Source organism: Dipteris shenzhenensis, chromosome 15 (genome assembly GCF_047967505.1).
Source record: "Dipteris shenzhenensis isolate YYH24624 ecotype China chromosome 15, Dip_SZ_1.0, whole genome shotgun sequence".
Taxonomy (NCBI): domain Eukaryota; kingdom Viridiplantae; phylum Streptophyta; class Polypodiopsida; order Gleicheniales; family Dipteridaceae; genus Dipteris; species Dipteris shenzhenensis.
The window spans coordinates 22,977,195-23,099,090 of NC_141610.1; the positions used below are offsets into that span (position 1 = coordinate 22,977,195).

The window sequence follows — 121,896 nt, forward strand, 5'->3', positions numbered from 1 at the left end:
AAAATTTTGGAAACATTGACCTCTTGAAGAGTATCAGCTCTGTGAATACATTTAGAAAAAGAAAAACTTTGAAAAAATAGCCCAAAAGTATAGAATGTAGAAGCATTTTTTGTCTATATATCTTAGCTTTTGTTTAAAATATGGAAAACGATCACCTCTTGAAGATATGAAGTGTGACGATGTGTTTACAAAGCCAAGACTTAGAAAATTTTTGAAAAACATTAAAAGTATGAAAAGTAGAAACAAACATACATATTTCCTTCTCTCTTTGCCTTTTTCTTTACCCTTGCAAGCTAGAACATCAATAGGGGATGTGGGTGCAAGTGTATTGTGAGGTTGGAGGAATGGGAGGGAAAGGACATGTTAAAATCTAGCAAGAGAATCTCAAGCAAAATGGAAGAATTTAGGTTTTTTCAACCAGGAGAATCAGCATAAACATCAAACACATCCATAGAAGCATTGAAATAAATGTAGAAGAAATATGAAAACAAATTTGGTCCCATATTTTACATCTAGCAAGCATTTTTAAAATGTTTACTTTGATGATCTCACTATTTTCCAACACTTTTACAGGGATGTCGCTGTTTTTTTTCAACACTAGTTAATTTGATGATGTCATGGGGATGTCACTAGTTGTTTTTCAACTCTAGTTATTTTGACGATATTACGAGGATGCCACTCGTTGTTTCAGCTCTAGTTATTTTGATGATGATGTCACAAGGATGTCACTAGTTGTTTTTCTACATTTATGCGACGCTTTAAATGAATTCAACATGCATACCCACTTGCATTTTTGTTTGGAATTATTAACTTGTTGGGACTCAAGGTCATATCTACCTATAGCATCCTACCAATTTTTTATTTGTAAAGACTCACATCTTAATAGATGTCTTTGTTTCTTAATCCTAAACCCACCTTCATCCCACTTATGCACTAAATTGGGATGCATCAAAGGCAAGTGGGGTACATTGCACTACTACAGGGCTCACCCATAATGACTACACAAGCGATGCAAACTTGCATGTAAAAATTTTGGATTTGAAGCCTTTACCACAGTCGTATTGGCCCAGTCTAGAAATGACTCCTATAATGACTCAAATTGAGTCATTTAAAGACCCTAAACATTCAGTGATTTAACAAAACTTAAATTGTTTTGAATGTTTGAGTCTTTAAACGATTCTTTTTTTTCCATGTCTAGGGTTGGGTTAACAACTCAAATAGGCCTAGAAAAAATAAACAAGTTGTTCCAACTCCTCACCATTTGTAGGTCCATACCAAATCAAATATACTAACCAATCAAATTACCACCCAAATCAATGCTCTACAACTATGCATTCTCACATGCATACATCATTTGTAATGTGCTCAACATGGGCATCATAATTATTAGGCTGCTATATCATTTTGATTCTCCTTCCAACTAGCAACTTGCATCACTTTTCACATCCATTGACTTGTTGATGTGAAAAGATCTTTCAAACTTCAATGCCAATCATGTGGATTGTGTTCTAAATTACTAGTGCTATATTTTATCATTTTGAATATATCATTATCAAACTTTAAAGAAAACTAAGCCTGATGAGACAATTAGTAATGTGCTTGCCTCTCTTCCTTATCACCACACAAGAGTTATAATGTTATATGCTTGTAGGGACTTAAGGGCATGTCTACCTCCAACAACCAATGAATTTTGGTTCCATTTTGAGAGCATTTAGACCTTTGCACATTGAATTTTGAATGAAAGTCATCATTTTTAGCTCCTGAGAAGTCCGCCAAGGAATATGTAAGATAGTGTGTGCATTTAGAAGAATAGTGGGGAGTTATAAGGGGTTTTTTGATTCATGAGAGTATACATAAGGTGAGGTTTTAGTCCAAACCCCAGATAGGCAAAGCTAGCAACATTCTGGCCATAATTTGGAGAATCTGATGAAGTTATAGTGAAACCAAATATTGTGTTCATAGTGTGACCAAGGACCTTATCAAGTTTGTCTCATTAGATCTTTGTGTGTTGAATTTTTAATGGAAGTCAAAGTTTTCTAATCTTAGCCCCACCTAAGCACCAAACTAGGCTACACCATTGCCATGGTGCATCAATGAACGAAACTTGATAGGACTATAGGGCGTAAGGTGCCAAACTAGGGTACATAATTGGCATGTTGCACTATATTAAACCAAATAAAATCAATTTTTGTATGACTCTAGGGAATAGCATGGACCATAGTGTTACCAATTTTGGCACTATTTAGACCTTGCGCATTGAATTTTCAATGGATGTCCTCATTTTTAAAATACTAGCTCAATTAAGGCACAAATGTAAGATGCATGATTGGCAAGTTGGACTATATTAACCCAAATAGGAACAAAATTGGTACGACTATAATGCATAGATAATAAATCATAGGTACTAATTTTGGTTCCATTTAGACCTTTGTACATTGAACTTTTAATGAATGTTCCCATTTTTTCATCCTAACCCCAATGAGGCAGCAAAACACGGTGTGTCATTCGTATGTTGGGCTATATTAATCCAAATGGGAACAAAATTGTCATGAAAATGTTCAACAACAAGGTCTCATAACCTAAATATAGAAAAAATATCGCTACATTCAAGGATATTGAAAGGTTTTAACACATATATCCAATTTCTTTTGGATTTTTTCTTCCATGCTGTTGTAAGTATTAGAGTTTTTTGTGAATTTTATACTGCTTTTATGGATGTGTAATTGTGAAACCTTCTTTTGATGCCTGTTTCCATGTTTAGGATATCTTTAGTAAATAATTTTTTGGGGGGCTTCCATAATATATGGGCTTTTATGGTTACTGAAAAGTATAATTATTTTATGATTAAATTGGGATGCCTTGTTATCTTTCCACTACCAGCTTTTGCTTTATAGTTGAGATATTCATGTGGTGGTTCTTTGTTTCATAAGTGATTCACTAATGTGTAGTTGTTCCCAATACCATCTTTTGCTCTATAGTTGAGGTACTAATGTGGTGGTTCTTTGGTTTCGTAGATGACCTCAAGTGCATTGGGTTCCAAATAGTGTGACCATATATGGTAGCGCTATATCTATGTGAAAGGATACCCTGTGATTGTGCATGGTACAAAACTAGGACCACACATGGAATCCCTTAGTCCAAGAGTTACCATACATTAGACTCCTATATCTGCATGAAAGGATACCTTATGATTGTGCATGGTGCAAAACTTGGAAAAGACAATGTACTATAACCATGACACATATTTGAGATGGTGGTTACTTTTAACTACCACCTTTAATTACTTTAAATGAGGAGGTATCAAAGGAATTTCCATGCTACTTTCTCCTCAATAATTTTATTTTCTTAAATTTATCTTCCTTTTCTCACCATGTCTTGTGATAGGGAGAGAAAACACTTCCTAGCGCTATGCATGAGCCTATGCTATGAAAAATCATCCTTATGGATCCTAGTTAGCAATGAGTCATAGGCATCTTATAAAAAAAGGCAATCCCCCATGCATGGAGGCAATGAGGAGGAGCATGAAATGAATGAAGAAGACAATGATGATGTGGTCATGCAAGATTAAATACATGCTTACTTTTGTCCTAACTTCTATGGATGCACATGAAGGAAATCCATATGAGAATGAGCCTATTCATCTATGTCTTGGATATTGGCAATGTACGGTGTGAATCCATTCGATCATCAATCTAGATCCTAAAGAAGTGGTCGTGGTAGCAATGGTAGCAGTGGAGTACATTATAAAGAAGGGGCATTTTATGCTAGTACATATTGTCCCAAGGAAGCAAAAGGTGAAGAACATGGATGTGTATCTACTCCTTTGATAAAGAAGCTATGGATTTTGTGGATTGGTTTTTAGGTCTTTGATATCTTAAGGCCAATTATCCAATAATATCTTTAGCTATGGGGAACTTTAATTTGGAAAATGCATGATTTTGGCTTACATGATTGCTCAAATACATATTTCGACTTATCATTTTGTTTTACTTTGAGTCATGTCAGCAATTTTAGGACTCAATGCCTCAAGATTTATGCTTGTGCTTTGTGTGGCAACATTTTGTATGAGAAGTATAGGAGATTTCATTCCATGGATCACCTATACTATGTTAATCCAAGATTCTTGAGGCTTGAGGAGTATGCTATTCTTCTAGTCATGACATTTAGGGTATGTTGTGATTTTGGATGGATCCTAGCATCTTCCCCCCCCCCTTTTGGCTAGTATGAGACACTCCATATTTTTATCCCTATTTTATTGTCTTCCTTATTGAAAACATTTGAAAGACACATATCTTTTTGTTTCAATACGTATATCTAAGAATGTGGATAAAACCCTATGGAAGCATATTATTGGTGATAGAAAGGCTATCAAAGCCCAAGAAGACTTGAAGGGTATGGGAATGAAGAGCAATCTATGGCCAATAATGTGCCTAAAAGCCTACAAAAGCATATGATTGGTGATAGAAACACTATCAAATCCCACGAAGACTTGAAGGGGTATGGGAATAAAGAGCATCCTATGGCCAATAATGTCACTAAAATCCTATGGAAGCATATGATTAGTGATAACACTACCAAAGCCCATGAAGACTGGGAATGAAGAGCAACCTTCGGCCAAGAATATGGTCTAAAAGCCTACAAAATCAAATGATTGGTAACGGAATCGCTATCAAAGCCCAAGAAGACTTCAAGGGCATGGGAATAAAGAGCATCTTATAGAGAAGAGTAGACCATAACAAGATGATCTTACCGAAGGGGCCAGAATGCTTACCAAATTAGAGATGAAATATCTAAAAGGCATTATCATGGGTATGGAAAGCCCAATAGGGTATATGCATTCCTTGAAGGGTGCCTTTACTCTAATGGGAAAACTAAGCAATCTCAAATCACAATATTGACACAAGCTATTGTAAGTTTTAATATTTTCTTTCAATTCAATTAATTTTTGCTTTAGTTTTTGGTATCGACTATAATGTTCATGTAAAATAATATATATTCCCAATTGCTTCGTGAGGTTTGTTTGAAGATGTTAGAAATGCCATCAATAAATTGAATGATTTTGTGAATTATGTTGTCATAGTTATGTGAGTATTTAACATTGCATTAGCTAATACATTTTCCATTGTCTAGGCCATCTCTTTTGTATGTGGTTATATATCCTCAAAAGAATAAATAGAATTGTCCATTGATATATGAGGATTCGATTCTTTGAAGCTACATATTTAATAAAGAAATTTTTTCCAATGAGGATTATGGATATCCAATTGCATTAGGTGGATGAAGTGGCTTATGCAAGGACTGTGCATAGTCAATGGATGCCTTTTCTAGAAAGTTTCACGAAAGTATTGAAAAGATATGGAAGGAAAAAGGCAAAACTACTCCTTGTCTCCATTTTCTATCTCTACTCCTTGTCTCCATTTTACTTGTTTCATCTCTTAACCTTTTCTCTGTTAGCCACTATCGGAGTCTATTTTTCAAGCATATCATTCCAAGCACAAGTAAGTTTCGTACCTTAGCTCTATTTTTCTTTGATTGCAAATCATAAATGATTTGCATACTATTTTATGAATGGAGAGATTTGTATACTATTTTATGAATGCATATTATTTGTACTCACTCTATTTATGAATGGAGTGAGTACAAATTCCAATGTGTTTGACTTTCTCTCCCATACTGTCACAGTGAGGTGTCTAATATTGAGAGATGGTCAGAAGAGGAGTCAAAAACCTTTGCGAAGGTGGAGGAAAATGATGAGTGCTTGAGGAGTGGTTAGAGTCATTCATGTGCTCTATTGATATTCCTAACATAAAGAAAGATTATTTGACATATAAGAGGATATTGTTGATGCAGAGCAGCTGCAGGAGATTGTGTGATCACCTCCCCATGTGTAATCCCCCATGTGACGAGCATAGGGGTGAACTTAGAACTGATGTGGCTACCATGTACACAGCACTTTGGCTGCCATATGGGCAGTAAGATCACAGTAAAACATGAGTTCATGGGGCTACCACATGGGCAGAACATGGGTTTCCATGTGGGCAGCATAAGAAAGGGAAGTACTGACTGTTTGGACAAGTTCGGAGAAGAATCAATGCAACACTATAGGATCAAACCCTATAGGAATATGACATGATGACAATGCTCACATGTTGCAAAAAGAGTACGGAGCTATGGTGTGGTTTCCAAGGGTTGGAGATGGCTAGAACATTGGTGGAATTAGAGAGTAGATCCGCAACTGTTGAGCAAGGAATAGCGAAGGCCTCGAATATGTCAGCATAGCCGGGGCAGTGACATAGGTGTTAAGCAAGGCTAACCCCTCTCACCAACACTTTTTGGTCTCTTAATTGATGATCTAGAGGGGTGGATGAGAATGCATAGCAATGAACATTTTTAATTGTAGGGTATGCTTTGCAAATGCCTATCTACATGGATGATATGTATTCTTTGTAAAGAATAAGAAGAATTTGCAAGCAAATTTGGATGCACCAAAAAAAATTTGGAAAAACTCAAGTATACAAGTCAACATAGATAAGACAAAGGTAATGGTGATCGGAACACATAATAAACAAATGGATGTCACATTCGAAGGGGAGCCTCTAAAAATAGTCAACACATATAGGGTTGGATTTTGTAGACCACTACAACTGGAATGCATGTTTTGAAAGCTTTGTATGGCTTCCAAAACAAATGCGGAAGCTCATCTGTGGAATTAGAAAATGAGAAAGTTTTTGTACACCATGTGAGTGCAGACAATAATCCTCCATGGATGCCCAACTTGGGCACTCAAGCTCTCTAGAATGTATTGGGAAATGACAGAAACTTTACACAAACGTATCTTGATAGGGGAGCACACACCCTACCCCATCCTACTAGCTAACAGGTATGATATTCACTACATAATAGGTAGTCTCACTACATGATATTTTCTTTCACTTTTAATGTAAGGGATCACTATTAGTTGATAGTGATCATCAGTCCATAGGTCCAGAAGGCTTTCATAGCTAACTTTAATACAACCATATCATATCCTCTCTCTCTCTCTCTCTCTCTCTCTCTCTCTCTCTCTCTCTCCACCCCCCTTCAGAGAGTCCTAGCTGAGCTTGGAGCACCTCCACTATAGCATGATGCAGTCTTCCAATTTGTCCCACATCAGGGGCTATGTCTCTCACACTATGAGGCAGTGCAGGCTACAGTGGTTGGCCCTATACTGATCCATGTCTCTAGCAGTTAAGAGTGACTAGATAGTATGCACATACATGAAGATGGTTTGAGAGCTTGCAGCTCCACATAGGTTTCTCCCCCCCCCTTCCAGTACAGCATTGACTCCCCCTCCATCCCACTCACATATCACGAGATGAATTGGGTTATCCGAGAGGATCTACTACCAGCTATACACAAGATCTCTTATACTACACACATCCAAGACCCAATTGGCACCCCGCGAGCTTCTTGTGAAGTCATCTTTTCCAAAGACAATTGCTTGCAGATTTCAACAGAGCACTTCATTGATCCATCAGGATACACACGGATCCATCTCCATCAATCCTTGAGAATATCGATCGGGTAGTTTTGTCTTTCATCAGATTGACTTTTGCAGTGAGTGTGGAGAGGTGGAGGGTATACTCATAGAGGGTCGCATCTATGCTTTATGTTATCGGCAAGAGATCCTCTCTAAGGAGCCTTTTGCTTTTAGATGCCATGTATACTATGAGATCAGAGGTCGCTACTCTTCAAGGATGGATTTCCCCTTTTATAGGGTAGCCCCAACTCCCCCTAAAATAGGCCTAATGACTTGCTTTATGATGCCAAGCACTAGCCAACCGGGTCAATTCTAGCCAACCTAGTATTTGGCCCATGGTTTGCTACTTAGCTAGGATTCCATACCCTATTTAATGGACCCTTTGCCCCCCCATTTCCTCATTTAGTCCCAGCCTTTAGTAGCTTGTCTCTAGCCCTTGTGCACTCTCGAGATCTCCTATACAGTGTAGCGAATCAGCAATACAGACCTACCTCTCTAGGAGGGTGTACATGCAACACTATAGCAAGTTTGGACCCACAAATGGAGGAAGGTTTGGTCTCTATTTCATTAGCTTTTCTTTTCAATTTTCTAGCTCTTTATTAGCTCTTTTGCCCAGATCTCATCTCTCATCATTCGCTCAATTCATCTCTCAGTTTCTCAACTCCATATCTCAACTCCTTTTGTCCTTAATTTCACTTTCGTTCACCTCTTTTTCTCTTTCTCTCCATTGTGCATGTGCAAATATGCCTTGCAATAAGGTTTAAAGAAGGTCTCATTGTGATTACACAATCCTTAACTATTGCATGTTACATTGCTGAACATTGCTAAAATTTTTGATGGAGAAATTAAGGGGCTTGGCAGATTTTTATAGATTGACACCCTTCGCTAGTCAGATTGAAGCTCACTCAAAGGGAAGACTTTAAGCCCTTGTCTTTTCCTTTGGACGCCCTCCAAATTTGATCTAGTTTCAGCTCAAAATTTGATCAGTTTCTTATGTTGCAGGACCATTTTATCAAGAAGAGGCTACCATTGTGTGAGACATCAAGCCCCTACTATATGCTTGAAGCATATGAGTGGTTTTAGTATCAGAGAGCAGCCTACAGTGCTAACCATAGGTCTAATTTCTATAGGTCTAATGGCCTACAGTGCTAACCATAGGTCTAATTTCTATAGGTCTGATAGCCCAATGGGCTTACCTCTTTCATCTTGGGGAATGATTTAGAGCTGGCTAGCTTCCACCCACATCCTCTATTCTCAATGGGCACTAGCATTGCTAACACTTGGCATCATTTTTATGTGGATGGCCTACTACTAAGGTATATTTTGGGTACCTCTTGTTGGGTTTCCTCCTTTCAAACTTTTCTTAGTACTTTGACTGTATGGCTAGACTAACTTGGTCCCTAGACTAATGGGATACAAAGAGAAGTGGCTAGACTAAGGAGTTCCTAGACTAATGGGTTACAAAGAGAAGGGGATAATGGTTTCTCAAGTTGGTGAAGGTAGGTCACCGGCAAATAATTTTATGGCATGCAAGAGGATGGACAAGTCCCACACTAGAGAGGCACTCTTCACCACATGAGGACAATATCCTCTAGGCTAAGGACCAAGTGAGCTATAACCCCGTAAAAGCTAGGCTCTATGTTGAGACCAGATACACCCAAGATCCATCTTGTTCTAAGGATATGAGCACAATCTCTGACCAAGGGCTAGGAATAACCAAAGGAAAATACTAGAGCTAGCAGAAGTTATTCCAAGAAAATAAATTTTAATGAATGAAAGGTAGCAGTATTATGAGAAAAGCTTGGCTTTGAGGAAAAGCAAGATATTTTGGGAAACATTTCTATAGTTGGAGTTGAATGCCAAAAATAGTGGGAGTTAGGCTTATAAGTATAAGCCAAGGGCTCAGTTCCCCAAAGACCGTATGACTTGTTGGCCTTAGGTGTCATAGGCTAGGGGCTCAGCATGTGGTATGGGACACCTGACCTAAGCCTCAATCAAGCTTCTCTTCCCTGTGGTCTAGACCTTAGGATTGTGGATGGTTAGAGGATGCGTCTCATATCTAAGACCTATGGCTAGGTGCTGAGCCACTAGCTCCCCTCCTCGGAGTTTATTTATTATCGGCATATCCATCAATTACTCATTGTTGGATTGCCATGATGGTTTGTTCTTTTGTGCAAGCCATGGCAAGGTGTGGTTAGGCACCAGAGCAGCACGGTCTATTGCTCAAGATGGTTAAAGGATAGCACATTGGTACTACAGAAACTCTTGAGTTGTATGAGAATTTGGTATGTCCTCATGATAATCTATAGTTCTAGCCCCAAAATGCTATGGCAAGGGTGACAAAACTTAAAAGCCTACAAGATTCCTCCTTAGATCTCCAAAAGTTGAGCCATGGATTTTGGGACAAAGGGCCCCTACAATGAATTAGGGTAGCTTTGCTGCTCTAAAGAATTGTGATTCATCCTGGCAATCAAGCTAAGTCATGGGTGTTCTTGAGCTTAACATATGTAGCTTAAAATCATGGTGGTTGGAGCCCAAAAGCATTGTGATTTTGCTCATGCTAGCACCCTAAGCAATCAAGAGCTTCTACCCATATCTAGCAAAGGTGGAATAGAAATGGAACATCATAGTCCCGGAGCTTGGTGAGTCAAGCTTCTACTTGCCCATGAGTTGGTAGATGGCTAAAGGATTAGGCTTTAGAAAGCAGTACTACAAGGGATGCTTGGGATAACTTAGCCTCATCTATTATCACTTATAAGACCTCAATATTTGACATAAACTATGGAAGTAGCTAGCACAATTTTAACAATTACTATTTTTCTTTAGATGAGATTTAAGTGTTTCAATGAGAGCTTATCCATGATCCATTGGAACCTAGTGTTTTTTTCCATACATGATTCATAAATGTTAAAAACCATGCAAGTGTGAGCTATTACCATGATGTATGTCTTTGATGGATATGAGAATTTGTAGAGGCCTTAATGTGATTAATATAGATGTGATACCAAAGTTTGTTTGGTTTGAATATCCTTTGCATGGTTAGGAATGCATATTTCCTTGTTTTTTTTCATACATCATGCATAAATGTTAAAAATATGCATGGGTGGGCTATTACCATAAATGCATGTCTTCCATGCGTATGATACTTTTTAGAGACCTTAATGTGAGTAGGATCCATGATACTCCAATTGTTCATGTGGCTTAGATATCATTTACATGGTTAGGCATCCATATTTCCTTATTTTTTGCCATACATAATGCATAATGTTAAAAAACATACAAAGGTGGGCTATTACTATATATGTATATATTTTATGCAAATGATACTTTTAAAGTCCTTAATGTGAGTGTTCTACCAAAGTACTATGTGGTTTGTACATCATTAGCATTGTTAGGCATGCATATTTTATTTGTTTTCTCATACATCATGGATAAATTTTTAAAGCATGCATGGGTGGGCTATTACCATATATGTATATCTCTAATGGGTACCATATATGCATGGGTGGGCTATTACCATATATGTATATGCATGGGTGGGCTATTACCATGTATATCTCTAATGTGTACCATACTTCATATAAGAATTAATGTGAGTAATTTCCATGTGCTCCTAGAGCGTTATGTGGTTTAGATCTCATTTGCATGGTTGGGCAAGGGTGTTTCCTTGTTTTTTTTCATACATCATACATAAATGTTAAAAAGCATCCATGCATGGGATTTTACCATATTAGTATGTCTCTAATGGGTATGATATTTTGTAGAGGACTCAACGAGTAATATCCATGTGCTATGAAAATTTGAAGTGGGTCAGATACCATTTTCATGGGTGGGCAATGGGCATGCGTATGTCCTTGCTTCTTTCCATACATCATGCATAGTTGTTGTTATATATGCTTTTGATTCTTTGCAAAGGCCTTAATGTTATTAAAAATATTTAAAATTGGATTTACAACCCTAAATGTTGATAAAAATGAGGCTATTTCAATGGTCATAACAACATTGTTATCGACGTCGTTTAGTCCATTGTTGTCATATTGGTATAGCTTTTTACCTTATTTTTCATGGTTATGTGGCCTATTTTTGAATACTTATATTTCCATTTTATTCTAAATTTTAGGGTATTCATGGCTCAAGTGTTGTGTTTTGTTTTGGAGTTGTATAATTCATGGGTATTCATAGTTACTCAACAAAATTTTGGGATGATATTAGAGACACATTCATTCTACCTATACATTGTGAGCAGCTAAGGACTTTCTATCATTCTATGCATGTCAACCAATCGCATTGATAATTTAACCCTCAAATTGTTTTTCAACATGATTGCATGGACAAGAAGTGTGCATCGACAAGAAGTGTTAGCCTGTGGTTCAAGTTGCGCGTCGAAAATGTCCTGTGTTTTGATGTGGAAGTAGGAAATGTTCATGCAAGGAGGGGAAATCGAGAACATGGAATCTAGTACTTCTAATACATCTCATGCATGTGTTGTCAAGAATGAGCATAGTTTGACTACATTCGAGGCTTTCTTAGATGACTATCACTTGCGAGGTTGATATTGGAATTCATAGGATGCAAGGGATTTGGCTACGCATGATAGAGAATCACAAAATAGTGAATTACATCCAAAAATTTGGACTAAATGGTGAATTACATGCAAATATTTTCAAATCATCCATAATAGACATGAGGCATAATGTATCTTCAAATTCATGTTTATTAGTTCCAATCCTTGTATTAAAGACTTTATTGGTGTTCGTTTCAACATTGTCAAAGCTTTTTGCTCCAACTTGGTTTCAACATTTATTTTGGCAATTATTTCAATGTTTATATCGACGATTATGATGCCTAAAATTTTAAGGTTTATTTTGATGCCCATGAAATCCAAAAAAACGTATCAATGTTTTACATTTCTAAGTCAGAAGCATAAAAAATAAAATGTTCATATTGACGGGTTTTGTAATAGTGAGAAATTGACCGACCAGTATATGAAACATATCATAGAATCCTCTGATGTGTAGCAAAGCGGTTGCACATGCTGTAGAACATTTCATTTGTCATGGATAATGGAGTCCAACTTAATGAGGAATGCAACAAAAGTCGAGAGGCTTGAGGAATAATGAATAACACTTTGTGAAGTCAAGGTAGAGGAGGCAAGCATGAAGACCCACTTAAAGGATGCCACAAATGAGATCACTACATTGAAACAACTGCTATAAAAATATATGCACATCAACAAAGCAAAAACATAGGATGGAAGAGGCCTTGCAAACCCTCAATGATGCAACTAAGGAAAACAAGCCAATACAAAGGCACTTGAGGCACAAATGAATGAGGTAGCTAACAAGGTTCCTAGTCTCCAAGTCTACCATCAAAGCCTCAAAATTTCTTAATGAAAATTGAAAGTAGTGAAACAAAATTGTAGTTGCTCCAACTACCGATGAAGCCACCTAAGCCCACAAATTTTGAAGCAAACATTGGGATGCCATAAATTGAGAGGAAATGGATAACATACTACAAAGTGTCGAAGGACCACTACTTCAAAATTTACTAGGTCACAAATATAGAGGCAACCCGGAGAATGGCCATGTTGACAAATGTGCAAACCCACCAATGCCAAGGGGGAATGAAATCACTTCTTGAGCCCCCAAATGAGCCCAACTATGCAAAGTGAGGACGAAACAAAGGCTAAGGCAAAGCACAAAACAAAGGTTGAACTACGCCACAGTCAAAAGTTTGAGTCAAATGGGTTGAGAACTCACTAAGCTATGTGTGGATTGCTAACGTCATTTGAAAATTGCCTTCTTATCTTTGTCCTAGACATTGATGGAAGATTTTTGGCCTGCCCTTACAGGGTAGCCTTAGCAATGGTTCTACTTTGGCAAAGCTAAAATAGGGGAGTTTTTAAATTACATAAATTCCATATTTTGCTCATTGGCCTTTGTTAAAGCTGTCAGGCCAATAAATGGAGCAATTATGCACAACTCACGATTTTGGGTTTCTCTCTCTCTCTCTCTCTCTCTCTCTCTCTCTCTCTCAACTCCCCTCACTCCACCATTGGTCCTTAGCCCACCCACCTATCACCTCCCCATTCTCTCTCTTAGCTTCCCCCACTCCACCACCAGTCTCTCTCTTTCTCTCTCTCTCTCTTAGTTTCCCTCACTCCACCACTCGTCCCTAGCCCCCCCCTTCGCCTCCCCACCATTTATTTTGGGCAAGCCTATTGAATGACATGTGTCATTCATCTTTTTTCACTTGTTTTGTTAATGTCTTCCAATCTTGCTTCTTTGTCTTGTCTTTCCTAAAGTTGTCACATGAATCCTTTTGCTTTCGTCTTTTCCTACCAAAAGTTCCATGATGTTAGGATCTACAGACCTTCTATGCACCATTGTCATTATCCAAAGAACTCATTCTTTCTATTGTTGAACATTGACCTTTTCCAACATGGCATTTCAATGCTACTTGAGTCATTTCTTATTTTTTTGCAGGTTCTAACTTGATTAGATGAAGGTTCTACATCTTCCTTGCTATTTGCGGATCTTTCCATAGTTTGCAAATCTTGATGCAATGCTGAATCCTTTGGTATTGCACGTTGCTGTCATGTCCATTCTGTTGACATATGTGCTAAGTCTAGCATCTTCTTGTGCTTGTGCTTGTGCATGTTCATAGATGAACTTTGAAAGGTTTATCATAATGATCAACAAAGTTTTTGTTATCTTCATATGTTTCTAAAACTTTGTAGATGTTGGCTGATGTCTATTTTTCACTAATCTCGAGTCCATGCAAAAGACATACAAGCTGTTTCAACATGAATCCATGAATCACTGCATCTTCAATAAAGCCAGGGGGAAAGCGTAAACTTATTTTGCCAAAATTGCCCATTTTAGTCACAGACAAGGTTACAAAACAGGGATCAGTGGGAGTAGGCCGTTGTACCAACACATGCTCTGAAACACAAATGCATTGAAAGGACAATCTATTGCAAGACACTATCAACATGAAGACCAAAAAGGCTGATAAAATTTTATATACCTCGGACACTCATCCACAAATCAAATGAGCAGAGGTGGGGAGAGAGGAAAGAGGGCAAAGGGGAGGGGAATACGGAACATAGAGCTTTCTCTTCATCAAATATACAACTTCTTAAACACGATATTTTTGCTGCTTCTCTCCCAAACTACAAGTCCCAGCAACAAACAGTGTTCCACAAATACATTCCTCGCACATATGAAAGGTCTTCAAAGAGCTCTGTTGAGGCTTAGGCGTCATAAGAAGCCTTCAAAAGCTTGGCCACTGGTTGAAAACAAAGGTCAGCACATATAAAGCCCATCAACTGCTCAATAAGCCTCTCTTGCTATAAATCATGGTCTTTGCATTCCCCTATTTGTGTCATGTTCACAAGTTCAACGTGTTGCTCTTAACTATTCAGGTTCTGATCTAACAGTACTAAGGTGTAGCTGGGCAAAACCAGCAAATAGACTACCAAGACAATTGCAAAACTAGAAAATATATCAAACAATGCACACCGTCATAGAATCTCTGCTATAACCAAAACCACAGAAACCGTAAGCCAAACAAAACTGTCACAAATATAAATCAAATCTGTCTAACAGTGGCAACATCAAAAAGACCTTCATCACCTCTTGGTAGCACCCTACCGATTCATCAAGATAAAGTCAACAGACTGCTAGAAACCTGCATTCTTGGACAAGGTCATCATTCCCTGAACTCATATCAACTTTAATAGTATTTACACAGTCGGGTATGCTGAACATAGCACAAAGGTGAATTTGACCTAAAACATTCTTACCTTTTTCGATTGAGATAAGAAAAGATACAAAATAAACTATAGCAAAGGCAACGTATACATGCTCCAATGATACAACTGAAACTTTAGCTTGTTCTTAATAATAAAACTGGTTACATTGAGGAGTCAAAGAGTCTTTGAAATCTTACATTTGGTGGGTGGTGAGTGAACAAACTAGGCTGTTTAAACTTTGTACTATAAAAGGCATACAGGGGCAAAGGAAGAAACCAAGGGAGAGAATTGTCAGCATCTACAAAGCTGCAACCCGGTCTTCCTTTTTATCACAAGACTAGAAAGAATTGCAATTTTTCGTACATAATTGGTGCACTCTTTGAAAAGGCATTTCTCTAAAAGTTACGTAGTGGCTGCCGATGCCAGCAAGTCAGTTAGCAACTCCTTCAGCTTCTTAGCATTGATTGTACCTTCTCTACGGCTTCCAGGCACCTGTTTGCCATCCTTGAAGAGGATCAGGGTCGGTAGTCCATAGACCTTAAACTCGTTCACCAGATCAGGACTCGAATCTGTGTCGACTTTCACAACCTTCAATGACCCTTCAAATTCCTGCCACATACGCCATCGTGTGGTCAAAACCCTGTTTGTAACAATTTCCCACGCCTTTAATGCAAAGGAGGCGGAAGTTCCACACAAAAATTTGTACAGAATTCACGTCAATTTTTGGAAACTCAAATATTTTCCTACGCAGCATTACATTGGGTTTCAAAATGGTCGCCACAAAAAACCACCAAACGTTATGAAAAAATGCCTCCTTAAGAGGAAGTAATGAAAAAAAAAAAGGGAGAGAAAGTAAAGGCATGCGGATTCTCATCGTCAAGATTACGTAGATAAAAACCCGTCAGCGTATCAATACAGAGAAATGACCCATCATTTTTTTCCCCTAATAGCAAACCATTAGACCAAGAGAAAATATGAAATGAGGATTTCAGAGAAAGAGGTTTGACCTTGGCAACTGACTCCATGATAGGGCCGATAAGCTTGCAAGGGCCACACCAATCTGCGCAGAAACCGACGAGGACGGGGGGATCCGATTGGAGAACTTCGAGCCCAAAGTTGTCTTGGGAGACGCTAGGGACTTTACAGGAAGGGGATACAAAACTGCGACGCGAATAATGAAGGGCAAAGGAGGAAGGTGTGAAGGAAGAGAGAGAGTGACGGAGCCATGGATGGCGAGGAGGAAGATGGGCAACGATGCGAGCAGAGATGGGCGATGAGCAGGAAGAGGAAGAAGAGGAGAAACAGTGAGAATAGAGAGAAGCAGAAGCTATGGAGATGAGAGCTTGCATTTTGAAAGAAATTGGAAGAAGGAATGAAGATAATGTAATGTTGCCTATTTGAAATGGTTGATGCACAAGAAACTTTATCACAAGGAAGTATTTCATCTTACATGCCATGCATGCCTCAAGCTTGAGGACCTCTCGTGCCCCCTAGCTTGGACTCTGGGCGGTCAGGTCTCTCTCCTTGCCTTCATAGCTGTCCTCGTTCGAATCCTGCTCTGAGAGAGCATAGGGGTCCTGGGTAGCTAGCCGTGTCTCTCGATGGGACCATGGGTGGGTGCATGAAAAAAAAAAAGGAAAAATAGATCACCCTAACCCTTGTTCTACCACCTCAACCAAGACGTGGTGCAAGCCACCCTCGACCTGCCCGTCATCAGCGACAAGTATGAAGAAGATGCCCGAGGCCCTCAGCAAAATCTGCCGCTACGACCGCAACAAAAGCAAAGGGCGCATCCACTTCACAGAGATCATCAAGTCGGAGGTGGAAAGACCAGCAAGGGCCATGCAGTGGTTGACACAAGTAAGGCACACCGACCACCACTAGTCAATCATGCCAAATATTTTATTATGGCGGGCAGAACCCCAGGACACAAACTGGGTCGATTACTTCCGCAATCAAATGAGGGAGGACCTCAAAACACACGGAGAGGTCATCGGCAACCCGATGCTATACATGCAAGTTCTCTACCACATGTTGCAGCAGCATCCGCCTATCGGTTATGGGTTGGCCGAAATGTTAGCCACAGGACCGTCACCAGCAGAGCAAGAAGAAGCCGATGTCAAGCCAAAGCAAGCAAGAACAAAGCCCAGTGCCACTCTAGCCAACCGTCTTGTGCAATCGGACCCAAGTCAATTGCTCGCACAATATGAGGAGCCGTCAACTACGACTCGAACGAGCGGATCCTCAAGACAAGGGAAAAAGGCTACAACAAGAGCCCATCTTGGTGGATGACCTCCCAGGTAACGAGACAGTCACAATTGGCCTCCACCCAAGAGCACAAGCTATTCCAGCAACCCCCTCCATCCCTCGTTCTCCATGCTTCCCCTGCCGACAGACCATCTCTCGTGGCAATTTTGAGTCCTAAAGGATCAATTGTTGCCACATAGTGTTTTAGCAAAAGACACTAGGAGGAGGAGGAGGAGGATGTCACCATAAGAGTCACCTCTGCCTCTTAGCCATGCACCTTAGCATGTCTCCTTCTTATATAATCTCAAGAGTCCACATATATTTGTGGTAATGAGTTGATGGAAGTGTATTTTTAGGAGATTTACAGCCATTTATAGACACTCGTGGGGTCTCTATCTAAAAGTGCATATAGCACTAGTGATCGAGCTTGTATCTAAAATTGCACAAATGTTTAAAAATTTACATGTTTATACATATCTATTGAGCCCCCTTCTATGAATGTACATATTTATTGAGCCCCCTTCTATATAACTGTATATGTTTCAATGTTGAATTTAAATATCCCTCCAAAGATTCACATAATCATCTTTGATGAGTATTTCTTTCAAGCATGTATAGAAGTCACTCAATTTTTAAAATCCCTCCTCTACCCAAATGTTGCAATGTGATGTGTTTGAGACTGACCTACTTGAGTACATACATTAGGGGCTTCTTTCTAATTAAGTTATGTGAAATTGTCACGCGTTTACATTGCAGTACCATGGTGTGCAATGTTGGAAGAAGCAATATTGTGCCTAAGCTACGTACATGGCAAAACTTATTAGACATTAAAATCATTCCATGGCAGTTGCCCAAATATGAAGCTGTTGTCATTGCATCAATTTTATTATCAATGCTCATAGGAGGGACTTCTATATATTCAAGCAATAGAGAGTTCTCTTTATAAGAAAGGTCTTTGCGAGTACAATTCTGTGCATGGGCATGGGAATGCATAAGGGCATCTAGTGAATCCATAGTTATTGCATTAACTATACTAATATATGAAAGCCGTGATGCTAGGGCATACTAACTAATCTATACAAGGTTTTAAACTAACTACTAACCTAACGTTTTGATGCATTATGTTGCATGTTGTGATACATCAATTCATCGTATTCTTCTCTAAAATCTTTCAATGTATTCAACATTAACCTAAGTTGATTCAAATCATCTCAAATTCCCTAGATACACATGCTTTAAAAACTTTCCACTCCTCATATGCAGGTACAATATGAATGCCTTTACCTGACTTTTTTGTTTATCAAGCACAATCTCCCTTCAATCCCTTATATTTCAAAAGTTGCTGGAATTTAAAAGAAGGCAGCACACAAGGAGGTCACTTCTTTCAAGCTATAGCATTAGATATCGAAGCATAAACTTGCCATTGCCTATGTCCTTTACATTTTAGGCCTGCACTAATACATGTGCACATCAAAGTTCAGCAAAAGCTCTTCGATTTATATGAGATCATCGTATTTTTAAAAATAAAAATCAAATCCAATATATCTTGAAATGAAAGTGCTAGCATCTTAGTCAAGGAAACATCATAAAGCATTCTACGATGTTCAAAAGATCCAATCTAGAGTTGAAAACTTCATTTTCCAACCTATGAATCAAGGTCAGCATCATTAGATCATGAGAGAGCAGTGTTGGAAGATCCTTTTGCACATACACTAGTAGATGAGCCTCCTTGTCTGCCCTTCGTACTTGCTCTTACCTACATAGCGATAAATTATTTAGTTAATACTAGCCAATATCACATATCAAGACAAAAGTTCAATGAAAGGACATAGTAATTAAATGTGAGAAGCTTGGCGTATCCTTAGCAACCTGGTAGCGACACACTGGCAAAACGTCAAATTTGAGCGAGCATCTAGTAGTACCAATCATATATCTCAGAAAGGAAATTAATGCTAGAAGAAGTGTGAGAGACAAAAATTAGGAAGTGTTGGCATTTAAATTCAAGAAAACACCATGAAAGCATGTCGCCTCCCTAGTATGTACCTGCATATGGTTACAAGAACAACCATGTATCCCTTCCAATTTGAAATAGTGATCTAACTCACTAACGTTAAGAGCCCTCATAGGACATACTCTACCTCACGTATCTTCCCCAGATAGTGGTTTTTCCCTTTCTTCTTCCTCACCACATCCTCCACCAACAGCCTGGAGTAATCTGCTCTCACTGCCTTGAACAAGCTTAGTGCATCGAGTCTACCATTGAGTTGTCTATGCTTTTGCACTAGGCTGTTCATTCTTCATTCAATGTCCATTCACTTCATTACCTTCCACCTTTGCCTTGATTTAATTGCACAACCTCTATATTCATCCTCTTAAATGTCCAACCTCTCAACATCGACACATGTCCACAATCAGTTCCTCATGCTATCACATGAAAAAAAAAAATTTCCCTTGTCCCATGGGTTATTAATAGATAATAGATAGATAGAGAATCTCAAAGATCATACAGGGAGAACCCTTTGCAACTATAAATCTTTGCATGTGTAAGGGAATGTGTAAGGTTATCACCACTACATTTATGTTAAGCTACTCTATCTATGCTTTTATTGATGCAAAAGTAAGTGAGTAGTTAGTTTTTGGGCTTTAGAATACTGAGAGAGAGGTCTCAAGAAGCTCTAGTGCTATGAGACTTCACAATTCAAGGAATCACAAATGGTCAGAACAATTGGCTTTTCATTTCACAATGTAAGTACTATAATTTTTTCAAGGAATCACAAATGGTCAAAACAATTGGCTTTTCATTTCACAATGTAAGTACTATAATTTTTTCTTATAAAGATGTGATCTTTTATCCCACAAACATCTATTTTCAAGATATATGAGGTCTACTTCACTACAATGGTGCCATAGTGTATATGGTATAGAGAAATATCTACCTTCGATAGGCTAAGCCTTAAAGTCATATGATAGGGCCATTTTTCAATAGAATAGGGTTTAGATAGATATGTATCTTCCATTATTGACCAAGTGGAAAATTATCATACTTACTATGCCATATCCATAATATACATGAGAAGGTCAAGATGTGTCTGTTGTGTGCGTGCACACGTGTGTGTGTGTGTGTGTGTGTGCACATGTGCATGCACGAGTGTGCATGTGCACATGTGTGTGTGTGTGTGCACATGCGCAACATGCCTATGCATGTGTATGCACATGCTCGTGTGGGCACGTGTGTATGTTTGTGTGCACGTGCATCCATTTGTAAATGTGTATACATGCACATGCATGCATGTGTGTGAGTGTGAGTGTGCGTGTGCATGTGCATGACAGAGAGAGAGAGAGAGCATTTTGGGGGGCACGCGGCAAGGCAAAGGTGAGTCTCTTGATATGTACAATCAATCATTATCTCCTTAGGGAACGTGTCATGTCCATCTTGTTACTATTACCTACAACATGCAACAAGGGCGAATGGGGGACATGTGCATTCATGCATGTGGGGAAGTGTGTGTGCACATGGAAGTGCATGCATGCACATATAATTATGACCAATGCCTAACCTCATTAATGTTGTCCTCCTATGGTGCATGGGGTAAGATGTGAGGGTAAAGGACAACAATGTGGTATGTTGAGCAAAATATTGGTCGATTCTACTAAAGTATGCATGAAGTAGAGAAATCAACTAAAAAGACGATTGAGCCACATCAAAAGAGGAACTTTATTTTAGTTTTCTTGGATGAGGATCCACACGACAATTCTATAGCTTGGCTTTCTTCTAGGCCCATGGACCTCAACCATTGTCATTGAAACCTGGGTGGATGTAATGTGGCAAAATTTGGGTTTCTAAGAAATGGGTAGTATACTTTCTTGTTTTAGAAAGCTAGTATGGCAACAAAGGTCCTTCACCAATTTCCTATGGACAATAAGGAATCAATCTCTCTATTTAGAGACTTGGTCCCTTGATTTCACCCTTAAGAAGTTGAGATCCACCATTGACCTAATCTGGGTAAAGCTCCTTAATTTGCCTTTGTCAATGCGTAGTTAGGCTACACTATGTGGAGGACTTGGTGTGTTGTTAGGAGTTAGAAAATAACTATTTATCAATCCAAGAGGAGCCACAATTATTATTTAGCTTGATCTTGCTGAGGATCTTCCAAGTGATTTAGTAATTCTTTCTAGAAATGGACAAATTTATAAAGGGCAACCTTTTATGTACAAACCTCTACCTAATTCTTGCTTTCTTTGTGGCCTTTCAAGTCACATAGTTAAGCATTGCCCTCAAAGGAAGGCCAAAGCCAAGTTACCTAAAATATCCCAATGCTCTAAGAAGAAATGGGCCCCCAAGTTAGAGGTCAAAGCTGCTTATGTTCTTACTCAAAGACTCACCTCTATGTATTGGAGAAGCAAGTAGTTTTACATAGATCATGCGAAGGAAAAAGGCACAACTCTTGCCATTCCCTCTTATTATGATGGAGGTGTATCCACCTCTTTAGGGAATGGGTTGCTTTATTTGCAACTTAAAAGGATTCAATTTCACTGTTGTCTCTATTTCTGCTAAGAGCATGTGGCTAAGCTCCAGTGCAAAAACTTGCACCTCACTCTCCAGCACTAGGAAAGATGTTGCTCTACTGAAATATCAATGCCCACCTGGTAGCCTCAGTTTCTCACTATGTTCCCTTATGAAATCCATTAAAAACCAAATGCATCCCCCCAATCTTGAATCTCCTCAATCTCACTTATCGTGAGAAATCTACCTAATTTGGTCCAATTGATCTTGGCTCCCAAGGCCTTTAGGCTCCCCCTCATGCCCTCCACAAAGTGATCGGTGTCATCTATGAACTCTGAGTTTAGAAGCTCCTCCTCTTGACATATCAGAAGATGCATCGTTGTGAGGCATGGTGCTTAAGAACGGAGAAAGTACCCCATAGCCTATGACACAAAGAGGGTACAAAGAGGAAAAGGAAGGGAGCAAGGGGAACCCTACCAAGTTGAGCAGGAAAGATCAAAGGCATCCTCCATATGACCACCAATAAGCATCTAATTGGCACTCCTTACATTCATAGCCGAGACCCCCATAATCCATCTATCTAAAGATAGCATCTACATAGTACCCTCCAGAAAAGACCACTCCACACTATTATCATAAGCTTATACAAAATATAAAACAAGGATTTTGATAGGTTGAGACTCCTCCTAGGCCCAGTCAAGTACCTCCCACAATGTGAAGATGTTGTCCAAGATATTGCATTCATGAATGAAACCTATCTACACGTGGTGAATGATATTAGTGAAGTAGGGTCACAACTACAACCTCAAGACCTTGGCTAAGATCTTGTAAGCGATATCTAGTAGATTGATTGCTCTTATAAGTAGTATCTACTAGGCTAAGATCTTGTTAGTAGTATCTAGCAGGCTGAATGCTCTCCACGAGTAAATGTCAATCCTATCACCTTAAAAAACTTCAACCACACCTCAAGGACTGAGGGAGAGTCAAAAATTTCTAGAAAATCCAACTGAAGGGGGTGTGAATGTGCTCCTAGAAGCACCTAAAGAAGTATAGTGTCAATCCATCCTCATGATGGCACTTTTCATGAGGCACGGCCTTGTGGGCCTCCTAAAGCTCCTTGTCTATGAAAGGCACCTCCACCTTCTTGGTCACATTGGTATGTGAGTCCATACTACCTCGTGGGCAACTTGCGTGCTCATCTAATTTCCCTCCTTTTCACTCCTATAACCTTGATTTATTTGGTGTGTTTGATCACTACACCATCCTTGGTTTCACGAAACTTGTTTAGCAAAATAAGCCCTTGGAAATGACTAATTCTGTAGCTACTACAACTAGGGACCTCTTTGGGATAGCTTTTGTGCCTTTTTTCTTATTTTTCTTTCTAGCTTCCTTCTTACATTCTTGCACCCAGCTTCATGCTATTTATGCTGCATTGATGCTAGTGTGTGTGTATGATTGGGTGCTTGATGTGCCTAACTACTTCATCTCTACTTGATGTGCTTGATGTGCCTAGGAACTACTTCATCTCTACTATGTTCCCTTGGTTGAGTTCGGGTCCTCATCCTCCTCTCCTTGTGTTAACATCCACAAAGTAAAGTCGCCAAAGGTGATTAGGCTTCATGATTTACTTCAATGGACAAGCCTAGGGAGTTTGATCCCCAAATACCCCAAGGCCAAAGATTCCAGGAAACGTGCACAGATTGTAGGTTCCATCTAACACCCCAAGGCTAAGGCAATGTGCACATTTGGATCTATGTCAATGGAAACATCCATGGAAGGAGTACAGCACAAACTCAGGGAGTTTGATCCCCAAATACCCTGAGGCCAAAGCATGAAGGAAACATGCAGAGGTGGTATGTTCTAGTGGCCAAGTTATAGGTTCCAACTGCCACAATTGTGTGTTCCAGCCGCAAGCTGTGGTTAAGTGTCTTGCAGAAGTTAAGCCTCACCACTCTAGGTTTTGAGCCTCATGAATGGGGTTTGAACCACAAATGTCTTAAGGCTTTAGGGTGCTTAGAGAGTTTGAGCCCCAAATAACCTAAGCCTTGGAGGCGTGAGGCTAACACAAGCACTATTTGGGAGCCGGTTAGGAATACCTCCTAACACCAGGCTTGTCCCAAGCACTCTAATATGGTTAACACAAGCATTATTTCTGCTGGTAGGGAGAGATGGTCTTAGCTTGGATGGCAAAGCAGGCCAATGGTATAGGGCTCTCGCCCCACAAGAGAAAATCAACTGGGAGACATTGAGAAAGGCCTTCATTGTGGGGTTGGCCCCCAGTGGTCATAAATCGAGCCCGATTAATCAATTGTATGGAGTAAAGAAGAACGATAAGTAATCCCTAAGGGATTACATTGCCAGGATTAATCACCTCAATGCTTGCTCTGTGAACTGTACGAGCGAATGAGTGACGAACGATTGTTGCCCCACTTCCTCATTGGATTGGCTCAAGGGCTAGGGGCCTAAACTCAATCGCTCGAAGACCCCGCTCCAATGTTACACTTGCTAGGGTCCCCACAGAGCAAGTGAATGCCCCTACTAAGGTACTTCAAACCCTCTAGTGTCCTGCTTCAAATGCCAGGGGCCACATTTCTTGAAGGACTATCCCTATAGGGATCGTACCCCCACCGCTCCACCCACAACCAACCCCACACCCTTGTGTGTGGGGTGTGGCACCGAGCATCTATTCCAAGACTTTGTCTCGCAAGGAGACCGACAACCCCAATCATCCCGCCAAAGAGCACCAACCTTAATCTGCTTAGCATCGAATAAGGCCAGGTGGCCACAGTGCCCCTAGAACTCATCACAAGGATGCAAGCCAAGGCATTAGGCAAGGCGATGAGTAAGCTGGCAAGGAAGGATAAAGGGTCCCTATCGCCAGGCCCCAAGACCCAATCCAAGAAGGTCATAAGGGTAGGTGATGGCTCTGACCAAGTGCTTATTCAGCACGGTTCTGATGAGGAGACAGCCACTCTCACCACCTCCTCTACTTCCGAACATGCTTCCACCCAAGGTGACCTCGAGGTACCGCCGAGTCTAGAGGTAAACAATCCAGTGCAGGCCCAAGGCCTAGCACCCTCGCCCTCCTATAAGGAGACCTATCTTGACCTAGTCTTAGAAAAGCAATATGTAAAAGATGCCCAGAACTTGGTACACGACTACCAAGAGAAGTTCGAGCATCACCTCAAGGCAAGTAGGGGGTCAGATACTATTCATCCAGACCACCTGATGGGCCACCAAGGGGCGAAATAGCTCAAGGTGTCGGAAAGAGTGGAGGAAGAGGAACACCTCAGCTTCGATCAATCAGAATCTCCGGATCTGATGCAAAAAATGTTCTAGGAAGACCTAGTGCTGCAAAACCTCCAGGAGGAAGGAGACATGCACGGCTTCGAGTACTTGTTATCCATGGAAGAAGAGACTTCACAAAAACCCTGTGATATTGCCAGGTTGGCTACCTTCCTATCAATAGAGGTAAAAATGCCAATCGTGTCCCTGCTAAGGGGAAATTCCATCTTATGGTGCGATCTATCCAATTGGATGAATAGACCACTCTTGCCCCTAAACCCTGCCAGCCCTAAGCCCAACCAATCATCACTGGAAAAGGGGCAGAACCTACTCAAGGTTCCCATCAACAAGCTAGGCCAGTACTTTGAGGGTGATGACACAAACGCCGTTATCCCCATAATCTATCAACACCAAAAGGTTGAAGCCATCCTGGATGGGGGAGCAGGAGAGAGTGTCTATACCAAGGAATGCCGGGTGAAATGGGAAAAACCCACACTCGAGCAAACCCATATGGTAGTAAAGTTAGCCAATGGGGGAACTGCCGAGCCAGTGCTTACTGGCATTAAAATTAAGATATTTGGATTCACGTACCCCGTTAGGTTAGAAGTATGACACCGACTATCGTGATCCCTTATCACGTCGACCGTCACCATTATCGGATCATGCTGATCATCTCGCCAACCCGTATCCCACCGAGTAGCACCATCAAGGATCACGACGGTCGTAGCCCTTTTCATATCACACCGACCATCGTCAAAACGATACCCTGTCGACCGTCTCCATCGTCAGATCACACCAACCGTCGCCATCGACTCACCCTGCCGATCGTCACCATCGTCAAATCATGTCGACCGTTGCCATCAACTCACCCCACCAACCATCGCCATCATCCAATCACACTGACCGTCACCATCGCCTTGCCCCATCAATCGTCGCCATCATCAGATCATGCCGACTGTCACCATTGACTCATCCTACCGATCATCGCCATCGTTAGATCACACCGACCGTTGTCAAAATGGTACCCCGCTGACCATTGCCATCGTCAGATCACGCCGACCGTCACCATCATCAAATCACACCCACTGTCTCCATTGCCTTACCCCATTGAGCGCCGCCATCGTCAAATCACGTCGACCATCACCATTGACTCACCCCGCCGACTGTTGCCATCAACTTACCCTCCAACCGTTGCCATCATAAGAGCCCGCCAGTCGTGGGGATGCAAAATCTATATAAACAGGCCTTATCTCGTTGGGTCGTCGCCATAGCAGTTTCCCCCAGACTCTTGAGCATTGGGTTGCCAATTACTTCCTTGTGCATCTTCCCTCATCTGCCTACATAAATAGTCTACCCAATTTGTAGCCTGAGGCTCCACCAAGCACAGCAAGATATTGGGCATGATGAACTGATGGTGGTTTGTGTGCTTTACTTGTGTTAGCCATTGCAAGGCTCTTGCTGGTTCTTCCACCTTGGGCTTGTGAATGGCGGTGAAGTGGATTCGGCCCTTGCTCTTCTGTCGGTCGTAGTGGTAGACCAGCTTCCAGCTTCTTCTTTTTGGAGTACTTTTCGCCAATGACCGGCAGGTCAATACATACCACATCCTAATTGATTTGGTAGTGGTGGGGAGTGGCTATTACATCTCGCAAGACCAACATTGGTGTTGTTGTTGTACGCCCGGAGGAACTCTGCCAAAAGTTTCATGTCCAGGTGGCATGGGAGGCGATCTGCCACTCTGCTCAGGCTAGCAACCCTAAGTGCATCTTGCACCTTTGGCTCCTTAAGTGCTACATAGGTTGCTACTGTATGGTAATTGAGGGTGCAGTCATGACCCTCGTAGGCGAAGCACGAGTGCATGCATGCATCCAATTCTTGGAGCTAGGCTTCTCCCAACAGTGAGTGCGATTGGGAACGAACGACCTTGTATTCCCCTTTTGTGGGAGCCGGGGTGCGCTTTCTTGATCTTGAGGGGCCATACCAGCTGTTGTTGTACCCTCCTGCCTGTTGGACACCTCTTCCTCCCCTTGCAAATCTTCTATGGGGAAGGAAGGCATACAGATTGTGGCCAAAGGCGTGCTTTGAGAATCTGAGGGGCCAGTGGTCTGTGGAAGAGGGCGGGGGCTGACTCCCAACTCAGTTTCAAATTTGAAGAATTCGTGTTCGAGATCCATAGGGAAGAGTGACGGCAGTTGAGTGATGAGGGAGTCAATGGACAAGGAAGAGTGAGAGGACATAAACACGCTGTCCTGGATGGCAGTGGAAGAGGGCACGAGGCTGTGACAATTCTGAGAAAATTTGATTCTCTACTACTGTTATGGATAAAATTGTCTAAGGAAAAAGGCATTAATATGTATGTGTGTTTGTATATGTGGCAATAGTATAATCAAATATGGTGTGCATAGGGCCCAAGGTTGAGGTGGCAAGGCATGACCATGTGCCACCCTTCCATGTAAGAGGACCCATAAGGTGTGTTGTACATAATCCATAATAGGAATATTATAAAATGCAAGGTGGCATGGCTCCTCCATGTGCCACCCCTCCACCTAGGATGCAATAATTGAGATATGGCTCAAAGTCCATGGGAGAAGCAATATAAAATGGGTGGAGATGGCTATTATATTGAGTTATTCCCTCCATATGGGATAGGCCCATGTGGGGGAGGTATAGAAGGACAAAGAGAGCTAGTTAAATAATGGGGAAAGTAGGATGAGGTGGCAAGATTCCTTGTGCCAACCCTCCACTTGTCCTCCTAGAGGTTTGAACCTATTATAAAATTGGAAAGAGACCAAGGGAGTATCATAGACTTGAGATATGGGGCTTGATTTATGTGGAAAATGGAGGCAAAGGGTTGTCGCACACAATTGAGAGTGCGTACCCACCTAGCCCACATGGAAGACTTTTCCACACACACCATGCATGTGGGAGGATACATTAATGTGGAGAGACCCCCTCTTTTGGCTATAAAAGGAAGGGGCAATTCCTTGATGGGACACGCTCATTCTTGTAAAGCCACCTAGCTAGTATTTTGATATTTCCCTCTCATCCCTTCTTTCCAATAAAGTATGGTTCACTTCCCTTGATGTCTACATCTCAACATTCCTCTTCCTATCATGTACATGCTTCTCTTCCCCCTCTCCCTTTCCCCTTGTGTCATAGTCTCCCTTTTCCTTCCCTCCACTTCTAATTCCTTGTTCACCCCTATGACATCCCTTCGCCCTCGTGATCTCCTTTTCTCTATGGCCTTTGAGCGTAGCCATACTTAGTCTCTAGCCTCTGATCTCGAAAACTTTTCCGGCTAAAAGTTTTGGTGTGGCTGCTGGGATACAAATCTCCACGGCTGGTGGCGAATCTTCTATTCGTACGGGTTACATCAACAAAACTATACCATCTGTGCTCTTTCTAAGCTACTGCGCGTGCATTCTATTCGTACGGGTTACATCAACAAAACTATACCATCTGTGCTCTTTCTAAGCTATTGCGCGTGCATTCGCTTCGTGCGTCTCCTGCGCTTCAGTTCTCTGGACTGCTGCGATTTCTGGCTGCGGACAGTTTTCTACGCGATAGTTCTCTGGACTGCTCTGGTCGCGGACTGTTTCCTGAGCCCCTGCAAAAGAGTAACAATAGATCCCGCGCCCCCCTATCTCTTCTCTTCTTCTTCTTGTTCTTCTCTAACCCAAGACCTCCCCCTTCACAAAAGAAAGTCTTATCATTGGGCCAACAAGTTGGAAGTGGTAAAAATGTAATGATTTTTGTTCATATATTGAAATTGCGGGAGCTGTAACTCTCTAACCATAAGGAGTTTGCTCTTGTTGCAAAAAGCAAAAATATTTCATTTTATGTTCTCTATCCACTTCTCTTGCTAGATCGCCAATTCAGAACTTCTCCAAGCCCACTTCACGGACGCACGCCTCACGAGAAGGGTGGACATTTATGTCACTTCTCGACGCGTTTAAGGAATTGGTGCCTGTTCCTCCGCACCTTACGGCTACCAATGCACGAGATGTATTCCTTGATCTTCATGTCGACCTTCAACGGCTGATTGTCTAGTGCATTATTGATGGTGATGACGGGTGGAATGACACACCGTGGATAATTCAGGGTGACGAACTACTGATACGTTGGGAGGATTTTGACTTTACTTCTACTCATTGTGCGGTGATCGAACTACTTGCTGCTTCAGAGGTAATCAAAACGGTTTCCTTCTTCGAAGGGTGGGATGCTCCCCAAGCTTGGGGGGAGATTTGGCGCATCTGCTTGTTGATTCCTGTGGAAAAGCTCGTCCTAAATGGTTTATTCACAATCTCATTACAAAGGTTTCTAGGCCTTGGCTATGGTTGGTAATGTTTCGACCGAGGAATCCATTTGTACCTAATCAGCCTTTTGTGCCTCATTTCAAGCTTCAAATTGTAATTCTTTTTGGGCTTAAGATAAACTATCAACAAAGAATTGCAAGTTTATTTGGTGCTGAACGTTTGGCTCAAGTGTTGAATTCTCCCCACCCTCTCCTCCTACCTATTTTGGACTACCGAGAAACTTGGGATGTCCGAATTCTCGTCTTGGTGTGATGACATCTTGGATTCTTCAATTTGATGGAGCTTACAAACCTTCGACCAAGGCGGCTGGCGTGGGTGTGAAGCTCACTTCACCGGGTGGTGAGGAGTTTTATTACAGCAAGTCTTCGCCCGCAAGTACTTGCAATCAAGCTGAGTACTCGGCGCTCATTTTTGGGCTACAAAAGGCACAAGAACATCAGGCCAAGCAATTGGAGGTGCAAGGAGATTCTCAACTAGTGTGTGAACAAGTTAGTGGAAGGTGGAAGGTGCGGAGCAAAGGCTTGGTTCCACGACATCAACAGGCCTTGGAACTCTGCAACCAGTTTGAAGAGGTAAAAATTCAGCATATCCCTCGAGCTCGAAATCTTGTTGCTGATTTCTTGGCACGTGAAGCTTGTATTTCCATCACGCATGACATTGTGGAAGCGCCTCCCCAACAAAGCCGCAAGCCATGAAGGAGTGTGATCGTTTGTAAGGAATGCAAAGGTTGTGGTCATCATGAAACTAAGTGTTGGGCCTACTTGATACGAGTTCACCGACTTCGGCAGACCATCAGGAGGGTTCTCAAGGACATTGCTCAAAAGAAGGATGCCAGACCGCACATCCCTTGAAGAAATAGAATGGCGACTACAAGAACTGGAAGAAGCTGAAGGTGATGTGCAAGCTCTCCAACTGTTGACATTTGTCATGGCATTCTTGTTTGCCTTGATGAACAACCTCATGCGACGCCGCACCTCTAACCCTCGCGTGTAATGATCAAAGTGATATCATGAGGATTGGTCCTTTTAAGATTGTCTATGTGCTATTCTATGCTGAAGATTTTTCTCGTGTAATATTTCACACTACTCCAGTCACACCCTACCCTGCCTATGTGTGCTTTTTGGATGTATCTTCACCCGATTTTCAGTTCAAGCTTCCTCTTACTATTGTTCGTCCATAGATAAGCCACTCTTTTCCATCTTCCAAGCATGGCTGACATTCCCGTGTTTTGTGGACGGGTAGAAGAAAATCCAAATGAGTATCTTGTGGCTTTCAATCGCCGTTGTGTTTCTCTCAACTTTCTTACTGAAGACAGATGGCTATTGGTTCTCCCCACATTTCTAGAAGGTTTGGCACAAGTTTGGTATGAGAAGCAAACCGAAGATGTTCACCAAAGCTGGCCAAGGTTGACAGCAGCAATGATTGAGTATTTCAGCAAAGAAGAGGAGCCGGAGAATGTGTACCTGCAAGTGGCAAATTTGAAGCAGTCAGAAGGTGAGACGGCGCGTCGATATGTGGATCGAGTGGCCGTGCTCCTAGACCGTTTGATTGCCACACAGGAGGACAATGCCGGGTTTCGAGCTGGAATGACTCAGCATGTGCTGGGCTACCTTGTAGCAGGAGCGAGTGATGAATTCCGCCTCAAGCTTAAATGGGAGAATCCAGAAACTATGGTGCTAGCACATGAGATTGCTCAAAAGTTTGACAAAGTTCAGTCTGACCCCGCTTCAAAGAAGACGATTGTCCCTCCGCATCCCCCTCCATTCCTGCAACAACAACCTGGGGGGTCTAACTCAGGGGCATACCCCTACCCCTCAGGGATGTATCCACCGCCTCCACCTCAGATGTACGGTCCTCCCTTAGATGCTTACCCTCAACAAGGTGGATATCCTCATCCTCCGCCTCGAAGATTTCCCCAGCCTCGCCCACGAGCCCCCCTCCTCTCTACTCCCGTGGCCCCTCCAACTAAAGAGGCCCCCCCTGCAACAGAACCTGGAGTCAATGACCTAGCCAAGGCCCTGAATGATCTTCGGCTTGAGACGGTGGGCATCAGAAATCAAGCCAACTGCCCTCCAAGAGATCGTGCTAATGTTGTATGCTACGAGTGCCACCAGAAGGGTCATTATCGCCCAAAATGCCCCAATATTCCAAGGGTGAATCTTCTAAGTGAGTCGGGCACTGAGGATTCTGATGTGGAGATCCTTGATCTCGGGAAAAGAACTCGTGCTACCTCGGACCCCTCTCCAAACCGTGGACCGGGCTGCCCCAAGAAGAAGGTGTCCTTCTCAGAGCCCTCAGATGCTGAGATGGCAGACCCACCAACAGAGAAGACTAAAAGATCTCGCAGGAGTAAGTGGTCACCCTCGGATTTTCCCATCGGCTCAGGGCAAGAGGACTATTCGGTCGTTCAAGACCTTGCTCATCGTTCTTTGAGCATCACACTCCCGCAACTAATAGCATTAAGCCCTAAGGTGAGACGTGAGCTGCAGCAAGGTCTCTCAACAAGGAAGAGCAAGAAAAAGGGAAAGGTACGAGAGGTATCTTCTATCTCTGAAGAAATTGATCGGCACCCACACACAGTAGATGTCATCATAGATAATTGCCGTGTCAAAAATGTGTGTGTTGATGGGGGAGCTGCATGTAATATCATGGTGTCCCGCATCATGAAGAAATTGAATTTGAAATGTACAAGGCGTTCCTCCACTCGAATCAAGGTAGCAGATGGTCGACGACTCGCCACCATGGGAGTCATTGAGGATTTGCCCATCACTGTCAATGGGCTGACCACCACTGTCAATTTCTATGTAGTGGACCGACAAGCATGCCTTGTCTTTGGTGTTTTGCATTGAGAAATTTAAGCATTATGTGACTGGAAGGTCCTTCTTTATACTCACTGACACTGGTCTTGCAAAGCAGGTTCTTCAATCACCAAATCCCATGGGCCGGTTGGCCAAATGGTTGGAAGTTCTACAAGAATATGATTTTTCTTTCAAAATTGTAAAAGGGGGTTGTTCCAACTTGAAGAATGCTTTGATTGATTTAGAGGAGTGCCTTGATGTAACCCTGGTAGCAGCCATAGAAGTTGGGGATCCTTGGTATGGTGGTATATATAAGTTTTTGACCGCTTTCTCCTTTCCTTCAGAAAGTACAAGCTATGAGAGAAAGAAGATCCGCAAAGATAGTAGGCGCTATACCCTCCTTGATGGGGTGTTGTACCGTCAAGGCATGGATAGGGTACTCAGACGGGCCATTGATGTAGATGAAGTGCCTAAGGTATTGAAGCATTATCATGATGGGTTTTGTGGAGGCCACTATGCCAGTGACTATACAGCTAAGAAGATTTTACATGCTGGATACTATTGGCCGACATTGTTCAAGGATGTCACTTTGTATTGCAAAACCTGTGAACCATGTCAATTCTTCGGTAGGAAGGATTTGCGTCCCGAGCAACATCACCCGCTGATGTCCATCCATCCGTTTCAGAAGTGGGGAATAGATTTTGTCGGGCCCTTGCCCATGACTGCCCGCAAAAAGAAGTATCTTTTGGTAGCCACTCAGTATGTCACTAAGTGGGCTGAAGCTATCGCTCTCTCTGCTGCAAATGGCAAGGCAGTTTCGAGTTTCATATTTGAACGTATCTGCACAAGGTTTGGGACACCCATGGAGATAGTCTCTGACCATGGGAGTCCATTCTTAAATGAAGCAGTGGAGTTACTCATGGATCGCATGGGCATTGATCATCACACTTCTAGCATCTATTATCCAGCATCCATGGGTCAAACAGAGCGGACCAATGGCCTCCTCTGTAAAACCATAGGAAAAATGGCCGCAGGGAATAGGAGCCAATGGGATCAGAAGGTCACTGAAGCAGTGTGGGCTTACAACATCACTCATAAAACATCTACAGGTCACACCCCTTTTGAGTTGGTGTATGGTACTGAGGCAGTTTTACCACTTGAGATAGAGATTCCGACCTTGAGATTGGCACAGGAACAGAGGATGACAGAAGATGAACATGTAGAGGCCAGATTGGTACAACTTGAGAAGTTAGATGAGACCCGACGCCTTGCACTACATCAAACAGAAGAAGTTTCTGCCACTGTGGGCTGGTCCATACAAAGTCATCAAAGAACGTAGCAATGGGTCTGTTATGGATAAAATTGTCTAAGGAAAAAGGCATTAATATGTATGTGTGTTTGTATATGTGGCAATAGTATAATCAAATATGGTGTGCATAGGGCCCAAGGTTGAGGTGGCAAGGCATGACCATGTGCCACCCTTCCATGTAAGAGGACCCATAAGGTGTGTTGTACATAATCCATAATAGGAATATTATAAAATGCAAGGTGGCATGGCTCCTCCATGTGCCACCCCTCCACCTAGGATGCAATAATTGAGATATGGCTCAAAGTCCATGGGAGAAGCAATATAAAATGGGTGGAGATGGCTATTATATTGAGTTATTCCCTCCATATGGGATAGGCCCATGTGGGGGAGGTATAGAAGGACAAAGAGAGCTAGTTAAATAATGGGGAAAGTAGGATGAGGTGGCAAGATTCCTTGTGCCAACCCTCCACTTGTCCTCCTAGAGGTTTGAACCTATTATAAAATTGGAAAGAGACCAAGGGAGTATCATAGACTTGAGATATGGGGCTTGATTTATGTGGAAAATGGAGGCAAAGGGTTGTCGCACACAATTGAGAGTGCGTACCCACCTAGCCCACATGGAAGACTTTTCCACACACACCATGCATGTGGGAGGATACATTAATGTGGAGAGACCCCCTCTTTTGGCTATAAAAGGAGGGGGCAATTCCTTGATGGGACACGCTCATTCTTGTAAAGCCACCTAGCTAGTATTTTGATATTTCCCTCTCATCCCTTCTTTCCAATAAAGTATGGTTCACTTCCCTTGATGTCTACATCTCAACATTCCTCTTCCTATCATGTACATGCTTCTCTTCCCCCTCTCCCTTTCCCCTTGTGTCATAGTCTCCCTTTTCCTTCCCTCCACTTCTAATTCCTTGTTCACCCCTATGACATCCCTTCGCCCTCGTGATCTCCTTTTCTCTATGGCCTTTGAGCGTAGCCATACTTAGTCTCTAGCCTCTGATCTCGAAAACTTTTCCGGCTAAAACTACTTGCTACAATAGCATCACTAGTCGGCTTCGGGTTGGTCGAAAAATCAGCCACAGGGCCAGCATAGACAGAACCAGAAGAGATAGAGGTCAAGCCCAAGTGAGCAAGGACAATGCCAAGCACCACTCCAGCTGGCCATATGCAACTGGACCCAAGCCAGTTGCTCGCGCAATACGAGGACCACCAAATGCAAGAATTCATGAGCCAACAACTGTGACTCTAGCAGGCGGAACCTCAAAATAGGGGAAAACGGGTTCAGCAGGAGCCCATGCTAATCGAAGAACTCCCAAGTGATGAAACAGTCACCGTTAACCTCCATCTAGGAGCCCAAGCCATGCCGACTACTCCCGCTACGCCCTATGTCTTAGTCTCCACAACAGCCTAGGAGACCACATCCTTCGCCACCGGCACCTCCTCCTCTCCATGGGCAAGCCTAATAGAGGCTTTACAGTTTTGCAGTGCGCCCCAATATATGGCACCAAGTGGCTACAGCCACATGTCGGCTGAGCAACTATCGAGTGCGGCGGACCTGATGGAACAACACTTATTTGAAGCAGGCACATCTTCCACAAGTCGCACGCACAATTTCACAAAGGAGGTAGGAACATGCCTCACAGCTCTTGGCAAGTCTCCTTCAGGCACAACTCTCTACACACAATAGTCACACCATAACGATTGCCGCCCAAGCCATGGGTCAAGCAACCGTAGAAAGAGCAAAAGAGTACTCCACGGGTCCTTCTCTAGCTTGACACTTGTAGATGAGTGGCTTGGGCAACAACCATTATGGCTTGAGTGACCCAGAGGCCGCTTAAGTGACACCACTTGCAGATGGCTTGAGCTAAAGAGCACTCCACATGTCCTTCTCTCCCTCCCTTCTCCCCTCTCTTCTCCCCTCTCCCTCTTCCCTCTTTCTCTCGTGGAAACACATTGCAACAATCCGGAGGCCGCTTGAGTGACACTTGCGGATGGCTCATGCCTTGCATTGCTCTCACAAGGAGTAGCTTGGAGCGGAGGCTCTATCGGCATCTCTTCAACATCCCCACGACACGTGAGTCACCGCTAAGACTACACACCTTGTTAGTAACACAGATGAAACCAGACTAGCCACTCCTCTATCTCTCTACTTCCAAAATCTTCCCTTGTCTTCAATTTGAAGGCTCAAAAGCTTTGCTTTGCTTTTGAAGCCAATTTGATCTCCTTTCGCACATGTTGTCTGGGCACATTACCTTCTATTGAATTCTATGTATCTATTCCTACCTTTGCCATTCCTCTGATCTAGCCTAATCTCAAAATAACTTGGAGCAAAGGCTCCATTGGAATCTCTTCAACATCCTCATGACACGTGAGTCAGCATCGAGACTACACACCTCGTTAGTAACACGGATGAAACCAGCTATCTCTCTACTTCCAAGATCTTCCCTTGTCTTCAATTTGAAGGCTTGAAAGCTTTGCTTTGCTTTTGGAGCCAGTTTGATCTCCTTTCGCACATGTTGTCTTGGCACATTACCTTCTATTGAATTCTATGTATCTATTCCTACCTTTGCCATTCCTTTGATCTAGTCTGATCTCAAAATTAGTCTCCCTACCAAAGCAAGGCATCCACCTACCCATCCCCAGTAGGATCACCAAATGTTAACTAGGTTTTCCTCCCACTTTTCCCTCATTCTAGATTTGCAAACTTGAATGGCAGTCTATAAGGTAGACGAGAGAGAGAGAGAGAGAGAGAGAGAGAGAGAGAGAGAGAGAGAGAGAGAGAGAGAGAGAGAGAGAGAGAGAGAGGGAGGGAGGGAGGGAGGGAGGGAGGGAGGGAGGGAGGGGGAGAGAGAGAGAGAGAGACTGAGAGACAGAGAGAGAGAGAGAGACAGAGTTTTGACCTTTATATGGCATTGGTTTCCTAATCTATAGGCATCGGAAAATGAAATAGAGATACGCTCATTGGTCACCTACAAAAATCAATCCATTCTATTACCCTTGATGGAGTGAAAGCTTTAAAAATAGGGGCTATGCTACACACCTACAACCCACCTAAAATTGGCAATCTTTACATCAGCTTCCATTTAATCATGCAATTTATCTCTCGTGCAATCCAATAGGCCTCGTAATACTAGAGGTATGACCTTTCGGCCATGACTTCCACCTCGATACCCTGAGCCACGTGTGCTTCCAACTTCCCATGCTTCCATCCTTGTCCAATTGCCATCATTGTTGCAGGTATTGACTATTGATCCCTACAACTTCTATCAAGGCACCATCATCGCCCTTTTGGCCTCAAGATTTTGCCTTTCGATGCTTCGCCCTTGCCTTTTCCTTCACCTTAACCTTTGGCATCTTGCCTTTTCACCTTCACCGTTGGCCATTTTTCTTTTGCTGTCATTTGCCTATTTCGCTCTGAAGCTTATTGTATACTGGCCACAAACCTTTGCTTTCATCTGTTTTTCATTGAGCTTCATCCTTCGCCCATCAATTGTCTTCATTCCTCTTCTTTGACCTTTTCATTTGATGTTAACACCACTTTTCTTTGGTGTTAACAACAATCACCACTTTCTCTACTTCACCATCATCCTTCTTTTCTCTCAACAATGTGCCATTCATTCCTTCTGCATCTTGATAATGTGTTGTTCATTCAAGGTTCATTCCTACTACATCTAGTTTATAATTTGTAGAGTGATTACAAATGCATCAATGCATGGTGCAAATCACACTACATTGCATTAGAAAGAGAGAATATGCAACTCTATTTTGATCCCTTCCATTACACTCCATGAGAAACTTATACAACTGGGATATATCTAACACTACACACCGACTAAACTTTGATACTATAGGTTATGTACAAATACTCTTTTGATTGCTCCTTCCTTGTCCACTACCAAGTCCCCCTTTCTATAGGTGAACCTCCTTTATTTGAGCATTTTTAACAATAACAATGTTTTTTACCTCCTGGTTTTCTTTCACACCTATCCATCTTACATAATTTAAAACTCCTCAATTTTTCATTTGTTGTTTCTTTAGCCCTTGGGTCTTTAGTCCCTTTTCCTTTGGGAGCTCCATGATTTTTTTTGTCCTTTAGCCTTTGGGAGTTCCTCAAAATACTTTGGTTTTTGGTTGCAACAAACTGAGATCTTGGTCCAACAATACTTCTCTGCCTTGTAAGGATCCCTCTCAAAACATTTAAAAAAAAGTTAACTTTGGTGAAATCGTACTATTTACCTCAGTAATTTATGTTCCTACATGAGGCACTCTGTTTTGACTTTTATACATCAATAAATCTCAAAATCAAATGAACTTTATTAACTTAGTGCTTTAAATCTTTTGAAAATTTCAACTCTTTGAATTTTATGAGTGTAAGGGACTTATGGTTGACTACCACAAAGAAGATGAAGAGTGATTCACTTTATGATCATCTAAGAAGTTTCATACTATGTCCAAAACCAATTGATCAACCATTCTATAAAGTCCATTACAAGATGTTCTTTCATTCCAATCTATGCACTATAACACTCTCAAAGAATTAGGCATCATGGGAGATTCCAAGCTACGTATATCAATATAACGAACCCAACAAGATGTGGAATGTAGACAAATTTTACTTACCGTCTATTCCTCCATAAACATTTTCATTGGAGACACAGTGGTTGATATACATAAAGAGTAGTTAGTATTAATGAAAATATTTCATATGATATTTTCTTAACTTATGCATTTTTTGCCACTCAAAACTAGCATACATAATACATATTCTTAACAATTAATCAAGTGAGCGACCATTTATTGTGGTTCTTTTAATACTCAAATTTTTTCCTAGTAGAGGTAATATAATGGATATTAAAGCAAGATATGCCCGTGGAGGCATGGACAAAAAGTAGGGAGATATGAAAAAGCACGTCGCATCTTCCAAAAAAAGTAGCAGATATTCTTTTTTGTCATAACTTTTGATCCATACTTGGATTGAGGAGCTCTCTTTTTTGTTGGAAAGATGGGATTGTGATCTATAACGTTCTAGAAGATAATAGGTCAAAAATATGGATTTCAGAGTGCGACTTGGTTTTGTTGGGGAAGGCATCAAAAACCTAATGTTTTGGAGAAGCGGATGAAGGTTGTGACTACTTTTGAATTGGAACAAGGTTAGTGCTCCTACATTGCACCAAGATAGGTTTCTTCTATGTGTGTATGAGGGCCTCTATCAACATTGGGTTGATTTCACTAGGAGCAGGTTCTACATGTGGTTTTATATCAGCATATTGTAAAAGCGACGGCATGTGTGTGGGGAGGAAGATGCGTAAGATGGTTGTTGGATGTATTTGAGCTACCAAGGATTGTTATCCAGTTTCTCCTACATTGGATCTTGATTGCTTAATGTGAAACCTTGAATAAAGTGCAGTCTATGTCTCCCAATTCATCTTTGCTCTGGCTTGTGGAAGTTAGAATAGATAACAGAGGTTGTGGAAACATTGAAGGAATTGGTGAATGGTGAATGGTGAATGGTTGTTATAAAATGTGTTGATGGCATATGTTACTACTCAATTCTTTTTGTATTCTCTATATATGTTTGGGTGTTGGAAGGCTACTATAGAGGTCACCCATGGTCCTATGGTTTTTCTCTTATCATTGTTTTGGAGCCCCTGGCAAAAGGAGTGTTTTCATGAATTTTTTATGGCTGAGAAGAAGTACTCACATCATGTATGTAGCTATTATTGCAATAGCAAGATGGTCCAAGATTTCCCCAAGTTTCTTGGGTTGCCTAATGAGGATGCTTCTCAATTTGTTGAGGACCTGAAGTTCACAGTGCTACTAAAAGGTGAACATAGGCTAGGATCTCTTTTGCAAATCCTAGGCTATCGTTTGTAAGCTGAAGCAAAGATATGGTTTTAGAGTTTCGTTCAAGGTGTGTCAAGAACCAAAAATTGGGATGTTGTATACTAGGAGGTAAGACTTGCATTTTTGGGCTATATTGCACATGCAAGGGATCCTAATCGTATATAGAAGGATTTGTGTAACTACGAGCAAGAACCCAATTACATAGTGGACCAAGACTTGAATTGATTTTCTGAGCTATGGTAGGAATGGAGGGCTCCTGTACATCCAAAAGTCCCATCTGAGGTGCTTCAGATTGAGAGATTTGTTGATGGACTCATGCTAGATCTTAGATTCTATGTCACAGCTAGAGGATATGGGCATGACATAATAGGCAAAATCTATCTTGAGTAAAGGCAAATTCTTGGTTGGTGGCTTGGGAGGCCATTTCATACAGGATTTCTCATTAGTTGTAAAAGGGAAAATTGAAGGAAAGAGGATGTTTCTCAAAAGGAACTAGAGGCTACTAAGGAAAGTTTACAAAAACCTCGTGTAGCTAAGGATCAAGAAAGAGAATGGAAAGAAAGATCAAGATGTAAGAGAAGCTAAAGGTGAGAGTGGAAAAGGATGCCCTCTTTTGCCCTTACTTTTTTCCATAGTTGCTAATGCATTGGGATGGTTAGTTTAATAAAAGGTGGATAGTGGTCTGATTGGGCATTCAGTTAGAGGTGGAAGCAAGTTGTCAGTCAAAAATTTGTTGATGATATGAATTCGACCCCTCAAAATGATGCCCTTTCAAATAGGGAGCACCCTAGAGAATGCATGGACACCTTTTGTCTAGGATTAACCACAGTAAGATAGGGATCCATGAGATGAATATACCCCTCCAAACTTGCTGATAGATAAGGGTTGTAATATTATCCAACAAAGGAGAAGTCTTTAAGCTACTTGGCATCCCCATGGGATTCAAATCCTCCATGGATAGATTTAAAAGGTAAAGAGAAAGATTACTTGTTGCTAGCAGGGTCTCCAACCATTCGTAGCAAGAAGAAAATTTGTTCTCAACTGTTTCTTACATCCATTGATGTGTGGTTTTCTTGATACCCAAATTTTGTCCTAGGATCTAAGAAATGGCAAGGGTCACAAAATTGCACGGGTCTAGAGTTAATATAATGGATATTGGATGGATAGGTGATTTTGGAAGGTGCTAGAGGTAGTTATGAAAAAGGTAAAGCAAGACAGGCTAGTGTAGGCGTGGAAAAAAAGCAGGTCGCATCTCCCAAAAAAAGTAGTAGTTACTATTTTGTCATAGCTTTTGATTAGCAACTCTAATTGAAGAGCTCTTTTTTTATTGGAAAGATGGGATTGCAATCTACAACTTTCTAGAAGAAGTCAAGATCCAAATCTGCAAGATAACAGTTCAAAAACTTAGATTCATCAAAGTGCAACCTAGTTTTGTTGTGGAAGGCATCGAAAAGTTGATGTTTTGGAGCAGCCAGACGAAGGTTGTGAGTATTTTGGAATTGAAGAAGGGTGGTGCTCCTACATTGTGACAGGTTCGGTTTCTCCCATGTGTGTGTGAGGGCCTCTATCAATGTCAAGTTGATTTCACCAAGGAGGAGGTTCTATGTGTGGTTTTGCATTAGCATATTGTAAACTCTGCGACATGTGTGTGGGGAGGTAAGGTGGTGATTTTCTTGTATTTGAGCTACCAAGGATTGTCATCCAGTTTCTTTTGTGTTGGATCTTGGTTGCTTCAATATGTGAAACCTTGAATAAAGTGCAGCCTATGTTTCCTAAGTCATCTTTGCTCCGGCTTGCGAAGCTCGAGTAGCTCGAATAGACTCTTTGACAGCAACTAGATTTCTCTCTAGAGTTGTCCTCTTCCTTCTATATTGCCAATCCCATTTCATTGCCTGTTGCAAATCACCCATCGAACAACTAGGTCCCCCCACCTTTGGCATGGCTTCATCCCATTAGCTCCACCCACATCCCAAGCACTCCCAACAACTCTTTAAAATCCTCATAGATAGATATTTGCCATTAAGCATGAGTTTACATTTCTTGATCTACCACAAGAAACCAGAAAGGGAAACCACTAAAGCAAGGGCGACACATAATTAGAGAAATCTACGTAAAAAATGTACTTAACCCTGAGCATGGCTCTCATTCACCATCAACTCACCTAGCCCTAAATTAGAGTACTTTCTTCTCTTAGACTGGAAACAACCACTCATTGCTCCTTGCTCAATGTTAGCACAATCAATAAGATCTCAGGGCATACACAACTCTTCCTAGATCTCATGCTCCACCAAAGACACGTTTCTATTATTATGAGATCGGTCACCAAACCTTCAGGGTCATGGTCGAGGGTCTCCTCCAAGAATTCATCTTTCAGAAAAGACCAACATTCTACCCTTTCCTTAGAGCCAATTGGGGCATAGAGACATCGAACTCTCAAGGTAAACCCTAAGAGAGAAAGCTCTAGAGCGAGGGCATGCCCTAGAGAATCTCGGAAGAGCTCCCTACAGCTGAACACACTCAAGGCTACAATGGCTATGCACCACTTCCTCTATTCAAACATTCACAACAAGCACCTGACTTCGAAAACTTTGAAGGAAAACATCACTCTCTCCACATTTCACCTCTTGAAGAAGAATCACCTAGGCCTTGCCTTTCTGATGACACTCACAACACCTTTCTGCTTCACCCTATTACAGCCCCCCCCCAAGATTCTAGGAAAGTTGTAGGACTGATTCCAGACTAAACCCTTCGACTCCACTCTATCATGTAGACAAATTATAGAGCAAGAGCCTTATAGGCATCCATGAAAAAAGCTAAAATGCTTCTCTTACCTGATTCGATAAGGCATTGCCCTTGTTGAACTCCACTCATTGAACACATCCTCTCCTTGAAAGGAATTCTTCACCACTCTCTTATATCCCAAAAACCGCTTCTTATTGTGGGCTTCCAGGAGCACTTCATCAAGAACATCACCAGCCGTGTTGCCTTCAAGAAGATGAGATGCCTCCATTGTGTCACTATGTTGCAAGCATGTATCAATCTTCCCCTCCTTGAGCTGTTCTCCTATTCCAAATCACGTTTGCTAGCTAGGTTAGGTGCCGATACAAGATTTAGCCACTGCCTCGACTGCCTTCTCTTTCTTTCCAAGCCTCTTCCAATCTTCCTTTGCAGCTATTGGTGTGACCACTATAGCTTCATCATCCCCACCCTTTCTAGACTAATGGGTGCCCTCCTCAATTTGTATCTCAAACGCCTTGGATTTTTGAGAGTTGAAAGCCTTATGCCCCACCAGATCTTCTACATGCAACATCTTTTTATTTGTATGTTGCTCCTTTTGAACCCTCTAAGGGCAGTTATGTGCATAGTGACTACATTCCCATGCACACAAAACATGTGCCGAGTACACCAAATTGGAATTGATGAATGTGCACCAACTCTTCTGCCAGCTTGACTCTCATCAGGTCCAACAATTCTTGGGCTCTAGCCCATAAGAACTATGCTTTCTTAGCCTTGAAAGGATCCCTCAACGAGTGAGGAATAAGAAACAACTTACCCAAGGTACTCAAGAGAATCACCCAACCAAAGAGGAAGATTTTGGAAGCTGATCCAACCCTTTCTTTCTAGGCCATTCTCAGTAGCTACTGGAAGCCCGTAAATCTATGGCCAAGGAGAAATCACTAGGCTTGGATGGGTTCTCCACCGCTGATGTTTTCACTGAATTTTTTGGATATGATGAAGTTTGATCTGGTAGATATGGCAAATATGCAATTGCAAAAGGCTCCTTGTTGGAGAATATCAACACATGATTGATGAAATTGTTTCCCAAAAGACAATGTAGGCTATAGGTGGGTGATTGGAGAGCAAACACCGTGATGAATACCTCCTTTGAAGTCTTGGCTAAAGCTCGTACCATCAGAAGTAGGAACTGTTGCATGTCAGTTGTTGATTGATAACTGTTAAACGCCTTGAGATCTTTAAAAATGTGTCGAATGTATCTACTACCCTTGAATATGCTTGCTCATCCGGCAAGAAGCTTATCTTGTTTGGGTTTGAGTTGGATAAACCCTATGTTAGAATTAGATGGGACTACATTGGTTTGGTGTTAGATCAGCTAGGCTTCGGGGAATGGTTTGTGAACATGGTGTACACCCTCATGGAGGAATGTTGGAGGCATTCATGCTGGGAGACATTCATGCTTGAATGGTTTGTGAACATCGTGTAGACCCTCATTGGGGAATGTTGGAGGCATTCATGCTTGAATGGCAAAGTGGTTGGTAGATTTGAGCTAAAATGATCTATTAAGTAGATGTCCCCCTTGCCCCGCTTCTCTTTACTCTCAATACCCTTTTGTTGATTGGAGTTCTTAAGAAAGGGGTTGAGTTAGGTCCTATTCACTGTGCTTCCTTCTGGGAAACAAATTTTCTCTTAGTTTTTCACTGATGACTTTGTAGTCATGACTCAGGAGAGCCAAGAGAGGTTTGTTTGATGCCTTGAAGGAGTTTTGTGAAGTCTCAAGGTCAGTGTTTTGTTGGAGCAAAACCTTTGCCTTGAGAATGGATTCAGGCCTTCGTTTGGTTGGGAAGAGGAGCAATAGGTCAATTGGGTTGGGAGGGGGTTTGTGATTCGGTATTTGGGTGCCCCTTTGGGATTATGTACTAAACAAAGGTTTGAGTGGTGACGAGATAAGCTCAAAGAGAAACGTCGTGGTTGGTAGGGAGCCTCTCTAGGTTGGAATGCTTGAATATTAGTGATTCATCATATCCTATCATTCTCTACTATCTACATTGAGTTTATTTGGAACTTCAAAAGAAGCTATTGGGCAAAGATTGAGAAGCTTTTGAGAAGGTTCCTATGGGATGAAGACTGTAACATGAGGAAGCTACATTATGATTTCACGAGCATGGCGAGCAAAACAATGGACAATGGGAGGCATGGCGGAGCTCAGGAAGATAGATGCTAGGACAAACTATAGACTAGTGCTACGAGATGAATCACTATTATTGTTGCTGAGTAACAAATAGGGCTTATGCAGAGGTTCGGAGTGGTGGAAGAACAGATGGTGGAGATCTGGAGGGGCTGCTAGGTTGGAAAGGGGAGATTTCTTATTTGGAAACTCTTGCATAATTGGCTCCTGGTTTGTGGGAGTAAATAAAGAAATAAAAAAGTTAATGGGAGTTTGAGTAAGTGGGTTGAAGTCAACCCTACTTTTCCTTTGTGAGCGTCAATCGAAGGGATACGACACTTGTTTTGGGATTGTGTAGTAGCCCATAAAGATGCGGTGCAGAGTAGCGGTTTCATGGTAGGGTCCAGCACTAGGTGGAAGGCAGCGTCGGGTACATGGGAACTCAATTCCATAGTGGCGGTTCTTTGGCCCCTTCTTGGACGGGGGCTTAGAAACTTGGTGGCTGATGAAGGCCAAGAAAATTGGGTTTTGATCTGAGTTGAAAATTTTCCTAGTTCGTTGTTGGTCATAAAGGACTCCTTGATAAGTTTGTGTTTGGTGGCCATATATAATAGAGTGTTGGTTTTGTTGCGATGTGCTCGGGTGGGTAGTCCCTTGTAGGTTTGATTTTGGCTTGGTCAGCTTTGACTGTCCATGTGACACAAGTTGGCATTTGTTTAAACACATAAGAAGGAAAAAGACCCGAACTAGTGCCTTAAGAGCATTGCTACTAACAAACTGAACATGTTGTTGGAGTAGTGCTATCGTCGGGACATCAAACATGCAATCTTTGCTTGTTACAAGAGGAGACTAGAGAGGTCGCATCCTCTTCTCCTCAACACACATTGATTGAGAGGTACTTTCTTTAAAATTTTGATTATTATTATTTTTTCCATGCACCCACCCACTCACACACACATGATCCACTATGGACCTGTTTCTACACAGGCAGGTGCTTTGTGGGTGCCAACACTGAATGGCGGAACGAGTGCATGAATCCTTGGTGGATCCAATTTTTGAACGTGATGCTCAAACGTCCACCTCACGTGGGAACTCACTCACCTCAATGCGCTCACTTGAATGTGAGCACTTAGCCCTGTGTGGAAACAGGACGTATGAGGGGCTAGGACCTATGCTCTTTGAGTAATATTTTTTGAATGTAATGATTTATTAATTACCTTTAATTAATTAAGTGAATTGATTATAGAATTAATTAGTTAAATAACTTAAATTACTTAATGTAATTGATTGATTAGATTAAACTAAATTAATGTATTTTATATAATTAAATTAAACTAAAATAAATCTAAATTAAACTAAACTAAATCTAAATCGCTAGCTAAGGTAGGAACAAAGCTCTAACTGAACAATGCATCTAGGAACAAAGCTCTAATCGCTTTCGTCGTGTCATCGCCAAACACAGACATACGCACACGCACGTGCACACACACACACAAAAGCACACACACATATATATAATTTTTAAATGTGTATATTATATAAATAAATAAATAAATAAATAAATAATATGTATATATCTATTTTTTTAAAACATGTATATATATATAAAATACATATTTATATATATATCTATATAATATATGCACTAGTACATAATAGGTTATATAATCCCCTCTCCTTCCTCCCTCTTGCCTCATTCTGAATCATTTCTAAGCCTGTGCGCTCGGGTTTGACGTTCAGACGGGGCAGACACTAACCCATTGTGGTTGGCTAGTTCAGATGTCTCCTGTAAAGTGGCATAGTTGGGCGAGCGTCGGGCAATCTGAACGCGCCCTGAGACCCCTTGCCAGTGACGCAACTGAGGTTGGCAAAAGCCCTACTGCCCCGAAGTTGCATCGTGTGGCCATGCACGTACGCACGTGCCACGCACCAGTGCGCTCTTCTCCGTTTCTGCTGCTGCTCTTGCTCTTGCCTCCATAGCTGCTGTGCATGAGCTGTGTGCACGCCTTTGCTTCTTCCCATGATGTTGGAATGACGCACCCTACGACGTGTCGCGGCCAAAACAGAGGGCCCCGGCCCAGATCCTTCAAACCAGGGGACGAGTGGTAGTGGGTAGTGGAGCACATTTAGCACGCAGCGCGTACCGAGGAGCAAGGAATTGAAGAGATGCGGAGCTGGGCACAGCAGACTCCAGATGAGACAGAGGGAGAGAGAGAGAGAGAGGACATTGACAGATAGGAACTAATGCTGAGAGAGAGAGAGAGAGAGAGAGAGAGAGGTGTGAGTAGAATAGGAAAGTAGACCAAAGCATACATCTGGATCAGTCATTGTCATCAATAGCGAAAAAGAGGGGGGAGAGAGGGTAACCTTTCTTGGGAAGCCGACAGATTGAGAAAGAGAGAGAGAGTGAGAGAGAGAGAGAGAGAGAAAGCGAAATAGAACTCTGGGAGCGAGACAGGAGGAGAGAGAGAGAGAGAGAGAGAGAGAGAGAGAGAGAGAAGACTTCGATCGCACTTCCGATATAGTCTTGACAGGTGCGTGGATATATTATTCTCGTCCCCACTTTTCTTTGTGCGTTCGTATGTTTCAGCTGTGGCTCCCGCAGGCGGGAGAGGAAGGAAAACCGTGATTTTGAAATGCGAATTAAGATGGGAGGCTGTGGAAGGTGAAGGAGGAGGAGGAGGAGGAGGAAGAGGAGGAGGGGGGATGGAGGAAGAAAGAATTGGAAGCAGCGTTACAAGCGGCAAGGACGAAGATCGTGAAGGTGATTCGGAGGCGTGTGTGTGAGGGATGTGGCGATGGAATGTGTGTTATGGGAGCGAGAAACGCGGACAGACTGCGAGTGTGAAAGCCCAAAAGAAAAGAAATCAATCAGCACGCCCTCCCCACGTCCCCTCACTCGAAAGCCCAACTCTTCTCAAACGCCCATCTTCGTGCTTGCTCCCCCCCCAATCTGCCCATTTCATTCTTAGCCCAGCCTCACAGACATATCCCCTCACATACCGCCTCCTCTTCTCCCCCCTTCGCACATCATCCCGCTCCCAGGTGCGCCCCTCTCTCCCTTCCTGAGCGTGTTGCTATCACATAGACCCTTCGTGGACCTTCTATTTCATATCACACTTCTTCTCACCTTTGAATTTGTTTTTGACGAATGATATGCCTCCGTAGCGCCTAGGAAGATCCGGTGTGACGTTTTGTGCCTCCCCTAATTGTCGCAATAGCTCTTATGAGGTGTGCTAACATATAAATGGCTGATAGCGCCGATGAACAGACTACAGAACTCATGATTTTTATTCCGTCTTATACATCTTACTACAGATCAAGCTTGCTGAGCTAGAGTTACTTTCAATCACCAACGACCAGTACTACTCACATCCTTCCTTCTTTTACAACTTACTGCCGATCAAGCTTGCTGAGCTACAGTTACTTTCAAATCACCTACGAACGGTACTACTCCTGGTCACAATCTTTGGAAACGACCTAGCTCAATAAATGTATACATGTGTCCAAGGACCGGTATGATCAATCATGGTACCTGTAATTTATACAAATATCCCAGCAATGCAGAAATTTTAGAGGATACCCTCAGCCAACTCATAGCCACCCTCAATTTCTTAACGTTTAGAAGGCACACGAGAAATCAACAGATGGAATACAGAACGCTATCATAACCTAACTGCTAGCCGAGGTGCAGAAGCTTGGTGAGAATTGTAGCCACTGGCAATCCCTAAGATATGAGAATCCCAGAAGATTGTCTTGGTTCACAGAGATACATTGGCAAAGTACAAGTGATGTGATGTGAGAATCTAGAATAACTATCATGCTGTCTGCTTTGAAAGTGTGGAGTATTCTTTTTGTATCTATTTTGAGGAAACTCCTGCCCTAGATCAGTCCTAGATCATGCGTTCTGGACCTTCTTAGTCTCTTCAAAACTCGTTTTCAGAAACCCAGCGGGAGGGATGTGTTACTGAAAAGGATGGAACTGCACGTACCGTGTATATCACATCAGGACTCTAGGAACACTGGGAAATGCAGCTAAGGAAAGACTGAAATGGGAAACAATTTCCCATATGGCAGTCACTAGGGACAAGGCATGGGGATAGAAGATCCAAAATTGTACAACAGCAGAAATTCTCTCTTGATTCTACTGAGGTCATCAACAGGCACTTACTAAATATGTCAACTCATGTACAGAATATAAGTCTGCCAAAATAGTAATACGTTGGCCTGTATGCATGGTAACGATTGAAATGTAGACACTCCTGCTTAATTTATGTGATCCATAAGACCCGTGTGCTAGCTTGATATTAGTATCTCCATTCAATGGAGCATATCGGGTGCTTCATGATGCATACACTCCTAGGTCATCTGACTTCAGCTCACATAACTTCAGAGCCTAGCACAATATCAATAGGTCACATGACAAAACCAATTAGATCTCCAAAGGTGTATTGTTTTGGGAGCCATACCTGAGTGGCTTGACAACATTTGTGACAAATGGATTGCTTGCCATTTGGCCACCTCAATTTGAAGACCATGCTCCAATTTAGTAGGATGTAACCTCTTGTTCTGAATAGATCTAGAGTCACTGAAGTTGTGGGCACTCCCGCTTTTAGAAAGTTGTAGACATATCTTTTTGTTCCCTCAATTTCCTGCAAGGATCTCAATAAATCTGGCACTGAGCCCTCACAAATAAAGCTACCAGATTCAAACAGAAAATAAGCCATTATTTTGGAATCCTGAGATGCCCCTTCATCACCTTTTCTATCATGGCAAGTACTTTGGGCAAAGCCTTACTCCTCATCAACCCCTACTCTTTCTAGATTCCCTACTGTTTAGGGCATCAGCACGGTATGCAAAGGCCTGATTTAAAGCTAAACCTAGGGATGACATCAAGGATAGAAAAGAGAAGGTTGTTGAAGAAATACGTGTTCTTCTTGATGGGAGAAGTTGTCTCCTTGTCTCCAGAATATAGGGGTATGGGGTGCTTAGACCAAAGAAACAAGTTTAGCATCATACTTGAGACTGATGATGAGATGGCTTTTGACAAGGCAAAGGGCAGATCCAGAATCTCGGGTACCAAAATGTCCAATTTCAATATTGTTCTCCTTCTTAGCTTCATAAAGCTCTGCCAATTGCATGGAGAGTTCTTGACCTTTTGGTTGACACCATGGACAAAATCTGAGCATCCTACTTCTGTCGCAAATAGCATGGATGAAAACAAAGAATTTTGAAAACTGCATCATATAAGTCTGCAATATCTCTTTTGAAATCATCCCATATATCAATTATTTCACCTTCCTGTATGAGATGTCTCCACCATGTATGAGTAAGCTTTTTGTAGTCATCTTCCATTTTCCTTAACCATTCCCTTCAGCTCACTGGCTGAACCAGGCTTCTTTTTGAATTTGAACATGAATGATTATGTGCTTTGCTTGAATATTTAGTCCGACTCTCCTACACACACCCTTGCTATTGCATTTTTACCTTGGTTGTACAATAAGAGCGAATGTTTGATTCTGTGCCTGAGTTTCAGTACATATGAGATTTTTTGCAAGAATTCATATATATTGTATTTCTTCTCTAGAAACTCTTGCTAATAGCTGTGTTGTCTTTTACCTAGGGGCATGCCTCAATGGGCTCCCACATCAGCTCTGGATTCTCAAGAGTACGACAGAGAGCATGCTATGCAGAATGGGACACAATATGGAACTGTAAATGGCTTGCTTCCTCAAGCAACTAATGGTGGGAACATTTTAAGTCCTTCAAGAAGAGCAATAAATAGCAGGTGCTTCATCTTGTCTAATGTGTTTATTTTCATGGAGATTAAAATTTTGTAAGCCTAGTAAACTCGATTACGTCTTTTAAAGTTTGAAAGACATGCCTATTTTATGCTTTCAATCCCTTCTTGCAGTGCTCTGTTCATCCCTTCACAGGGACATACCTGTCTTGAGAGCATGCAAATTCTCATGAGTGACTGTCATGAGATTGAAACTGCACACTGTGTTGTGTTTTTAGAGGGTGAGTTTGGGCATGTTCCTGGATTCATCTAGACATATATTTTCAAGCATATAGTCTGTGCATGATGAGGAGGCAAGCTGATTTATAATGGTGTTCTTGCTTACATGAATCTTTTCATGCTTCTAGACGTGTAATCTCTCTCTCTCTCTCTCTCTCTCTTTTCCCCAGAGACATGTAATTTCTCTTGAAATGGGAAGCTTATTTTCTTCCTCAACACAAAAGAATTATGTTCCTCTCTCACACTAGAGTTCCTGCGCCTGTCCTTCTCATCCTCCTTGTCCCATCTTCTGCCCCCTCTATTTCCTCTCAGCTCCCTTTTCGGCAGCCTTTCTATGCCCCCCCCACCTACAGATGCCCTATATGGATAACACTTGCATCCTGTTTCGTACTCCTTCCCCTAGCCTGTTCTCAGGCTGCCCCTTCCTTTAATTTTACCTAGCCCCCTCGCAAGCCTGGCACAAATATCCTGGACACTCTCCTTGGCATATTCACATCCTTCCTAGAAAGCAATAATGGCTTCAAGGATATGCCTTCCATGAATGAACCCTTCTGTTCTTAATGAATATTATTGGTCTCGTCCTTTGGGAGTGAGTTTAATAATTACACTCACAAACAGTATTCCAAACAAGAAATTGTTTTGGACCAATAGTTTCCTAGAAGCTCTTCTATATTATGAAATATTTTACCAGCAGCGTCCTATGTGAATCATGTGATTGTAGTCCATTGATGTTTTTTTCAATAGTTAAATCATATTTCAATAATACATGTGTGTATTTGGGTTTTTAATGCTTGAATTTGTGCTCTTCATGCAATTGGGTATTGGGCAATGTAAAAAGGGAATGGTGGCCTCCTACCGAACTCAAATAGATGGTGCTTTCAAATGTGATCCATTGTTAAACGTTGTTAATGCTTGGCTTTTCTCTTGCAACATGCACATTCTCATAGTATATTCTTATTCAGATAGTTATTCCTCTCTCATGGGGTTGGGCTCACCTTTTAACTCCAATAATGATTTCAACGTCTTAACTCCAAGAATGATTTGAACATCTTGAAAAGGCTTCGAATGCTTCTCCTCCTTGGGTGGGTTTGGATTCACTCCTTGTTAGAAATGACCCAACAGAGGGTACACACAGCGGAAGACTTATAGTAATGCCTAGGAGCTCACATAGTGTGCGTGTGGGGTGTGGAATCACAAACTTCTTAACTTATGTGCATAAAATAGATGTGCAGACTCATCAATAGACAATGAACCAGCCAGTCTGCAGCACCTGTTGCACTCTCTCACCTCTTGTAGATAGGCCCAGAGAGTAGGCTTCCTGCTGCTCCTTTCTGTCCTGGAACTGCTGGCTGCTGGATATTGAAATGAGGCAAGTGCCTCTGCTTTTATAGGCCCTAAGGCCTGCTGTAAAAAACTGACCAGCCAGCTTCATACTGGCCAACCAGTCTGCTGCTGGTACAGCCCTTTAAGGGCTCACAAAACTAGGGCCCTTTGGCCCACACTTCTAGGGCCTTTAGGCCCTCCAATCTAGGCAAGGGCCCAGCCTATATAAAGCATGCCACTGCCCACTAGGAACCTCATTTGCTTCTCCACCAGGCCCCAGCCATGTCAGCGCCTGTTCACCCTGCTGCTGCTGGTTCTGCCCTCTGCCAGGCTCTTCTCCAGCCACGTGTGCAGCGCTGTACTGAACCGTACTGCTGCTGATGTCATCGTGCCCTGCCAGGGCAGATATAGGGCTTGCTGTCCCTGCCTTCTGCTCCTTCCACAAGTTCCGTCCTTTGCAGCCATGCTTGTCTCTGTGAGGTGCTGCCCATGTGGCAGCCCCCTCTCTTTTTCCTCTCGTGGGCACATCCTGCCCTAGGTCTCCCTCCCCCACGCTCTCCTCATTTGGGGGCTTATAGATGGGGAGGTGACCTTTCCAACACCCCCTCTTACCGACACATCTCGGCCCAATGCCAACACGTCAATGACGATGCTCCAGTAACTCCCTGGTCGTAGTCCTTTGGAACTCTTCGATGTCAAAATCTTTTCTTGGCTTTTCGTCCAGTGGCTCTTGCTCCACTAGGTTTGGTTCCGCTTCTGCACACCATCTTGGTACACAGGTCCATCTCTGGTAGCACCTTTTGGCACCACCTTCTTCAGTCACGTTCCCGCCTTCGAATTCGAGCAATCCAGCCGTCACGATCTTCCAGTTATCCCCCTCATAATGAGTGAATAACCTGGAGTCTTCCAGGCACCATGCTCTGAGGGTCTGTTTCAACCCATCCTTCCTTTGGCAAGGTCTGCAACAAAAGTACATCTCCAGATAACCTGGACGGCGAACTTTAAACGCACCTGACTGAACTTGAGTCACCCTCCTTCTCGCAAGGGCTCAATCCTCCAGTCGTGGAAGTCGATTCCCAAGAGCTTCTGAATCAGGGTCGTCCTTCAGCAAGGTCCATGCCTTCAGCCTCCCACACTTGTGAGCCTCCTACTTGGGCTTTGATACCATGTTAGAAATGACCCCAACAGAGGGTACACACAGCGGAAGACTTATAATAATGCCCAGGAGCTCACACAGTGTGTGTGTGGGGTGTGGAATTACAAACTTCTTAACCTATGTGCATAAAATAGATGTGTAGACTCATCAATAGACAATGAACCAGCCAGATAGAGAAACCACCAAAATATATATTTCCGTCCAAAACTATGGACTTAATACAAAAGATATAGATCCAGAGTCCCACCAGTGGTGTGGTCCTCTGATCTTACCACAAGGTCCTTGTCCTATTTGCCAGTTATCTCTAGACTCGAGCCTGCGTGCTCCACCTCGAGCGTGTGTAGACTTTCCGTCTAGTGTGTTCTTCTCCACCTTACTGCCTGTGAATCAGCCTAGGAGGGCAGCCCCTGCCAAGCTTTGTCTGCAGCCCACAGGTCCCCTTGGTCCTCCTGAATGTAGGCCCCAAGATAGCTGTTCCACTGCTCCAACCTGCTTGTGAATAGCTGCTCCAAAAGGTGTGATGATCTCAGCACCTTGCTGCCCTAGAAGACAGCCAAGGTCCAGCCTCTCCCTAGAGCTAAGTCTGCAGCACCTGTTGCACTCTTTCACCTCTTGTAGATAGGCCCAGAGAGTAGGCTTCCTGCTGCTTCTTTCTGTCCTGGAACTGCTGGCTGCTGGATATTGAAATGAGGCAAGTGCCTCTACTTTTATAGGCCCTAAGGCGTGCTGTGAAAAACCGACCAGCCAGCTTCATACTGGCCGACCAGACTGGCTGACCAGTCTGCTGCTGGTCCAGCCCTTTAAGGGCTCACAAAACTAGGGCCCTTTGGCCTACACTTCTAGGGCCTTTAGGCCCTCCAATCTAGGCAAGGGCCCAGCCTATATAAAGCATGCCACTGCCCACTAGCAGCCTGATTTGCTGCTCCACCAGGCCCCATCCATGTCAGCGCCTGTTCACCCTGCTGCTGCTGGTTCTGCCCTCTGCCAGGCTCTTCTCCAGCCACGTGTGCAGCGCTGTACTGAACCATACTGCTGCTGATGTCATCGCGCCATGCCAGGTCAGATATAGGGCTTGCTGTCCCCGCCTTCTGCTCCTTCCATAGGTTCCGTCCTTTGCAGCCATGCTTGTCTCTGTGAGGTGCTGCCCATGTGGCAGCCCCCTCTCTTTCTCCTCTCGTGGGCACATCCTGCCCTAGGTCTCCCTCCCCCACGCTCTCCTCATTTGGGGGCTTACAGATGGGGAGGTGACCTTTCCAACACTCCTAACTCCTAGAATGATTTCAACATAAAAGAATGATTTCAACATCCAAGAATAATTTCAACGTCTTTAAAAAAGGCTGCAAAGGCAATAAATGAATTGAAACATCATTTGGTATCAAATGGGCCTCAAAGTAGAAAAACAATGTCAATAACAAAGCACACCTAAAATGAGTTCTATACCTTAGGAGTAGGACTCACCTAAAATGACTTCTATACCACAAGCATTCCGATTAGGATATCCTAGAAAAATTGTTGGTATAAGAATAAAAAAGCATTCTGGAAATTTCCAAGAGTCAGGATAACTATTGGAAAGGCATCAAAATGAGCAATAAAAACTATAGACTTTGAGAAAAAAATCCAACCCCATGCATTTTTGTGCAGCCTACACATGTTGATGCACAGCAGCCTTTGGATGCTCTAGATCAGGTCCAGGAGCAGCCTATCACACGTGAGGATATGCCTGAGGTTGTCGAGAAAAGAGGGCTGCTTCACAAGAAGCTAGAGTAGTCCCTAGATGGCTGTTAACAGACTCTGCAGGACAGCAGACTTTCAGCTCCTCTCCAGCAGGACAAGGGCTGGTTGAAGAGGGACAGGGAGTTCATGCATGATAGGGAAGAACCAAACAGTTTTGAGGATGTTGAAGACTATGAGCACTGGATGAGGGTTATGCAGGTTGAATTTGATTCCATCATGAAGAACAATACATGGGAACTAGTGGATTTGCCCATAGGAAAGAAAGCTATTGGGAGAAAAGTGGGTGTACAAGATTAAAAGATATGATGGTACTACTAATAGGTACAAGGCAACAGGGCTCTTCTCAGCAGAAGTGGATAGATTATGATGAAACCTTTGCCACCTTCTCCAAGATGACTGACATCAGGTGTCATGTTTTATTGCCTGCTCATTTGGGTTGGAAAGTACACGAGTTGGAAATAACCTTCTCAATGGGAACTTGCAGGAAGAAGTGTATGTGAGTCAGCCTGTTGATTTTCAGATGGCCGGTAAGGAACATAAGGTATCTAGACTCCATAACACTTAATGGGCTGAAACAAGCCCCACAGGCTTGGTATGAGAAAATTCATACATTTTTTACCAATCGGGGTCTACAAAACTGTCAAAGTGGGTATGTCAAGAACGACAAAAAGGATTTGTTGATTATTATCCTGTATGTTGATGATATGCGGCCCACAGGCACAGATGAAGAGAAAATTGTAAAATTCAAGGAGAATGAATCTTCATTTGACATGTCTGATTTGGGTTTATTACACTATTATTTTGGCGTTTAGTTTATGTAAATAGAATGAATAGAATGTAAGGTATTGTGCTCAAACAATCAAAATGCAGGACTGTTAAGAAGGTTCACTTTTCAGGACTGCAAGCCTATTCCAACTCTCATGGAGCTAGGGTTGAGGCTGTCCATGCATGATGCAGGTGAACCTTTTGACGCTGTTGTATTTACTCAGGTTGTTGGATGCCTTATTTATCTCTGCAATACCTAGCCAAATATTGAGTTGAGTGTATTACAGTTGACATGTATATGCACAGCCGAAAGACATAGCATTGGTGTAAAGTGTGTTTACAGGGTACTTAGTCTCTTGGTTGTTCGGGGTGACTGTGACTTGCATGCTGGGGATAATGATACTAGACATTCCACCATAGTTACTATCAAACGTTTGAAGGTTCCAAACGTTTGGAGTTTCCAAACGTTTGATAAGTTTGAAAAAATTAGGGGGAGTTTCAAAATGTGGGTTTTTTTAAAAGTCATAATGTCAATAAAAAATATGCTATATTGCATATTTTGACATACTATAGTCTATAATTACAACTAATAGCACACAACTTACAAACAAGCTTCAAATTTCATGAAAATTTAGACTTTTAAACCAAAACTAGTTACTAGTTAGTAGTTACAACTTACATGTTACCAGTGACCACAATCCACTACTGAATCAGTCACAATTCTAATTATTTTACTTTCAAATAGTTGAAACTTGAACCATAAATTGAAACAAAATTACAAAACATTTTTTCTCAAAAAACAGCTTACAAGTTAAAACTTGTAAGTTGCAAAATATGAAACTTGAAATTGATTATGTCCCTACTCATCAATGTCAAGGCTAGTAACCACTAGCTAGTTACTAAATAGCTACTAGGTAGCATCTAAAAACTTTAAACGATGAAATCGAGGGCCTATCATTGCATTGAGCCTTGGGGACTGCGCTGTCAACTATCTACAGTGCAGTAGCTAGTACAAGGCTTGAGCCTTGTACTATGTAGGGCCTTGAGGCTTGGAGAGCAGCAAAGAACAGGTACACCGTAGTACGTACAGCTTGAGGACAAGTCGAGGAGCATAGGCGTGCGGGGGGTACGGGCACAGGTACGGCGTCCAAACCGGCAGAAGTACGGGCACACCAAAAAAACACAAAAATCGATGCAATTTTTGACTTTAGGGCTTTTTCAAACGTGGTTTTTTTCAAACGTCCAAAATTTCAAACGTTTGAAACTTTTCAAACGTGGGCTTGCAAAGCAGGGTTTGTTTGGAGTTTCCAAACGCCCCTTTTTCAAACGTTTCCAAACGTTTGGTAACCCAACCAAACACGTTTGATAGTAACTATGCATTCCACCAAGGGAAATTGTTTCTTTATTGGCAATTCATGCATTTCTTGGCTGAGTAAGAAACAATCCATTGTGGCAATTTCATCTTGTGAAGCTGAATACACTCCAGCTTTCACAAGTACAGTTGAATGTGTACAGGGCTCAAGAGATTTATGGCAGATCTTCATGGTCGTTTGCAGCCATCTACTCCTATATTCATTGACAATCATAGTGCGGTAGTACATAATCCTTGTTTCTTGCATGCACAAAACACATTGAGATCCATATATTATGTTAGAGCGAGGCTACATGCAAGAGAGATCAGATTTGATCTATTGTCCTACACATCAGACCATTGCAGATCGTTTAACCAAGGCCCTATCCAGAGAAAAGTTCAAAACTTTTTGCAAAGTGTTGGGCCTACTTTCATTTGGTGATTGAGATCACTCCTTGTACACCAAAATGTTGTCATCACAAGGGGTGCTCAAAATATTGTAATATTTAAGGCAATGGCTAATGTATCAGTTAGTTAGGAGGGTTAGGGAAAATTTTTCTTTGAAGGTTTTTCTCCCTACCCACAATTAGTAGGTGAGTTAGTAGTACAGTTAGTTTTGAATCACCCTAGGGTTTTAGGTTATTATCATGTTGATAGCCCTCTTGTATCTTATTCTTAAATCTCAATTCAGCTCAGCTCAACGTTTTTGAGCTCTACATCTCTAAACTCTCATAGCACACACACACGCTATGTGCATGCATGCATGTTTAGATATAGAAAAACACATCTATGATTTTACTACGCTTTATACAAAGATCTTCTGTTGGAAGATCTGAAGTTTAGAATCAAAAGCTAATGGCTGAAGTTTTAAAGCTGAGATTTAACAAAGATAGATGCAGAGTGCTAAAAGTTGAGAAAACAGCTTTATGTTTTGACTTTTGTGGCTTAGTAATAAAGATCATGACATCGGTTCTAAAATGAAAAGATACACAAGGTTGTAAGTGTTGAAGATGTTTGCTCTTGGATAGATTTTCTTTCAGATAATCTTTACATCACAATAGGTGATTCTTTGTTTCAACAAATAATAGAAATCCCTATGGGCACTATTGTGCTGTCTTTTTAGCATACTTTTATCTTTGACTTATGAATTTGAGTTTATGCAACGTCTTATATCTAAGTTGCTCTGTCATTTTACATAAGCTTAGCCAAATTAGGCGTTTTATAGACGATTTATTTGTACCAGATGTTCTTGACTTTCAAGACTTTATGTACAAAGACACTTGTGATTTTGGAGAAGGAATCTATCCTCGTGATTCTTGTGAACTGAATTGCACTTCAAGCGGGGATTCTTGTGTTTTCTTAGATTTTAGACTTTCTCAATCTACCGTAGGATTAGAGGTTGATATATATGATAAAGGTGAACAACCTGAATATTGTGGTTTACACATTATTAAAATGCCTCACATTGAATCAAACATTTCTGATTTGGCAAAATATGGAGTCATTTCTTCCCAATTCTATAGATTTTCCCGCTTTTGTACAACTAAGGAGTTGTACAACTAAGGAGTCTTTTATCATTCAATGTAGTAATTTGATCACTTTACTATTACACACAAGAGGTATAATCCAAGAAAAATAATGAAAAAAGTATGCACAATATTAGATATGGAGTCTTTTGTCTATGGTCTTTCAGCTTTAGGCATGTTTAGAATGATTGAACATAAGCTGAAAACCAAAAGTGGGGAGCTGAACAGCCTATTTTAAGCACTACTCTACATGCAGTGCTCTCCTTACGCTCTTCTTAAAAAGTGTCCCTCCAATTATTTTAGGCCACCTCTTACACTTTCTATTATGAGTGACCTCTCTCTCTCTCTCTCTCTCTCTCTCTCTCTCTCTCCTTCCCAAATCAACTTGTCCCTCTTCCCTCGCCTCCCCCCCCCCCCTTCTCTCTCTCTCTCTCTCTCTCTCTCTCTCTCTCTCTCTCTCTTTCTTTCTCCCTCTCTTCCCGAATCAACTCATCCCTCTAAGGGCAGTGTTGATGAGTACTTGTACTCACTTGTTCTTTTAGTTTCAAAAGAGAGTTTGATTGAGTGTGCTTGTGCTTTCTAAGTTATTTGTAGGAAGTAGTACATAAGTGCAAGAAAGAATTCATTCATTCTGTAAATTCTTTCTTTCATTCCTACATGAGAGAGAGAGAGAGAGAGAGAGAGAGAGATTTTATTAACTGTTTTTTAGTCGATTTTGTTTGTTTATTTTTGCTTAGCCACCTTCTCCGTTTCTTCTTTATTTCTTGTTTTCTCTCTCTTTTTTGTTTATTTGACGTATTTTAGTAAGCACCGGGTTTGCCCAAGAGACTCCGTGAGTCTTTAGAAACCTAGTATTGCTGCTTATGCTTGGGCACTAAGGACGATATAAGTGTTGCTTTGCTTGCTGAGTATGTCTTCCTTTTGTTTTTCAAAAAAATCGTTACCTCATTTTTCTTCTCTTTCGTTTTCTCTTTTATTTTCATTGTAGAAATTTGGACTTCAGAACTACAAAAATCTAAATTTGTATGATTGGATATATTCTAGTCTTATAAAGTTTTATACAGAAAAACATGCACACACGTGCATGCATATGTATGTGCGTGAGAGAGAGAGAGAGAGAGAGAGAGAGAGAGAGAGAGAGAGAGAGAGAGAGAGAGAGAGATGTATTAACGTCTGCAGGAGGCCTTGCGGGCCTATGAGACAAAGTACAAAACCAAAAGTAACTCATACAAGCTGCTATGGGTGAAGCAAAGGGCTCACTAAGGCCCTTGCTGAAAGCTAAAGTGCTAAACTAGTGAGCAAAATGCTAGAGTAGCAAAATAGCAAAGTAGTACCAGGTATTCAGAGATATGCTCCTAGTACACGCTGAGGCTTACATATATCCAGGTACTTGTGGCTCTTTGCTAGCATGTGAGAAGCTCTCGTATCTGTGTCTTTCGAGTTGTCTCTCGAGGTGGCGAAGGGCGTGGTCTCATCGATCTCTGTATCCGATGGGCTATGTCAAGGGTGACGCCTCCGTTGTGCTCGATCTATCTCTCTTGTGGCCGTGTCACCTCCTACTGTCTGATTTATCTCAGTAGGGTCTCTTTGTGTGGCTGCATCTCAAAGATGGAGACCAATATAAACATGGTCATAGCAGAGAGAGAGAAAGAAAGAAATAAAGTTTATTAAAGTCTTCGGAAGACGGATGGGTCAATGAGACTGTGAAAAACCTGGTACAAACGAGTTGTGGTGGTGGAGCTACTAAACGAGCATCCACACCAATGCAGAATGTAAAAAAAGCAAAATGGTAGTACTAAGTCCTAAGTACAACATAGTCATGTCAGTGGTCGACTATATATCAGTCTCATCATCATCATCATCATCATCATCGTCATCATCATCATGACATCAAGGTGGATGAGGCAATGGAGGCATGAAATCGACGATAGAGTACTGTCGGCCACTCACAGGTGCTGCCTTGGCACATCTCTTGGTCATAGCTCTGCATCTAACAAGGGCTACCGTGACCCTTGTTGGTCGGCGGGCTCCGACACTAAACAGGGAGGGGATGTCCCCAAGTGTGATCTGCGTGAAAAAACTCCATGATAGAGCTCTGGGAGGGATGAGCCAAGGACAAAGTCTGCTCCTGTCTCCGTGCTCGAAGTATCCTCTCGCGGTGTCTGAGTACCTCATGAATGAAACTTGCCAAACATTGCTAGTCTGGGTAGGAGAGGAATCGGGCCAATAGTAAACATGACACCTGAAGATGAAGTGCTCCTCTGTCTCAACCTCCTGCATGTCACATAATGTGCATATGCGCCTCTCTTTGGGGAGTCGCTCTGCTTTGCCGCTCTCGATACGAAGTCTATGTGAAGAAACTCGGAATTGCCCAATAGAGATCCTCAGTGAGTGGGGTAAGTTGATTTGTGTGTATCCTGGGGTGTCAATGAAACCCTCCTGTGTGATGTAAGCAGTGATCTCTGTAGAAGCTAAGCTTCACTGGGAGTTCACTCGGTCCCAACCAAGTCCGAAATGTGTGTAGTTGTAAGAGATCCTCACGGATAATGTGGTTGACCTCGTGTGATAGGAGGGGAGAAAACGGAGCATCCATGTTGTATTGGAACGGAGGTACTCTATCCATGTGGAGCCCCCGTCGCTCAAACCATCTCTGTGTGCATGCATACCAGCACCTCTAGTCCCCTCCTGCTGCAAGTGCCATAGAAGAGGACAATGCTAGCCATGGTAGCCTACTACGCCTAGAGGACTCGGTACAGATACGTGATGACCTGAAATGCAGCATCTAGCTCTAATGGGGGTGACCCAAACTCATCCTGAATGATTTGATGAGGAACGGATGGCTTACCACGAATCATCCGTGATAACATGAGAACCCGTAGCCGCTCCACACGGGCCCACTTTGTATCCGACAAGTGTGGCCCCCAACATGGGGTGCTATACATCCCCACTGGATGGACCAAGGAGTCCGAAAGCAAACCCCTTGGTCCGTGGATCCTGAAAGTGCGAGCAAAAGCACTGCCTCTCTGGTCTGGCCAATGGAGCATATCCTCTGCCCAAGCGTGCTTGCATCGCGGGTCTCATAGTGAAGATGGGTCCGGAAAAGATAGGAGATGGTATGATATGATTTTATCAAGGTTTGCTTGAGACCCTATAGGATCTATGGGACTAGAAGCCACTCATAATGATATTGGCTCTTTAACATCTGATTGATACATTTTTCAGTAAATCCTATGTGGATAGTATGTGCTTGGCCAACCTATCTGCCATGTCCAACAGCTTACTACCATGTCCCAGAATTCCCTTAAGGTATGCACTGAGTTGCTTGGCTGGTTGGTTGATAAGGACTGTTAGGCTTATACCTTTCCTTGTACTTTTCCTTGATATGCGTGTATGATTTGCAGTGAAGGAGTGTATGCTCTTTGTTTTTCTCTGTCTCCTGGCGGGCAGATTTTCCAAATTCTTACCTCCTTGGGGATTCTTGGTTTAGTTTGTGGTAGCTGGTTCTCATATTGCATTGCCCTATCAGCTAGATTTAGATGCTTGTCCGGGAGAGGCTAAAATGAAATCTTTTAATCTTCACAAGCAGTCGTAGCTTGAATGAAGAGATTTTGGACTACTTTTTGATTAGCCTTCTCCTTTAGTTCTAGCTTTCATCATGGCTGAGTCTGCCCTTCACCTCCAGAGTGCCTAATACCTATAGAAACTTAGTACGAAGACTTTGTATAAAATGGATGCTCAAGTATGTGTGGGTGTGTGGATTTGTATGTGTGAGAGCATATGTTTATACTGTGGTCTACAACCATTGTCGGGCGCTGATGACGTTAGTGGTGATGTCATAGTAGCTAGTCCTTGCTATGTGTGATGGAGTTTGTAGTTTCAACCTTATGAGTGACTATCATGAGATTGAAACTGCACTATTTTGTGTTTTTAGAGGATGAGTTTGGGCATGTTCCTAGATTCATCTAGATATATGGTTCTTATTCTGCAGATTATGTTCCTTTTGAACATTGAGATATCCTCCTTCAGATATTCTTGCATTTCGTACTTCTCTATCGGGTTTATCTCTTGCTTGTAGAATTCCATTTTTGTTCCCATGTCTTGCAATTATGTTCTTGGCATCATGGACCAAACATGCAAAATTTATCACTACGTCACCCAGTGTAGCATCTAACTTGATATCAGTCATACCATCCTTCACAACTTGCATACAAGTGTTTGCATTGTCCTTTGAGAAAACCAATGCCAACATATCATCCAATAGATCCATCACGAATGCAATTTTTTTGATCATCCATGCATTCTATCACACGAACACTCACCTTGCTTGAGTGAGAATCCTGTATGAAGTTTTCATTATGAGGATCCAAAGCAAGCATGTTCCCTAATGCATGACTCAAAAGGGCTTAAGATCAGCATTAATCACTTTGTCACCACCATCTTGTAGATATTCTACCTTACCCTCACCACACACATGTTCTATTGCATACAATCAACCCCCATTGAGTTTACTTGACATGATCCATGATTTGTGACCATAGAGGAATCCTCTGACACTGCATCATGGCAATCTATCTCAAAGGGCATCCCCACCTGCATACAGTCTATAGGCCCCTCCCCTAGCCTTTCTTCTATAGCAGATCGTTGAGCTAAGGACTCAACAATGCTCTCACCATCCCCTTCATCCAACGAGCCATGTAACCATCAAAGACATCCACAAACTCAAAGCCTGCATTCGAATAGTTGCTCCCGGAAACGTCCTCTATATCTTGTTTAGCCATAGTACAGGAAAGTGGAAGATTTTGTGCTCTCCTCCTTGGTGATTATGATTTCTTCAACGCTTCCCTCGGCATCTTTGAGTGAATTCATCTGTTCCAACCAACCTTCTCTACTGCCTCATGGTTTTGATGCTGCTTCTTCCTCCATTCAGACATAGATTCTCGTTGAATTGTAGTGTTCATCCTTTGTGTATGTTGGGCAACCATGCTCAAGAATCCTTTTTTGCCACTTCAGCAACAAAGCATCCATATAGCACTTGTTGTGAAGCCTAGTCAAGCCTACTGTGCATGATATCCACAATATCATATAGGTTAGCATAGTCAAAGCAAGCATCTTCATATCTAAACTTAAAGTTAGCTATTGACTCCCTATCACGTTGTCTGATATCCATAGGCTTTTCCAAAGCTCGTTGTCTTCTTTGGTCCGTGGAAAGCCTTTGAATCAAGGCTCTAGACAACTTCTTCCAACTATCCTGCACATGGTCCAGCAAAACCAAAGAGCTGCGAATGTCATGAGACCTTGTGCAAGAAAGACTGCTTTATCCATATCCCTGCATGTGCATTTCCTCCTAGCATAGCAAAAAAATGAATTAACATCCTCGAATAGCGGTTCCTCCATCACACAACAAGACACACATAGAAGGTTCCCCTTCTTTGTTTTACCCCAAAGCAACACCTAGCTTCCACAGGAGGAGGTTCAATTGGTCAACGTGTTGGCCTCACAACAAGTTTTCCGAACTGAGTAGTACATCATTAAATGCTTCTGATTGCCTCATTCAACAAAGGTCTTTCTGCACGAAACATGTGAAAATTTTCAAAAAACCGCCTTCAGCGCTCTGCCTGCATCAAACAGCGCCACCACCTGACTTTTAACCCGGTAGTAAAATTCCATCAAATGATGAACCCAATTCTATCACCCACGAATGCAATCAATTTGGAAAGGAGTACTCAAGGACCACACGTTGTCTGCTGTGCATCAGATCTTGGAGAGTTGGCTTTACATCTCATTGTACTAGTAGAAGTGAGCGGGAGCCATGCCACTTGCACAGCATCCAAAAGAAGCTGCAAGGAAGTTGTGGGTCGTGGAACAAACTTGAACTCTTCGTGTGAGGAGTGTTTGACATTGAAAGATCCAAAAGGTTCATGAAGATGAAGCACGAGTGCATTAACGCCACATGCACACCATCCAAAAGAAGCTGTAAGGAAGTCGTGGGTCGTGGAACAAACTTGGACGCTTTGCGTGAGGATCGTTTGACATTGAAAGATCCAAAAGGTTCATGAAGCTAAAGCACGAGTTCGCTAGAGCGGGCTTGGAAACCAAATGGTTTGTGATGGCGGTCTATCATTTGTGTACAATCCCCGATCAAGCTTGCTGAGGGTTGTAATGGATGCCCATAAGGACGTGCGGCAACTATACCATTTTGTCTCACTCAATTCCCTGCCTATGCTGCTGCCATTCCAGATTTCGCCTTCTATATTCACACGTGTAGTCTACAGGCTAGCGTAGAGTCTCCTCTCACGACCCAAGCTTCATTGTTGATGTTTTCAGCTTCCACTCTCCCTCTTGTGACCACGAGCATTCGGGCAAAGCCATCAAATGTATCGTGCATTTTTAAATTTATAAGATTTCTAGAAACAGGCAAAGGTGAAGGAAGGAAGAGAGAAACAGGTAGTGAACTCGTTTATTCGAAAAAACTGTACAAAACAGCATTCCTCCAATTCCCCCATTATTGCGCCTCCTTGTCCACGTCCAAAACTCCCTTTTTTCCCCCATCTAACACGACCCTCCCTTTTGGAAAATTCTCCCTCTCCAAACCTCTTGATGCTTCTCTCTCCCTACCATTTACATGTGGACCTACCCCCACCATAGGAACACAACCCTAGTCAACACAATTATCTACATAGACTGGGCTCTAGTGTCCCAATTGGCATGAAACAAGTCATGCCTAAAAGGATTCCTCACCTCCCTGTTGACTCCATATACGAGGAGGGTCTTCAAAAACCCTAATACGCCCCCCTGCACCATTGCCACTATCCCCATATGGCCATTAGCTAAATTTTCACATAACACTGGAAACTATGTTAAGCAAGAGAATGCATATCCTTGTCCCAATCGAGCCTATGAGTGGTTTTGAAGACTCTGGGCATGCTTCAAAATATGTCTACAGTTTGTTCAATACGAAGACTTGGTTTTCCTACTTCCTCCCTGCTTAGAATATTTGAATCAGTGAAGCTGTCTTTAAATATGTGGACATATCATAATCTGGAAGCTTCTAATTTCTTCCATGAACCTTTCACACCTTTTCATGTGTGCTAGATCAACATTCTTTTCAGGGACAGGTTCCCTTTTCCTCCTGACTGCATTACTAACATGGCTTCTTCTCAGGACCTTTTCAGGGGGTCGAGGTGCATTGGATGATATGGAGGAGGGTTTAGTTGAAAAACCGAACAAAGATAGGCCCCTCTCTAAATGGAGAAATCAGGCACTTGTTTCAGGGTTCGCATACTGCCTCTGCTCATGCAGCATGATACTGCTAAACAAACTTGTTTTGTCTGGCTACAATTTAGATGCTGGGATATCATTGATGTGCTATCAGGTTATGCTCTTCAAATCAATTCATCAATATTTGTATGAATTTCATGCCTATTAAAATTATTGATGTTAGAAATCTGACGTTTGTTTAGTCATATTTGTTTTGCAGAATTTAGTCAGTGTTGTGGTTGTTTACAGTCTGAGGGCATCTGGATTCATTACCACTGAACCTATTAGTTGGAAACTTGTTTCCATCTGGTTCCCAGTCAACATAATATTCGTTGGAATGCTAGTTTCAAGCATTTTCAGGTGAAGTGTTATTCTAGCTTAAGTGACTTTTGATCTGTCAACTTTTACTTCTAATAGATTTAATAGACTGAAATGCTGGAGGTGGAAGTATGTTCTGTGGGAAGGAACCATCTTACTTTCATTTCAAAGTCGTCAGCTGCATGTCAGTAGGTTGGAAGGCTGGTTAAATTGAGCCTCTGGATGTTGTGGCTCGTCAGGTCTTGGTTTAGGGTACTGTTCCTTAAATTTATTTGATCCAAACCTTTGTTTTGACAGTCTGAAATACATGAATGTCGCAATGGTGACGATATTGAAGAATGTCACCAATTTGATTACAGCTGTGGGAGAGCTTTATTTATTCAGTAAAAGACATAATAGCAAAGTGTGGGGTTCTCTCTTACTCATGGTATGCTTACTCCTTCGACAACTTGTAAGTTTATATTAGTGTGCTACACTGATAATGACTTTTTGCACAAAATCTGTCATTGTGCTTTTTTGCTATATACAACTTGTAAGTTTATATTAGCGTGCTACACTGATAATGACTCTGTCATTGTGCTTTTTTGCTATATGTACCTGCATAATGCGAGAAAAAGCTGCACCAGACAGACCTCGAATCTTGTTGTGGTCAATTTCGTTTGAACTTTTTTGAATCAGTTTACACAGAGTCACATTCACCTGCAAAGTTGGATTGGATCACTAATCATAAGTATAACAATTGGACTACATATATGCTTTCCTAGAGATTCAGAGGCAGTTTTTCCTCCCAGAGAATTTGTGTAAGGCTTGTGATACAGAAGCTGGCTTAGGTAGCTTGCTTTTTTCTGTCCAGCAAAAATTAATTCTATTGAATTTAAACACCTTCACACATTGAAGTACATGATTTCTCTTACCATCTGATGTCTGTGCATGAAATTAATATGTTCTTTCAAACAATTTTGTGCAAGACCTGTGATCCAGAATTTCCCTGACGCTAATATGAAGTCGAAGTTTTGTGGACAGATGCTCCTGCCCTCCCCCCCGTTTCTCTCTGTTCTCTGCTCATCTCAATGCCCCCCACCCCCCCACCTGCGGGCCTTTTTGTGCACCTTCTCCGCTTCTGTGCTCTCCTCCCCCTCCTCTGCCTGCATGCGAGGGCGCCTGTCCCCTTGTTTTTCTCTGCCGGCACAAAACAGCAGCGAGCTCTTTCTTTCCCCCTGGCCTGTGGCTGCTGTCGCAACTGCTGGCGGGTTTTTATTTCCCCTCCCCCCCTACTCTTTGCGCTGCTCAAGGAGAAGCCTGCAGGGGCTCTTGCCCCACTCCTGCTCGCGGCTCTTACCGCTTCTTGCTGCCGGGGCTCTTGTCTCCCCCCGGCCTTGGCTGCCTGCCACTCTCCAAGGGGCTGAAGCAAGGCATCCTGTAATCCCCCGGCTTGGCCTTTTTTTGGGGGGGGGGATTTTGGCACCCTGCAGAACCCCCTTTCTTTCATCCTTTTCCTCCCCTTTTCCTTTCTCTCATCCCCTGGTGCCTCTTTCTTCTTTCTGCCCAGCAGGAGTAGCTTTTTGTTTGGAGTTTGAGGAGTGAAATCTTGGAGGTGACCCGTTTTCTGGTCTGGCCCGAGGGGCTCTTATGGCAGCTCCCTCGACTCCTCAAGCTGTTGGGATTTCTCTCTCTCTAGAGACAAACAGTAGGTGAGTGCCGTTCAGTCCCTTCAGGACAGAGCACTAGTGGGCCGCATTGTTGGCCTCGCGCCCACCCGGAGCCAGGTTCATGATTGGATACAGGCGAGTTTGGCATGGAGGATGACCACATTCAGTAGGTCACCATCTATGGGAGAGGTATTTTTCTTCTCCAGGTGAGTTCCCCCGACATCACCTAGGCCCTTGTGGAGCAGAGACCGATTTTCCTCAGCTCGCATCCGGTGTTCTTCAGATCGTGGTAGCACGGCTTCACAATCGATAATATGGATTCAACATACCATGTGCCATGGTTTCCAGTGATGAGTGCCCGCTTACAACAGCTTCTGTTCTTGTAGATGATGGGGTTCCTCGGCTAAGGGTGATTGCGGAATATCCAGAGTCCCTGCTTGAGATCCTCGTCCCTCTCTTGTCACAAGAGGACACTGCTGCCCTGCTCTAGACTGTTCTAGATTAGCTTTTTTGGCATCCAATAAGGCTCAGCATCATTGTATCATCTACAAACTCAGAAAACAAGACATTGTACTGCAGAGATTATTTTTATGAATTGAATGAAATATCTTAGGTTCTTTGTAATAAGTCAAACACATATGGAGCTAGAGGGATACCTTGACAATGTAATCTGGGTAACGGGAAAAGCTTTGCATGAAGTCCTCCTTAAATACATTGGTAGTGGCAGCAGAATAAAATACAAAAACGAATTTATCAATCCTCATAAATCTAAGTCAATGATATGCTCTTTCAAAATCAAGAAGAGCTGCTAAGTCCAATGATTTTAATGTGCTTATGAAGTCACCTCTGTAAAAGTAGAGATGCTTCCCTTTATTTCACGTTCAAATCCTGACTTCATAAATTTACACAACCTCTATTAGAAGAAAACAGTTGCCATAGAACAGGCACTAGCGTCTCTCAAAGTTAGAGTAGTACTCCAAAAATAAGTGGCATTATAACAATAATTATCTACTGCTGAACTTACAAGGCATATTTTTCTTTCCTTTAAAAAGCTCATTTGTAAAAGAACGAAATTTGCAATTCTCAATCAACCCCAAAATAATTGTTGAATTGTAAAAAAGAGTGTCTTCATATATATCATCCATCTGTATAATCAAGTACTTTAGTGACTTGAAGCATCACCAATTGGGGGAAAAAGTCCCCTTTATGCCTTTCCCTTTCCTCTTCATTACTCAATAAACATTCTAAAGACGACAATGAATATTAGAAGTTTCATGTCATAGATTGTGGTTATAAAGGAGCCTCCCAATCTTCCTCTCACCATGAAGTGCCCATATCCTCCCCCTTATTAATCACAAAACTTCTCTTATGTCCTCCTCGTCTCTCTCTTCCCTTGTAGTTTTTGGTCTCTTTCTATCACCTCTCCTCATAACCCCCACACCCCAACCAAGTTGCCAACATACATGCTTCCATGTCTAGGCAAATATCAGTAAACATCTACAAAAGACCGCACGAGTGGGGATTTTGCTGAAAAGACCTAGGGCTTGCTTCTCTACCTGTTGTCATTTGCAGATTTCATAGTATTCAACAAGCTATGAAAGTAATAGCACAAATTACCCAAGCAAAAAGTTAGAAATACAAATGAAAGAGTGTATAGATGCATGCATGTCTACGTCTACATCTATGCCGATGTGTATGTCTATGTATACGTATATACTGTGTGTGTGTGTGTGTGCGCGTGCGCGTGTGCACGTTCTCCTTGTTGGTGGAGGAAAAGATTGCAGCATATTTTGGGCTTTAAAGCTTCTGCTATGGCAAAAGGTTTTCTTCTGGCGGGTTTTGCTTGGGACAGCTTTTGGCTCGTCGTCATATTCCTCTTGCCACTTGCTGACGTTGTTTGTCGTTGCGGGAGTGTGTCCCTCATCTGTTCAGGCATAGTGTGTCTCTCATCTGTTCAGGCATTGGCCTATATCTAGGGACTTCTTACTTCTCTTGCAGCTAAGGCTTCAAGCTCGTTTTCCGAGCGCTTGCTTCGGCAAGTTTTTTGGTTGTTTGGCTTTCATCCTCGGAGGTAGGGATATGATTTGTTATTTTATTGGGTTCGCTACTGGGCACTCTAGACCTTATAGAAGGACTGCCATCATCAGGTCTTTGGTGATCCCCCCCTTGTTATATATCAATACTTCCAGGCTTCTCTCCGGCATTCGTTTTATGATTGTCTTCAGGGAACTTGACTATCTTGCCTTCTTGTCATATAATGAGATCTTTTAATGTTTGTAACTTGCTGTTCCTTTCTTTGGGATTAATTTAATGACAAATGGACTTCACTAAAAAAAAAGTGTGCGTGTGTGCATATACATAAACATGTAACACACCTTTTTTTAAAAAAGTGAAAACTTTGAATGCTTTATATTACAAGATAGCTATCCCAGAAAATTGGTAAGCTGAAAGATTACAAAGAGAAAATCTCCGTGTAGGACAAATATACATGTAACACACACACTTTTTTTTTTGTGTGGAATCTTTGAGTCATTATATTACAAAGAAGCTATCCTAGAAAGGGAGAGCTATAATACATCAAGAGAAAATCTCACTGTAGGACAAGTATACATCATGACACAAGATTGCAAGCAATTAAAAAGCGATTGCTACAAAGAGTGTCTGAAGAAAGAGAGTGGAAAAAACAGGATCACCAAAGACCCTATGATTGCGATCCTTCCAGAGAGTTCAGAGTGCCTAGTACCGAACCCAAACAAAAAAGAAATCAAACTCCCAGCTCTCAAAATCTGCCCAAGGAAGTCGAAGAAAGCACGAGAGAAAGATGTAACACACACACACTTTTTTTTTTTTTGGGTGAAAATTCACACACACACACACACACACACACACACACTTTTTTTGGTGAAATCTTTGATTGATTATATTATATGAGTAGCAACCTCAAAACAAGGTGCTACAATTACATTAATAGAAAATTTCAGTATATGCCAAAAAGACCTCATGATCTATGCAATGGGTCTGCAAGTAATCAAAGAAAGATTGCTGCAGAGAACGCCAAAAAAAGCCAAACAGAAAGAAAGTAGGATCACCAAAGACTTAAAAGATGAAACTCCGGGATGAAACCCAAATAGCTAGAAGAACTTTCCAAACGGAACAGATGGGAATCTTGCTCGCAGGCGCTGTCGAAGCAGATAAAAAAACTCACGAGAGCATGGACAATGCCAAAACAAGTGAGGCACAGTCTCCGAAGAAGCAGAACATCTGTGGCAAAGTGCAGGAGCAATGTGTTGATGAGCTAATAATAGCTGTCTAGATGGAAACACTCCCAAAAGAAAACCTGTTGCCGAAGTGGTACTTTATAGGCCCAAAGTTGCTGTAATATTTTCCTCCACCACTTGGCTGGGCGATGCATTCGCCAAACAGAATCACCTCTCTCTGAAACCCAAGGTTGATGCAAAAGGATTTTATACAATGCAGGTACAGTAATCTGAGACGCCTCAAAGGACGAGAAGAGGACCCTGGAGAAGTCAAAGTCCAATCTTCCAGCCGGTCCTGGACTTCCAAACGAGGAATCGGAACAAAAGGCGAAAGCATAGAAGTAATTTGTCGCCACAAAGGACGATAATGAGAGCCCAATCCATATGTAGTGGTGCTAGAGAAAAGAGAAGCACAGTAAGAGCATCATCTATAACATCAGCAACCGAGGTGATGCCTTTAAACGAGACAAAGTAGGAACGTCGAGGTTCCTGTAAAGCCAAGGGAGCCTGAAAGACTTTGGACCAGTGAATGCTTTCAGCTCTCAAAGAATTCCCAAGCAAAGATTGCCGTTCATTTCATTCCAGATGAGAAAGAACATGCTTCCAGTCAAGAAACAAGTGGGAGACATAAGGGCAGCCAGGCAAAGTGCCATCAGTGCAGCCAAAAAAGAAATCCCATTGATCGAGTTGCCAATGACCAAACGCAGAAATACTGATATGAGTGACCAGAGTCCTGATCATAAGAGCCCAAGGCTGATCACCTTGCAGAAATTGCAGCAATATTTTCCCCCTGTGGGCAAGAATATGCACATGAATATCTGTGATGTTCAATCCACCATGCATCTTGGGAGAACAAATGTGATGCATCGAAAGCAGCCTGCGACTTTTTCTGCCATGTTTGGATTGCCAGAAGCATTGGCAATGTTATCTGTGATATGGCGACGTGGAACAAAGCCATATTGGGAGGGATGCAACCCATCATGCTTTTAACCTTTAATCCGATCAACCACCATTTTGGCAATGATCTTGTAAATGACTGGCATGAGCGTGATTGACCTCCGATCACCAAGTGAATCACATAGTTGCTCCTTTGGAATTAGCTTGAGAAGATCCTTTTTCCATGACACATGCATCTGTTGATTTTGCCATGCTGTATTTACCATTTGCAGCAAAGTGAATTTAAGAAGATCCCAGAATGCAAGAAAGAATTCAACAGTGAGACCATCCCATCTAGGAGATTTCCATCTGTCACAGGATCTCAGTGCATCAGACAATTCCCTTTCAATGAAGGGATGTTCAAGTTCCAAAGCCTGAGTATCAGACAGAATTGGATGAACATGTTGCAAAAGAAGCTGACGTGCAGACACGACCTGAGGAGAAAGAGTATCCAGATGCCCAAAATGAGTGGAGAAGTGTTGCATACATAAATCAGCAAGCTCTGAACGAGATGTTGACCAAGAACCATCATGCATCCGGATCCGACAGATATTGGCAGCCTATCTTTTGTAGTGTAAACTCTTAAAAAATTGCTTGGAAGAGCAGCCTTTATCCAAAAAAGCCCGTTGTTTGGATCGTGTTTCGCATTTAGCAAGCTTTCTGCGATCATTGGATTGAAGAGAGAATTGAGCGTGACATAAGAGCATGCTTTCCTCTGAAGACAAAGGACGAAGATGAGCAAGCTCAGTTAAACTCTGACAAGTTAATTTGGCATGTGCTACAGTCTCCCTTGTGACTTGCATATAGGAGTTGCCATAATCCCGTATAACTGCTTGCATCCAAGCAACAAAAGCGTGCCAGGCATAAACTAAACCCATGTGTATCTGACGAGAGAGAGGCTGAGTAGCATCAGAGACCAAGGCTTTAAAGTCAGCACGCTCCAGATAACTATTATTAATAAGGAAAAGCCTTCAGCAAGGCAATCTGTCAATGGGAAATTCATGTAAGGAAAGCCTCAACCAAAGAGGAGCATGATCCGAATGTGTGAAAGCATGATCAACCCAAATTTGTCAAGTAAAGGAATCACAATGCTGTGGATCAACCTAGGAATCACAATGCTGGGATCAACCTGATACCATGTGTCCAAGCATGACCGATAAGAAGATTGAGCATTATGCTGAAAGGTATAGCTCGGAAGCATGGGCTGTAATTCCTTCCAGAGATCAACCAGGCGCAACTGAGGCAAAAAATCAGACCATGCCTGTGTTTCAGAAGCCAACATATGAGTGTGGCTTGAGGTGTTGTCACCCGATTGAGGGGCATTATTAAAGTCACCGCAAATGAAGGCATGTTGTCGCCATGGATAGCTATGCATGGCAGCCCAAATCAAAGCTCTAGCACGAGAAGAGTGGGGGGCATAAACCGATGCAAATTCAAAAATTTCCCCTTGAACAAGGCATTGAACAATTATTCATCCACCATGGCGATCATTGAGAGCCACAACAGGTTGAAGGTCGTGCTTTACCAAAAAAGCCACACCAGAAAAGGAGTGCTTTCCAGCATAGAAGATATCACAAGCAGCAAAATGGCCTATTTGACCAGCATACATATGCTGATTATGCTCTTGCAAAGCAACTATATCAGGCTGCAATTGGCTGGTATACATCCAGACCAGTTTCCATTTGTGACCATTACACATTCCTTGTACATTGAGAGTAACACACTTCAGATGATCAAGCATATTTACAGTTATGGAACATGTATGTACAACAACTAATGGGCTGTCTACGTCTGCATTTCCACCTCAATGTCCGGGCCTTTGCCTTGGGATGAAGCATTAGCCTGAGGAGAGGCCAAAAGTGCAGCAACTTCTTCTTGAGGAAACAAGGTCCGATTTGTAGTCACAGCAGCCCAGGTCAAGCCAACACCATAGTTTTCAGCAGGTGTTTTCCCATGAGAGAATGCACCACTCCAAGTCCGAGAAGGCAAAGGTCACCTAGGGGAGATCACTTTGCGAGGAGTTTGCCATCCATCAGTCAAAAATTTTTCCCCTTCCCCTGAGGTGGAGAGGACAAAGGCACAGGAAAAGAAGCATTACCATTTGAGACAGCCGGGGCTTTGCCTTTGTCTTGAATAGAGAAAAACTGTTTGACCCCTTTGTTTTTTACCGCAGAAGAGGCATTTGCATTCTTATTCAAAGGCTGAACCATTTCAGCTTGCATTGGCATCCGTGGAGCTCGGGAAGGGCATTGTGAAGCCATGTGCCCAAATTGCTTTCATTCAAAGCAAGCTCTGCAAACAGCTCCCACTTGAGGTTGTAAAAGTCACTCCCCATGGAAACATTATTCACAGTAACCGAATATGAAGCTGGAGGAAGCTGGAGTGGGATGATCTGTATCCCACAAAATGCAGAAGCGATTCGAATTTCCATTGGGTTGCGGTGGACATACCACCTTACTGAGGGAAGCTGCAATTTTAGGTAGAAGAGAAGACAAGCATTGAGGAAAATCCACAACTTCTACCCAAATAGGGCAATGATGTTGAATCAATGCTTGATAATCTCGGGTGGGAGACCAAGGCAGGACATGGATCATTTGTTGGCCATAGAAGAGAGGAGAGTGCTCCAGCAAAACCTGACGGTGCTCCTCATTAGCCATGATGATCCAGAAGGAGAAAAAAAGCCCCTCGCTGCATAATGAACTTTTTTGACATAAGAACCACCCAAGGTTTGAGTCAACTAATTCCCAACATCTACTGTAGCAAGCACCTGGGAAGAAAATTATAATGGCATGCTTTGCATACTCCTTAACTGGATCAAAGATATCATCCACTTCCACCATAATGCCAGTGGTGGGAAGTGGATCTTTCCAACCTTTGCGGGTGTTTTCAAACCGTTCATGCATAGCCTCATTAACAAGCTGAGCCTCAGCAGAGTCATGAAGGGAATTGTCTGAATCCATCACTTGTTTTTGTTTCGTGTTGGAAACCGACTTGTCTTTGTGAAAGGTTTTCTCATAGGAATAATCAGCCATTCGAGTCAAGGAAAAGGCTTGGAAGCAGCAAAGCTTTACAAGGAGGACAGCACAATAGGTACAACAGCAGTAGAATCTGTACGGACAACAGTACTGACACACACACATGCGTGTGTACCTGAAAATTCTTGCTAATGGAACTTTAGTCTTTAATAATGATATTGAGGAGGAGATTATATGCTAATGTGAAACTTTAATTTCCTAAATCATTTCAAACATGTGATAGGTTTATATGAAGGGTATCGAGGTCCCATCACTGAAACACTTGTATATGGATGCTCTTATAAGTCATAGACATTGAAGGGTAAAGTTTTGTTTTGATTCCAATTACCTGAGAGCTTTGCTTTGTTGTGTAGGTTGTGTCTGCAGTATGTGGAGGGCTCACAGATCTATCTTTCCACGGAACTGGCTATGCATGGCAAATTTCCAACTGTTTTCTAACAGCTGCATATTCGGTGCGGCACTGATTTAAGTTATTGTAGCAGATATTCATAATTGAGATATCTATTGGTTGCTTGGCTATGCTAGAACTGAGTTGCCACAATTGTAAGCTCAATGTTAATATAGAAGATGCAATTTTGTGGGATCTTGGTGTCAATAAAGGTCTCCCACCCCTTCCCTGTCCCCCTCATTCCCCATCCCTCCCAGGCAGGGTGCCCCCTTTGCCCCTCTCTGTAGGCAATGTCTTGTTGCTTATTACTAAGCTCAAAATATTAACTGACCATTGTTTTATTTTTGTTTGTTTGTTTGTTTTTTTTTTTTGGGGGGGGGGGGGTATATTTGCTTGCAGTTGACTTTACGTAAAGTGATGGATTTGGCAAAGCAGGCGACCAAATCAGGCAATCTGAGTGAATTCTCTATGGTTTTATTGAACAACTCACTCTCATTACCACTTGGTGTTGCCTTGGCTCTAATATTTAAAGAACCAGATTATCTGTATCATTCGTAAGTTTTGGGCTTTTTTTTCAGGTTCCTGTTTTGTGATTAATTTTGGTCCTGGCTCCTAGTTTCTCAGTTACGAAAAGCAAGATAGTGACATGGAAGATTAGTTGAACTGCTGTTTTGTATTTTTAGCTGATTTATTAGTGAAATATCGAAGTTTAATTGAACTATTCAATTGCTGGTTATGTCTTATGCACGCCTATCACAAAGCTATTTATGTGCGTATGGCAAAGGTAATAGACATACATAGAGAGGGGCTATTTGGTGAACGGCTGCTTGTGTATATGCAGGTGTCAACTGTGTACTTTCAAGTATAGAGAGAGGGACTAGCACTGATGAGAGAAACCAGAGGACTGTGGGTGACCTTTATGATAGGCCTCTAACACTACACCGAACACTAGAAAAGGGCCGGTAACTCATATATTTCATCAGCACACCTTGCAGCAATCACAACTTCTACAATCCACACTTTTGATTTCCGCTTCTGCAAACAAGAACAAAGATCAAAACAGGCTCTCATACACAAGGAAGACTCCAGTATGCTGCAAAGTAGGAAAACCACCTCTCTTCCAAGCCCAAGACACCCGTCTTTCACAACAAAAACAGGCTGTCTGTTGTATTCTGAGTTTTCAACCCTCTTTCCTGCTGATTTAGACCCGGACTTCTTCTAGAAAGTTGTAGATCTCGATCTCAGCCTCGCGCTGATAACAAAAACTCTTAAATCCGAGTTACGGATCAAAATTTGTCGCAACAATAGTGACTACTACTTTTTTTGGGGAGTTGCAACTGCTTTTTTTAGCTGCATGCTCTTTACCCACACCTCATTGGCTTATCTACCATAAGTTCCACAATCAACGATTAGTTTCTATCTTAGCATGCAAAATATGACCTAAGATGTACGATAGTATCAGCTCCACCTAGTTCCTACCAATAGCTTTCAAAATTGGGGTTCTCGAAATTTGCCTATCAGTGCGAAAAGAAAATTTACGCTTATCATTCTTGTAGGCTCAATGTAGTGCCATATTAAGCTTGTTGAATCTCAGAGATCTGGCTCGTAATTTATGTTGATCTATAGTGTTGTAAGAGAGCATTGCCAGGTCATTTTAGGTGGTGTGAATGATAGGACAATCAGTAAGTGATCTAATATAGATGTACTTGCGAGACCTCCCCTATATATGGCACATAGAAGCAGAGCAGCATGTCTGCACCGCCCAAACAGATAAATAAGGCTGCCCCAAGTGCAAGAGAAGTCAGGTTTGCACCACAGGTCCGTTCTCGAATGGAGAAAATGAAGTGCTCGAGGGATCCTCCCTAAGGGCAGGGATCTCTTTAGAAGTTTTTCCTTTATGAACTCTAGGTTGTTGAAGTATCCTCCCACTATCCGAAAGCAACATCAACTCTCTAGAGGATAGATGTTTAAAGTCAGTGAAGAGCTGACACAAAATGTACACCCTCCCGCTTCGGCCCATTGCAAAGACTACATGGAGGGTCCTAGGTCTAGGCTGCCTACCAGGGCTTGTTGTAACTTCTGGCTAAGGATCAACCTATGTCTCCTCTTGGCACGTGCACACATTGGTTGCATACATACTTTCCCTTATTCTTACCCTCAATAAGAACTGATTCTTGACATAGAAGGGAGTGTAGTGGGTTTGCACCTTGCTTAAGCTCCTAGGGAGATGCTAGGTGAGGATGAGCAATTGGCGTTTGGCAAGCTCTATCCTCTACTCTATATGGGAGTGGTGCATCTTTTGAAAGGGAGTATGCCTTGGCCAAATGGTCAAACGCTTTGCATCTAAGACACTACCTTGGAAATTCTGTTGGAGGAGCTCTCCGCCTCTCCAAGACAATCTCTATCGGAATGGAGTCTAGATCTTCCACCACCAACTTTACATTTGGCAATCCATCATCAATGAGGATTGGGGCTGGTGTCTTGGTTGACTCCAGATCAATGCCAAAGTATACCCAAATACAGCCTAGAATGCCTATGTCTCTCTTGGTAATCTTGGGGACCCCAAAACAATTATGAAGCAGGGCACATGATGTTTTGTCTCCATGTTACTCAATGAATTTATTAGCAATGATATCATCCATGACAACCCTTTTCTATGTCACCTAACACATGGCACAATGATGTACCACTGCAAGTCAAAAGGGCTCCACCTATTGTAACATCAAAAAGCTCGATAAAGCCCACCATGAGTATTCCCTTGTCGTACACCTAACTCCAATACCTTGTAGTATCCGTATTATGTATTTGCAAGCAGACAGTGTTTCAATGATTTCCTATTTTTGAATCTGTTTGCACTGTCCACCAAAATTGCTGAATGAATTGTATTGCATTTTTGACATTTTGTAAAGAAATCACACGAGGGTTTTAATCATTCTGGCTCTTGAAACTGTTTGTGTTGTCATGCTGAGTATGTGATCTTATATGAGGTTCTTATGAACATACCATCCATGTAACCCTGTTGTCTTGATATGCAAACAGACCAATCATCAAGCGCCCAATGTTTTGGGTTGTGTCAACCTTGAGTGGTTTATTTGGGCTTGCCATCAGTTTTACATCCATGTGGTTTCTTCATCAAACCGGTCCAACTACGTACAGGTATGTGCTTCAAGTTGTGATTAATGGAAGAAGTTGTTATGGAATTTTTGTTCTTGAGGTCTATTTATGACTATTTAATGTCTGATCTCGAATCCAGTGTCCTTGCCATTTGAATCTATGAGTTTGAATTATCGTCACAGAAATTTTGTAAGCATTTCTTCTTTTGTTATGTCATCCTGCTTCAACAACATGTATCCACTTGCTTGGTAATATTTCTTTTTGTTTTTCAATAGTATGCTTATTCCTACTGTTCAGTTACGGTCAAAGGGGACTAGGTCTAGCATTTGAGGGTGGACCCCCTTGCTTGGGGTTATGGGCATTAGTGACCCACAAGAGTGATGGCCTCTCTTTGAGAGGGACATCTGGAAACCACACCCCACCTGAGTACCCAAACGTGGGACCAATCAAATGCACAAATTGCATACTGACCTAGGAACCATTCAAGAGAATGTTCCCTGAGCTTTGGGTGTGGGCCTGGTAGCATGCCAAGAGTAATGGAGATACAAGATAAGACGACAAACACATGAGCTCAGTATGGCACAATTATGACCTTAGAGTACGTCAGTAGATAGTCCAAGCTGTTAGGAACCCGTGGGTGCGATCATAATTGAATTCTGACAACTTCGAAATCGTATGTGGTAGATCTTTGGCGCTAATCAATTCGTGGAGGACTGCCATTCAAAAGGCACATGAGAAACAAAGAGCAGCTGCAAATAAAAGACGGAGAGCGTTTGCAGTGAAAGAAGGCCAATGGGTCTTATTGAAAATTTGAGAAAGCCCGGTTAAAAACCAGAGTGGGCAAAATGCGCATCTACTTCAAGCTATTCTTTCGATATTATGGTCCTTTTCAGTTGTTGCAGGTAATAAATGATGTCTACAGAGAAGGTCAACCAATTGGTTGAAGATATGCTTCGGGCATATGTTTCTAAGAGACAGTCTTCATGGGAAGATTATCTACCTATGATAGAATTTGTTTATAATAGTGCAAAGCATTCGAGTACTAGTTACAGTCCTTTTATGCTTATGTACGGGTTTCAACCTAAGTCACCAGTTATGGTTGGGTTAAAGGGAATCCAAAATGATGCTGCAAAGATATTCTTGCAAGACATGCAAGAAATGCTGCAGTTTGCCAAGGAGTCTATTAGAAGTGTCCAAGATCGGGCCAGATTTTATGCTAATAGACATCATTTACCTAGAGAGTTCTCTGAAAGGAACAATGGTATATTTGTGTATTCCCAAGGAATCCAAAGTCTAAGTATTGGTTTTGTTCCGAAGTTATCCCCCAGATATTGTGGTCCGTTCAAGGTTATTAAAAGATTTGGACCAATTGCATATAGACTAGAATTGCCTCCTGATGTTAAAGTACATCCAATATTTCATGTCAGTAGATTGAAAGAGTTACTGGGTGCGTATGATCAACTTGTTTCTCCTTGAGAGATAATAGAAGTTACAGATTTGACTTTTATTCCACACGAACCGGAGAGTATTCTTGAATTTCGTGAAAGACAGATTCATAATAGAACTATCATGGAATACAAGATTAAGTGGAAGGATCGTGTTGAGGAGGATGCAACATGGGAGACATTATAGAACCTCCAGAGAACATTCCCGGGTTTTTTAGCGAACTCAGGAGTGAGTTCTTAGAGAAGGGGAAGTATGTCATGTGCACGGATTGATATCCCACGTGTATTGGGTACACAAGACTTGCTTAGGTAGCGTGGGGAGGTTTAGAGCTAGGCAGGCTTGATTCTCGGGTTGAGTGGCAAGGGTACGAACTAGTTAGGTCTTTGCTATTTTTGGCGCATGGGGCTCGAGTCCATATAAGGAGCCTAGAGTTTTAGTTCTTAGAGAGCCGATGGGAGCAAGTCTTGTTCCTAGGTGCTAGGTCTTTTCCTGGATTGAGTCGCGGATGCGCGTTTGCATCATAGCGTAGCCCAAGACCCAGCAGCAGATCCCAAGCTTCACAGCACCACCTGGTGGTATGGGACACCAGGTTGGTTAGGATCTGGTTGGGAGTTTGTGCGAGTAGCTCAGCTTGTGGCTCGGAGGGGCATCTCATGATTCGGGATTGCATCCTGTAGATGTCCTGGTTGGGTGGTGAGCAGCTTGCTCAGTTTTCTCACGTTTGGTGTGTTCTTGTGTTTGCTTGCAGATCAGAGGTTTTAGGAGTGCTGGAGTAGTAAGCTCTTGTGCATTGTACATAATAAAGGGTAGGCACATAGATATGCACTTTTATGTTTTGGTCTAGGTTATGGGATACTAGAGACTACTTCTGGAACTATGATGAATGGCTGTATATATTTCAAGATAAATAAATAAAAATGTTTTTTTGCAGGGGCACATGGAAAATGATGAGAAGCAGTGGGTACACCCATATCCAGAGAATTTGTGGTATCCAATGTGTGACGGAGTTTTTTGTGTGTGACTTGATATATGTTCTTTTATTACCTTGTGTCTTGGGTTTCCTTTGTTGTGAGTGGTTTACATTTGTTGGGGCTCATATGAGTATCCCGTGTGTCAAGGATGGGTTCATTATATGTGATAGATTGTGGGTAAGTGCTGGCTTGAAGGAAATGTGCATTAAATGTGAATGTGGGTCATTTTTTGCCTTTGTGTATGTTTTTTGGGAAAGGGAAAGAGAGTGGTTTAATTCATGAGATGAGGTGGCCAGCAAATGTGGGAGTTTTGCATGGATGTGCAAGCTGGCTACGTGATCAGGTGAAACGCTCAAAGGAAGTGGGGAGCTGCCATGTTATGTGGTGGAAGATTGCTAGAGTTTCCAAAAGGGCGATGGATCCGTGGTTGTCTCAAGGAGGGGGTCGGCAATCAAATGAGGGAGAGCCTAACATCGTAGAAGAGGAGAAGGGTGATGGGAGAAGCAAGGAGTGTGGTTGCAAAGAAACGCAGTTCAGCGTGGTGGAAGATTGCTAGAGTTTCCAAAAGGGCGATGGATCCGTGGTTGTCTCAAGGAGGGGGTCGGCAATCAAATGAGGGAGAGCCTAACATCGTAGAAGAGGAGAAGGGTGATGGGAGAAGCAAGGAGTGTGGTTGCAAAGAAACGCAGTTCAGCGTGACGTCCTGGTCTTCTTCAATGATGGTGTTCTAAGGGAACTGGACTCATCGTGACGGTAATGAAAGACTAGTTGCTGATTGTGATTTGTTCTAAGGGAACTGAACGACTTCCTTGCGATATGTTCTTGTTGTTGTGATCATTTACTGATTTGATCGTGGGATATTTCCTGTGAAGAAGGCTTGAGTGACGGGCTAGTTCACAACAATGGTTTCACGATTGAAGGGAAAATGCTCTTGCTGTTGAATTGGAAGGTGCTCCTACGTCATTCTCTGATTGACTTTGATTTCCTGATAGTAAGAGAGAGGAACGACTTGGTGGTGGCGTCTTTCATTCGTTGGTGTGGCGTGAGAACGATCAGTATGCCAAATGATTGATCGAATTGCGTTGAGTCAAGAGTTTTGTCAGGTTGCTGGCTGAATTACTAGATTTGAGATTCTCCTTGGCTGCTCTTCTGAAGTGACTGGATGGCGATAAGGCAGAGGCAGTTTAATACAGGTGCTGATTTGTCCATTGTATCCGACTCTCCTACCTGTGCCGGCCAGAACCACTCCCTTGGGTCCCACTGCAAATCGCGAAGAGGCCAGCCCTCCCAAAGCCAAAGGTGCCGCACTGCTCCCTCCAGTCCCAAGAGTGTTGTGCCTAGGTCAATGTGGCAGGCCTTGCCCAGACGGCCTACTACTTTGATCCGCTACCACTCTAGCTCCGACAAATCACTTGCACTCTCGCCATCACTCTTTGACTCCGCCTATAACAGGCTACCTGGTCCCACCCTATAGAAGCAACAATGGAACGAGAGGAGAGTGTCCTTGTAGAAGCGGACCCTAAGGGGTATCCCGGTCCTCGAGAACTGGCCATCCCAGCAGTGTGGAGTCCAAGGTGAACACAGACCTGCCACCAAGAGGCCGATATTGCTGACTCAATCTTTGTCATCTTGGTGCCTGTCTCTCTTAAATAAGCAAGTGCTTGTGTCTTGGCTGTCTTCTCGCGTGGAAGCCATCTCCATGCTCCAAACGACCTCGCTGGGCCACTGTGCCCGATCGATGTGCGTCCTCTGTCCTCCGCATCCTATGCCTCTGGGTGCCAGATAAGTGGCTGATGCTCAAACTCCGCCCTGCATGATGAGCTAGCTTGAATAAGTCCGCTGGAGAGCCGCTGTTGGACTCTAAAGAGACTCCTCATCAAGGGGCAGCCCCTTCCTGTGAGGGGGGCCTATAAAAAGATCCATCTGTGTGACTACTGCCACTGCCCACTTGTGCAAGGAGTGTTCTAGGACTCCGCACTTGGGGTGAGACCTTGTATCACTAACTTGCCCAAGAGGGCTCTGCTCTGCATCTCCAGATCAATGATGCCCAATCCTCCCTGTGATTGAGGCTGAATCACCGCTTACCATGCGACTCTGACTCTAGTGTTCCGTATGCCATCTGATCTTGCCTAGAGGAAATTCCAAACCAGTCGTCTTAGCTGTCCCATGCATCCCTGGTGAAAGCACTGTGACATGAAGTTGGGGGTAATAAACTTCACACACCTCTTCACTTCGTGCTGCTTTTGAACTGAGTGATAGAGGTATTCATCACTGGGAAAGGGACATTAAAAAGAAGCTTTTAATCCCAAGAGACCACACCATACTATCCTCCCTTATATGAGAATGAAGATGGTAACATCCCAAGTGATGTTGTACTCAAGCATAGGGAGAAGGAAAGGATCAGTGGAGGCCATAATCTCAGCAAGCCGGTCTGCGCCAAAGAGAAGAGCGATACGTTGTTGAAAGAAGATCTTGCGGCTCAACATGACATGAACTGATATATATGGAGGAGTTTGAAGGTGTTGATTGGGTCGAATGGGTAGGTTCCGAGGAAACATTGCACCTCCTTCATAGACACCTTTACACTTAGCTCAAAACACTCTCCAAACTGTCATAAGACACAGAGACCCATAACTTTCAGCACAGACATGATATAAAATATTCAAACACATATCTAGATGCACCTTGAAATGGGCTTCGCTCTGATATAAGTTTCATAAGAAACAGAGAAGCAGTCGGAAGGATATGGGTAGTTTACTGGACGGGGGTAAAAACCATCTGAAAAAGAAACAGTCACACACAGAGAGTCATAGATTTTTGGTTTGATATTTAATACAATAACTGAAGAGATAGGATGATGCTCCTTGAAGAGAGCTTCGCGTTGATATAAGTTTCGTCCAAATCGGACCACTGAGCGAAAAGTTATGAGCAAAATACTGAGAGGGGGTCAAACTGTTATGAAAACCACCTACTCCTTCTACTGGTGCCGACTTGGGAGAATACTACCTCCATGCTTAGACTTCATCAACGATCCAAGTTTCATAGAGGTCGCCTAGGAGGAAAGGAAGAGCTCCTTTTGTGGCTTGGGAAATAGATAAACCATGTACGCGCAATGAGTGGCCGAATAGACAACACTTTTGAGCACTTTGGAAGAGAAAACAATGGAAAAAAGGGAAGAGACACTCAAGAGAAAGAACCTGAGGTGACCTTCATTACCAATAGAGTGAGACTCCACTCCAATGCAACTCAAAATACTACAAACACAAGGGAGAAGAAGAGGTTTCAGTGTACAAGAGGGAGTGGAAGCTCCAAGACTACTCATAGAGAGAGAATAAATTAGAGAGAGATGGACTCAAGAGTCTACATAAGAGAATATCTACAAGAGGGAGAGAAGGCTTATGGAAGAGGCTTGAGGAGACTAGAGCTACAGCAATATGAGGCCTAATGGTGGAAGAGATGATGAACAGGGAGAGGAGGGCTTCTTTTATAGAGATTTTGTCACCCTCCTTCACCCATTTACAATTGTTGCCTGTAGATTTCTTTTCCCATTAATCACATAAGCCCGTATGTCATCATTCATGTCCTTTTTGGCTACTCTTGCCATGTGTCTCATCAAAAGATGCCCAAGACTCTTAAAATATTGAGAAAGTTAAGAGTCTTTCCACATGGAGCCCATAGGGACCCTCTCTTTTCCATATGTCCACATCCTTCTTATTCCACATAGGAATTCTAGAAGGATTCCTCTTGACTCCACACTCCTCCACATGCTTTCCACACGCTTGGCATGTGGCCTCTCTTATATTATTGGAACACATGGACATGAGCCTACCTCTTTATATGACTCACTCTTCCTATTTTCTAAAAATCCCATAATATCAAATACACAAATAACTCTCATCCCATACCAAGATATTTATCATTCTTATACATGGTTTTTACAATGATTCATTCCACTCATCCTCTTAATTCCATACAATATCTTAGAAAATAGAAATAAGTAAGAGCAGTTAGGCTATCACTTGATACTCAAACTCTTATGAAACATAGAAGAAAATAATACCAATGCCAAATAAAAAATATCAATTTTTGGCGTCACATCTTTCTCCCCCTCAGTAGATCCTCTCTAGTGTGACAGAGAGGGTCTGCTGGTTCTCAAGGTGGTCGAGCATAGAAGAATTTAAGGCGATACTCATAGGTGCGTCCGGGTATCACCATGTCATCAACATCCTTAAGCTGATAGGTTCCATTCGTGAACTTCTTTTCGACTCGACATGATCCCTCCCATCGGCCGATAAACTTTTTATCTAGCCGCTTGTCCAGACGGCTGTCAAATCTCATGACCAAATCTCCTTTTGCAATATTTTTCTTCTTGCGTAATTTGGTGTCCAAACGGGCCTTGCGCCTTCTTTGAGAAGCTTCCAAGTTTTGTAAGGCCTGTAATCTGCATTCATCCAAGGCTTCTAGCTGTACCAAGCGTTTAGCATAGGCATCCTCATGTCCTTCTATTCTTGCAACAGCAGTGCAAAGACTATGTATCTCCAATTCAATGGGCAAAATGGCTACTTTTCCATACACTAGTTGGAATGGTGTAAACCGAATAGCTAGCTTGTGTGTGGTTTTGTAAGCCCATAAAACTTCTGCCAAGTGTCTATCCCTAGTGTCTACAAGCTTTCCCATTGAATTGCACAACAATCCATTTGTTTTCTCAGCCAAGCCATTACATTGGGGATAGTATGGCGTGGACATGCTATGATTTATCTTTAGCTTATGCACCACATCTTCAATTAGTTCATTTCTAAAAGAAGTTCCTCCATCAGTGAGAATTTTCAAAGGACAACCAAAGCGTGAACAAATTTGATCAAAGAGAAATTTTGCAACTGTGCTTGCCTTGCTATTGACTGTGGCCTTGGCCGCTGCCTACTGAGTCGCATAATGTGTGGCCACCAATAAATAATGCTTGTCCTGAGATGAGCGAGGGAGTGGTCCCACAAAGTCCAACCCCCATCTCTCAAATGGTCCATATGCTGGAATAGGCTTTAAGGGCCTAGGAATCAACTGTCGCCTTTCAAACTTTTGGCATACTTTACAACTTCGACTCCATTCATATACATCCTTATGAAGGCGTGGCCAAAAGTAACGTGCATTAAGAATTCTCCTAGCTGTGTTGGCTGAAGCAAAATGTCCGAAGCATTCATGACACATTTCTAGGATTCTCCTAGTCTCCATGGGATGGACCACCCGATGGAGCACCTTATCTTTTCTCAATTTATAAAGAATGGCATCATCAATAGTGCTTCTGTTGTGGAGTTAACCCTCGAGGAAACATGCCTTCTTCCACATATTGCTGAATATCTTGCAGTTCTGGCCATTCAGTGTCTACCAAAGAAACCACCCCTCGGTCTTGTACTACAATGGCTTGAGTAGGTAACTCATCTGCCCTTTGATTTTCTTTTATGTTTATATGAACAAACTTGCAAAAATCAAATTGACTACATAGTGTCATAGCCTTTTGATTAAGCTCCTTTAAATGAGGACTTCTTATCTTGTAATGCCCTTGCATTTGCTTTATAATAAGTTGAGAATCTCCTCTTACTTTCAATTGTTTAACTTGACTTTGAAGACAACCCTCCAAACGAAGAATCAAAGCATTATACTCAGCTACATAGTTAGTTGTGATACTTGGAAGCTCTTGTCCTCTTGTCCACACCTCTTGACCTTCAAAATTCATCAAGACTATCCCCCCGGCTCCTTGTTGGCGTGAATGATCAAAAGCCCCATCAAAATACAAAACAAGAGCTGTTGGTGGTATATCCCTTTCATCTTTAATGTTCTCGTTATATTTCTTTTCTTCTCTTAGATCCTCCCGTCCTGTGAGCAAATCTGCGATAGTGGACCTAGTGGTATTTTCAGTGACAAAAGACTCTTGAAGCTCTGACAACCATTTTGCAAATCTCCCCCCAGGATTAGGCTTGCGAACTAGATATGCTAATACAAATTGAGAGGTAAGGAAGAAAAATGGCCGAGGTAATAAATAGGAGCGAAACTTTCTGACTGAAAACACCAAAGAGAGGGCTTGCTGCTTCATTTCTTCATACCTTGTTTCCACCTCTGTAAGCTGTCCGCTGACATAACAGATGGGTTGCATCCTACCTGCCTCTCCTTTTTGTAGCAATACAGCACCAACTGAATGCAAAGATACACTTGGATTTACATAAAAGTCTTGAGACCAATCAGGGGGCTTCAATATTGGGCCTTTACTCATGGTCTCCTTAAGTTGCTAAAAAGACTCTTGTTGCTCCACACCCCATTGGAAAGAAACTCTTTTTCTTATCAACACGTTAATGGGATGCACACTCTGTGAAATCATCACAAAAGTGTTGATAATACTTGCTTTTTCCTAGAATTCTACGAATACCAGTGACACTCTCAGGACTTGGCAATGCCATGATTGCTTGAACCTTGTTAGGTCCATTTGCAGGCCTTCTTCAGACACAATATGTCCCAACAAGACTACTTTTGTTTGAGCCAAATGACACTTGCTAGGATTTAGACACCCTTTTGCTTCATCAATCCTAACTAAGGCCATCTTTAACTTCTCCATGTGATCTATGCGCCGAGAATAAATGCAAAAATCATCCAAAAACACCCTTATGAACTTTCCCTAGTAAGGCTCAAGGACTTGATTCATGAACCTTTGAAATGTAGCTGGTGCGTTGGTCAACCCGAAAGGCATGACTCTATAAGCAAAAACTCCCCAAGGTGTGACAAATGATGTCTTCTTTTGATTCTCCTCCCGAATGCGAATTTGAAAGTACTCAGAATACCCACCACATACATAATACATCTCATGCCCTGCTACTTGGTCTAGTATTTCATCTTGGAATGGCAAAAGAAAATAATCCCTCTTAGTGCATGCATTCAAAGGACAAAAGTCCACACAAACCCGCCACTTATTTTCTTTCTTTGGTGTGACAACTACAAGAGATATCCATTCTGAATCATCAACAGGTATGATGAGGGAGAGTTTGTTCTAAAGTGTGACAGCGGGCTTGACCATCGCCCTGATGATAAGTTTTTGGTAAGGTGGGAAGGACCTTCTGTGATGCTGAAGGCCTATACAAATGGGACTTATGAGTTGAAGGAGCTTAATGGGGAGTTACTTGGGGAGCGGGTGAATAAAAATTGTCTTAAAGAAGTTTAAGGCGAGATGAGACATATAAACAGCGATAAAATACAGTGAGATAGATTGCGCTGTGGATAGCTCGTACGGTGTAATTTCTGCTTCAGTTTGGCAAAAAAGGATTGGGGTGTTAACGTGAAGGGAGGGCAAAAGAGAAAGGTCGTCTGTTTGCTGTCAAGGGGGAGGATCTCGTGTGGAAACAGGTTCAGGATTGTACAGATAGCTTGGATGGAATGAAGGACAGTGTGCTGTTTTGGGTGCTCACATGGAGTCTCCCTCCCTCCTTCACCCCTGACACTTGAATTCATAGTCGCAAACTTTCAATTGCATCCTAATACAGACATACTTGTGTGTGTGCGTGAGAGAGAGAGAGAGAGAGTCAGTCACTCACTTTTTTGTAAAAGAAACTTTGCATCAAGAAGAATGTACAGTCATAGCTGTCCCAGAGTCAGTCAGTCACTTTTTTTTTCTGGGGTGAAATCCGTGTATATTTATATTTAAAGAAGCTGTCTCCAGGGTGGAGATCAGCAAATACAAGCTCAGAAAACTTCATTGTAAGACAAGTAGACAGTGTAATCTATCTGAGAAACAGGCAGGCAATCATAAAAGGATTGCTTGAGTGACATCCGGAAATAGTAGAACATGGAAAAAGTAGGCTCTCGAAACACTCGGTGGTTCCTGTCTCTCCACAAATTCCGGAGTGCCCAATATCGACCCATGTGAAAAATAGATCAAAATCTGCTCCCCGTGGGCGAATGCCAAAGATCCAAAAAAGCTTGCCAAAGCAAGCAGTGGGAAAGCGGGCTTGGAGGCGTCGCTGAAGAAATAGCAGGTCATGGGTGACAGGGAAATTCCAAAAAAGATGAGGCAAGGATTCCTGGGGAGCCAAACATCTGTGACATAGAGCAGGAGCAATATGTCTATGTGCCAAGAGTTGGCCAAAAAGAATAACTCCAAGCATCACTTGCCATAGAAAGATCTGCTGACGAAGCGGAAGTTTGCAGGACCAGAGCTGCTGCAATTTGTTACGCCATCATTTGGCATTACGATGCAAAGACCAAAGCTGATTCGCATGATGCGATATCCAAGGAGGAGGCATCAAAACCAGCCACCTAGATATCTGCCAGGTGTAAGTCAGTAAGGCGATACAGAAGCTCCAACTTGGGTACCAGTAAAAAGCAATGAAGCACCTGAGAAAGATAATGCTAGAGGGGTCGATAATGCATTCCCAATCCAAACTGTCTGGCTGCCAAAGGAAAAGGCAATATAGTACCGTCATCAGGAAGTACAGCATTCACAAGAGCAATTCCTTTTGATAAAATAACATGTGAGCACGTGGGTTACTGCATAGCGAGGGGTCGATCAAATGCCTTTGACCAGTGCAGGTTCTCAGCTCGCAAGGAATTTCCATCCAGAGTCAGTCTCACACACACACACACACACACACACAAAGAGTGGCTAGACATTTAAATTCTTTCATGGCAGTTTCCAATTTTGGGGGCTCTTGAAATATGTTACTGCTACATATAACGTTTGTGAATGGTTTTTGTGTTTTGGGGGAATTTACATGCTTATTACCATGCTTGTAGATAAAGGAGGTTATTTTTACCGGCCATATCTGTTGTCTTTAGATGGATTAGTCGTTTTGCACTGCAAGTCTTTTCGTCTTGCAATTAGAAAAGAAGATACTCTTATCAATTGATGTTATACTATGAAAAATGCACTGCTGCGTTATGCTGGAAAGTTAGTAAGTGTTTTTTAAAATATCATTTGCCACTTCTGTATTCTTGTCCCTTGTCCTTCTCCTCTATCGTCAATGTAGGATTGGGTTGAAATAGTTTTTCACTTCCATGGCATGCCATGATACCCATGAATGCATGCTGAAGCATTTTTCAATTGGTAATGATTTGCTTGCAGCTTGGTAGGTTCATTAAACAAGATCCCCATATCAATTGCTGGCATTGTCCTTTTTAAAGTGCCTACGAGTGTCTCAAACCTCTTGAGCATTTTTTTCGGTAAGAAAAACTACCACTTCGGTTACACAGTATTAATTGTCGTTACACACAAGTATACTTATTTTATTTATCATCTTCTTCACTCTTATTACACATTCTTGTTTACCATTGCTAACTTTATGGATGGTATCTTTACACTGCTGGTGTAGATATGATGAGTTTAATTTTTCAAGTGTTCCTCAACTAATTTCAATTTCTTTTATGGAATATAGGACTTTTTGCAGGTGTTATGTTTGCCAAAGCAAAAATGTCCTGAATACATTTTTATAACCTGAAGGGTAGTGGCTTTTATAGTCGAATGACCAGCACTTTCATTCTGAAAAATGGTGAGATATGAAGAAAAAACACTACTGATGTTGTGTCTTACTTTTTCCCTTGTATATGAAGTCATAATTTATCAGCTTGCAGAATCTATATGTTAGAGCGTTTCCCGTGTCTTTTGGAGGAGTTGATGTTAGAAAATATAAAAGAAGTTAGAGAGGACATGACATGAGTATACCTATCAAAGCAAGCAACGTCAGAGCTTGCTACATTCATTCCAATCATATCACAATTCTAAGAATCAGGCATTCTTTTATAAGTATCCCTTGCTTTGTGAAATTTTATAATCATAGGTTTATAGTGTTACAGCCCCACAAGAATGGATGAATTTTTTGTTCAAGGCTGTGAAAAATGTAGGACAATGGTGCTCGATGCTTTCTATATTTCAGGCAATCTAGAACAACTCTGACAGAAAATTTTAAGTCTCAGTTGTATGAGGATTTGAACATATGAATAGGAATGTGGAAGAAATCTTTATCAGTATCAGCTGATGTGCATATGAATATCAATGGCAGGAGGAATGTATATCAACTAGGAGCTGCTTTTAGTTTATCTGTATTCAGACACTGATTGATGCAGCTTTACTTTCATGAGGTGCAGGTTGTAAACTTCCTTCCAGCTGTGTAAACTCTGAGTTATTCTACACTAATTGCAAACAGTCTAGAGAGTCCACTTAGCAGAATTTTGAATCAATGAAAATGTGCAGTTTGAGCCTGGAAGGCACCATTAATGATCCGAAGTAGAAATCTAAATAATGTACTGTCTAGAGCAGATGATATTTGTTCAAGTTTTATGAGTCTTTCTGTGAGAAGGCTGGCATGTAATTGTAGACACGAAACAATATTGAATAGGACTTTGGAAGTGCCACTTTTGCTAACAAGAACTACAAATCTGAAAAATGCATGTTCTTTGCATATAAATTATGTTAGTACTGCAAGTCAATTTTCCAGCCTTGATTGTAAACTCTGTAGGACGATCTGCTAGTATTATGAGTCCCTGATATCAAATAGGACTTCTAGAAGTGCCACTTTTGCCAACCACAACTACAAATCTGAAGGATGTAGTCGTATATTACTTGCGTTCAAATTTATGAAGTACTGCAAGTCAACTTTTCAGCCTTCACTTCCTGTAGGAAGGCTAATTAGGATTTTGGAATTGCCAACTTGATCTCTGTTAAATTTTCATGTTCCTCTTCCTATTCCGATTTCTTGATCTCGAGATGGAATATATCAAAATCATTTTATGAACGAAACATGTATTTAGCTATGCTTCTCATTTTTCTCTTTACTGTTTTTGCATGAATTGACAAGTCCATTTGATTTGGAGGGGCCTTTGAGGGAGGTGCATGAGTAGCTATTTGATGAGGTACATGAGTAGCTTACGGAGCATGACAATTGAATTGTCTCACAACTCGTGCTTCTGTTAGGCGACATTTTTACACTTTTGCAGGATAACCAAATAGCATTCGGGTAGGCTCACAATGGGAAGCAAATATCCCTTAGCTTGGTTTGCATATGGTAATGTTCTGCAAGTGGATTATTACCTATGAGATTCAACAGAAATCCACTTTTTCTTAGCCTTTTAAATGGTGTAGAACAGACAAATGAAATTGGAGCTCAGAACAATGAAGCGAATCCCCCAAGGTCAGCTTGCATTTCATGACTTTCACAAATGGACTAATGTCAAATAACTTTTGAGTCTAAACATGAGTGCACTCTTTATTATCCTTTCTTTGTGTTTCTAGTTAATGATTTGCAGTTCATGCAAGCCGTTTAAAGCTTGATTGTTGGTCTGGCCAGTGGTGGTGCATTGACAAAATCGATGCAGAGTATCTGAATTGACAGACACATGACATTGATGGACAACATAATGTATAAATGTTGAATAGCTCGAACATGACTAAGAAGCCATATTAAAAAGCAAAATCTGCATTTGTTACTGCGTTGGATAGATTCTATTGTCATGGATGATGCCAAACATCAGAAGCATAAGCCTTTTATGCATCTTTAAGTATGTGCCATTCATGTAGCTCATGTGCTGGATTAGAAGGACTTCAAGAGGTGTATCTTTAGTGGTGACTAATGATGCCTCTGATGGAGCCTCTCGCTAAGTGGTAGACGCATTTGGGACTGTGCCATTTATTGGCTAGTAGTGCACCTATGATTGCATCAATACTTGCTCCAACAAAGAGTGACAAATTGCATTACCAGTTGCTAAAGTCTTGCACATTAGGAAAGCGGCTCAAAAATTTGCTCCAAATGCAGATCCTTTGAATTGCATCAAAGGTGAATAGAGCGTGTAGAAAGGGTTGCTATACATTAGGTCCAAATTTTGTATTAAATCTACTTAGAAATATGCGTCGACTTAGGTTTGCTCTTGCCCTTTAGAAATGTAGAGTTGTACGTCGAATATGGACAACTCACAAGATGGAAAATCTAGAGGGGACAAAGAAAAAAGTAGCGTGCAATTCTGGATGAGCACTTGGAAAATCGGTGACTAGCACATCAGAGCATGCTGGAATACAATGAAGGAGGTCTCCAAAAAGCAAAAGAAATTAGGGAAAAGCATAGAAGTGGAAACTCAAGTCACTAGCCTCAAAGTAGACATAGAAATATTGAAAACATGTATTTTACTTGAAGAAGGCGAGATTCAACCTCCTTTCAATGAGGACTTGAACACACTGAAAGCAGAGAATGAGAAACTCAAGAAATATATATTTATGGTTGCCCTACAAGTCACACTATACATGGGAAACATGATGAATTCTCCCAACAAATAAACAAAGGGAAGACATAAATAGGGACAGAGGTAGTTAGGAATGGCACATTAGTCCCCAAAAAGAAATTCATTTGTGATGCCCTAGAGAAGGAAGACATAAATGTTATCGCTAGAGGCCTAGCAATGTGGGATACTTCGTTGGCAGATGCTGAAGCATTAATCACTAAGATAGGGTCAATCTAACCTGTGGGGCAGCAGCTTGGAGAATGGGTAAGGCCGATGCATTGACGAGTCTGGAATGCGGTAGATACGTCCACCTGCATGAACATGAGGACAACTTTGAAGGGGACTAGGATATATATGGATGATGACCTCACACGTTTACTGTAAGAGCATTGAAGAGAGAGGGAATCATCCGAGTCATGGTAGCGAGGTAGGAAGGAAAATGGTTTGCATGCAGAGATGACAAAGTCATCATACGAGAGAAGGCAGAAAGGAATGATGGATAGGACATGATGATGTCGAGACTACAAGATAGGGGCACATGACAGATTGAATATGGCTATTTGGAACTGTAACTACATGCTTTAGATTAGGAATTCTCTCCATTATATGGTATCCGAATGGAGAGTGTGCATGAAGGGTCGACCAAACTTTGAGTAGTTCATTGGCTCCAACTTTTTGGAATGGTAGCTTGGGCTTCAACTCTCATGGAGAAAGGCTTGTGGTCAATTGTCGTTGGACCTGATAAAAAGTCATCCAACAACCAAGGCACAAAGGTCTCTTAGTGGCAAGAAAAAAGTCTTTGAATCGTGGTAGAGCTCTCAAAAGTAAGTATAACTAGCATCTCGCCTATCTAGGGAGAACTAGATTGCAATCGACACGTTCTTTGGGTCTTGGTTAAAAAACTCTAAAGTCATACTCAATAAAGAATTATTTGGCTTAAAATGTACGAGAATACTTCTCTTGGTAAACACTTTGGCAAACTTCGTTCAATCACAAAGCTGAGAACTAGATTGCAATCAACACGCTCTTTGGGTCTTGGTTAAAAAACTCTAAAGTCATACTCAATAAAGAATTATTTGGCTTAAAACGTCTGAGAATACTTCTCTTGGTAAATATTTCGGCAAACTTTGTTCAATCACAAAGCAGTTGACTAATCTCGGAGTACGGGTTGAAGAAGACAATTCTATGCTGTGCTATTATTCCTTACATACAATGAAATCCCCAAGATACTATGAGTTAGTAATGAAGCCAATTTGAATTAATGATTTTGATTTTGTTGGATTAGGAGCCCCGTCAATCAACTTTACCTTATGAAGGCTATATTTGCAGGTTTTTACTTAGTAAGAATAAGTTCATCAAGAAGGAAAATCTTTAGCATATTGTTGAACGTATGGGAAGATACCTCATAAGGATTACTATTGCTTCAAAAAAAGAAAAGATATTGAGAAGAAGAATGTTGCAGCATACATGGTAACAAGTGAATACGTGGGACTGTGTGCTATAGAACCACACGTGTGATGATGATTATGCTTTCTAAACAATCTGATGCTCATAATAGTTTAGGTTTATTCCTGATTTGGTTTCTAGGTTCATCTATGATTAGCTTTTAAAGAATCATACTATTATTTATGGGGTTAGAAGTCTCTTTGTACGAGATACTATCTCTTTATTTTGTGAGAATAATGTGCTCTTGAGAACTCAAACTTGTGCCACGATACTATTCCGATCTTTGTTAGTGAGGCACTTTGGTTTTTGAGTCTTCATTATTTTTTGGATACAATCATTTTGAAGCAATGTGATATTTTATGCTGCATTCTACCTTCAATTTTTGAGAGGTTAAAGAAAAGCAAACCTTGGTAGAAGTCAATAAGAAAAAACCTTGTTAGGGTCAATAAAATGCCGTTGTAGGGTTAAGTGCACATGTCAATTGCATGCATGCATGGCAAATATTTCAAAAGCTGCTAACATTGCAAATGTCTTGCTGGTTTGTGAATCTTCTAGTTGAGGCTTGATCCTCTTGATGGCTATGGGCTAGCTTCATGCTTCATCAACTTGAGGCTAGCTATCAACCCTTATATCTACTTGTTTCTTGTAATGGCAAGATGCCAATGTGAGAGCATGAGTAGAAACTTATCATATAGCCCTCCAACAAGTCCCGCAGGTCTGAGATGATAGGTTATATTGCTTCTAACAGCTTTCTATTTCAAAGAGATCTCAGTTTATGCTTTACTTGCAGCGGCGATTGTGTCTGTCCCTATTATCCAATACCTCAGAGGTTTCTCTCATTGCATGATTTAGATTATAGATTCTATCCATCACCTTGCTTGAGTCTCGTGCACATAGTCTTGTGCTTTTTAATCCTTGTATATGTGTGTGAGCATAGAATAGGGTATCCTTGGACACAAGGCTTTGGTATGAGTGGACTTGACCCTATGCTTCAGTTAATTCTCCATGACTTGAGCTAATAAAATAGAGGAATAATTGATTATCATTTCTCAAGCTCATTGTTCAAGTTCTTACACGTAGTTCCAAGCACAAATGCATTGCCTTGTGCTCTAGATTAGGTTAGTTTAACAAATGTAGCTTTGCACAAAATATTTTAATCGCTTTGCACAAAATATTTTAATCATACTCAGAATTTTGAGTGCTTATGGTTTATGATCTCATGCACATAGGCATAGCCTTGCACTAGTGATGCTTAATGTAAGTTTGCATACATAATGGCTTGGATCTAATGACAAGGGCACGTAATTCGAGCTATAACCAAGAATGAGTCAAGATAATTCTCAAGCACTAAGTAATTTTGAGCCTTCAATGTGGGCTCTAGTACCCCAAAACTTATGCATCCGAAGACAAATTCATCACCTGTGCTAGGTTAGGTGGAGGCCATTTAATACCATTTCAAAAAACTAATTTGGGGCTTAATCTTGCTAATGGATTGTCAAGCTAATATCTTTTGTAGTTTGGTGACCTTCATAATTGCAAATATGCTTGTGGGTTGGGCACAATGTTCATGGTCCCTTGCATGAGCTTAGGTGGAAATTTATTGAGCTAATCCCTTCCTTAATTTGGTAACCTTCAAGAGTGCAAATAGCATGGTGGGCTTTCATGAAAGAAAACAAAGGAGTGTGGGTTGGGCACAATGTTCTTGCATGAGCTTAGGTTGAAATTTCAAAGGAATTTGAAATTTGTCAGTTTTGATAAAAAACTCAAGCTATTGAGGATGATACTTGAGCTAGTGGGCTCTTATATTTGTTTCCCATCTACATCCCTTCCACTAATTCATGCATTTTGCTTATGATGTAATCTCATTTTTGAAACAGGGTTTCTTGAAAAAAACCTAGTAAATTGGTTCAAAATGTACCTCTTTTTTCGCTCTTTTCTCAGTTCATTCCTACAAAATGAACCTTAAGAGGGGAGTCCACACGGGGTCCTACCTCATTATGGGATCCTTTTTGCAAGCAAATGGGTAAAGTTTTGATTAAAATCAATCCTTAAGGGTTTGTTATGTAACTATGGGTCCCTTTTTGCAAAAGGGTGCAAGCTTTGAGGCCTAAGGATTGTTTTGTCTCCTTCCATTTGTGAAGAATGGTTGAGAAAGTTTGTCAATTCTGGTAAAAAGATCAAAGGATTAAGGAGCTAATGGGCTCTTATATTTGTTTCCAGTTTGGGTTTAAATCAACCTAGCATCATGAAGGCTCCTCCCTTGGTATTAGCTGCACATTCCTTGCACTTTTGCTCACTAATTCATGCATTTGCCTTATGATGTAATCTCATTTTTAAAAGAGTGTTTCTTGAAAATAACTAGTAAATTCATCTCTCCTTTCACTCCTTTCTCTAGCTCATTCCCAAAAAACAAACCTTAAGAGGGGGATCCATGAGGGGTCTTACCTCACTATGGGTTCTTGTTTGCAAGCAAATGGGCAAGTAAGCTTTTGAGGCCTACAGTGGATTTTTTCTCGTTGCTTTTTCACTCCTAAAAGTCAAACCTTAAGAGGTTCTTATGTCATTGTGGGTTCCTTTATACAACTGCATGCAAGCAAGCTTTTAAGGCCTATATGTTTCCTTCCATTTGTGCAAAATGATTGGGAAAATTCCTTATACTCCTCCTCAACAAAATAATTGGAGGATGTTTGGGGACTAGAATTGCGACATAGACTCTTGGTTTCCACAGAAAGTTTGGTAAAGTGAGCTTTTACTCTCTCTTTCTTGATTACATAACTCAAAAAGCATGATAAACCCTATTTTTTCCTTAAAAGCATGACATATCATACTTTCATTTAAAAGCTCAAGTTTTTTGGTCCAATTCTTTCTGCAATGGGTAGATGTGGGTTAGCAACTTCCTTGGAAACTTTTTTCAAGATTCTATTCTAAAAAAATTTCAATTTTAGATGTATCTATGTTCAATTTTCAAGTGTAGGCTATTCTCACATATAGGTTTGGCCAATGTACCAAAGTGCCAACTTGGCCCCTTAATATCTTTTAACTAGCATCAAAGTGCCCATCCTTGCTTCACACAAGTATTAAAATTTCCAACTTCCATTGGCTCAATACATACAATACTTGTCACTTTTTACCCCAAATCTCAAAATATTCAAAGAGTTTTTTTGCAACATTACCACTCATAAGTGTTCCCATAGCTGAAAGAAGCACAATGGAGAAATTTTGGTAAATTTTTTTCCAAATTTTCTATGGATTTTAAACTTTTTATGCTCCTTCAAATTCTTTTGAAAATGAAGTCAATAGCATAAAATTGAAAGTAGTTTGCCTAGGCCTTAAGTTATATTTCCATAGAATACAAGTTCTTCCCTAGAAGACAAGGTCTTCCCTTGAATTTCACTCATACCTTTGATGGTGTTTTCCCAAGAAATGGTACCAAAATGTTGTCCCTTATTTTGTTTTTTGTATTAACTAAGGTTTTTGTACTTCCAAGTGTTCTGTGAGCTTAGGGTAGTCTCTAAGAATCTCCCAGTTGATTTTCTCTTCTTCGCTTAGTGCCCTATACCATTGGCCTGCCTTAACATCTAAGATCAGCCCAAATGCATTGACTTTGTCTAAGTCACCTATGTCCCCGAAGGTCTTTCAAATATGCTGGAACCTCTCAACATGGGACACTAGATCTCCCTCTCCTAAGAATTTATCTATAAGCTTGGAGATGGTGATGGGATGTATCCTTAAGCATTGGTGTCCCTTCTCATAAAAGATGGTGGTGTGGCCCCCTCCCTAATGCCTACACTAGGATCCTCATAGCCTCAGTTGTCATATGGCCTTATGGATGTGACAAAGTTTTGGCCTTGTGGCATAAACTTTCTTGGCCATATGTACAAAGTTTTGACCTCGCGGCATAAACTTTTGAGAAAAATATGCTCATCAGGATTTTGTTCCCATCAAAACAAGGTCTTGGCCACCTGGTAAAACCTTTTTGAGGTTTCTCTCTTGTCTGGCCATTGTGGACCTTTAGACCTTGTCAAAATCCTAATAATTCAAGAAGATTTGGCCATCATGAAGATTTGGCCATACGGTCAAACCTCCTCTAGGTTCCTGTTGTATGTCTCCACCAAAGTTTTTGCATAAGGTGGAAACCTTGCATCCCTATCATTTGGAAATAGGATTTGACAAAGTTTTGACCTTGTGGCATAAATTTTGTTCCCATCAAAAGAAGGTTTTGGCCACCCGGTGAAACCTTCTTCATGTTGGTCCCTTGTCTGACCATTCTGGACATTTAGATCTTGTCAAGTTCCTGACAATTCAAGAAGCTTTGGCCATCATGAAGATTTGGCCATACGGTTAAACCTTCTCTTGGTTCTTGTTTTATGTGGATGCACATCCAACAAAGTTTTTGCCACAAGGCAGAAACTTTGCATCCCCATGTTTTGGAAATAGTATGTGATAAAGTTTTTATCTTGTGGCATAAATCTTCTCCAGGTTGCTCCCTTGGCCATATGGAAAAAGTTTTGAAGGGGTGAAAGCTTCTTCAGGTTGTTCTCTTGTCTAGCCATTGTGGACATGTAGACCTTGTCAAAATCCTGACAATTCAAGAACCTTTGGCGATCATGAAGATTTGGCCAGATGGTCAAACCTTCTCCAGGTTCTTGTTGTACGGGTGTGCATATCCACCAAAGTTTTTAGCACAAGGCAGAAACTTTGCATCCCGTTCTTTGGAAACAGGATGTGACAAAGTTTTGGCCTTGTGTCATAAACCTTCTTGGCCATATGGAAAAAGTTTTGACCTTGTGAAACCTTCTTCAATTTGCTATCAAGAAGCTTATTTGGTCATCAAGAAGCTTTGGACATTAAGGTAGCTTTGGACATTAAGGCAACCTTCATGATGGCCAAAGCTTCTTGAATTGTCTAGATTTTGACATTTGGTCACTTGTAGCATAGGGCATTCTTGAGTCGTAGGGTAGTGGACTTGTAGCATAGGGCATTCTCGAGTCATATTCTATTGAGAGAAGGTGTGAAGCATGTATATGTTAAAGTATGGAAGAGGTTTGTTCCCAAAGGGTCAAAGATAATTGTTTGAAGGGATTTAGGGATAGAGGGAGGTTATAGGATTCAGGGCAGAGGGATTTAGCAAAGGGTAAGAGTGGAGAAATGCTTTTCAATTGCCAACTTAAAGCAATACTGCATTGATAAAGTTTGATCTAGGAGTTAGTGTTAAAAAAAGACATAGGGTACAAGGATTCAAGGTTCGAAGAGGGGTATAGGGTCCAATAGAAAGAGATGGAGAGTTTAATGGACAAGTGAAAGGGGGGGAGAGAGAGAGAGAGAGAGAGAGAGAGAGAGAGAGGGAGAGAATGCTATGGATCTTAATAGTACAAAGTAGAAGGAGGGTCTAGTGAGAGAAGGAGGTGGGTTGCATGGGATAGGCTATTGCGTAGTTGGAAATGCAAGGGAGAGTGGACACTTGGAGAGAGGACTCATATAGAACATTTGAATTAAGTGCAATGCCCAAAGTGTATGGGTTCCCACTATACATGGGGCATTTATATATGTGCCTTTGCTTTTATTCTCTGCTAGATATTTTGTGATTATCACATTGAAGGGTAAGGGTGGCTCTACAAAATTTTTAGGTCTACCAATTTGCAACTTGTGGATGCTTTTCCTTTGCTTTTACATTACCCAAATTGGGAACCTCCACATTAGACTCATTAGAGTCAACAAATTCTCCTAAGACATTCTGATGTGGAATGTTTGGGCACTAACAACCTGTCTTTTGGCATCTATGGCATAGTGAATTCTCTCGATCATGTGGGATCAAACCACTTAATTCTTTTTCATCACCGTCTTGAGCCAAGTGTCATTAAGAGCCTTTGTGATTTTCTTAATTAAAGCATCTTTGATTAGTGGAGGATGTGGTTTAGGAGGAGTCGGCAAGAAGGGTGCTTGTTGAAGAGGTTCTGGAGGAAATTGTTGATAAGATGGCATGCATGCTCGAGGAGCTTATAGAGACCATGCATGAGAGATAAGGAAAGCCACAAAGGAAGGGGAAGGAAACCCTTTTGTCACTTAAGATAGTAATATATTCAATTCAAGACGGCCAAAAGTTGATTATACCAGAGCTAGGAGAGTAATCTCCATTCCACTAGGGGAGGGGAAGGTAGCCATGTTGTAAGATCTATTTGCACTTTCTTTTTTGGTAGTCAAATGTGCCAAATCAATCTTGGTTGGGTTCTTCCATTTGATCTTGAGTGATAATTCATTGGCTCCCGCACATACAAAGTGATACTGATAGGAAAAACTTGCCCAGTTGAGTGGCTTGGAGGCCATCAAGGAGTGCATCTGCCCAATCCACATATTAGCACACCACCTTTCCTTCCTATTGCCTAGACTTAGCAAGTTGCAATGCACATTGATAGGTCCTAACTCTTTTGGCGTTGCAACTAACAATGGCCAACTCTACTTCATTGAATTGCTCATTTTTTGTACCAAACCTTTGCAAGCCCGTTAACAAATGTGGGTACATCACCAACAACCACCTGTCTTTAGTTAAACGTTCAATGACACACAAAGCCACTTGAAGAGTCTCAAATATTTCTAGGCCATTCTCATTCATCCTCTCACAAAATATTGATATTTCATCCATTGCAAAAATATTCCTAGGAGATTGTCATTATCCTCTCCTTGAATATTGATATTTCATCCATTGCAAAAATAAATAAGGACACAACGTGACATTGTGAAGTTTAAGTCTATTCACATTGGGTATTGTTAAGGATGTGCCTTCAAACTAGAATTTCTTTGAACTACACCCCCCTCCAAGATCTCATTTTACAAACTTCAAGTTCATATGCTTATCTCCTTTCACACTTTTGTGACACATACAAATATCAACCAAAGGTTTGCTACGAAGTCACAAGATACCTTGTCTCATTCTCCCAATTCCAAAATATTAACACTTTGGACTTATGCTCATCTACCTCCGTTAACTCATGGTCTATCCAAGTGGAAGGTTTATCCACAATTGAGAGCTTTCTACTTCAACCATGGAGCATCCATCCTCTTATGATACATGATTATTTCCACATTGCCTCTCACATAGTCTAATTATTATATGCCATTTTGATTGAGTACAACACATACCCACACTTTTTTTGGTGTGAATTCTATTTGTATTTATATTACAAGGTGGTGTCCTCAGAATGGGAACATGTAATTACAACATCAAAAGATAGTGCTATAAGAAAAGTATGCATAATAATCCAAATTTCAAGCATTTAGACAATCAAAGAATGATTTCTACAAAGACATTCGAAAGAAAGAAAGCTTGGCTATAGATGGATCACCAAAGGCTCTATGGTTTCTATCCTTCCATAGAGTCCAAAGTGCCTAGTAGAAAGCCCATGCAAAGAAAAGATCAAACATCGGCCAAATACGGGAATCCCAAATAATCAAAAATACTTTCCAAAACATGCACCAAGAAAAGGTCCCCGTAAATGCTACTATAGGAAATGCAAGAAGCTTTGAGTCTAAGGGCACTGCCAAAATAGGTGAGCCATGGATTTGCTAGGAGCCAGACATATCTGACAAATAGCAAGAGAAATATGTCAACGTGCCAAGATTTGTTCAAATGGGATAACTCCAAGCATAACCCACCATAAGAAAATTTGTTGGTGAAGAGGGAGCTTGTAAGTTCAAAGTTGCTGCAATCTCTTCTGCCATGACTTGGCATTTTGAATCAAAAACCAAATATGATTTGCATAATCTAAATTCCAAGGGGGAGGCAGTAAGATGTTATGCGAATTAACAATCATGATTTCAGCCAACAATGAAGGACGGTAGCTCGAAACTTGTGGATAAAGGGCCCAATCTATAAGGTGATACATGAGCTCAAGATTGGCCATTGGTAGAAAGCCTTGAAGTATCTAAGAAAGGGAATGCCAAAGAGGCCAATAATGCAGTACCAACCAAAAAAGGTGGCTTAAAAAGGAAAAAATAACATAGTACCAACATCATTAAGCACATCATCCACAAAGCGTATCCCTTTGGACCAAATAAAATATGAGCATTTAGGCTTGTGCAAAGCCAACAGGGCTTATCAAACACCTTAGACCAATGTATACTCTCAACATGCAATGAATTTACATCAATAGAATCACAACCATGCCATTTGCAATGAGAAGTACTTCTTTCCAATCCAAAATCATTATGATTACAAAAGGGCTAACTTAAGGAAATCCCATTGTGTTAACTGTCAGTGGCCAAAGGCATCAATGATCAAATGTGAGCGCAAGTTACGCATCATGACAACCGAGAGTTGATCAACTATCAGTGGCCAAAGGCATCAGTGATCAAATGTGAGAGCAAGTTATGCATCATGACAACCAAGAGTTGATCACCTCGCATGAATAGAAGCATCATTTTCCCCCATTAGACAAAAAATGTATGTGAATATTAAGGATTTTGAGGCCCCCATGAATACTTGGTGAATAGAGGTACATTAGTCCCTTATTGCCATGCTTGGACCAACAGAAGATCTCTAGAATATTGGACATGAAACATGTAATATGCTGCTTGCCAAACATCATCAATGGAAAATCAAAGATGTATATGAGCCATCAATGGATTGGAGAATGCGGAAGTGAACATGCAATGGCCAAGTGGCTAACTTCTAGTATTCTATTTTTCTTTTCCAGCTTAGCAAGCACCCAATGTGTTTGCTGACGACGAGTGAGCATCCATCTCAAAGGATAACCAAGATAACTTACAAGCTACATAGGTGGCACAATTTCTCTAGGCCATAAAAGGTGATGCCATTCTTTAGTATGCAAAGGTAGTAGCTTAGATTCACTTGCAGACCCGTAGCCATACCATACAATGATAAAGCATGCATGAGTTGCAAAAGATTATGCTCAATATTCTTGGGATTAAAGAATTAATCATCAGGCATACGTACCATACAATTATAAAGCACAAATGAGTTGCTAAAGATCTTGCTCAATATTGAGTAAAGATTATTCGCTTTCTTCCATGTTTCTCCAAACCATGCCTGATGATCCCATGTATTGCAGCATCAGATGAGTGCCTATTGCATATAACAATGCACTGAGTGGGCATCCTTGGCATATCAAACACTGAAGATTCCATTTACCAAAAAGATCTCAAAACAGAATGCAGGTAGCTTTACTATCACGATATAGCCAATAAATGATATGCTGCTTTTTTTGTCCAAACCCTAGTAATTAATTGCATGGTCTGCAAAATAAAATCCATTTGCAAAGTCAAATGATTTGGCAATCTCCACTTGTGACAACATGACATCTTCCTGAGTATAATTTGCATATTCGATCCCAACATAAGCATTGGAAATATTATCCGTAATGTGCTATGGGAATGAACCCATATAGGGTAGAGTGTAAATGATCATGCAGGAAACCTTTGATTCAATTCAACACCATTTTGGCAACCAACTTATAGATGGCACACATGACTTTAGTGCCTCTGTCGATTCCCTTTCTTTGAAAGGTGTATCCTACTGCTAAGGACACCATAGGTCGAACATGTTGAAGGAGCTGATGCCGTGCCATTAGTATCTCATGTAAGTGGACCTTAAGATGACGAAAACCAGTTGGCATAGTGATTGACACAAGCTTGAGCCAATTGTTCCCATGAGGAAGTCTAGCAACCATCAACCATTTTCACCCTACCGATATTTTCAAATTGTCTCTTATAGTGAAAGCTTGTAAAAAAATATTTGGAAGAACGAGAAGGCCCTTTACCCAACCTTACTTTCCCATTTTTCAATTTTCACGTGGTCATTGTATGGTAGGAAATGCCTAGCCTAATGTAGACATGCCCTTTGCCTAGCCTTACTTTCCCATTTTTCAATTTTCCTATGGTCATTGTATGGTAGGAAATGCCTAGCCTAATGTAGACATGCACTTACATTTGGAGATACATCCCGCATGTTACTAATTTCTGTCATACGTTGACATGTGCTTTTGACCTTAACTACTACAATCACCCTCAAGTCACACATTATTCTTTCCATACTCACGAGTAACATACTACATGTGAGTGTTAAAGGTAATACATGCTTAAGCAACATCAACCAGGCTTTGTGCCCAAAGAGATGCAATGACATCATGTACCATCTCCTTATATTCCTCATGTTGTAAATGAGTGTTATTTACTACGACGAGCCTCGCCAGGGATGTTTCCTTGAAAAGATTCTATAATAAAATCCTAGAAAGTGGTCTCCCAATTACCAAAAGCTTGTGTATGAATCTTAGTGCACATTCCAGCCAGCATTTGTGTCCATGGCTCCTTCTAAGTTGCAAAAGTAAGTATCATGCTAGCTTCCGATCAATCAACACACACATACACACACATTTTTTTGGTGAAAACTATCTTGCTTTATATTACAAAAATTAGTCCCAAAGAAAGGGAATTTGTGCTATCACATATTAGAAGATCTCAATACATGAAAATTAAAGTTAGATAATTACGCTAGGAAGGGTTCAAGGGGCAGAACCTGTTTGATACGATGAACCCCAAACAATCAAAAGAGCTTGCCAAAGCAAGCAATAAAAAAGCTTGCCTATAGACGTTGCATGCATGCATGCACACAAAAGTATGATTTGCATTGGCTTGATACATTCCAAATCAGCAAAATACTTGTCAATTATATTATACTAATTTTTAGGTGTTTGCTTTAATCCTGAGACTTTTTTTGAGTCGGTGAATTGGATTCCCTTTGTCCTCTTCAACATATGGTGGCTGTTACATGTAAGCTTGCATCTTTGGCTATATCTCTCCTCCTTGTCGTTTCATCCCATTGACCCACTGAGCCCTCATATCATCTAGTTGGACCTCCTCTACTCTGCTATGTCCAGGAACAAACTCAAATGTGTAAAAATATGTGCCATGTCATTGGGCTCGATCAAGCTGGGTCTCCCATGTGACTGTCTCCCCATGCTCTTTGATATGACGCAACAAGTTCTCTCTATGTCGTTGCATCTCCATCAGTTAGAGACCAATGCTATACACATGTGCATAGTCGGAGGCACACATGCACACGGTTGCAAGACAAGCCCAACCCTAGGGGATCATGACCTGATTGATGAGTGGTGGAATGGTGGCCACTACTCAAGTGTACGCGTCGTGCACACACACTCTTCTTATAATCGTGCACGCACACACACACACACACATACACGTAGGTGGAGGTAGAGACGCACGTGCACACGCACACGCACACGCAAACGCAAAGGAGGTGACGAGGCAAGTGTACACACACACATACACGTAGGTGGAGGCAGAGATGCACACGCAAATGCACACGTGCACACACGCACATGGACATGAACACGCAGAGGAGGTGATGAGGCAAGCACACACAGAGACACACATACACGTAGGTGGAGGCAGAGATGCGCACGGACATGGACACGGGTACGGGCACAGAGAGGAGGTGCCGAGGCAACCACGACCTAATTCATGAGATGAGGGGGGGGGATGGTGGTCCCTGAGACACCTTACGTATGAGCTACTCGTCGTGTTGTGGAAGCAACAAAAAGAAGTAACTCGCAACAACAACAACAAGAACAAAGTCTCATCATCATCATCATCATCATCATCATCCTCATCCTCCCTCTTCTAAGCTTTGCTCCTGCTGCTCACTTCTTGCCATGGATCGTTACCAGCGTGTCGAGAAGCCCCGCCCCGAAACCTCCATCAGCGAAAATGAGATCCGTATCACTACCCAGGGCAAAATGCGAAACTACATCACCTACGCAACCTCCTTGCTTCAGGTTCGCTTTTTGGCTTCCTACCCTCGTTGCTCCTCGCCTTGCTTGCTTGATGGCGCGGATCAGGAAAATTTTCCCTCCAGTTTTGTTACGGCGCTGCAATTTTAGCAGGCTTTCTCATGCTCCCAGCGGGACACTGTCCTGTAAGCATCTAGATCCCTCGCTCTCAGCTCGTCAACTCTCGGCCTGTTTTCATGAAAGGACGGTGTGCACGAAGGTTCAATGTGCAGGCGTCGTTGTAGGGGCGCAGCATGCGCATACACAGAGAGAGAGAGAGAGAGAGAGAGAGAGAGAGAGAGAGAGAGTCGTTTCCCTTAAGCTAGAGGTTTAAGTCATGCTTTCTATGTGAATGAAGTTTTCAAATTGCTAGGTCGAGATTCCCAAGTGGTATACAAAGGAATGCTTGTTGAGTTGGAGTCAACACCCACACAGTTTAGGGGAAAAAATATGGCTGGTGTTTTTAAATGCAACTCTGCGTAATTTGGACCTACTGGCCGAACTTTTGCGTACAATACGAGCCAATAGTCTATTGTGTTTTGCATCGTGCGAAATCCTGCCTGGAATTTTCTCGCATTGAGACTGATTGGCAAAATTACTTGAAGCGTTGGTTGATTTTGTCTTATGTAGGCAAGTTGCAACGCATCTTACATCAGGTAACTGTTACTGTCATCACTTGTTTTACACAATCGCTTTTCCTGCACTTTGTGTAAGACACGCGAAACATTCATTAACACATTGTTTGTGCTAGGTAATACGGGAATGCCCTGCCTCCTAGGGCTAATTAGTATGCGTCTACTTGCTTGAGAGGCTGAAAGCGTGGCACAGTCGAGAATATGACCGTAAAAGTTGGAACAAGTTTAAGCCAATCGTCTTAAGCTACCTTTTGCCATAATTTCTCAACTTTGTTGCCTTACTATTGTCAAGTTGTGCCTCTATATCTTTTTGATGATCACCTGAGCAAGTGAATAACATCCTCTCAAAGATTCTCTGTTTATTTTACAAAATAGATAATACAAATATTTTTCCCTTTCTTTGCTGGTATTTTATCTTATTCCTTATTTCAAATTGGAGGTCATGTTTGTCGAGTTGCAATCTGACGAGTATCATATTGAAATTTGTTCATTTTATTGTCTCTCAAATTTTATTTGTGAAAGAGAGCAATCCTTGGTGGTGATTTGTTTGTCTATGAAGAATAAAAAACTATGGGCAGTATGCCACAAACTTGTTCTTTATTAACGGACTATGTATAAGTTGGACTTGCCAACTGAACTGCTGCGACCATGAGGCAAAATTCTGTTGTGCTTTGCATCATGGGAATGGATTTTGATGTTGTCGAGATTGCAAACCTGTTTTTCTGTATAATCAACCCAAGCTTTTTGTTGATTTTATCTCATGAAGTCAATTTACAAATGGATCTTGTACATTCTTGTACATGGCATGAGTTGTGGTTTCCAAGTTCGCCTTTTGTGCTTCAATCAGTTTATTATGTATAATAAAACTGGAATTGATTTTAGAGCACAAAATCTAGCTTGCCTTGGAAGTAATACCTTTTGGCTTGGTGGAACAGCCAAAACTTCCAAGCGGCACATTTATTTTGGTAGTAGTTCTAGCATATACCAAGCATAGCATACCGTAGCTGCTAGCCCAACTTTTTGTCCGCTAGTGGGACATTCCTTTTATCAGGTGAAGATATAAGTTTGCAATGTATTTTCTGATATTCTCATTCAAGTAGGGAATACCAGAATCAAGTAGCTGGACTATGAATCTTGTCCAGAATGCTTTTCCTCCAGGTTTCTTGTCTCTGTAAAAGGCTTGTGGATGTAGCAGGTCTTATTTGTGATACGAATGCTAGCATGTGTTATGTTTTGACTAAGAATTTGTAATGGTTACAAATAGATATATAGTTTATTACATTCTCAACTGAGTCAGAGGGAAAGAGTTATGCCTGTGAATATGACCGTGTGGCTGCTTTTGATATGCTGAGTGAAGTGTTGTCAATGCTTGTTTTGGTTAAAGGGAGCAGCCTGTCATCATTGCTACAGGTCTGGCTACTTTCTTTAAAATGAACTTTTTTTGCATGTACTTTGCGTTATATATGTGTGGAAGCTATTGACAAGGAGGGCACAAACATGAAGCCTTAGCTCTTCTTAGTGACTCTTGAGGGTTTCTTTGCTGTCACAGGACAAAGTGTCAGAGATTGTGCTGAAGGCGATGGGCCGTGCAATAAACAAGACTGTAACAATAGCTGAAATTATCAAGGTTGCTGTTGATATCATGCATTTGTAAATCCTGTTCATGTTATTAAATGTGGCTGTATGAATGCATGTTCCATCTGTCAAGTTCCTTCCTGTTTCCACCAACGTAAACGCCATGGTTATAGTGTGGTAGGTTTGACATGGCTTTGTGGTTTTTACCCGTCTCTGACAAAACTACCCTCCGTTATGGCAGAGGCGAGTTGCAGGTCTTCATCAGGTCACAACAATTGGCTCAACTGACATAACTGATACCTGGGAACCACTAGAAGAGGGACTCCTTCCGTGAGTGTATAGTACATTCAATGGATCAACAATTTAAATTTGTATGATTGGATATATTCTAGTCTTACAAAGGTACATTCAATGGATAAACAATTTGCATTTCTGTTCGGTGCAAAATTTTGAAGGAGACATCTCTCTACTGTAGGTTGGAAACAACTCGTCATGTGTCTATGATCACGATCACTCTCTCTATCAAAGAACTGGACACTACATCTACTGGGTAATAACCATAGATCACTATACATTTTGACTTTTAATTTGTGCAATGGTCTTAGGTTTCCTATATGTATGATTCTTTGTGATGGGTTTTAGAAATCTGATTTGTGGCAAAGGTCTGGCAAAATCATGATTGGCCTTGTTATCTGCAGTTACCAGCCACCTCTCCCAGCGGAGCTTGTGAAGCCATTGACAGACTTTGAAGATGAAGGAGGTGATTAACAGATATAGAAAGTGAATTGGAAGGCCTTTTATAAAGGTGTAGGTGTTTGCAATGGTATTTTCTCCAAATTTTAACGTATGGTGATCTGTGGATCTCAGAAGGTTCACCTCAGGGGGGAAGAGGAAGGGGCAGAGGAGGACGGGGCAGAGGCAGAGGAAGAGGTAGTGAACATATCTCGTTTGATGCCGCTTGCATACATCTGAACATTTGAATTTATCGGGATGGTGAATCTTAGGGGCGTGTATGCTTACTTTGAAGTTCTTCATGGCTAGCGTTAATACGAGTTTCTCTTCAAGACAGGTAATGGGTTTGGAGGGGACTACAATGGATTTGATGGAGGGTGGGGCCGTGGACGTGGATGGGGAAGAGGTCGGGGAAGGGGTCGTGGATTCAGGGGGCGTGGCAGGGGCTATGGTGGTGGAATTGATCCTCTGCCTGATGCCGGCGGATATGACGATGCTAATGCTGATGCAGTCAATACATTTTCTCAAGAACGCGGTAACGTTTTACAAATGCCTTACATCCTTTGTTTGCCTGCATCTACATGTGCTGGAGATCTTTAATCTTCAGACCTAGCTCTTACAGGTCGTGGTCGTGGTCGTGGTCGTGGTCGTGGAAGAGGCAGAGGCAGAGGAAGAGGCCGTGATTTTTGGGATGGAGCATGAACACACAAGAAATGTATGATTGAATCATTCATTGTTGTAAGACCGTCAAATTGGATACAGGATAGATGTGCATTTAAGAACAGGGAAATAGGCTTGCTTTAATGTTTAAAGAGTTTTAGAGCTCTAAGTGAGAGCCTAGTGTGAGAGGTGGTTCTGTTTTTGTAGATTGTTTTGGAAATGTCATTTTATTCATTCTTGTGAAGGCTAGTATCCGTTTAGGGGAATTGAATGGCCAGCATTCAAATTCTGTTGTATTTTATCCAAAGTCATTCAAAAAGCAAAGCATTCATTTGTGAATTTGTGAAAATTAGATTGGTCTCTACTGGCTTGAAATCAAGAGGCTCCTGAAGTGTGTCCTCCAACTTCTTGATGCTATCAATCTTGTGAAATTTACAATAGGGTAGTTAGGAGTTAAAGAGTGGATAGTAAATATTTATTACAACCACTTGAAAACAAATGTCTGAAGCCAATACAATCCACGTTGGTTACAATGTGGATAGTAAATATTTATTACAACCTCTTGAAAATCAATGTCTGAAGCCAATAGAGTCCACATTGGTTAGCACTTGAGTTACTGCAATTAACAAATGCTTGATGCATTTGTTTTTCTTGAAGGTACATAGGCATTACATTCATCTCATTTTGTGGTCTGTATAGTAACTTAAAAATACGTGTGAATGAATCTTGACTATACAGCTCTGTATGTGTCCCTCGAAAAAGATTTATGAAAGCATGTTTAATTTTACATCAAAGTACAATGGGATAACTAATGTTAGATTGGAGGATATGGATCTCAACGAAGTTTTACATGAACCGAAAGGTAATGAGATACTTTGGACTTCATCTCAATCAAGTAAGTTTTACCTGAACCCAAAGGCAATGAGCTCCTTTGGAGGCCATCTCAACCAAGTGTGTTTTACCTATGTTTAGACTTGCATTATCATGGAATGTCTAGCATTAAAATGCAACTTTTTTGGTAAGATCTTGTACAACACCAAGATCTTGCACCTTTTCTGGTATGATCTTACACAATTCCAAGTAAGATCTTGTACAATTTTTTAATTCATAGTGCATTACCATTCACGTTTGATAAAGCTTGGTTTTATAACTAGCTTTTGCATACTTGTTTTTACTAACTCTTACTTCTGTTCTCTTAATGCATACTTGTTTGTACTAACTCGTTCTTCTGTTCTCTTAATGCATACTTGTTTCTATTAACTTGCACAAAGCCTAATATCAAGTCAAGCTATGATGATCATGCGTCAAGATGCATGCAGGTATATGTACTCAAAAGAATCTTAGTTTTCATGAATTTCTTGTTTTCGTATATATTCAACTCCATATAAATATTGTAAAGTTTAGAATGGTTTTATAAGCATTATTAGAAAAAAGACTCTCCGACTCATTTCTTTGTCTTAGTTGATCTTCTCTACAGGGCATCAAAGCCTATGGTGCTCCATCCTCTCCTCTCATGAGTATCAATTCCTTGCTTTCATCAAGGCACAAGCCAACCCCTTGAGACGGCTCACATTTGTCAATTTCATTTTATATACAAAGCTCTCATCTTTGATTTACTTAAAAACGTTCGTCATTATGAGCTATGGAGAGAGAGTTATGTTATTGGTGTTCCTTCGCGTGTGTTTTGGTGATTCTCATGAGAGAGAAAGAGAGAGAGAGAGAGAGAGTATATTATTATCCACTAGGGAGTAGAATATGATCTATGGGACCAATGTACACTAGCTAGGGATTGAGAGTCCATAGTTGGCATCTATGCATTTATGGTCCATGGTTGGGAGTCCAAACGCGGAAACTTGTGTTGGGACCTAGTACGTGAAAGCATTTCTTGGAAAAATTTGATACCCATCTAAAGATCTTCGTTAGGATATGTTGTCGGGAACCTCAAAAACTATAGCCCAAAATTTAAAGCCATCAAGGGAAATCCCAAAGCTCGGGACCTCAAAACTCAAACTCGAGATCTCAGAACTCATTTTTAGAGAATGTGAACATTTAAACCTACATTTCTTAGCTTGAAATTGAAACTCGGGACCAATTAGAGAGTCTCCTTAAAAGGGTGTGTATGCCATCATTCTTGGATCATAGACCTTGGAATTCGGAGCCAAATATGACCTAGGGAACCATGCAGGCTAGTACATCGATTAAGGACTAAGAGTCAATTCAAAACATCAATTAAATGTAGATAAGAGTCAACCATCATTGCTTCTTAATCAAATGCATCATTAAGTACATAAGGACTAAGAATCAATCATTGCTAGTACATCATAAGGACCAAGAGTCAACCATTGCTTCTGAATCAAATGTAGACATTTGACTTAGGAACATGACAACAACAAAGGGTAGTTAAAACTCCACTTCAACATGAACGATTCTCTGCTTCATCATTTTTCATCCATAAATTTATTGTGCTATACATCCAAGCTTTACTCGCAAAGCACAAGGAAATTTGGTTGCTAACATCTCCATCAGTCCACTTTCCCTCCATAAATCATGGATGAGCTCTCCATAATCCTAGATCAACCCTAATGACTTGCCTTCTTTTCTCAAGTAGATGTTGTTAGCTTGCCAGTCATGGACCAATCAAGTAGTACACATGAATGGCCTACCAAGAATGATTTCACAGGAATCAGGTTGATTAAGGAAATTCATCACTATAAACCATATGCTATAGGTGAAACCAAAGTTTTTGTTTTCAATTTCTTTAGAACTTCGATTGTTCGTTCTATCACCCCATTGGTGAGCTTCACCACTAATGAGGTATGTTCCACGGCATGCATGCATGCCCAATTTCTCCTAGCATTGTTTTGTGATAATGCTTACCCTTGCACCACCATCCAAGGTTGTTGTATCCTTTTGGTTCTAGTAGGAGGTAGGTAGCATTGCATTTGTATCATCACTTTCAAAGTATTGGCCCAATGTGTTAATTAACCTTGGGGAGGACTTGAGAGTATGTAAAGACTCCTTTGTCTCCATCATGTTTGGCTCATGAGCCACGCTTTTTCCATTCATCCAATTTGAGATGTCCCTCCAAAGAGTTGGGTTATGTCTTGGTAGAGTTGTTCTTCAAAGCCATAGAAGGACTTGTTACCGTTCTCCTTTAGCCTTTGCATATCAAAATCCACATCAAACATTCTATCCATCAAGGTAGGTCCTACTTTAAAAGAGCATAGGGAACCCTCTTCCTTCACACTATTCGGCACATGTAATGATTTATTAGGTCATGGTGCAGGTATGTGCCAAGGGTGAACAATGTTGAATCCCTTACTGGCCCTGGGCCTTTGCTTAAATTTCTCTTGAAAATCTTGAGAGGTTTTGGCTTCCGAGAGTCTCTACATTTCCAATTGAGGGTTGGGATACCCACCAAGCCCCTTTAGAATCAATGATACATTGTTAGCTTTGATACTAGTTGGATTTTCAATCTCCTAATCAGAGTGAGTGCTCTTCTTGCGTTTAGAGGAAGCAAACTTGTAGATGTGGATGATGGTATAGTAGTTGCGTCCTATTCCAACCCACTCTATATGACCACCTTGTTGTTCCAATTGCCTTCCATTTTAACATCCTGTGACCCTCACTTTGTGGAATTTTCCTTGACTAGTTGAGATGTGTTGGCTTGGTCCCTCTTCGCTTGCTTGCGAAGCTCCTTAGTGAAGGCCTTGGCTTGCAACCTCCCGATGGCATGAATTAGCATCAAAGTGTCATGTCCTTGCTATATACTTAACAATTTCAAACTTGTCAGCTTGGGGTCCAAGGTGAATGCGTAGTCCTTGTAGAGATTATCCACCCCATAGTTGGTTCGTAGGGGTTGCTACTCTGTGTAGTGGGGGGTACACGTGAATTTTCTAGTTGTGGACAATCCTTTAGCATATGTGGGCCATGGCATTTGTAGCATGAGATCATTCTGTTAGCTATTCTTTTATGAGGACATTCACTAGCCTGATGTGGAATCTAACTTTGGTGTCTTGCTTCTTTTAAATTCCTTGTCCTTTGATACTCTAAAGGAACGTGATACCACAAAAGTGTTTGTCGACTTGATAAGTATGTCATAGTTCTTCCAAGCCTATTAAATAGGTAGTTTGCAAAACAACTCAAAGGATTTGGGATCCTTACTAATCAACAGATCGTGTAATTTTGCAATTGGAAATCCTAAATAGGTAACCCAGATTGAATTTGGGGGCAATTAGTTAATTAGTTTGTGGGGAGGGGGGAGTGGGATAAAGGGGGAGGGCTTGAATTAAATAAAGGGGGAAAAGGAAGGGGCAATTATTAGAGGGGTAAGTTAAAAAATTAGAGCAATTAGTTCTAGCCATCCCCAAAAGCTCCTCAATTACTAGGGGGACATATTAACCTAAGCTTAATGTGCCCCACATCTTCCATGAAATGCTAAACTAAGATATGGGCATGAATTAAATGTAACCCCGACATGAAATGTTTTCTTGACCTAGCCTCCACTTCACCTCCACATCAAGGTCTTGGGGAGGTTGAAAGAAAATGTCAGCCGTATGATGAACAGGTCTTCATTCCCAAAAGTTGCATTTGCACGAGTGGGTAGTGGCCATCATTCTTGGAAGATTTAGTGCTCACTATCATCCTATGAATAAGACCTAGAAGATACTTTCTCTAATTTGTCAAATAGAAGATGAGTCAACCATCACCATTCTATCAGCCTCCCCAATAGCTTGACTCTTGAGAAATGCCTCCCATGGGAATTTCCCTCATGTCTTCACCTTTGTCTGCCCCCTACTCATCCCTCCACTCTCCCTCCCTATCACTCAATTTTTCCCAATACCCCCTAACCTCCCTCTTACTTGATGACCGTGTGGGAGCCCTATCTTATGGCATGACATTGAAAGGCGGATTTTGAGAACCCCGATTTTGTACTACTAGTGGTAGGAGCTAGGTGGAACTGATATTGTTGTACATGTTAGGACTAGAAGTTTATTTGCATGAAGGTAGAAAGTGATTGTTTAGGGTGAAACTAATGGTAGATAGCCTAGTGGAAGCGTGGGTAAATAGCATGCAGATAAAAAAAGCAGTCGCACCTCCTCAGCAAAAGAAGTAGTTATTTTTACGATAACTTTTGATTCGCAACTCGGATTTAGAGCTTGTTTTTTTGTTACAAAGCTGAGATTGAGCTCTACAACTCTCTAGAAGAGGTCACGATCGAAATTCACAATGAGGGGGGGTCGGGGGTCGAAAACTCAGAACATGATAGGCGACTGCTTTTTGTTGAGAGAGGTATCGGAAAGCCATTGTTTTGAGAAGTAGAGGAAGTTTGTGGGTGTCCTGGGTTTGAGAGAAGGGTGATGCTCCTACTTTGTGCCATACCAAAGTATTCCTTGTATATGAGAGCCTCTTTTGATGATTTTTCTTATTTGTAGAAGCAATGTGGGTTGTAAGAGTCATGTTTTCTCTGCAAGGAGCATTGATGAAATATATGAGTTGCCGACTTTTTCCTAGTGTTGGTGTATGTTTGTGTATTAGGGGCCTACCTTAAAGGTCACCTATGGTCGCTCAATTTCTCTTATCACCATTCTGGAGCTCGCAGCAAGGATATATCCATGGCACTATGGTGATAGGAGAAGAACTTAGGCAAAGGTGAAACTACAAGTCAGAAATGGCCATGATTTTCCTAGATTCATGGGACTACCCCTTGAAGATGCTACTAGGTGATCGAGTTGATAGCTTTAATGAAGGACATGAATATGCTAGAGGCATTGTTGCAGAATTTGGCCTACTGTTTGAAAGGTGAAGCTAAGACATGGATGCATAACCATGTAGCAATATCGAGAGGCCCAGAACCCTCCACAAGAGCCTACATACAGGGAAATGAAAATTTAATTCTTAGATCAATACGCTTGAAAAAGATACCCCAATGGAATTTGAAAGAAGCTATGCAATTATTAACAAGCGCCAACAAAGAAGAACCATTACTTCCTCCCGTCAAAGGACCAAATGAATCTTTGAAAGAAAACCTCCAAGAGATGGTTGAATTAATGAAGAATATGAGCTTGAATATGTTGGGCACTACATGTCGAGGTAGGAGAAGAGGATTTTATGGAGATAGAGGTGTTAGAGCTCCATAAAATCAGAATGGAAAACCATCATGGCAAGGAGGAAGAGGTCGAGGTATGTATGCTATAAATGTGTAGTGTATTAATTATGGTGACTTGGGCCATTACAACACCTATTGTGACAAGCCTCCTCATATGGGAGGCGACATGTTTCCTTTGCCACAACACTTGAACAATATGGATAATGATTTTGGGGTGGAGATTTAGGATTCTTCTTAGACTAGCACTAGTGGTACTGCTGGTAGCAAAATTGCTACTTCTAGCCATAAGGAGCTAGAAACACTTATTTCATCAATTTTGGACTCATATGTCGACATTTGGACTATTCCTTAAAATCCTTCCCTAATGAAAAGTTTACTTTATGAAAATGCCATTCGAGAATCAAAAGTTTACTTTCTAGCATTGTCATTTCCACATAATACATTTCAGAACATCTCTCTACAATGTTGCACTAATAATGCAAAAACTGCTATTAAATCCTAATTTTGTGTTTCTTGTTTTTAAGAATCGTATTCTTAAATTAAAAAATCCCTTGAGTTATTAGTTTGGATCCATGAAAACCCACGCTCTTGAAGATTCACCAAATTTAAAAAAGGTATACACAAAAGACCCGCAAGACTCTTTTTAATGCAGAAAACTATAACACTCTTGAATATTCAAGAAATTAAAAGGTTTATATAGACATGAGACATGATGGAAGCCTCTTTTGTACTCTCAAAAATAGCAATACCTATGCTTGCAATTTTACATTATTTTAAGTTTACAAGAAATATTGCTCTAGATGAGTCTTTGTACAAAGGATCTGCCATGGCCTTTTTAATAATTTATTTTTGCCTTTATAGTGAGGTAAGTACAAATGGGCGATCCAAACATGAAAGGATCTGCCGTGGCCTTTTCAATAATTTAATTCTGCCTTTACAGTGAGTTAAGTAGAAATGGGAGATCCAAACATTTGCTTGTTCGAATGTCCTTTTTTGTTGTCATAGAAATGGGCGATCCAAACATTTACTTGTTCAAATGTCCTTTCTGTCATCACTTATCGCTTGGGTGCCATCTTCATTCACTCTCATTTGACCACTACCATCACCTTCACTCTTTCTTGATATTTGGATGCTCATGTCTACTACTTTTGCAACCCAAAACTTTGCATTCTCATGTTCATCATCCAATGGTTGAATTGCAACAAAACAATGGACGTCTATGTCTATTTGTGGCATAAACTCTCTCTTCTTGAGTCCATAGTATGGATGTGGGAGTAGCGATTCAAACTCATTTTCGAAGAGACCACATGCTGGGTGTAAGTCGTTACCAACATTTGGCCAAAATAAAGGCTTTTCTACCTTAACATCTCCTCGCATTTTTGCAAGGTCCTTTATCAATTGGTAGGTCTTGCTAATTATAATAGTATTATGTTCCTTTCAAGAGGGCTTCTAATCAAGAAATCTCTGAAGCATTTTCGCTTTGTATGTAATAAAAGCTTTTAAGCCTTCTATTTCACCTTTGGATTTCTCACTGAATTCTTTTATAGGAGCCCATGTTGGATGCATTTCTTTGCTCGAAATTAAAATTAAGAGACAGTAAGGTTCTTCAGGTTTCCATTTTGTATCAAGAGAATAGTGATGCCACTACATCACTAGTTTTTCATCCTTTAAGAAAGAGCAAAAATAGTGTGGAGCGCCATGACCATCACCACCTTTTTGTATGAAAGGTAGAATAAATCTCTTCCAATCATACATCCTTTCAACCATTGCGCATACTATTCCTTCCTTGTGGCCACCAACTTGCCTCCCACATTTTCTTATCAAGTCATCCATTGTCTCCATGTCCTTGTGTTTTAGTTCTCTTGAGACCGTGCTAAATACCTGATCGATATCCTCATGTGTGTGCCCAACCAACAAAAACCCAACTTCAATCTCATTGAAGATTCTATGAGCGATTAGCATTGAGCAAAATGCAAAGAAGAGAACATTCTTATTCTCTCGTCTGTAATTGTCTGCCTGTACTCTCAAAGTTACTGGTAGGTGACCTTTTTCTGCATGTACATTGTGAATTGCCTTCATAACGGATTTTACAACTTGATTGCTATCATGTAGATGCAAGGAATCAATCTATATGTCTGCAAAAAACTTAAATCTATGCCCTAAGACTCCACATAGATGTGTCTTTAAAAAGTATTTTCCTTGTAGCTTAGGTGGAGTGTTAACAAATCGAGGTAATGTTGTTGTATTTTGATCCATACCATCTACAATAACGCACATGTGCTCATTTGGATGAGAAATAGCTTGCTCCTTCCAAAATGCATATTTTTTTTCTAGAATGTCGAACAAATCCATGATGAAATTCTCTCTTTTTTTGGTATGCTTCTTTTTGTTTTGGAGATGTTGCACTCTCAAGTGCTCGCTTTAGATCATCACAATCGTTGCACTTTGACATTTGTTGCATCTTTGGGATTTTAACATGTCCAAAGCTTTTTTTCCAAAGAGTATACAAAGTATGAAAAGATGCTGGAGCATGCCCTCTTTGCCTTTGTGTTTCTCCAATAGAGTTAAATACTTCTTTTTTTGTCAAACCTATCGAAAGATGCATTTCTGATAGATGGGTCTGCAGTAAAGCATTTTCATGAATGTAGTCTTTTAAAATTGCTCTTGCCGCAACTGTTGAGGCTCTTGTTTTGGGCCTTCCTATGTATCCATGAATGCTAAATTTTACTCCATACTTTGCTTTATTAGCCAAATTCCAATATGTACCATGTGATAATCATGTAATAATGTGATATGCATTATTGCAAATACTTTTTCCATTTATAAGAGGCCTTATTTCTTGTCCTAAGCTTCGCCTTCTCCTGTCATTTACAAGAAAGCAAGACAGTCTCATGAGTAGGTATTCATTTCTTTTGCTCCCTTTCCTTTGCCAAACATGTTCTCTACAGCCCTTGATGTCATGTAAGTTAATGGATCCCGTACATCTATGCTTACAGCATGTAGATCGCATTGCTTTTAGCATAACATCTTCATTCATTATTGTTATTCTCTTTGGTTGCTTTTCTGGATTTGCCTGGACTCGTTTTCATTTCATGCATCTATATGTCCATTTTGGGGCCTTCTGTACATCCTTATTTGGATTTGTGCAGTTCTCCTTATAAGATTTATTTGTCAATTTGTTTTCATGGGATGTTGCATCCTCGATCTTATCACTGTGATAGTTAAATATCGAATAGTCCTTTGTTGATCTCATCCCTACTTTTGATACATTCGTAGAACCATTTGTAACATTAACTGTTTCACAATCAAAGCCAAATATCGAGTAGTCCTTTGTTGATCTTATGCCTACTTTTGATACAATCATAGAACCATTTGTCACAATGGTGATAGAGTGTCCAAAATGATCTTCAAACTCATCTATTCTTAAGAGAACATCACTCATTGATGCACTTTCTATGGATTTCATAACTCCATAGTCTTGAAACTCCTCTACTCCTGAGAGAACATCACTCATTATATCATCGTGCATGATTTTCATAATTCTATAGTTACTTGGTTTGACTCTAAGAACTTTATCAGTTATCCATGAAGCCATCCATGCTTGATAAGATATCACTTTGATATCTTTGCCCAAATTCTCAATTTGCATGAACTCATCCACACCGGATAAGGCATCACTTGTGAAATATTTATCTTTCTCGGTACTTATGAGCTCATCGACTCCTAAAAAGATGTTAGTGCTATAGTTGAGTGCATTGGAATCATCCATCTCTGAAGAATAGAGCTTGATACATTGGCATATTCTTTCAATTCTTTGATATTGTAGTATACATTATGTTTATCATTAAAAACCACATGCCGAGTTTTTCCAATCTTTAAAAATTGCATGCTCCATCTCAAATCCTTGCCTACCTCATAGTAGGGACCATCCAATGAGATTGAGTTATCAACCATACCATCATTAGTAACTTTTTGAATTCTCATTTGCGCAAATGTCTAGTCTTCCACTTGTTCAAATCCCAAGACTTGACCTTCTGCTATGTTCTTATTTGCAAATGATAACATTTATAAAATATTTCCCACTCTAAAATCCAAAGATATGCACTTTGTATTCCTGATAACATTTGTAAAATATCTCCCACTCTAAAATTCAAAGATATGCACTTTGTATTCCTGATGACATGTGTTGGATAAGTCTCATCTCTGTCCCATGTAATAAATGCTTTGTTGGAAGTATAATAGGGCATAACATCTCCAAGGATTTCCATATCCCCACACTTATGCTTTAGCTCAACATGTGCACTAAGAATCTTTGATACGAGAACTGCCACCTTATCTTCACCAAGTCTTCTAAAGTGACAACTAGAATTTGGATCACTTTCGTGGAATGTAGCAAATGCAACTACTTCTCTTTTGCAACATGAAATCACCTCTATCCTCGCAATAAAATTTGTAGCCATCTCCTTTGTGAGTTTTCTTTGCAAGCAAGCTATAACAACCATTATAAAGAACATTAGTCCCTTTTTAATAATGTACTTTATTAATTATTTAGAAATCTAGATCTTGTTTAGAAAATATGGGAGGTCTTATTTAAAAATCTAGGTTTTCAATAAAGGATTTAGGATTTGGTAATTAGCAATTCCCTAAACGCAAACCCTCTAAACCATACCTCCTAAACTAAATCCTAAACCCTAAATCCTAAATCCTTAACCCAAACACTCTAAATCATAATCCTTGGGACTATTATTGTAGGAAGAATGGACAAGAAAGAACATGTTTATTGAGGTACAACCCATCATTGCAATCTTTATTTATTGCTTGTTTGATAGCATATTTAATGGGAGGTTCTTATGGCTTCATTGTGCCCCTACTTACTATGATCATCTGCTTGGGCATAACCACATGGAAATCTTATGTATGCTAGTATGAAGCAAATGTATAATGCAAAAAGCAAATAAGATCCAATAGATTTGTTCATACATGATGAAGGATGGATTGATCATTCTTGCATTGAGGAGTTGGCCTCAAATTCTTCCTCTACCTCATCTCACCCTCATATTATTCATGCTCCAAAGGTTCCCCACCACAACATCAAGGAAATCATTATATTTAAATCCTCCTCATATTCAGCTCTCATTGAACCTTGAGTGGGGCATTCATTTGTAGTGGAAGGTGGAAGAAATTGTTTGGATGTCAACTATTGTCACACCTAGCATCTCATTCTTAACCTATTTGTCTTTATACACCTCTTTTTTTTAGGTATGATTTGGAAACATAACTCCATGTGTTGTTTTATTGGTGGAGTTGGAAAATAGCTTGTCAACAGTATGTCAACACTACTTAATATTGGCATTGAAAGAGTAATGTGCAAGTGTAAAGGCAAAGCACCAAATGAGATGTTACCTACTCATAGTGTATAGGAAGAAAAAAATGTGTCGATTTGATTAACCAAGAAGTTGGGTGAGTCAATTTCAAAAGAAATGTTGGATTCTATTCTCACTATTACTTGATGGCATTTACAAACTACATGAACCATTTGACACAAAAATGAACAATTCGAGTGTAATATAATTCACTTGTAAAATCTCTTGCAAGGCTTCATCATAGTCTAGTTCACCCTGAATTTGATTTGCATCCCTGATGCTAGCACAGGTATCTTGCTCAAAGTTTTCCATTACTCTATGATCAAATGTATTGTGCTCCACATTAACCTTCTCTATTTGAAATTCCAAACCAAAAGCCCTTTATGTAGTGAATAAATTGAATTAAGAGGTGAAAACAAATACCACTTTACAGAGTTTTTTTAGAGGTGAACAAGGTGAATAGAAGAGATGAAACTAGATACCACTTTAGAGAGTTTGATATGATATATATGAAAATGTAGTAAGAAATGATTTACTTAAACTCTTACATGAATATAATTGGCTGCAAGTTCCTCTTCTTTATGGCTATCTACACTCATCCCATGG

At 41.4% G+C, this 121,896-nt stretch overlaps 3 protein-coding genes across 8 annotated transcripts; 2 read left to right on the forward strand and 1 right to left on the reverse strand.

Annotated features, from left to right (window-relative positions):
* Positions 1-15,396: 15,396 nt before the first annotated feature.
* On the reverse strand, positions 15,397-16,683 carry LOC147893555 (thioredoxin-like). The gene is made up of 2 exons (XM_087386117.1): positions 16,283-16,683; positions 15,397-15,884 (listed from the first exon to the last, which is right to left on the reverse strand). Exons 1-2 carry the CDS (start codon positions 16,622-16,624, stop codon positions 15,678-15,680), a joined length of 549 nt encoding a protein of 182 aa, XP_087242243.1. The 5' UTR covers positions 16,625-16,683; the 3' UTR covers positions 15,397-15,677.
* A 29,747-nt stretch (positions 16,684-46,430) lies between these two features.
* On the forward strand, positions 46,431-90,839 carry GONST1 (golgi nucleotide sugar transporter 1). 5 transcript variants are annotated; one of them, XM_087386040.1, is made up of 10 exons: positions 46,431-47,018; positions 50,108-50,272; positions 65,520-65,730; positions 65,836-65,975; positions 66,231-66,360; positions 75,164-75,262; positions 75,598-75,752; positions 78,238-78,354; positions 89,827-89,924; positions 90,137-90,839. In XM_087386040.1, the coding sequence occupies exons 2-10, from the start codon at positions 50,112-50,114 to the stop codon at positions 90,178-90,180; spliced, it is 1,155 nt and encodes a 384-aa protein (XP_087242166.1). In that variant the 5' UTR covers positions 46,431-47,018; positions 50,108-50,111; the 3' UTR covers positions 90,181-90,839. The 5 variants fall into 5 exon arrangements, with proteins under 5 accessions (XP_087242166.1, XP_087242165.1, XP_087242168.1 ...); XM_087386039.1 differs by lacking the exon at positions 46,431-47,018 and adding an exon at positions 47,155-47,529; XM_087386042.1 differs by lacking the exon at positions 46,431-47,018 and adding an exon at positions 47,182-47,248.
* A 15,132-nt stretch (positions 90,840-105,971) lies between these two features.
* LOC147893557 (uncharacterized) lies at positions 105,972-110,011 on the forward strand. 2 transcript variants are annotated; one of them, XM_087385684.1, is made up of 8 exons: positions 105,972-106,222; positions 108,401-108,478; positions 108,668-108,756; positions 108,902-108,976; positions 109,125-109,186; positions 109,297-109,356; positions 109,496-109,693; positions 109,781-110,011. In XM_087385684.1, exons 1-8 carry the CDS (start codon positions 106,100-106,102, stop codon positions 109,858-109,860), a joined length of 765 nt encoding a protein of 254 aa, XP_087241810.1. In that variant the 5' UTR covers positions 105,972-106,099; the 3' UTR covers positions 109,861-110,011. The 2 variants fall into 2 exon arrangements, with proteins under 2 accessions (XP_087241810.1, XP_087241809.1); XM_087385683.1 differs by having other exon boundaries at positions 105,973-106,222; positions 109,294-109,356.
* Positions 110,012-121,896: the final 11,885 nt, after the last annotated feature.

What these genes read in the sequence shown, in the direction of transcription:
- LOC147893557 (XM_087385683.1), top strand. Translation starts at nt 106,100, where the DNA reads ATGGATCGTTACCAGCGTGTCGAGAAGCCCCGCCCCGAAACCTCCATC. An exon ending in ACGCAACCTCCTTGCTTCAG is followed by an intron (nt 106,223 to 108,400) that starts GTTCGCTTTTTG and finishes TTGCTGTCACAG; the next exon opens with GACAAAGTGTCAGAGATTGT. An exon ending in CAATAGCTGAAATTATCAAG is followed by an intron (nt 108,479 to 108,667) that starts GTTGCTGTTGAT and finishes CCGTTATGGCAG; the next exon opens with AGGCGAGTTGCAGGTCTTCA.
- LOC147893555 (XM_087386117.1), bottom strand. Translation starts at nt 16,624, where the DNA reads ATGCAAGCTCTCATCTCCATAGCTTCTGCTTCTCTCTATTCTCACTGT. An exon ending in TCATGGAGTCAGTTGCCAAG is followed by an intron (nt 15,885 to 16,282) that starts GTCAAACCTCTT and finishes CGTATGTGGCAG; the next exon opens with GAATTTGAAGGGTCATTGAA.
- GONST1 (XM_087386040.1), top strand. Translation starts at nt 50,112, where the DNA reads ATGCCTCAATGGGCTCCCACATCAGCTCTGGATTCTCAAGAGTACGAC. An exon ending in CCAGATTATCTGTATCATTC is followed by an intron (nt 75,753 to 78,237) that starts GTAAGTTTTGGG and finishes ATATGCAAACAG; the next exon opens with ACCAATCATCAAGCGCCCAA. An exon ending in ACCGGTCCAACTACGTACAG is followed by an intron (nt 78,355 to 89,826) that starts GTATGTGCTTCA and finishes ATTTGCTTGCAG; the next exon opens with CTTGGTAGGTTCATTAAACA.